The sequence below is a fragment of the Odontesthes bonariensis genome, chromosome 15 (assembly GCF_027942865.1).
Source record: "Odontesthes bonariensis isolate fOdoBon6 chromosome 15, fOdoBon6.hap1, whole genome shotgun sequence".
Classification (NCBI taxonomy): Eukaryota; Metazoa; Chordata; class Actinopteri; order Atheriniformes; family Atherinopsidae; genus Odontesthes; species Odontesthes bonariensis.
The window spans coordinates 17,446,934-17,591,112 of NC_134520.1; the positions used below are offsets into that span (position 1 = coordinate 17,446,934).

The 144,179-nt window shown below is 42.4% G+C and overlaps 3 protein-coding genes across 5 annotated transcripts; 1 reads left to right on the forward strand and 2 right to left on the reverse strand.

The window, feature by feature from the left end:
* Window positions 1-18,438: 18,438 nt before the first annotated feature.
* tle5 (TLE family member 5, transcriptional modulator) lies at window positions 18,439-59,339 on the reverse strand. Of its 3 annotated transcripts, none has more exons than XM_075485272.1 (8): window positions 58,413-59,339; window positions 48,887-48,961; window positions 39,535-39,623; window positions 35,270-35,333; window positions 31,247-31,291; window positions 23,919-23,981; window positions 23,100-23,174; window positions 18,439-22,068 (listed from the first exon to the last, which is right to left on the reverse strand). In XM_075485272.1, the coding sequence occupies exons 1-8, from the start codon at window positions 58,437-58,439 to the stop codon at window positions 21,844-21,846; spliced, it is 663 nt and encodes a 220-aa protein (XP_075341387.1). In that variant the 5' UTR covers window positions 58,440-59,339; the 3' UTR covers window positions 18,439-21,843. The 3 variants fall into 3 exon arrangements, with proteins under 3 accessions (XP_075341387.1, XP_075341386.1, XP_075341388.1); XM_075485271.1 differs by having other exon boundaries at window positions 18,439-22,071; window positions 58,413-59,337; XM_075485273.1 differs by lacking the exon at window positions 48,887-48,961 and having other exon boundaries at window positions 18,439-22,071; window positions 58,413-59,331.
* A 1,266-nt stretch (window positions 59,340-60,605) lies between these two features.
* Window positions 60,606-90,970, reverse strand: LOC142400412 (guanine nucleotide-binding protein subunit alpha-11). Its single transcript, XM_075485274.1, has 7 exons — window positions 89,740-90,970; window positions 73,885-74,069; window positions 72,335-72,489; window positions 71,078-71,206; window positions 68,339-68,468; window positions 65,850-66,003; window positions 60,606-65,453 (listed from the first exon to the last, which is right to left on the reverse strand). The coding sequence occupies exons 1-7, from the start codon at window positions 89,873-89,875 to the stop codon at window positions 65,263-65,265; spliced, it is 1,080 nt and encodes a 359-aa protein (XP_075341389.1). The 5' UTR covers window positions 89,876-90,970; the 3' UTR covers window positions 60,606-65,262.
* An 8,190-nt stretch (window positions 90,971-99,160) lies between these two features.
* Window positions 99,161-115,362, forward strand: LOC142400413 (guanine nucleotide-binding protein subunit alpha-14-like). Its single transcript, XM_075485275.1, has 8 exons — window positions 99,161-99,428; window positions 99,738-99,910; window positions 104,641-104,825; window positions 105,083-105,237; window positions 107,670-107,798; window positions 108,507-108,636; window positions 110,034-110,187; window positions 113,105-115,362. Exons 2-8 carry the CDS (start codon window positions 99,760-99,762, stop codon window positions 113,308-113,310), a joined length of 1,110 nt encoding a protein of 369 aa, XP_075341390.1. The 5' UTR covers window positions 99,161-99,428; window positions 99,738-99,759; the 3' UTR covers window positions 113,311-115,362.
* The last annotated feature ends 28,817 nt before the right edge of the window (window positions 115,363-144,179 follow it).

Here is a 144,179-nt window from a genome sequence, read left to right on the forward strand (position 1 = left end):
TCATCAGGAAAGAGGGTAGGTGAAGTGCAGGAGTCAAAGGATGTCAGAGAACTGACAGGAAACAATGAGTCCTGCATTCGGCCCTCAGACCTGGCCAGATGAAATTTTCTGCAATTTTCAGATGGCGGTTGGGGGTCCTAGAGACTACACAGAGCAACTGTGACAGTATTTGTGGAAGGTTTGGAAAGCTTTGAAAGCCAGAAACCATCCTCACTTCACCTGTATTGTTATTAGAAGGAGCCATCTGTGTCAGTGGCATGCAGACTCTGCCAAACCTCAGAGAAAGACAAAAAAGGAAACAGATGCAGACTAAACATTATTTATTGAAGGGGAAATCCTTATCTTACACATCATTTGAATGAAGTAATCTTTTACAAAACTTGTCTGGGTAGACAACTTAATTTAGCGGGCAAGTGGGACAGAGCAACCTTGTCTGGCCAAATGACACCATCTGGCAGGAAGCTTGGACAGCATAGGAAGATGTAAATGTGGGTTTGTGTGCTCATTTTATCTTGTATAAACAAGATAAGGTGCAATAAGTGAACTTACAGTAGATTTAGGTTAGGCAGGAATCGGTTGGACCGGAACAGATGAGATTCGAGTTAGTCTCTGCACAGCACAACGTAAGTCAGTGCAATATTCCAATAAGGGTAACTGCACAAGCTCGTGTGTCTGCATCACAGACGTCGTGTTGGTGAGCTTCACCTGCAAACAAGAGAAATGCGTATTCAAGCTTTTGTGATAAAAGCCTTTCATGCCAGCGAACGTGTGTGCTTTTTCTATGCGACATAAAGTGAACTTGTGTGTCTGGCCGGATGAGTTTCTGGCAGAGGAAATGGGACATCCTACTAAAAACAATAGTGCACTTTGTTCCACATCCATCTCTTTGAAATAGGAAACTATTAACCGGCCTTTACGGAGACATAAACTCTGAATTTTATTTTACAAACAGGGAGAAGAAAAAAAGAATAAAGCTAAACAATTCAAGCCTGAAATCCTCATTCAGACTACCGATGAAACAGCTCTTGTTGCATCAAATTATTCCATTACAGTAAATGGACACGGAGAGTAACGCTGGGAAAAATTTGCCTCCATTTTATGATGCCGTGTCCTCAGTGGCAGCAACGTTCCCCGGGAGAGAAAATGTCAAAGTGACATTGAGCGAGCATCAATCCAGTCTCCGCTTATGTGTGAATGACGGTGTGTGTGTGTGTGTGTGTGTGTGTGTGTGCATGTGTGTCTGTGTGTGTGTGTGTGTGTGTGTGTGTGTGTGTGTGTGTGTGTGTGTGTGTGTGTGCAGCGCAGTCTGAGCGTCCCCTGGGGCTGGAGCTGGCTGGCTGACTGTTCCCAAGCTGTCAGCAGACATTGACTCAGAGCGCTATACACTCACGGTGGACACACTGACTCCATCCATCCATCAATCCAAAAACACATTCTGAGAAGCTTTGAATCCTGCTCGGAGCTTAATGAAATGGGTTGCAGCCGCCTCAAGTGAATTGTGTTAGAAAGCAGCGTGTTTCAGGTCTCTAACTTGTTACACCTGAAATTGGATTAGTTCTCAGGATATATTTGCTTATTGAACTTTTCATCGAGAAGCATTTGGTTCTGAACTGACAAATTATCCTATTTTAAAAGTCCATTTGTTTTGTCCCTTTTTTGGTGGTGACTGACATTAAGACTTTAGTGATTTCTGCTAACAGTGTTGCACATAAATAGCAATCAACAGCAATGCTGCAGTTCTGCAGGCTCTGGCCTGCGCTAGTCGAAACAATACCACTTTGTGCTTTGTTAAGGGGTTCCAAAGTAGAGAGATATTGTCTCATCTATCAAAACAACTCATCATTACACACTGTTAACAAGTGTTTTCGAAGTCCAATGTGCTTCAGACTGACGATTGTCGAAAAGGAAAAAAGCGTTCATCCCTGATGTCTCGCCTCTTCCTGGCTGCATCAAGCTGCCTGCCAGCTCTCCCTGGAGATTGTGAAAACGGGGGTAACGGACAGCCTGTCTTCAAAGCCTTCCTGCCCAAAACTGACTGTTTCAAAAAGTTTGAAAATGTCAGAGGGAGCTCCCAGTTCAGTTGATGGAAAGTGTCAGAGACTTTAACTGAAGTAATCAGCAAACTGAAACCTGGAGTGGAGTGAGAGCAGGAAGCAAAACTCAACAGAAGGACGAGGAGAAAAGGAAAGTTTCAAGAACACAAACCTCCCAAAAAGAAGGACAAGACCATGACACTAAGGGCGCCTGCAAGAGACAGTTTGAAATGTTAAAGGGGTGCTCCCAGCGAGACTGTTCCTACAGGATGTATGGAACCCAGTCTGTCAAATGTAGGATTCATCCTCCCTGGAGGCAACATCAAATTACATTGGCTGTGGTTTTCAGAGAAGAAATAGTGCAACTAGAACTCTTTTGCAGCTGGAGATAAACAACAACAACAACAACAACAACAAATATTGGGTTGGACATCCACAAGAGGAAAATGAAGACAGGTCTCCGTCAGGAATCATTTTCATCTCTGGGAATATCTGGGACGCTGGTCATGGGACTTTCTCGTTGGCTCAGGCACAATGCTCGGAGGTTTTTTTTTTTCTGCCTTCAATGTGCATCAAGTCTTCTTCGAAACTAGCAAAAGCCACCTGAAGCAAGCACACCATTTCTTTTACGAATTAGTGGGAGTTTCCATCCACCTTTTCTTATTCGCATTTTGTAAATACAAAAAAAAAAACTACAATGGAAGCTTGGCTGTTGTTTGATTGTGAACTTTCAAAAAAAAGTATATCAAATAATATAGTTGGGATTTGAATTGGTTTTTTGGCCAACTCTTTCCTCTTGTTTTGCTCTCAACGAGACAAGGTGAAATCCCGAGGAATGAAATGCTGCCAGCTGCTGGATGGAATCACAGCCAGCCGAAACTGCCTCAAAAAGGAATACATACACAAATAAAAAGGTATTTAATTGTTTTACTGAGGCACTCTCCTCCAGCTGAGCCCAAATGTAGTATGTACTGTATGGGACCTTGTGCTTATCTGTAGTCTAAATCACTTCACGCACAACAATATGGAGACCAACAGGCTGGCTTTAGAGAGGAGGGAAGTAGCCTCAGGCTGCGGCTACACGAAAACGTTTTTCACTGTAAACGATACTTTTTCTTATCGTTTCGCTGTCGCGGCCACACGGAGCCGGCGTTCCCACTACCCCAAAACGATAGTTTTTGAGAACGGGTTCCAGAGTGGGAAAGTTTGAAAACGGCCTCGTTTCGTTTCCATTGTTACAGCTAAAACGTTTTTGCGTCAGTCAAACGTTGACGCTGTGAGCCAATTTTAACACTTCTCTATTGTCTCACAGCGTGGCGTGACACAGTGGCGTGTGTACTGCATCGTTTCATCGTTTTCGTCTGGACCAGCAGCGCGTTTCCGTGTGGTCGCAAGAATTTTCGTACCCGTTTTCAAAAAAAACCTCGTTTCGTTTTCGTGTAGCCGTAGCCTCAGTCATGCATACATTAATTCACACAGTAAACCTTTATTCTCCTCAGAAAGACATTTGACCCTTGTGGAACAACAGGAATTTATAGAAGCCACTCCATTATTTAGTAGGTTGAATGGCTATGTCAACCTATTTTTCTAATTTCGAAAAGATTTGTAATGATGCTATTCACCCGTTCTTTCAACAATCTGTATTAAAGTGCAGCACCAAACAGGGGACATGTGGACTAATTTAGTAGGAGTGGCAATAAACAAACCATTCCAAACAACACGGGAGGCTAATCTCTCCCAAAACTCCTTGTATTCTTTTTAAAAGTGAAGTTTACTTGTCTGATCCCAGGGCTCCCACCTTCCACGGATCTGTGTTGGTGTTGTTAAAACTCCACAGACAGCACTGTGCAAATATAGCTGAGTAACTAGGCCTACTGCAAATAGAACAGGACTGAATTTAATCAAATCAACACGCCATGCTCCATGTTCCAACATTCACCCTCTGGCAGCAGCCCTCCTCTTCCTCTCAGTCTGCCTCGCTTTCTCTCTCCTGCCTCCTCACACAGTAAAATACGTTGACTTATATCTGCTATTTTCCACTTGTCTTACTCCAAAACTGTTCAGCTTTCGCTGTCCGTCTTTTGATATAAACCCGCTTAATGTCTCCTGTTTCACTCCTTCTCTAGCTCATCATCTGCTCCATTCAATGGACGTACACTTGACTAATACCCTTGTAGTTGGAAGTTTGCCTTTACTCACTGCCCACACTGGGACCATTACCTCCCGTTCCTGCATGTCTTAACTATTCACACAATAGTTCCATTCATTTGTTTATTCCTTCCTTGAAAAAGAGAAATCAACACACCTATTAAACTCTTCTAACTTTGTATTGTACTGTAAAATCCTGATTTAATCTTTATCACTGATCCATTTTCTGAAGATTTCAGTTGCTGCATGGTTAATTGTAACAGGTGGCGTCTGAAAATGTGGACAACATGGAGTCTGAAGTTGGAAGCAGAGTGTCAATGGGATTCTTTGGCTCGCCTGTGTCTCTAGTAACACTCAAGGATAGTTTATGATAGCCTTGCGGTAGTCGTAGTACGCATGTGTGTGTGTGTGCTTGAATTTGCACTCGGTTGTGTAGCAGTCAGTCAACAATCCTGCCGACCATCCAAGCAGTCAGCCGGGTCCTGACAGGGTTAAGCAGCAGGCTGGTAAGCAGAATGAACCACAGTGGTAGTGCAAACAGACCACAGTCAGGCCACATCACGACCACACAGCACTCTGCCATTTACTGAGCTGCATATGGCTGTCAGCAGGGAGGGAGAGGGAGGAGGAGGGAAGGGAAAGAAGAAACTCAGAAAGACAGGAAGAGATTGCTGGGTTGAAGACAAGCAGCAGCGGTGGAATGGCAGGGGAGGGGGGGCAAAGGTTCAAGGAAAAAAAGCGGAAGGGCACATTTAAAGGAGTAAAAAGTCAGGGAGGACAGACAAAATGAAGTTTTCCAAGAGTTATGAAGTGCTGTTAAAGTGGCAACAGCAGAGGAAGAAGAAAGAAGACAAGCAGAAACACAGAGTTGAAGGAACGAGACATTTACACGGACCAAGAGCCCAATTTAGGCAATTCAAAAAAATAAAAAATAGCTCTCCACTTTAGTCCATGTCTGTGCAAAACCTGTTATGTTTTACTGCTGACAACCAAGTAATTCAACTGACAGGAGGATTCACTGTGGAAAAACAATTTAGTTCAAAACCCGCATACTTGCAACCCTCAAGATTATACTGCACATGTAACCAACAAGAGATACCGTGCTCCATGGGCATGCTACCAGCACATTAAATGTTACCTTTCAGATTCTGTCAGTCATGAAATATCTGACATTACAGGCTACCAAGATAAAGAATGACTGGTTTAAAGGAGTTTTTATGCATTTAAAAATAGGCAGAGCATCATGTTTGTACATTTTTAGCATCACTCTCTCCTGTGCATGTGTAGCTATATAAAGCCAGAGGAACAGAGCAGAAAACCTGCATCAAAAATCACACTGTCCTTTCTAAAAATGCAAATCACTAAAAATGTAGCCTTGGAACAAATCTGACTAAACAAAACAAAAGAAAGCAAGCTGTTAAGTTGGTAGGTATGTGGTGTTGTTATGGAATACTTCAGACACGGCTGAAAGAGAGGAGGAGATCTCAGTCTTTGGATGATGTGTTGTGTGATGATGCTTCATAAAATAAACTCTGAATGAGAAGTAGCATTAAGTTTAAAAAGCCTGGGTGATGATGTCAGGAGTCTGGCTTCTGCCAAGGGAACTTTCACACCTCAGGGCCCATTTATGTATACTTGGCTGCAAAAAGCACACATGAATAATTGTAGGAACCATAGACCATAGATGCTCTTATTATAATGACTGCTTGGAAAGGCCTGTTAGATGCATGCCCAGAGGTTTTTATGTGCACAGAGGGAAGTATTCTGCACATGGGTCCTACCATTCTCTATAGTCACAACAAAATGGTCGCTACACGGTCATCCACAGAGAGCCTCTCTCAAACCTGCAGACAATGCAATGTAGATCAAATGTGCACAATGTAATAATAAAAATAAAAAAAACAATTCTTGGTTTTTCCAGTGACACCCACTGAGGAGCCACCTGACAGAGATGAAGGTGCCATCTGGTGACCTTGATCATGGATTATCTCGTGGTGTGCCCACAGTATGAGGGACTGCTGAAAGACAGCTTCTCTGAGACTGTGGTCAGCAGCAGCGGTGCTGACACCCGTCTGTTTCGTCCTTTTCATTAGTGATTTCAGGTTAAACTTTGAGTCGAGCCACATACTGATGTCTGCAGGTGAAGCTGTAACAGAGGCAGAGAGGAAGGCAAGTGTAGAAGCCTGGTGGATGAAATTTGGGACACTGTGGAGGTTGAACCTTACACCCTTGTGACCTTTTAGTTGAGGGCGTCGCAGTGGACATGTTCAGGCAGGTACCTGAGGTCAGTTAGAGTATGTATGTTGGGGAAGCAGTAATAACGAGAGGGAATGGACAGGCCGGTGAAAAGAAATGGCTCTGTGGTAGGCAAAGAGCTGGAGGCTGTCATCTACAATTCCCAGAACCTCCTATATCGCACGTTCAAAAGGTAGGTGAGTTCAGTTGGAGGCTGCTGTTGGAGCAGACAGACTGAAGGAGTCTTTTGTCCCTCAGGCAATTCAACTGCTGACAGTAACCGACCGCTCACCTGAATCTGTCATCAGGCTGTTGGACTGCAAATTACCTGTTATGTTAGTTGTACACACAACTCACAGTTAGATTTGCAAATACGAATGTGAATTCATAGTTTTTTTGTTTTCGCTGTGATCAGTATCGCATCCCCTCTCTTTTTTTTAGCTCTGTGCAATTTTCATTGGAGCACCTTTGGAGTTCGAACACCAAAAATCATAGCACACATGAAATAGTTTTAAGTTTGTAGGAGTAGTTACGAGTCCAAAATACGTATAGAAGAATAACACATTTTCAGGTTTGCAGATGAAGGAGTACCATACAGTTAATAAGCAAATGGAAAACAACACAGGATGAGGATGAGGAACAGGGAATGTATATTCTGAGGGAGTATAGCAAACAAGTGAATGCATGTGTGGAGAGAGCGTAATAAGCCACCTCTAAAACAGCTATGGAGCAGGTGAACACGAGATGCAAAACTACGAGGAATGATGAGGGACAGAGCTATTATCCATGTGAGAAAGACAAGGAAACTAGGTGGGAAAGAATGCAACAAGAGAATTTAGATTTGAGACCAAATCAAAACCACAGATCTGGGTACAGTGCGAGTAAAAGATTTAATTAAGTAAGAGTTCCCACTGGAACCTTCTGATGTTGCTAGAAACAAATCAAAACGGTTACCGAAGTCAGAGCGCGTTGAATATTTTTACAAAATTTGATCTGTCGACTAATTGTGGAGATCCTTCAATCCCTGCAAACGTCTGAGACAAACAGACAGACCTGGATCTCTCCATATCCCCCCTGAAGGTTTGGATGAAAATGTGGATTTCTTAATGTTAGAAATGATGGCTTGCAAAAAAACATTTGGTAGCATATCACAGATTTAAGCTGAAAACAGGTGTATCACTGAGAAATCAGCATTCCAGCAACTGAACGATCATTCTATAACCTGACAACTATGTGCTATTGAAGTCAGACAATGGACTCCGCATGGCAGCCACAGACCAGATAAAGAAACTCTATTGAAAAACCATTGAATAAATTCTCCTGATGTGAAAACGTCTGAATATCTCCCACTGCATGTGCAGCGGTTCAGGCTGTTTGCAGCCTTGATCTCTGGGCAGCAGCGCTGCAAAAAAAAAAAAAAAAAAGAATCATATAAATTTTTAATATGAACAACAAAGTGAAAAACAGACAGCGAACAAAATTAGAATTCTGAAGTACATGTTGGTGGGAATATATTTGTGAAGCACACAAAGTGGCTGAGAAGATCTAACATTAGCATTGCTGCGTTTAGGAGGCGAACTACAAGGAGGCCATTATCTTGTCATTGGCACTCACTGTAATGCTTGCTTTTAGAGTAGAGCTTGGCTAAATGCAGCTAGAAAATGAGAAAAAGAGAGAGAGTGGGGGGGGGAGAGGCAAGAGAGAACAGAATAAACAGAGAATTGAAGAGGCAGGAAACATAGAAAACGGTGGACAGACAGAAATGCGGCAGACGAGAATTTAGATTAAAAAGTGAAATGGGATAAGAAGGTTTTCCTGATTCGTGACTGAAGAAAAACGAAGCCGAGTCGGTTTCATGGTGTGAAGAGGAAGCCAAACCTCTGTTGTGGAGAGTTTGCCTGCGGTGTTTTCATACATGATCCAGCGCTGATGGATGAAGGCTGTAAGAGGATGAATTAGTGATGAGGATCAGGATGAAAGCGCCTCCTAGAAACAGTGGAGCGGGAGCACATGGGACAGGTGAGCCCGGCCTGTCAGGCTGCAGGAGCGGTGGACGGGCCGGGCCGGGCCGGCCATGAACCCATGACCCGTCAGTGTTCACGTCAAACACGCCAGCAGCACCTCGGCGCAGTCTGTGGACACATCAGAGAGAATATCAGCCCATTCCACTGCTCTGTGTGTTTTCATAGCTTAGCTCTGTAATTCAAACCAGCTCTGGCTGGATATTGGCAGATTGATCCACATTAGCAGTAATTAAATCCAGCCAACAAATGAGCAAAGCGCTGAAGTTTTCGAACATTGTTTACATCTGAAAGAAAGCCTCATCTCAAACTTCACTGTAGCTGCAAACATGATAAAAAAAACAAAAAAACACTTTGACCCATTATACATACAGCAGCACCACGGGGGCTGGGTGGAATGGAATCACAGCCAGCCGAAACTGCCTCAAAAAGGAATACATACACAAATAAAAAGGTATTTAATTGTTTTACTGAGGCACTCTCCTCCAGCTGAGCCCAAATGTAGTATGTACTGTATGGGACCTTGTGCTTATCTGTAGAGTCTAAATCACTTCACGCACAACAATATGGAGACCAACAGGCTGGCTTTAGAGAGGAGGGAAGTAGCCTCAGTCATGCATACATTAATTCACACAGTAAACCTTTATTCTCCTCAGAAAGACATTTGACCCTTGTGGAACAACAGGAATTTATAAAAGCCACTCCATTATTTAGTAGGTTGAATGGCTATGTCAAAAGAACACACGCTGAGTAAAAGTGTAGCTAAAGGTATTCAAAGCACGGCTGGCTTTCGGTTCAGACTGCTTAACAACCGATGGCTCTTTTGTAAAAATCCGCAACATGAATAACAACACATGAGATTTGTCTGTCTAAAAGGCCGTAGTTTCTGTCACTAATCATGAGATGGTAATGCCCATTGCAGGTTGATGTTTTCTGTTGGGTGTGTTCACATGATGTGATGGGAAGCGTGATGCACGAATAATAAACACGTAGCCTGCATATGTTCCAACCTAGATCATTTGTAGGTGAGAAAAGTAAGAAAACACTGTGCAGGGGAAACAACTATCTCTTGCTAAAAATGATTTCAGTATCACAACACCCTGTGGTTTAGTGTGGTTTTGTGGAAAGTGGACATCACCATGTTGGAATGGATCTCAGGACCTATGACTCAGACAGCTGGAGATGTGACATATATTCTTAAACCATAAAGATCTGCCGTGAGATTGTGGTGTAGCAGCCTATAACCAGCTGCATATGATCACCAATGAAACAGCTATTAAATGTGGTTCTAAACCAGCAGATCCTCCACCATAATCGTGGTACACACACAATTTGACGGGCGTTTCCTTTCTTCATCCACTTACTTACCTCCTCATAGAGCCTTAAACCCCGTCTCTTGAGTCATCTCCACAGATGCCGTGATGCAAGCTAACTACGTAAATGACAAGAGGCGCAACGATTAGATAAATTTCAGACTGACTGGTGAATCCACTGATTTTTCACGTCACATGGAGGATTAAAATCAAATTACTTGTTCTCTGCCCGATCTAAGATAGGTCCTCCTAATTCAATATAACTGCAGTGGCATCTCCAACATGGCTGCAGAGTGTTGAGATGTGATGTCATAACGCTGTTCTGAGAGTTTACATCAAAAAAACAAATAAACTGAGAGTTGGAAGCCATTAAGATTTCAAAATACCATCAGGAGGTTTATATTTCAAAGGGGGGGACAAGTCAGCAATAAGAGACTGAAGCACATCTCACAAACTGACTGAAAGAAAAAGAAACGTCTCGTTCATGTTTAAAAAGTGAAAGGATTCAAGGTTCTTGGAGTTAATAAAAAAATTCTTTGTGCAAAACTGGTAGTTTATGTTTTAGCAATCTAGCGAAAATGCTTCATTTGTGCATTTGGAGATTTTTCTTTTGGCTAAACTAACATTTTTTTATCAGTTGTATTTTACAACAAAAACGTTTGATCCTTTAAAAGCTTTTCTATTAGATATTAAGTGACAACAGCTGCACTTTTGGATCGATCGTATTCTGGGAAAAATTAGAACATTTTAACTCAACTTTCTCTTGAAATTAAGATTTGCTTATCTTAATTTCAAATGATTAGAGTGATTTGAGTCTGATTTAAAAGTTGTTATTGAATAAAAAAAATGTTATCTTAAATTGGATAAAACTTCATTCATTTACTAATTAAAGCAATTAATTCAAGCTGGTTCAACAATGCCCCTTTGAAATGTAAAATCTGTGGTGTTTTTTATATTTACTGGGTTATTGAAGTATTTATTTAGTCTTTTTACCCCCTTTGTCTAAGCTTAAAGCTCTGCTTTGTGAGATTTACTGACATCTAGAGGGGAAGCAGCAGGCTGCAACCAAGCAGACTTTGTTTAGTTCTTTATTTTCTCTGCCCGCAATGATAAATATTTCAGATTCTCTCACAAAGTTCAGATTATAACCTGATTTCACACCATTTCTTGCACTCACTGATGTACATCTGCTCAGCATTCATAAATGAGTTGCAGTAAATACTTCATATCAGACACTAAAGACAGGACGTGAACACCTTCTTAGACATGTTTCTTCAATTTACGAAAGGGGTCTGACCCGTGAGGACCCAGCTCTGGTGTCAGAGCTCTTCTGGTGTGGAAGAATTTGAGATGTGGCTGTTTCTACTGTTAAGAGTGAACCAACTCCAAGCAGCTGAATGATTCTTTTGTTAATAGAGGCTGCATCTGTGATTGCAGTCTGTGTGTTTGTACTGTTGAAACAGTGAGAAAAACAAAGTAGATAGTAGGGGTGAAATGTACAGAAAAACCGATAAAAAGGAAGACCCGCTTTCCCCTCCAGCCGCCAGCAGATGAAGGGGAGGAGGAAGAGGAGGAGGGGCACTGTGGCAGGCTGCAAATAGGGCTGGTGTGAGGGAGAGGACAGAGAAGGCACTTGCTAAATGAATTTGGCTTTCAGGGATGGGGAGTCGACTCCACTGCTGTGCCAGCAATGTGTGTGTTTGTGTGTAGGGATGTGAGCTTGTACATTCATATCCACAATATATACGCACACACGAGTGCCAGCGTGTGTTAAAGGCTTTTTTTTTAATGTGTGTGTGTGTGTGTGTGTGTGTGTGTGTGTGTGTGGGGGGGGGGGGTTTAAAACACAAATGTTTTTTATAGGCTTGTGTCTGTAAAACATTACAGGGTGTGCTAATACATATCTTGTGGACAGATGACTAAATAATTCTCCTAAATGTGGGCTGTGTGAAACGGTGTGTGCCTCTGTGTGTGTGTGTGTGTGTGTGTGTGTGTGTGTGTTTTAGGCACACTGTCACCAGGATTGGAAGTGACAGGCAGGAAGTATCAGAGGCAGCTGGGTAACAGCCCACTAACCACACAGGGGAGGGCTCCACACTGAAAAACATTACCAGTGGGGGCAGAGACACTACAGAAAGAGAGGGGTGTGGGGGTGGGGTGGGGGGTGCAGAGAAAAAAAGGACTGAGGAATAGAAAAACAAAGGTTTGTTGTTTGCTTTTTTTCTATCGGTCGTAAGAAGAGGAAAATCTAGGATTATAGCTTTTGTGGTTTTGTGGGTCCAGCAGCCAGCCGAGCTAAGCTTTGTTGTTTTTGCTCTGCTGTGTGTCGTACGTGTGCGAGTTCATTCAGAGAAACGCAAGTGTTCACATGTTGGAGAAAAAATATTAGAAACTCATGCGTACTCATTGGTAGAACATGCCTGTGTTTGTGACATCAAAGTGAACATTACCGTCGGCCTGTTGGACAGAAAACGTTATAATCTTGTCCAGCTAGACATTTGTGTTCAAGACCGTGTTGAATGTGTATCATCTCATTTGTAATAAATGAGGATTATATCTCAGAAGTTTGTTGAACCTTTGTGCATCTATACATGCAAGCATACGTGTATGCCAGCTCTACAGATGTAGAACCCGATAGCCCTCATTGAGTCAGAGTTTTCATATCTCTGACTGTTCATGCTGTGCCGCATCCGTTTGAAATCAGCAGTTATTGGCATATAACTCTCGGGGTCGTTATGTCACTAAAGCAACATGTGAAGTATTCATAAGCTGAGGAAAAATTTGATCTCTCTGTTGAGACACAGTCTTCGCCGTCACTGTGTAAAACATTTTACAGAAACAATAGCCAGAATTCTTACGAGTTCCAACCCTTTCGACAAGTAGGGAGTAAATATGCAGATTATTTGTTGCATGTTACAGCATTTAACCCCTTTAGCTTTTTTTAATTTAAAAAAAGCAAATGTGTGCAACTTTCTGTGGTCGCTTTACACACACTGAAACTATCCAAGACTAAATGACCCCTGACTCCAATTCCATACCTGAAGTACAAACCAAGAAAGGTATCAATCACTTCCTTGAATTCTTGGAACAGATTCCATAAAGCATCTACTTCTATCTTCACACGTTTTGCTGAGAGGTTTTGAAACTGCAGGAGAGAAGAGAGACGATATTATCAGCCAGGATTTTATAGAAAAAACACGTCCAAAAGAGAAAAGGAAGGCAATGAGGCATCGGTTAAAGAAGGTAGCCTTAAGGCAGAGGAAGAGGAGAGTCTGAGATAGACAGTGAGTAATAGAGATCAGGCACGAGCGGTTATGAGTCAAACATGAAGACGGGGACGGGAGATGAAAGACAAAAAAGTAGAGCGAGAGAAATGGGGTGAGATGATGATGAGAATGGAAGATGAGATAGGAGATGAAGGTAGGAAGGACTTTTGTGTAAAAAAAAAAAGAAAGAGAGGTTTTAAGGAAATTTCAGAAGGAGGAGGGAAGGGAGAAGATGGAGATGAGGAAGGTCAGCAGAGGAGAGAAGAGGACAAAGGGTAAAGAAGGGAGAGAAAGGATTTATCTCCCTGTATCTCATATGAGCCCATTAAAGATTTAGAAGTCTCATTTCTTTCTCTGCTGGAGAACACAAACACACACGGGGACATCTGCATGCTCACACAACAGCTCAGACACAGTAAACACAAATACACACACGGATGCAAACTCATGGTCTCGTACACCGTACGTGCGTCTGCCTCACAGACAGTGTGAGTGTTTCAGGTGCACTCAGAGACGTGTCTGTGGGTCTCAGCTGGAGGAGCAGTCACACACACACACACACACACACACAGTGACGGATCACTCTAAATTTAGTGGAGGAAAAAAAAAAGAAAAATATAAATAGAGGAAGGTTTTAAACTGAGAAAGAGGAAAATGTAGACGAGAGTCTGAAAGAGGCAGGAGTGAGCTAGAGTGAGAAAAAAGAGGTAAGGAAGGGGAAAGAGTGACGGTGATGGATGAGAGGGATAGATGGATTGGGGGGGGGGGGGCGCCTCGTGCAGCGGGTTTGAGGATGGAGATCCGTCAGACTAGATTGACAGCCTGGGTGAATAAACTGGCACAGCGGGGTGGAGGGGGCGTCAGATGGAGAGAATAAGAGAAAAGATGGAGGGAAAAGGAGAGAGAGATGGAGGAGGGGAGTTAACTAAAGCTACGCAGCGTCTCCGTAATCAAGCCATAAAAGAGAGCCGGAAAAAGACGAGTGGGTTCTGAATGAGTCAATCATGATTAATCAAGACGCTTTTTTTGCTCTCCCTCGCTCTCACTCCGTCTTTTTGCTCAGGCTCATCATCATTACACACACGCGCGCGCACACACACTCACACACACACTTGTTTCCCAGCAGAGGCCCTATGCATTCCCATCAGGACTGCAGCACATACACGCCGAGGCTCCATTCAGCTCAGAGGGCCTCAGCTAACTTTTCTCAGACTTGTCGGCCCGTGAACCTTCAGATCGACACTCTCATGAAAAGTTGATTGTGGTGTAATTGTAGCGTGTGATGTTTAGGATCCGACTCTCAACTAAGAGGCACCGGTTGGGGCGCATGCAGGAAGCGGGGACGCTAAAACTCCCATTCAAAACAGAGCGTGGCTCTCTGGTAAATGGTGTGAAGTACAGGGCGGGGAAAGCGCACGAAGAGCGCCAACGGCTACACGTGCACGGCCATAATGAAAGGGGCGTGCTGGATTTACGCAGCAGTGAAAGCTTGTGGCTCACAGTATAGGTTTTATACAGCACATGAAATATCTGCGCGTGACCTCCTCACTTCTACAGAGGACGATGGCAGTCTGTGCTGGAGGTGCATTGAGAACATCATTTACATGCTCCGTGTTGATCGACATTGTGCGACAGCTTAGAGCAAGTCAAAAAGTGGATGAACCAAAATTTCCTTCAGTTAAATCAAGAAAAAACTGAGGTCATTGTGTTTGGCAACAAAGAGAAGAGGTTTGCTGTCAGCAAACACCTTGAGTCACTGTCTCTAGAAACTAAAGAACAAGTCCGGAACCTCGGCGTGCTGATAGACTCAGACCTGACCTTCAACAATCATATCAAATCAGTCACCAAATCAGCCTTTTATCTACTTAAGAACATATCCAGAATGAAGGGTTTCATGTCCCGAACAGATCAGGAGAAGCTGATTCATGCTTTCATCTCCAGCAGACTTGACTACTGTAACGGTCTTCTGACTGGACTCCCCCAAAAGAGTCTCAAACAGCTGCAGCTCATTCAGAACGCTGCAGCCCGAGTTTTAACCAGAACAAAGAGATCACATCACATCACCCCAGTTCTCAAGTCTTTACACTGGCTACAGATACAGAATAGATTTTAAAGTTCTGCTACTCGTCTACAAATCACTGAATGGTTTAGGTCCAGAATACATGAATGACATGCTAGTAGAGCAGGGGTCTTCAATGTTTTCCAGGCCAGGGACCCCCAAACTGATGGAGAGTTGGAGCAGGGACCCCCCTACCATTTATATGGCATACAATTGTGTTTTATATTTAACGGGGCCTAGTGCCGTGTATAAACATAGCTTACTCTGTTATTGTACATTCAATACTAAGCTATTCAAATAATACACAGGTTAATATATTCATGTTTTTATTTTAAACATGTGCAAGGTACAGGGTGGCCGTGCCACTGCCATTTATAAACAAACATCTTGCATACAACACTGAGCTATTCAAATAATCCACAGATTTTAACTTTAAACATGCATGTAGATGGGACAATGAATCCTCAAACCATCTGTGGATGGCACACGTTTGCACACAATTTGTGAGAAAAAACTATTTGAAAAAAAAAAGAAAAAGAAAAAGAAAAAAGAAATATTAAAAATCGTCTAATCAACCAAAGATTTCGCGACCCCCCCTGCTGTACCTCCGCGGACCCCCTGGGGGTCCCAGACCCCCTGTTGAAGACCTCTGTAGTAGAGTATAAACCCCGCAGAGCTCTGAGATCTGCTGACTCAGCTCAGATAGTGGAGCCCAGAGTTCAAACTGGACCCGGTGAAGCAGCTTTTAGCTGTTATGCTGCACACAGCTGGAACAAACTACCAGCAGAACTGAAATCAGCCACAACTGTAAGCACTTTTAAATCCAGGTTAAAAACATTTCTCTTTCGGTGTGCGTATGGTTGAGTTTATATCTTTCTTTTTCCCCTCTTCTTTGATTGCTTTTAACTGTGTTTTAATTTTTATTCTTTTTTTTTCTCTTTAAATTGCTTGTTTTTATGCAGCTTTATGCTGTTCTTTTAAATGCCTTATCTTTATGTAAAGCACATTGAGTTGCCTGTGGTATCAAATGCGCTATATAAATAAAGAAGCCTTGCCTTGCCTTGATGTAGCTGCCTTTCATCACACGGGTAAATAGTTATCGCACAGTTTGATAGAAGAGTAACGAGTGGTCCTGTTTGCAGTGTTTCTTAATTAACTTAGTAGACATTTATGAGATAATCTGATACCTCTGTGGCAGGAGGCCCGCAGCCCAAAACAACATGACAAAGAGGACAACCAGGGCTATTGTTTAGCGGAGTCCCCCCTCATATACACCTCTTCATTAGAGTGATTAAATGCACATGCACGGAAAACTTCAGTGTACACAGCTGACCCTGATCATAGTTTTAACCAAACCACATCCGCGGGATCCCAGTTGGTTCATACATGCAGCTACCATAAATTTGGCTTTAGGTGCTGCAGTCTGGGTGAGGGTAGGAACAGCTGAGGAATGCCCACTTTGTGTCCATGCATCTCTTAACAGTATTAGTCATCGTGTGGACCCTTAAAGACACAACATAGCAACCCTCTCTGCTCTCTGAAGACAAATATCCTCTCACAATGCGAGTCCCTGCACACATATTGGTCAAAGTCCATGAGAAACCAGTTTTCCAAGCAGCTATGATGGGAAAGACTGGGAGGAGAGCCCTTTCTTGGAAAGATTTTTCCATTCAGGTTTGCATGTTTTCAAGGTGAGACGACTCTAAACCCTGTAGGGTTGAGGTCAGTGTGTCCGGTGCTGTGTCAGAAAGGCCATTCACAATCACTTTCCTTCCAACTCAGATTTCTACATGTCCACTTACACCAGAAAAAGTCACATCCCAGGTGTTGCGAAATCACATAACAGGACTGTTTTACGAGCCTGGACTGAACGCCGAGAGCGAATAAACCAGGATTTACTGAGGGAGCCAGACCCGGAGAAGTGACTGTGTTGGTGTGAACGTGCAACCAAACTCTGAGGTCCGGCCTTGGCGATCAGGATTTTTCTGTGGAGATGTCAGAAAAAACCCCGTCACAAAAGAATGGTGACCCCTGTTTTCCTTTCTTTGATTAATAATCAGTTTACTGCTTTAAAAATTCACCTTGAACACTGTTTTTTCTCCACCCTGAAGCAAATCCACAACGTGGTCTTTTTTTTCCCCCTCCAGTATCTGTGCTATAACTTTTTCAAACATCCAAGACTGCAACACACTTGTGTACTTTTTTCAAGCTTATATAAACTTTCTTTGAACAAGGCGTACTTGAAAGGACGGGAAATGTGTAACTGCATGACTTCATAATGAATCACATTATTGATATTTAGCTTCCCGGTTAACATTATTAATCAAACAGAATGAAAGAGTTTTGGGGGGGGGGGGGCAGAATGCACAATTCTAGCCGAGCTATGACATATAACCCCAATGTGCTTTCCATTTGTTTTTCCCAATAAGGACACAGAGGAGTAAGCTGCAACAGGCAGTAATTATTGGTAGACTTAGGTCACGGTTGGTTTTGTTTACATGATGCTGGTGCATTTTTCTCAGCAGGATCTAATGTGCTCCATAGAGAAACAGCAGAGAACCCCCCCCCCACTCCTCTGCTGCTGGTGAAGAGTGTGTGAATCCTCAGACAGAAAGAGGAAAAAATAGGGCGCTTTCATATTTATTTAAGTGTCAGATCCAGAGCTGTCTGTAGGGAGAGAGAAACAGAGAGGAAGGGAGGAAGAGGAGGAAGGGCTGCAACCACAGGAACTCAGAGGGTTCACAAGCCTTCCTCTGTCTCCTCCACACGCACACACACATTCATCTGGCTGCACGGACCCAGTGAAAAGGCAAAACAGAGGGAGAGAGTAGCAGGAAGGAAAGATGAGGGTGAGAAGAGACAAGAGGGGGAAACGAGGAAGAAAGGCAAGGATGTGCAAAAAGAAAAAAATATCGTCCACTAGATGTGAACTGACCTGACTTTGTCTGTGTGTGTCAAGTCTCGGCGTTAAAGGCAGAGCAGCCACATGAGGATTGTGGGCAGGTTCTGATCCACTGTCTCAGAAATGTCACATCGGCTGTGGGTACACGCAGTACAGAATAGATAAACCCTCATCAATAGTTTTAGAGAACAGGAAGCTCCCTCTCCAGCGTGACACACACAAACCGAGTCACGCAGCCCCAGTAATTACCTGCTGCTTTCAGGTGATGGGAAACGTAAAGCAACACTTCCTCCTGGCGGATCTGCTGTGAACTACAGGCCCCCTCAGCAAGGAAGGCAGAGGACATCGGGTCTGGTCTGAATCCATCTGCAGTATCGTCACCATTATCATCGCCATCATTAGTTTACATCACAGTTTTTGTAAGTGAAGCATCCGGATCGGTCAAAGGAGAGCGAGAGACGTTCTTCGTGATTTGATTGACTTTATTTGTAAGGCACAAGAAGTCCTTCCTTACTGCAGAACATTTCATATCATTTATAGTAAATTTTTAATTGTAGTTTTTTTTTTTTTTTATAGTTCCTTTTTTTTTGTTGTTGTCGTTGTTGCGGTTTGTTTATATGAAGCTATGATTTCAGACACAAAACATTTTTTTTTTGCCAAAGTACACACTTTTAGTTTTACATTATACACAAAATAAGTATTTAAAAAAAGACCTTTACAAAGCTCATAACGCTTACAATGCTTCACGCTATGATGGCAGGTAGTTTGGGTGGGGGGTGCATGTAAAGAAGATGGGTGGGAGTTGGGGGCAGAAAGAACGGCAGAGGTCAAAGGAGATAAAAGGTCGACATACTGCAGTCCCCCCCCCTGCTGTCACATCAGTTTTGTAACACAACAGCACAAGAACCATCCAGGACAGAACAGAGAAGATGCAGCCATATACACATAAAGCTCTCCATGTAGAATTGTATAGAGAGGCGAGTATCGCCAACTACTTGAACAAATACATAGAACCTCATTTGTATGTTTATAACATCAGCTTCGCAGCTCTCCTTCTAAGTTTATATCGAGAACTATATGAAGAAAAAAAAAAAAAAGGAAAAAAAAAAATAATAATCAAGAGCATCGATCACAAAGTTTGGATCAAACATTCTTTAAAAGAAAAAAATATATATCTTCACTAGAAAGAAATCGGTCTCAGCTCCTCGCAGACATGCATTGACGCGTGTTTGGTCTCCACACTCGGTGCGTCACTAAAATGAGTGCGCTATGCAGGTAGATACAGGCGGTATGTGGCGAGACTGGGGGGGGGATGCTGCGGGCTTAATTCACAAGCGGAGTATGTTTGCTTTAAGTTGTAGTAAAAATGCATTTCAGCTGGTGTATCACCGACCGCCCCGCGTGTACAGCCGTCTATACACATATCGCTAAAAGAAAGAAAACGCACAAACACGCACGACAGTGGCTTTCGTCAGCTGAACTTTTACAACAGCGCGTCTCATTCTGAAATCCCAACACAAGCAAAGTTCGGCTGTTAATGCCTCAAACCTGCACGAGTCGACCACTTCGTGAGTGAACGTGTTACTGATAATAAAGCGGACTTCATCATCATGCTAAGAGGCTTTTTGAGGACTGAAGAGGCTGAGCTGAGTGAAGCTTCTTGACTGCGAGAACAGAGGACGCCGCGTTGCGCTGAACAATCAAAACACATCGATGCCACTAAACTCAGAGCAGATCTTTTAATAGTCCCATCTCTCTTTATCTTTTTGGGGTCCAACGCTGCTGGGGCTCGATGGCCACAGATTGCTTGGAATTCTGACAGTAAAACACGAGTGGTGCCTGCTAAGCTGCATATGCGACTTTCAGAGAGCAACTCGGGCTGATTCTGGTCCAGCCCGCCCGTTTAGAGCCCTGCACACCAGCAGGCCACGTTCCACGTTGCCGATTGGATCTCCAATTTCAACTAAGTGACGTCGGCATCTGTATTCAAATATCACATTTGAGAAGCTTTTATACGGAATGCTTTTGCAAATTTTCAGCTGAAAAAGCAGTTTCATCTTCAAACGTTGGCTGACATTTTTTTGGGGTTTGGCAGCTAAATAAATTCAGATCACTGACCAGGTGGCCGACATACAACCTGAAATTTAGTTTCCATTTCGGTTTAGACGAATGTGATCTTCAAATTTCAACCAGAGCAGCTTCTTACTCTACAATGTCTGTCGATGTTTTTAAGACTGAGTCGGAATATGAGTTACGGCTGTGGGATGCAACACATGAGCCCTGCACATGCGCAGTCACACCTGTGTTGGTACTGTTGTCGTGCTGATAAGGCCACAAAGACCACATCAGGGGCCCACAACAATACCAAAAGGCCGAAGAGCAAAATGCTGTGGTGCAGGGTTGGAAATGCAACTTTTGTTTTCATTTTCATCGTTTGGTTGAGAATGTTTTTGGCTCAGTTCACCTGCCATGGGGCAGATTAACCAGAGCGTTTATTTGTCGTAATGTATGCCGTTTAATGTGAATTTACAGTGGCTATGTTTATCTTTTATGCTGACATACAGCTCATCTGTAAAGTGGACCGCTTCAGAGACCAACATAAACTAGTCGGATTCAAAGACCCCCTCAAAAACCAAAAGCAGACAAGCTTTTGCAGAACCTACTTCATGCAGAGATTAATATCCCAGGTCCAGTGTCTGTATATTAAATTTGTACACTCAGAGTGGAAAAATAAAACATTCCCCATGTGACAGCCTGTATGCTGCTGTCATAGTCTTGTCCTTGTTTTTGCCAAAGCCTGAATCTTGAGAGGAGGATTTGTCAAAGACACACACTGCCCTCTGCTGTCAAACATACAGCATGAACCACTGCCTCGCCTCACTGTCTGCTCCGATACTGGTGCACACTGATGGTGAAAAGGGTGGTGGGAGGGTGGAGGAGGGAGAGGGTTCTTTTTTTGTTGTCATGCTGCGCTACCTCACTTCTGCTAAATGACGCCTCTCTGCTAAGGTTCTGCGTAGATTCATCCAACAGGCCTCACAGGGTCAAACAAGGATTATTTTCCTTTGGCCAAATACATTTGGAGTTTACATCAAATTTCTAGTTTGTCGACATGAGAGCTCTTCCTGCTTTTTGATTTTTAAGTGAGGGGTAAAGTTGAGACATTTCTATGATGTGTAACAAGCCATCGTTAATGCTCACAGCCCACTTTCAGTGTAAAATAAAGACATGTATTCTTAATCCTTTATCTGAGGAGATTGCAAAAAAAAACCTATCAAACAAAACGAAGGACTTTCCCAAACCTTAGTCAAAGAATCCCCGTTATTAAAAGCTTTGCCTGTTTTAGCACAGAGAAAGCAGTGCACTCGGTCTTGGGAGCCAGTCCAGCCTAACAAGGACTTGCGCAGAACCAGAGCAAGAGGTCGGGGAGAAAGTGGGTAGACGAGGGGGGAGAAAAAAAAACTGAAACTAAGCGGGAACAAGAAGTGAGAGACGGATAAACAGGAAGGAACAGAAATAGAAAGTCCTGATAAGAGGATCAACAGGAAAATTGTAGCTTGAACACAAAAACAGGACCCTATTCAAAGGAAAGAGAGAGAGAGAGAGAGGCAGTGACATGGTGACAGAAAGAAAAGGCAGAAATCAAAACAAACCCATTACTGTAAATATGAAGAGATCAGAGTGCCAAAGCTCTCCCAATAATGGGATTAGTTAGGGTTCTGAAGCTGGAGCTGTGATGATGGGATGAAAGCCCATGTTGGGAGGGTCAGAGAGAGGGAGACCAGGAGAGGGGCTGTAGGGCCAAGGGAGCTCAGATCTGGGGATTCAGGTCTCTGGATAAAAGCAGAGCTGAGTGGGGACACCATTTAATCGGACTTGTCTCCATCTTCCTCGCGGTGGCTGTCGACGCCGTCACGAGACGCTTTCTCCTCTTTGGCCAGCTGGGCTTGGGAGGCCAGCAGAGAGGAGAGGGAGAAGAGGCCGGAGGAAGTAGTGACGGCAGGGAGGGTCGGCTGGCTCAGGCCCAGAGGCAGGGGGGTCATGGGCAGGGCCAGGCCCTGGAGCTGAGACAGCTGGTGAGCCTGGAGCTGCTGCTGCATGGAAGACAACCAGACACAACTTAGACACAGAAGACAGATCCAGCACACAAATCACAGCAAAACACTGTATGATTTGTAAAACATGCGATACATCGGCCCCTTGTAAATCACATGTAATGGGCCCTGGTCAATAGGGCTAATAGTCTGAGCTCTATAGGATGCAACAACAAAAATACACCCTTAGTGGGAGATGGAAAGTCAGCACAAAGCATTTCCTATTCATAATAGATGCAATTTTCCATACATGCATTTAGTATCAAGAGAACAAATGCAGAACAGAGAGTACAAGGAAAAATGTCTACAAAACAAAGAAATGATCCCCTGACGTATACTTGCAGTTTAATTCAATTTACAGAGAGACATTATTACAGACTCATGCCTCCTCATCACTCCACATACACACTCAGCAGTCTGAACAGCATCGAGCAACATCAGCATCCTTCAGCTACACCTCCAAAGTCAACTTGTTCTACTTTGTCTTCAGAACCAGACAGTTCTGTATTATCCAAATGTTCGTAATACAGTTAAAAAGGACAAAATATGCCATTTTTAGCCACAAATACAGGCCTCTGCAGACCTGTATCCTTTTTGTTCCAACCAGAAGACATAAAGACAAAAGCAACTCATTCCTCACAGTGATTGAGTGGTTAGGCTACCCTACATTAGACCCGCGGTACAATGATGGAGCATCTACGATAGCAAACACAGGGATGATAATGATAAAGTGCAGCTTGCTAATATTAAAGCCACAGCTATAAAGGATTGCAGCTAGCTGGCTAATGTCCAATTTGTACTGATTCAGTAGTTTAGAAGGAAGTACTCTATAGTTGTAGTAACAACAAGATAAAGACGTTTAACCAGGTAGCAGGTCATTTGATACAAAACTCATCACGAGGAGCTAATTTGTTGCACAAACAATACGCCAATAAATCAGGCTATTAAAGTAAACAATAGAATTGATCGTGCTGATCAATATTCTATCATCAGACCCTCGGGCGGGGCCGGGGGCTGGACCATCGTACCCTTATGATGGAGTTCATCTCTGGAGGGGTGACCTGCTTGGCCCTCTCTATGGCTGCCAGGACCTGCTGCTGGTGCTGCAGACACAGTGTGTTTGTTCAGGGGGTGGGGGTTGGAGTAAGACAGAAACAAGGGGAGGCAAGTTCAGGGGGGGAGAGAGGAGAGGTGGACGGGTTAGATCAATATCAATAGTCCCAACAGACTCCCCAACAACCCTCACTGGTGATGCACCTCCCCCTCCGGCCATTTAGCCATTCATCCAGTCATATATACACATACGCACACACATACACAAAAGCCTTGTGTGACAGCGGTGAATGGATGGTCGACTGGTGTGCTGTAATGGGTGGAGGTCAACCCCCTGGTGGGCAGATAAGAGCATGGCTTATCTGAATCACACAGCCATTTATTACACTGACACAAAGCACACACACACACTCACTCACACACACAAAAGAAAGGATGAGTGGGATGGAGGGGGAGGAGACAGATGAAAGAGGGATAGAGGGAAGCCAGGGAGAGGAAGAGGAGGTCAAACTGGAAGGTTGGACGGGGGGGGGGGGGGGGGGGGTCAGACAAAATAAGGCATATGAGAACTGAGGAGGGGGTGGGTGGAAAATGAAAGTGAGATGGAAGAGAGCACGGGAAGAGAGTGATGATGAATGATGGGAGGAGAGAGGAGGGATGCTGAGCGAGGAGTCACAGAGGTGGAGAGGTAATGAGGCGGGAATGAGGCTGATCTCATTCCAGGATGTAAGAGATAGTGCTGAGGGTCAGAGGGTCAGTGACGACTCTGTGTGTGCGTGTGTGTGTGTGCTTACCTCCTGAGACAGGTAGGGAAGGACTTGTGCGCAGATCCCGTTCAGTCTCTTCACTATTTCAGCCTGTGGAAAGAGAGTTGTTCACTTTAAAGACAAGATTGGATCTCATCTGTTTTCGCCACCGTCTACTACAACAACACATTTGTTGGTGGTCAGAGAGCATATTCATCCAAATGATATGATGCGTCACCCCAAGCAGCGTTGTTGCCGACTGATGTCTGATCGCCATGGCTAAAATGACTTACATAATGCTGGCAGAAACTAAGGGGAGGATACTGTAAAATGTGGGAGCGAGCATGACGATCAACCTGACAATGGTGGAAAAAGTTGCTCTCGTACGGTGTTTCATCGACTGCTTTACTGTCGTCATCCTCCTGGGAGTTTGTATCTTCTCTGCTGCTCATTTTACAGTGTTAGCTGCTTCAGTTTCAGAGTCTGCCCATAGTTCATGCTGGACACCGTCACACTGCCACTAGAACTGGGATTCCTTGTTGTTGACCGTTTGTGTGGCTCACCGCCTACTCAAAGGTTTGACTTTGAGGGTGCAACCTGAGCAAAGAAGCCGCACTGCTTTGCAGTCTTCCAACAAGCTATCAGCAGGCTACATGTCTGTGTAGGCTCAATGCTGGTTGGTTGAAACACTGTTTCGAAGCAGAATAAGAACGCTAACAATGGGGTTCACCAGGGGAGGTAAGCTAAAATCGAACGATCGTTAGTACCGACATGCCTTCCAGTAACAATGCTCTCACAAGCTGATGTGTTCATTTTAAGCTTTAAAGACATTTAAAGACACACCACGACTCTTGTCTGGCTCGCCGCATTTACGGGGGCACGAAGATAAAGCATAGACATCTCTGCTTTTCCCACAGAGACAAAGGCCTGATGATGACAGTGTCTATTACTTGCTTTGGTGATATGCAAATCCCAAAATGTCACCTAGTATGTTGCACAATAATGGTAGATTGTAGAGCCGGCACGGTATATGTATTCGTACCGAACCGTCACGGTACGGGGGTCACGCTTCGGTACATGCATTGCCACGCAGAATACACACGGTACGGAAGTTTAATATTGATCTGAACGCGGAACTGTTATTTTGCAAGAGTTTCCTTCAGGACCCATTTAAACACTGCCACATGCATGCTCTGATTGGTCCATAGAGATATACGCTTTCGGACAGAGTAGTTATAAGAACGCAGTTATCAGAACTGTCCTACTCGAATTTCGTTCTGATAACTGTCCTTCACCAGCGGAACTGTTTCAGTCTGCATTGGCACATGAGTCGGGACCAGGTCGGGACTGATGCGCCGCGCGCAGCCGTCTGCGACAGTGACGTGTTACGTTAGCCGTTTAGCGCCACATTCAACACCAAAACAAAACAAAACAGAAAGTAAGGAGAGAAGAAAAACAGCACAAAGAAGCTAATATGGAGAGCGGGGAGGCCACCGTGTTCATGGTCTGCATGATGGTGATATTAATCATGGACGATCACATCAGGCGTCTAATATCGAGGCTGGAAGAGCTCACAGAGAGTCAGGATCAAGCGCAGGCGATACTTCTTCGTTTCATTAAGGAAGAAAGGAGAGCAGAGCGCCGCAGACAAAGGAGACAACGTGTAAGTTTAACTTATTAAACACGCGCCGGTTCTGTCTGTGTGGTATGATGAAACATTTCAGCCGTGATAGCATGACATGGGGCGTAGCTACCGACCACCACACACCTCCCTCAGGTGTGTTCTAAAGAAACCATGAAAAGACCCGACCAATTACGTCTCCCAAATGTATTACAACAACCCCTGGATACGAATACATGCAGAGCAAAAAAAATTACCGAAGCAATTGGAATTTACATCGCATCTGCTATGCGCCCATATTCCACTGTAGAAGAGGCAGGATTCAGATATCTATTACATGTGCTCGAACCTCGCTACACGCCTCCTTCAGCACTGTACCGAAAATGTACCGAACCGTAGGGTCCGTAACGAGGTACGCACCGAACCTTGAGTTTTTTGTACCGTTCCACCCCTAGTAGATTGGTAGTAGAATCTCAGCTTTGATGCAAAGGGTTTAACAGCGGTGCTGCGTCAGCTGTTCACGGCAATTCAACGTGTGAAGTGTACATTTTAATAGAAGCAGCGACACGGCCAGGTGTCGCCCTTTTCCTCGTTTCACGACAAATCAGGGAGAGGAAAAGTGTTATATAAAGAGGGGAATATGTATGTGATAGCCGTTTACGGGAGCTCTCAATACAAGATGCTGATGCAAGTGAATGAGGCCATCGTCAGGCTGAAATTACAAAACAGCCTTATCGAGACATAGAAGAGATCTGGGAATAGCCAAGTCATCAGTTCTTAAGAACAAGGACGACAACAATAAAAGGATGTGTCCCACCAAGGAGGGTTAAACCCCTTCACAACAAGTATACTCCTTCCAAAAACAAAAAAAAGTAGATGCTTAAAACACGTTAAAAGGCTGAGAACAATGTGTTACTGAACTGTGGAGTTGGGACTGTTAAACTGCAACACACCAGCAGGGCCAGGACTTCGCAGAGGTTCCAGGGCAGAGCACTTACTTGATCAGCTGAAGTTTCAGGATTAACTTCGGTCAGTGAACGCTCTGGATTAATTCTGTGCAGAGCTGCAGTGGTGGAGAGTTCAGGATCACTGCCAACACCTGCCTCATTATTCACAAAGCCCTTTCCCAAAATTTCCTGGAGCTAGCTGGCATTAATGGACACACAGCTTCACTGCAGTGACTGCCGGACTGAGTCTCTCGAGTCCTCACGTACGCCTGCTGAATCCTCAACTGCTGGGACATACCTGCCATTAGAATCTAAGTTCCCCCATTTTTGGCACTTTTATTGTTTTAATCATCCGCGTTTGGCTGATTGGTTAATCATACATTGGTGTGGGGTGTGCCAAACTTTATTCAGACTTAAAGTTTAATCAATATAAACAGTGACCATTCAAAACAAGAATAAAACCACTGGTGCCAGAAAAACAGGAACAGACTTTGCTTGAAAAGACTCGAGCTCTGGAAAAACATTCTCTGCATTGATGGCAAGAGAGAGCAAAGGATAGAGAAAGGGAGGGCTCCAACACGGGAGTGGGGAAGTCATGGCTGGGAAGGTGCACCAATGCAACGGGATCGCTGGTGTTTATCGATGACTGCTGACACAAGCAGCAGGATGGATTTTGAAGTATATCTGAGTCAATCACCTGGTGTCAATGAGCCAGGCCACGCCTGCAGAAGACACAACAGAAGGCTGAAAAGTCCAAAGAAACTTAAATCTTAGCTACACCTCTTGAATTAAAGCTGAAAGTCACAACTTCTATCTCACCTTGATCGCTTCGGTTAAATCCTTTGTGTTGAGGTACAAAAGTAACAAAAACAGTGTGTCCAAATACGTATTTATCCGAAGGAAAACAAAACTCGCTCGTACAGGTCAGCTTGTACGCCTTATCAGTCTTAATCTAATGCTAAACGCCTTCCAGAGATTCATATCACACACTCATTAGTATGGGAAACATCTTCTGTGACCTTACCAATCTGGTAGATACATCTAGCATCACACTCACACACATACATGTATCAGACATATCAAAATTTATTTTATTCACCTCATTAATTAAGTTGCTTGTACTTAATACCCCTTTGGAAACCCTTGGATACACAAGCAATTACACACACATACGCACACAAAGTAACAATAACTGATGCAAGCAAACAGAATCCTTTCTGGTTCACCTCATGCACATTCCCCATCTTTCCTACACGCGGGTCTGTTATCACATTTGGTTGGTAATCATCCAATCCGTCTGAGATATGCAAAGCAGCAGTAATTGTGTTAGAGCCTAATTCATGGCGTGATGAGGGAAGAGGGGCGCTCCTAACACTCATCAGGCATGCAGAGCACAGCTCCCCATCAAGCGCTTCACTCGTAACCGCTCATCATTACACATACAATCTCTCTGACATCTCTGAAATGTCTCTTTAAAATGTCTCTGCGGGAATCGCTCCATGCCATCAGCAGCTTTCCCTCTTTTCTTGTGCCCTTTAGTCCGTCTATTGCATTCTGCTTTTCTCCCCCCTCAACCCAGCTTCTGTCTCTTCTTTTATCTCGGCTCCATCATCTTCTCTTCTGTGCTTCTTTCTGAATGCCGCCTTCTCTGGAGTCCTCTGTTTACATCTCACTTCTTTCTAGCTTTCCTCAAGCTCTATTTGATGCTTTTTCTTTTGAACGTGCAGAAAATATAACAAGTATGATATAAAGCTTGGAATGTCAAATCAGTACATCAAGGCTCGGCTTCTCGCTGAATGTATTGTTGGAATTGTTGTTAAAGCTGCTTTTTTTTTTTTTTTTGATCATTTTAAATGAGCTTTGTCTTTGTATTAAAATGCAGCCTCAAAGGAGAGAGCGAACGGAGACAAAAAATGTGCTCAAGCTGATTTAAAATATGTTTAAAAGGAAGTATGGAAGACAGCCTGAACAAACATAACGTTACACAGACTTCCTCAGTGTCCTGGTTTTGTCTCTGTACGGCCTTCGACCATTCGAGTCGAGCACGACTGCTTCCTGCCAGGTGAAGTTATAGTTTTTCATCATTTAAAAAAGAAAGAAAGAAAAACCCCAAAATGATTCTTCCCTTGAGTGCAATTTCAAATAGACAAACTGAATCTGTATCTCACACACACACACACACAGAGCAAAAAAACCTAAATAAAGAATTTTAAAAAAAAAAAAGAGAAAAATCTGACACGGTTCCCGTTTCATCATCTCTTCAACAGTTTATTGTTGAATGAATTTTAAAGTCTTGGTGTAAACTTTTAGGGCTTTGAACGGTTAGGCCCATCAGTTTGTTTCAGGCTTGTTAAAGCCGTACTCATGAACTCTGACCCCCGAGGACACCCAACCAGATTGTCGGTGGATCCCCGCATCAGATTGAAAACTCAGGTGGATTGTTTTTTACCTGTGTTTTTTCATTGCATCTATTGTGTTGATTCTACGAGCCTTTCGAGTTCTACGGTCTTTTTAAATCTCATTTTATAGTTGTTGTTTTTAACCCAACATAACTGTGGTGCCGTCCCACTACTGCAAGAGGCGAGTATGTACTTTTTATTGTGCTATATTTCCAAAGAGATCCTTTGACTTTATTTTTTAAAAGTGTATTAATCAACTTAAGTTTAATTCTGAATGCAGAGCTTTTCTAAAAAAAAAAAAAAAATTTTAAAAAAATTTTAAAAAATAAAAAAAAAGGAACATTGAATGACGATGTTTTCTTTTGTTTTAAACGTGTTATAAATGTTTTAAAGTGATCAGTTAGTATTGTATTTGTATAGCTGCATTTCATTTTATGAATACAGGATAAATACAGGAACTCAACCGAAACAGTAATATCTAGTCCCAAGGTGTTTACCGGCCCCTCAATATAGACTGAATATACCTAGTTTGCCTTTCTTGATCAATAAGTTGGACTTGGGAACAGTACAGATCAATTTAACATGTTCCCTGATCAATCTATAAGTCACCTCGCTTCTCCTTTCCAAGACAAAACGAAGAGATGCGCAGAGAAGAGACAGAAGAGAATAAAGAGTCAAGAGACAGGAGTGGAGAGGCATTTTTCTCATCGAGTAGGACGGAGCGATCAAGAGGGAGCAACTGACTGTGTGAGAGGAAAAGAAAGAGGGAAAAAGAGATCGAGGTGGAAAGAGGAGAAAGAGAGGGAGGAGGGGAAGTAGGAGGAGGAGAAGGAGAAGAGAGGGGACTGGCTCTGCACAATAAGCCGAGACATGAATGCTTCTCGACACTCATTTCCACACATTCCCTTCAATTTCAACTCTCTAATGGAACTAGCCATTCGCCGCACCCACACACACGGCGCACAAAGGAAGCAAACATAGGAAAACAGAAGCACACACACACACACAGAAACACAGCTGCTTGTGAACATGTGCCAGTAACACACACAAAAATTCAAGCATATTCGTTGAGGAAGGAGGCACAGGCACACACAGCAAAGCTCCTGTTGGCAGGCTCAACCCACACACTGACATTTTTTTTTTTCTCCCCCCCCTCTTCCAAACTTCAGACAGCCGATACACGAGCAAACGTCCAATATCACATGCACACAAAAGCTCCTGGACACACACATATGAAACACACACAACCTGACTTGTGCCTGTGAATTTCCTTCCAGTGAGATAAAGGAAAAAAAAAAAGTGTGATGAAGTGCACACACAGCGCTCCGAGGGTGTGTGTGCGTGTGTGTACCCAGCATGCATCACAGTGCCCGTCTTTGGCTTCCAACCTCACAGTTTGTGTGGGTGCATAAATGTGAAGGTCTTTAAATCACGGAAGCTGCTACTTCTGTGTTTGCGCGTGTGTCCATTTGTCAAAAGCATACCCGCTTCCTCCAATATGGCTGTCAGCGTGTGCCGTCAATCATTAGGACTGTGCGTGTATGTGTGTGCGTGGACGTGGACGTGCAGCTCGAGACGAGGTCACCGATAAGGGTTGGCCCTTTGGAGGCCCATCGCTCTCTCCCACCTACAGGCTAAGCATAAATTACTCCCCCGGCAACAGCAACACAAACTGATGTATGGACAGCAGCTCCCCTTCCAAGCTTGAATCGAGGCTTCTCTGCATCGTATTTTCTGAAGCTAAACATGGGCTCTAAGTGCACGGTCCTCACACAATTTTTGCAGATAAACGGACGTTGCGCTCGTTCGCAAACAACCACCCGACATTCACATCAAAAAGGGACACGTGCGCTGCAGAGGTGCACACATAATATGGCAACCCACGCAGCCAGCCTCCTCATGACAAATCTAAATCTAATGCCTGAATGCAGCAAAGGAACAAGGGCATTTCCATCTGTAATATCATTAATGTCCAGGTAGAGACGCACATCATTTTTACCATAAACTCATAAATACTAGATTACTTAAAAATAAACTTAAAATTACTTAAAATGTTTTCCTTATCAACGTTAGATGAATGCTTTCTCTGTCGGGCAGCAAACGGTGTTTCCTTGTATGATTGCTGTTAACCATTTGCACAAGCGTTGGAATGGGTTCTGGAGTATTTAAAGCCATTTGTTACAGGAAATGGACCCAAAGTAATTTTAAAATAGTCCAGATTACCCTAAACAGGGCTCTATTCTTGAATACTTTGCAGCGCTGCACCATCCTGGTGCAGAAATATGTTCAAAACATACCATCACAACTTAACACTGTACAAGATCTACAAGTCTACATTTTCACACCAAGGATAACAACAAGGTTAACAGCTTTTACATGCAGACAGCATAAGATCCAACATCGACTTACCTGTTTGTGCATCTCAATATTGAGCCCGTAGGACATCTCATAGTACTAGAAAGAGAAAGAGGAAGAATAAGCTCGTTTAAGAAAAGCTTCACGCAAACATCAAATTCTGTTGAGCGGTTAAGTTTTTCAGCCCAACATCTGGGCTCCATAAGCGTCTACAGCTGGAAATAAATAAATGAGTGAAAATACAATAAAGCCAACGGGCCGAGAGGCGTTTCCAAAAGTGCTGTGACTGAAAAATCACAGATTACAGCAAAGCTCTTAATCTTTCGTAAGTGGTCGAGACTTTTCGGCAGACTGGGACAAGAAGGAGGAAGCAGATTGTTTCATATTTACTCTCATATTCAAGTAAATACTTTGACCAGTTCTTTGTTCAGCAATATCCATTTTCTAAATAATGTATAGCTGTCATCTCAACGCGTATTTGCACGCATCGACAGTGTCGATGCATTACATCGATCATATTCACTTTCATAGATGTGCAGGATTACCAGTTACGTCTCTTCCTGCTTATGTTCTCTTTCTGCAGCCGTTTGTATGGTAGGTTTTTGGAGTTTTTTTTAGCAGGCCAGCACGAAGAAAGTTCTGTGTATTCATTCATAAAAAAAGTTCTTTGTGGTTTCTTGTAAGTCGTCTCATATATGATGTGTACCGTTACAGTCGCATGCAACTGTGTGCACATGGTAAAAAGTGTATAAACCTAATAGGTTGCATGTAGAAAAAATTTACTCCTAAAAACAAGTGTTATTAGACAAAAATAGTGTTGTTAAAGCAACTGTTTTATCATAATTAACCATGTTTAAATGTGTGTGTAATATAAAAGCAATAATTATTTTTCCAAGCAGCGCTCGCTGTAAACCAAACTCTACACACTTGGAGGTAAAATTCAGATAAAAAAAACAAAACTAATGATATTAAAAGTAAAGTTCTTCCCTCAAACCGAGGAAGCCTCGACTCATTACGACACATTTGACGTCGTATTTTTTGATTTGACAAACGTACTCGTACAGTAACACACACACACAAACAAAAAGAGAAGAACAACAAAGGAAGGAAAGGAGAGACGGGAGAGAAAGAGCCTTTGTTGTATGTGTGTGTTCATTGTAAATAAGAGGGCCACCTTCTAGGCATCAACCCTGTTAATCACCCACTCTGTCTGCAGGGGTCTGGCTCTGTCACTGGAAAACAAACAACACACTGATCTCTCTCTCCCTCTCTCAGACACACACACACATATTTATGTCACTCGATTACCGTCACACACACACACACACACACACACACACACACACACACACACAGACACACTGTATTCTTTTCCGTAGCTGCCCACGCGGAAGCTCCCTAAAGTAATTACAGCACTGGGGAAATGGAGGTGCTGCCTCTGGCTGGGGGAGTGGGGCAACCTGATATGCTATTAGAGGAGGAGTGGGGAGGTTGCTGTGGGGATACAAGACCGGGCAGGCTACTGATGGAGTGGAAATGTGTGTGTGCATGTTCACGGTACGTCTGTGTTTGTGCATTTATGGGCAAGGTTGAATGTGTGCGTGTCGAAAACAGCAAGTGGGAAGAGGGTTCAGCAATATTGCATTTGTAGTGCAATTTTATAGCAACATTTTGAGCCCAATCTAAAGATGGTTTCATGCACAATTTGATTACACCCCAAGAAGAGCCTGGCTTACACTGATAGATCAAAGTTTTATGGACCTAATTAGGTCTGTCACATTTAGAAAAAGACTATTTGTACGGATGGGAAGCTAGCAGCTCATCTCTAATATTTTCTTTTAAACTATCATAGTGCTAAAGGTGTCGCAGTATGACGTACTGACAGGATTTCTGGTATATTACATACTTTCTTTTTCAGTTCGCGTTGCACAAACCGAACAAAACGCGGACACTCGGTTCGATTCGCACGGACCATTTTGCAGCACTCAAAGCTCCATTTTCGATTCGCGCACTTTAGCAGGAGGACGAATCCCTTTGCCCAACATAGGCAAAAAAATGAACAAATAAAGCATGCAGCCATCGTACTTTTTCACCTGTAAAATCCAATTCAGGGCCAATTCAGCCATTTCGCGTGCTTGATGATAAAACAACTCAAAAAAGCTCAAAGTTATACTCTGCCTCACAGGGCACTACAAACAGAGGAGGGCAAATAGTAAACATAGATGAAAACCCAGAATTTTCCTTTCACTTCTTTGTGGTGATAATATCAGCCTGCGGGCTTGGAAACGTTTTCCTGACCATGAAAAAAAATTTTTTTTGGGGTAATTAGGGAAGCTGGGTCTCTTCAGACCATATAAATGCTTAGGTCAGCAATTAAAAAACATTACATATACACACATATATATACACATACATATAAATACATATATATATGTTATTTCTGCTCTGTATTATTGTTATTTTTCATCACTGTGTTTCTGTGCATGGCCTCTGAGAGGCTGACAATACCGGAGTGTGTGCACGCGATACAGTGCGAGATGCTGCCTGACACACAGAGGAAGTGTGTTTGGTGTGTGTGCGCATGTGTGTACAGTTTGTGTCCCTGCTGGCCTGATGATTGTGGAGAGAGCAGTGCGGCAGCGCAGATTAGATGAGATTAAAGCCAGTCAGAGGATCAATTAGAGGCAAAACATCAGACGGCTACACAGCTACGGCCAGCAACAATGAGATTAGCCCCGAGGTGGAGCAGAGAGCAGGCGAGCACATCTGTGCGTGAGTGCGTGCGTGTTTGTGTGTGAACATGAATGTGTGTTGAGAGAGGGAGAAGATATGAGGAAACTAGTGAAATGAAAGGGGTCGGGAAGCGAGGAGTAACGCATACCGTAACTCCAGAAATAACACAGGAAGTGAGCAATGAAACTAATTCAGATCAATTTCGCTGATGGGAATATATTTTTGATATATACTGAATTTGGAGCAGAAAAAAGGCACTAAAAACAAGTCTAATGGGGCAGCAGTTCCACTATCCATAATAATATTCATGCAATGAATAATAAATATCAAATTAAACAGCAAAATGGATCCTTTGTGACTTCAACCCCAAAACAATCCATCCAACTCCCATTCAGAAGGATGCTAATATTTCGCACACAGGGTAGTAAATCACAATGAATTCAATTTATTGGGAAAAAAAGAAAAAGATAAACCATTAAAATTATTAAAGGGATAGTTCGCCTCTTTTGACATGAAGCTGTATGACATCCCATTTTAGCAATATCATTTATGAACATTGACTTACCCCCTGCTGCGTCCTGTGAGCAGAGTTCCAGTCGAGTTTTGGCGCTGACAAAGGTAGTCCGGCTAGTTGGCTGGGGCTAAACAAATAAAGCGTCTTGCTTCTCAAAACAATATGCGTTCAAAAGAGTAATACACTTGCATCACAAAATCGTTTTGCATGAAAAAGTCAGACCTCGCATCGCTTGGCGCTATTTTTGCCTCCCTTGATATCAATGCGTCCAATGTAAAACTGTGCAGACCAAAGTGCAGACCGAGCACTCCCCTGCTTCCGAGCAGTAAACACCTTAACAGGTGAAGCTATCGCTAGGTGGCTGGACGCATTGATATCAAGGGAGGCAAAAATAGCGCCAAGCGATGTGAGGTCTGACTTTTTCATGCAAAACGATTTTGTGATGCAAATGTATTACTCTTTTGAACGCATATTGTTTTGAGAAGCAAGACGCTTTTTTGTTTAGCCCCAGCCAACTAGCCGGACTACCTTCGTCAGCACCAAAACTCGCCTGGAACTCGGCTCACAGGACGCAGCGGGGGGTAAGTCAATGTTCATAAATGATATTGCTAATATGGGATGTCATACAGCTTCATGTCAAAAGAGGCGAACTATCCCTTTAAGGTTTACCTCCCATACCTTACCTTTCTTTGTGTCAGTGTTATATTGTAAATATATAAACATTTCAGCTATTATCTCAGCAGCTTTTGTAGCTGCACAGAACAAATGATTAATGCTGTGACAAAATGCCATTTCTCTGCCACACAGAACACATACGCAGGTCAACTCACCATGATATAATGGCGCTGCATCTCCGACTTCTCACTCGCCAACTTGTCACATTCAAGCTTCAAACTGGAGAGAGAAAGAGGGAGAGAGAGAGGGACGAAGTCAGACCTTGTTATTCAGCTTGACGGCCTTTCTCCTGAAGCGCTGACACCAGGTGACGTTTCTGCCCCCCTTCATCATCATTACCTCCTTCCACCATTGGCACTGTCATCACTTTCATCATCACTTAAACCTCCTCCTTCATCTTCATCAGCACCGCCTTCATTCTCATCATTTCCTTCACCGCTACCATCTATAACAGCATTGCCACCTCCATCATCATCAGCGGCATAATCCTCACCTTTACAAGTCAGTGGCAGCGTTCTCAGAAAGGTGATGGCGGACAGGATGGGGCTGAAATGGATCTGGGTCTACAGAGATGAACTCGCTCTGAACTCTAGAATCTAGCTCAGCTATATGCCTGCTTTCTAATTTAGAGAAGAGGCAGTGCGGCTAAACGTTCTCAGCGCAGTAGTATGGCGTTGTTTGGCGACAGCCATTAGCTGTAATCATGTCAGCGCGTGTGTCACGCTAGGCGACAGGACAAAAGGGAAAACGTCAACAAGTCAGCCTCGTTTGTAGAATGAAAATGACAAAAATCAGCCCCTCCGTTGTGTTGATAGAGGCAGCTAGTTAGAGCGTGCCAGTCTCAGAAGGCATCACCTACTCTGCGGATTCATAAGACTCAAAATATTCACAGACACATGGTGGAAAGGTTTAGATTCAGGATAAGTCTGTCGTCCGTTTGATGGTGTGTGTATATTTATGCTGGGATGTTATTCTCAGCTGTCTGCTGGAATGACAGCTCGATTATCGCGAGCACTGGCTGAGGCTTCATTGCAGTTAGTCTGAACGCAGTGTTACACACAGCCAACACATTAATACTCACAGAACCATGCTTTTGGTGTAATTATCAAAGCTCCGACTAGATTTTTGCTTTTGTTAAGGGCTCATCCTTGTTCTGAAGTTTGTTACTGAGCCATCGCTTGAAATATCCCATTTAGGAGCGGACAACAATTCGATTTAAAACAAAGTAGGGTCTGTATGTTTGGCATTCGAAGAGAAACAAATCTCTCTCCATTTCATCTTGAGTCTTTCGCTCGTCCAAAAACACAAAACCCAGTTTGGAATAGCGTTTGAAAACAAATAATAGGTTCTGATTTGAAAACTGCTCATTCATTCACAACACGTCCCAGAAGAGTTTTTTACCTCTTCTGAAATGGAACGTGACCAAGAAATAGCCACATGTATAATTCCTCTTGTTGAAAATAATCTGCAGTGATGGTACGTTACCAAAAACAAAGGCTTTTACAATTTAAAATCATGTTAAGCGGTGATATACCAGGTAGGGATGTAACAGTTACGGTATGACGGTAAACCACGATAAAAAGTGTTGACGATAACAATTACCGCGTTCATTTCAAATATCATTAATATCACGGTTAATAACACGGTATGAAAACCGTGAGTTTAATCCTTCCCAGCCTCATCCGAGTTCTTAATTTGTCGCGCATGCTCACTGCGCAGCCTACAACGTGCATTTCTTGAAGTTGGAATCATGGCCGAAGGTGTAGATGACAGCACTCAGAGTCAGGACATTTATCAGTCCTCTAAGAGGACTAAATCCGAAGTATGGGCATATTTTGGTTCTTATAAGAATGCCGGGGGACATTTGATAGAAGATGGTTATCCTGTCTGCAGAACATGCAGGAAAAAAGTTTCCGCTAAAGGTGGCAATACGTCAAATCTCCTTGCTCATCTCCGTGATCACCCACAACTGTATAGCCAATGCAAGGTAAGTTAACGGTAACGTTTCAGCTCAAATGCATAAATAAATGCATGGTGTGGGGACATCGGGTTGAAGCAGAATGCAATGATCCGTCTGTCTAACTTTTTAATAACGTGTCAATCATCTAAACAGATGCCTACGGCACATGCACATGTTCGTTCAGTGGTGTTAGTGTGGAGCTAATCGGGACACATCTTTAACGTTAGCCTCAGAGCTAGACGGGTGCACATTTGAGTTGCGTTTATCATACAGTTGTAGGCTACAGTTTGTAACTTTCAGACGGAGAAATAACTCAAAATTGCCCAAATTCACCTGTGTTTTGCCCTGTAAGATTGTATTTCACCCCGTTAGCCTGTATTTCGCTCTGTAACACTGTTAACAAGTTAACAATAATCAATGTAAAAATAATTTAAACTTTATTAGTTACAGTAAAACATAAGAGATTTGTTTGTGTAGATGAGGATGTGTCCTTGTGTATGGAAACAAAATGTCAGTCCCCTTCAAAGTTCAGCTGATTGTGACCTCACACGGCACACAATAAATATCCGAGCCGACGTCACTCACATGGAGGTGTATATGGGGCGATTTTATTCTGGTGCCAATCCATGCGTGTGAACGAGCAGCCTCCACTAACCCAAAACAATCCCTGTCAAACCTACATAAAAACCTGCCTGCTATCCCTGTGTATATGCGTAGGCTATGTAGCAAGTTGTCATGACGACAGGTGTCCTCACTGCCAGCCTACCTTGGATTGGCTCTGTGCCTCCTCTGATTGCTGCTCAGCAGCCCCAGGGTCTGCGCCGCTGTTCTCAAGCGACACTTTGATGGAGTTTTATTGCCGATTCTTCCGTCTCTAAATCGCTCCTGCTGTCATCTTTATTTTGATTTATGTATTCCCTGATCTATTTATGCACGTGAAAAAGGGGAGGGTAGAAGAGGTGGGGGGAGGGAGGGAAGAGGTGGGGGTTGGAAAGAGGAAGACAACGACTGCTACACTGTACGGTACTATACCCAGGGGAGCGCCTGCAGTACATTTGCCTTTTAAAGTCTTCAGCAACAGACAAGCAAAGCACAGCAGCAGAGCGCTACAAAGCCTCATTTGTGGCTTCCAAGCCCCCCACCCCATCCCCTCTCATCCCTCCTCCTGAGTCAATAGGCACTGTATGCATGTTCTGTATGCTTAGACAAAAGAGGTATTCTTTCAACTGTGCCCCGACTCTCTGAAGAGGGTTAAACGGTGCTGCTCACTGTTGTGGGAATAACAAAACCAAAGGCGAGGAAGAGACACGAAGGGCGTTTTTTGCAGTTAGAGAATCCTCTACAAACAAGCGCGATCAGACCCGGGCAGGGATTTAGCACAGAATATGTTGGGCTTTCATGTGCCTTCGACTGTCTCTATAACTGGCAGAGGCAAGCCTCTGGAAGGTTCTGGGAGTGCAGGCACAGAGGAACAAACCAAACCTTTTCCGGAAGGAAATACTCCATGCTCACAAAGAGAGTGACATCCCCCTCTTTATAACAGCTATCAAACTGATCAGCGAAGGTCAAGACTTTGGAGGTACCTCAGGCCCCTGGCACTGTACCAGTATTTAAACAGTACAGGAAGATTTATGCTAAGGGAAAACAAGACTGAGTGCAGAGACTGAGTGCAGACGTAGGGTAGAAGAAAGACTGAAGTCGCAAGTTTATCACACTACTAGGGGCTCTGTTGACTTCATTTTTCTGAAAGTGAGACTGCTTTTTTTCCCTACCAACTATCTCTTCAACGTTTCCTTCAAAGAATTAGGTAATTTGCGCTAATCATTTGAAATTAAGTAAACGGATGTGTACCAATAAGTCCGTCTGTTTGAGAAACATTAGACAGACAATTACGGACCTTGACTAGATGTCCATATTTTGTCATATTGATGATGCTCAGTGCCTACTTTCCTCAACAATTAGAGTAATTCAGGTGCCTTTTTCGAAAAATTCCCAATGGGCTGTCATGTCTTTTAGATAGGCATGGCTTCTGTCTGGTAGCCTGATGGTAGAGTGCTGTACCGACCGTCGCGAGATTCTCCCCTCTTCACAAAGAAACTCCGGATTTAATCTATAGTGACTATTGGGTTGATGGTTAAAAATATGACCAAGGCGGTACGTCCCAAAATATTAAAGCTAGGCTGGAACAGTCGGACTGTGGTTCCAAACATGTGTGTAGGTTGATTGTTACTAAAAACCTTTTCTGGTCAAGATATATGAGACGATTTCAGTCATACTGCAGCTTTATCACTTTCCTCAATAGCTACCGTTTACAGAAAAACCAACAATTTTTTAACATTATTCCCATTTTATGTATGCCGTAAGGAAACATTTACTTTTAAAAAGAAGCTCACTCGTCAAGCCATCATATCTGTGTGCGTGCATGCATGTTCATGTAAGTGTCGGGGTTTCTGCTTTCACCTGTGATACTGTGCTTGAAGGAACTGAAACTCATCCTTGATCCTGTCACAGGAGTCAGAGGTTGTGAATTTCAGCTGCTGCGATGAGGCCTGCCAAAAAAGAGAAAAGGAAAAAAAAAAAAATGAGACAAGAATCATTGAGAACCCAAAAACAGAGAGCAAAATTAAGAAAATGTTGGATGGGGTGAAAGAGAAAGGGAGCTGGGTGGGAGAAGTAATTAAAAACATGAACATGATATCAAGCAGGCTTCAACTTGCCATAGTCCAACAAGTACAGCATGACTAAGAACGTGGTTGCCAAAAATGTTTCCACATACAAGAGGGCCAGTGTTCAAAACTCTGAGCAGATTCAAGATTAAAACCAAGAAACATGCGTAGTCGTGGCTCGAGCCAGATTTTAGACCCTCGCTATGGACTGTTCTATCATATGTCGCTACGAAATCGAACGCCTGCACGCAAACCTCACTGACACAGCCATAAAAAGCCACAAATAGATTAAAAAACACCTCTAGTTAACCTTCTATAGACATAACCCAGGCTCAGGCCGTCCGTGGCCTGGTATTGGCAGCGTCCCCACAGCGCTGAAGCAACTGTAAGCGTTATCACCCGGGACCATTACAAACAATAACTCGTGATGTAAGTGCTAACAGCGTACTGATTGATGACTACTGAGTGAGTCAAGCCTATAATCCAATATGTGTTATTATTCCAGCATTCTTTGTAGATCTCCCAACATTCAGTTTGGGTGACTAAACATAAACCTACTGGCTCGTTAGAATAAATCTATTCTGTATAAACAATGATGGTAACACACGTTCATAAACATTGTTGTAGGAAACTGAAAATGTTTGACTCCAGAATTAGATGTTACTGATGTAAGCCTTTCTTTAATACAGTCGAGCGCCACATGTGTGGCGTAGGACAGCATCACCGTGTCACTACGGCAACACAAACAGTACAGCAAGGAACTCCAAAAGTATAAATAATTTATAACAATCCTGATGAAAACTTTCTAGAAAACTGTATGAAATGCAAATCCTGTCATGCCTAATAGACCGTATGACCCTCTTGCAGCAGGCGACATGATGGGTCTTTCACGTAGTCTGGATGTTAGCCCAGTTAGATTAGTCCTTATTGTAATTCTGTTCACACTGCATTCCACAGGCAGCGGTGGATGGGCTCACTGAGTGTAGTGCGTAGCAGGCATTCAATCCAAATAAGGACAAAATGCATCAGAAATCTGTTTGGAGCACTTACAGGAAACTAGTCACAGCTGTTAGGACAGACCTGTAGCTATGTGCCCTTCTCTCCAAAACATGTTGCACAGCTTCTTTTTTTAAACTCGCTTAAATTCACCGTAACATTTCCAGATGCCTTTGAAGCAGGCAGTTCTGTTTTTGTTTCATTAGTGGGTTATGGTTTAGGGTTGTGAATGGATGGTCCCCCAAAGTACAAAGTGTACACAAATCAAAGTAAATGTCATTTTGACCATACATATGTGTTATTAAGGACATAAAACAATAATATATTAATTTGGTAAATTAAAGTACGTCAAGGTTGGAGGAGCTAAATGCAGTAAATCAAGTTGTTTGACTTGCAAGACTGTAACAAACAGGGAACTCAGTTACTATATTTTCAAATGTCAAGAGAATTGCTGACATTATCATCCTGCCACCACATGTAATAACCCCAAGTCCTCACAAACGGGCCGTTGCATGGAGACAGACGCTCTTCCTGTAAAGCAGAACAACCCTTTTTTCATTATCTCTTCCGCCAATATGGCACGGACCAAATTCAGCAAACACCAGCTCGGCTGTATGGGTCTCTGCCACACAGAGCCTGTGTCGACATAAGGCACTTGGCAACGGGCGGCGCAGAAACTGACTGCGATGTATGCGTGAGCTTTGAGAGTGTGCGGCCCAGATTACCCCCCTTATGCTGGAGGGTAGCGTTGCTGCTCCAGATCCGATTTCCTCACTGCAAAGTGCAGTATGCAAACATTTAAAATACCAAAGTTTGAGTCAACTGCCTTAGGTAGGTGGTGCAAGGAAGCGGAGGTGGATGAAGACAAAACAAAAGAGGACACGAGCCTAAAAAGAGACACAGGGGAAAGCAAGAAAAAGGATCAAGGCCCCATATATTAAAGGGGGGGGTGTAAAAAATAAAAATTCTTCAAAATAATTCCTTCGTTAATAATTGGTCACACAGAACTTTATTGTATTAACCCATAAGAACCCAGACCCATTTCTACTTAAATGAAAATTAAGGGGGTTATAACACAGACTAAATCGACCACATAGAACCCATTTCAGATTTTTTTTCCAAAATACCACCCCCCACTGTCAGAGATCTGTAATGTGACGTATATGTCATTTTGGGAGTTAAGAACCTGGATAATTTCTCCATCAAGGAAAATTCTGGGGGACGTAAGGATGTGTGACACCTGTGTCACGGTGGGTGACACAGGTGCGGCTTATCTGCAGATTTTCACATCTTCATTGTAAACAAATTAATAACATAGCTAATTACACTGGTCGGACTGTTCAGCTCTGTTTCAGACTGATACCTCCGGTTCAGGCTGGTCCTCATCCTCAACATGCACGTCTCTTTTTCAAATCGCGGAAAATATTTTTCAATACTCATCTGGATTGAAGCAGCAAACATTCAGTGTAAGAGTTTAAAAAACTACTTTATTTGATTCACAGCTGATAGTGTTTTGACCTCGACAAACCCAACTACATTTTTTTTTTTTTTTTTTAAACGGCAAACTTGCGACTAGTTAACTTTATAAAGAAGGCGTAATCGCTTACTATGGGTCGTGACGGGACAACATTGTATTCAAAATATAAAATATTTTTATAGGACTTTTTAATGTGTGATTTTATAAAGATGCACATGATACCAACCTTCGTGAATTTCGCCAGCCGTCTTCTTTCGTTTGAGCTAATCTAACGCGACGCTGAAGCTAGCAAGCTTCCACGCTTCCAGGGAAGCACGGAGGGGAGGGGCTGTGTGTGTGAGTAGGCTATGTGAGAGAGACGGAGGGAGAGCAGGGAAAGGAAATGCAGCTTAAGGAATACGAGCATTTTTTAAATGGCGTTAAAAAAAATAATAATAATAATAACGAAACGCAATATGTGGCGGCCGGTGTTTAATCTGTGGCGCACCGCCACAAATTAGTCTATGTGTGGGAAACACTGTGTGTCCAAAAGGTTCTTTTAGTTTAGCTCGATACCAAATAACAGCTTGATCTTGTAATGAGCTAAACAAGCTAAACTAGTTGTCATCTTGCCCACACTTTATCTATTTTATTCATTCCCTGCGCACTTTCAGTTTGGTACATCTGATAGAGTAAACCTCTTCCCCCTGAGGACCAGAGAGGCAAGGTATTTTTTTTTATTGATTTTTTTAAAAATACTGGTACAACGGTTGCCACCAGGGGCAACCAGATCAAAGAAGGTGGTAGGCAGAGGCCAACATCTGGGAGACAAGATAAATGTTACACTTGACATGAAAATATTTCACAAATCTGACCACAGATCAGAAGTGTAAAGCAAGAAGGTTACATTTCTTGACCCCAACTCAAAAGGTGTCCACATTTGGCTTTCAGCTGGTATTCATTTGCAGGCTTGGCAGGAGGTTAATGTTAAAATACACTCGGATGGAATGAGAACAGAGTTAATTTAACTCTGAAAACTAAATCAAGTAAGGAACCTCTACTCCAGGAAAAAAAAAAAAGCCAGAATCTTGTTCCACCATGACAAGTCTTTCCTAATGTGTAACATATACGTCTGGCAGAGACATGAGCACAGCCATATGAGACCGTTTTGAAATATTCCAGCAGTAATTTTCAATAAAGATAATCAAAAACGGCCAAAATCTCCACGTGCGAGAGTTAGAGGGACAATTCTCACAGTGATGCATACTTTTGCCACCACACAACCAGAAAATGTGCGCCTCGCCAAGCCCCATCCAATATACAGCGCTAACAATGTTTATCATCTCCTTCTCTCTCAGTGACCAAAACAAGGTGCTCTACGGGGGCTTGAGTGGACACAACAGATGGATGCCCATAATGTTAATGAAATACTGCTGTAATATTGTGACACATGCCATCTGCTGTGACCAAAAAAAGACGGCTACACGCTGGGTGAATGAAAATGTGTTTGTGCAAGAGAGAGGCTGGCCTGAAATGTTTGTGTGTGTTAATGTGTTTGTTAGCGTTGCAGAGGACTAGCCTCGACAAGGTGAACGGACCCGGGGAGAAACGCGTGCGCGAGAGCAAAGCAACGGCCTTACCCCTGAGGAGGCGTGTGTGAGGGGCATGATGTTGTGCGTCAGCATCTGTGTGTGGATGCGTTATAAGCCTCTATACATGATGCCTGGCAGCAAAGGCAACAAACACTCACTGCCGTGAATCTTACAGAACGATACGACTCCTCACACGTGAAATTTGCATAGCGCGTGCGCACACACATTTACACGCACAGCACCTAAATGTAGGACAATCTCTAATTTGATTCTGCCCCGCTCCTTTGAGACATAATTAAAGCATTAAAAAGCTTTGTGGGCTGCTGAGGCAATTGAGACAGTCTTCAGCGAATAAATGGGATTCATCGTTTCAGGAAATTGCTGCCCCACCCCCATCCCCCTACCCACCAACCCTAAGCCCACTCATCATCACATACCACACACACACACACACACACACACACACACACACACACACCCTTCCTGGCCTCATCATCTGGTTCAATCCATGTGAAATCTTCTGTGAACCATTATGTCTATTTTAAATAAGAATCAGACTAAGGCTGTTCTCTACTTCATAGATCAGTTGACAAAAGCAACGGGAAGGGATGAAGATTACAGGAGGGACTTAGCTCCACACACACACACACACACACACACACACACACACACACACAGAGATCACACAAGTGATTAGACACACCAACAATAAATGAATACAGTTAAGCATTTAGACACACAAACTGAGTACACAAAAACAGGGTGCAGACAGAGACAGGCGCAGAATAACAGCAGGAAACATTGGAAAACATCCTCCTCAGTATAAATCCTGCCTCGGGGTAGCTGCAGTGAGGGGATTGTATTTCCTGGAGCACTCCCTGACTGTTTACATCTCAGTTGGAGTGTGTTTGTGTGCGTTATACGTGTGAGTGTTTGTGTGTTTGGGGGGGTGGGCGGTGGTGGAGCCTTGGCATTGTAATCACTCACTAATGACTGGATGTTATCTCACTCCCACTCTTAAATGAATGCAGAAGATCCCCAATGACGAACAGTTGGCTTATTTTCATTGCCAGGTTGTCTGTTTGTTCTGTGGCAACAGCCTCAAGGATGCCATTTAAGCAACACGCCTCTTCTGTCCATGACAGACTCCCACTGCTCACTTTGGGTGTAAAGGATGGACGCTAACAAATTATTATTCGAGGATATCACTTACTGACAAATGCAAGTACACACACTTGCATTTGTGCACTTCCTTTTGCCAAGTATGGATGTAGGAACACGATGATAATGCAGGACTTGTAGCATGAAGGTTACCACTATCATTACCACTGGTCAGACACATTTAGTCCAGATAGCAGTGGTGAAGCTGATATAAGGTACTTTAAGTGAGACAGCCTCTATGAGATGGTGACAACTTGGAGTTTCATACTTGGCTTCCACAGGACTGAAAAGGTGATGAAATCCCAGATCACTAACAGCCACTTATCAAGCGTGAGAGTAATGGCTGGGCCGTAAACATTCTTTATGATTTATATCTTTTTACTTTTAAAACAAGATATTGATCGAACAATATCATTAAGAACCCATATAATCTCACCCTATCAGTTTCCTGTAAAGCCACGCAATGCGTCTTTCTCGTCACTCTAGAATCAGCCCCACCCCCGCCTTTCCATCTGTATTAGTCAGCAACAAGGGGAGCTGTCACTTACAGCTTCTCCTCATTGAAGCCAACTTTGTGACATTGTCCACATATTTTTATCAAAAAAGCAACTTCTATCATTTAGTGACTCATAGGACAACAGTGACTGAATTTTGGTGAAAGGATCGTAGAAGAGAAGAAAAAAAAAAAGCTTCAGCTTCAGTTATTAAAATGTCTTTAAACATTTTCTCTTGATTCTTTGCTGCCACGTTTGGTTGTTGCTCTGTCCGGTTTCTACCATAAGCAAACCTTTCGACTCCATGTAAACTTGGGCCAAATGATGCGTTATCAAACGTCTTTGATCTTTTACACAAATCATCATTGCTCATCTTAAATACGTCCAAACCACTGGCTTTTTAAAATCCATCTCCTGCTCAGCCAATGAGAGTTAAGTGTCATATCACCACACAGTTCTACTGCTTTAACTGTATGTGAGAATTTCTAGGGTTTTGTGTACAATATACAGGCAGAAGTGTATCAGACCTGACACCCAAATCTGGTACTGTTGCATACATTATAAATGCCCTTATTTAAAGCACGGAGAGTGGACAGATTAAGCGGAGTTTAGATGTGAGGGCATTTAGCATCACATAGCATGATAAGCAGATAAAGGTGATCAAAGATATGACAATTTTCTTTGTCAGTATGGATGCCTACATTCAAACCATTCACCCATTCACATCTGATCTGTGTTGGTCAACACAACACAGAGTTTCCATTTCACCTTTGGGCAAAAGTTAATTTTGACATGACTTGCCGAGCCAGACGTTGAGGGCTTAAGGCTTTTGCTAATACACCAGTGCCAAACAAGATCGCATCCTCCATCTAAGAATAGCTCCAACCAAACAATTCCATCTAAATATCCCAGATTAGCGTTTGGACTGAAGCATATGAGCCCAGTGATCTAAGAGGGGGACAGAGCTAACTGGCCCATATCCAAACTAACCCTGGCCAACTGTCTGGGCCAAAAGGAAGCCTTGCTATGCTAGCTGCTCAGAGTTTGTATGTGTGCAGGACGAGAGGCGGAGGAAGAGGATTGTGTCTTCAGCCAGCTCTGGACAGGGGTTTTACAGCGTAGGGAGAGCCTAATCTTGTTTCGGCCAAGAATTTTATTTTGATTATTATCTCTCGCAAACTAAGCAGAGGCTTACCCCCATTTCTGCAGCGTTATCCCCACAACACACACACCCACCCCTCTCGCAGCCCAACAGATTTGACCTCGTTAAGACGCTTTAAAGGGGATTATTCTACTTTTATCACTTCGAGTGAAGTGCCCTTGCAAACACAGGATTGGCATAGCTTGCCTTCCCTCCCCACTGCAGAACTATCTTGACCCCCCCCGCGCAAGGCCAGCCAAGCGCTCAGCACAAACACACACACACACAGCCCTGCAAACAAAGATGAACTTATGCACAAAAAATGCACTTGACTACACATAATACACAAACATAAGGTGGGGGAGGCACGCTATAACACACACACACACACACACCACGGGGACAGAGTGCAGAGATTGCGAAGCCAAGGGAAATGGGCAATTTGTCAAGAGTGGGGAAAGTGGCGAGGCTGACAGTGCTGTTGGTTTGGAGACCATGGCTGAGATTAAAGCCAGGCTCGCAGAAGGGGCGCCTTAAGATTACACCCCAAATGGTTGTGCAGATGATTGATGCCTGCTTGTAAAAACCAAGGTTATTACTTACAAAAGCCAGCGAGGGAGGAAATACGGGGAAGAAAAGATGATTAGTCCCAAAGTTTGCAACAAGTAAGTGGACAGCAAAAGCAGTGCTGGCATCTGGCTGACAGCAGGGGACTTTTGTTTCATCATCTCACCTGGTTCCCAGCGCCAACTCTGTGGTATTAAAGTTTTATTTCTCTTTCTTTCCCTCGGTTTTAAACCAAATGAATGAGTTTTGAGTATTTGCAAACGAGTCCCAATCATTTCCATACCAATAGCTGAAATCTCAATATTTTCCATATGTCACTTAGAATGGATGTTTAAAGTCACGTAAGGTGCTTAAAGAGTGTATGAGATGCCTTCGCCTGCACCTTTAATATTTTCATTTAATTTAAGGCAAAGTCGATTTTGTCCTTGAAATAACTATAAGAGGGCCCATCACCACACATTGTGGTGGAGTTGCACTTCTTATCACCTCATCAATAAATGGTTTCTTCAAGTGAGCTCGTACACTGGGAGAAGAAGCGTAGCTCAATGAAACGCCTGCATCCGCAGCTTGATTTAAGTGTGCATGCAAACATACTCAATGTTGCATATCAAAAGTCTTAAAAGGATTTTTAGCTGAGGGCTTAACCAATAAAAAGATGAATAATCCTTTACACCAATAAAATTACATTTAGTTTGACAAGCACTGCGTTCGTGTTCACGGTCGTCACTCTTGTTGCTGTTGTTTTGAAACTGACAAAACCTGCAGTTGTAAAACAGTGTCAGGTAATGCTGGATGACACTGTGGAGTGTTCAAGAGTCTGATAAGTCATGAATGTCACATCTCCCACTCAAACTGGACTTCATACATAATATTTGCTCTTCTTACACACATCCGACGCAACGTCTCTTCACCAGTGTAACGCTTGCATCTTATAACACTGAGGAATTTCTTTTAGCCTGGGTGACAAAACTAACAGGTTGTCCTACTGGATACGCGAAGCATGACATCAAGCATATTCGATAATGATAGGACTGCCGAGTCCTGGTGTGCAAATCCCAGCACTGCTAGTCAGGCGGTGACATGTATTTTGTAAACTACACGACACAAACCAGTGGATGTCCATTTCCTCTGGTTTTCATTACCTTACTGGGAATCCTCACAGTGAAAGGTGCTTTGGTGGGGCACGTTTCCTTCATACACAGAATTACTGCTCTTTTGTACATAAACACAGCAGCTAGTTCCCTTTCTTAACTCGTGCAGTCGCTTTCATTCTGGCAGGTCTGCTGGCTTTGGTCAGGCTGGTCCAATCAAGCCAATTCCCGTGGAGCAGCATTATTCCAGCCCATCGCACCGTTTTGCTCTGGGGAGGGGGTTACTCCATCCACAACCACCCTCCTTTTACTTCCCACCTCCCACATTCCCCCTCTAGGAATCCATTACTGAATACTGATGCAGTTCCCCACTCCACACACCCTCTGCGTTCCCTCCCACACACACACACAACCCAGTAAGCTCTTGATTGTGTGAACATGCACGCAAACACACATAAGCGCACCTCATTACCATTTTTTTCTCCCCTCATAAACATCTTTAAGCCTTGCATGAAAAGACAGACACATTTGCACATACAAATAAGCTAAGGGAGCATAATGTAAAGAGACAACAAAAGATTCTCCCATTCACATATAGCTGTCAGTTACTTAAGGATTTGTAAAATGACAGCCTATACTAAGTTTCACCTCCACAATGACGAGCTGCTGTTGTCCTGGATGCGGCAGAAAGACACTCAGATTTACGTCCGTATCCCCTGCAGACTTGAGAAAAATCAAAACCATGGTACAAGTCAGCTGACATCTGTTTTTAATTCATATTCATGTTCCTTCTGGTAAATTTGCTGCATTACACTGTGTAATGCATTACTGTGTAAAGCAAGAGGCCCAAGCTGTCCAAGAGGAGCAGATACAGCTCGTCAGCTCGGATACAACTACACTTAAAAAATGGTCCTACCTCGCCCGGCAATTGAGTTCCTGTCCTAGGGTTTCTCCAAAAACACCACAGTTGATACCACAGAAGAATTTGTCTTCAATTATAATTGTAGAAATATGTGCAACAGCAATAAACCACATTCGCAACAAGCTTTCTTGCAGGTTCTTGTCCTTGCCAATATGAAAATTGTGATTCATCTTCCTGAGAAGTTTCCAAAGACCACCAGGTGTGAGTTCCCAGCAGGGTGCGTCGTCACTCATAGAACATGTTTTAAAGCACAAAGATTTCCTGCAAGCCAGAGGCGACCTGGTTTGTACCGTCAGCTAAGTGCACTTAAATCACAGAGCGAGGAATATTCCTTGCACAATGCTCTTTCAAACAACTGAATGCCAGTTTTGTTGTCATGGTCAATGGCTGCAGATGTAAGACCAGTGAAATAAAAAGAAAAAAGAAGTAAAAGTTTAATTTAGCCTCGTTTCCACTGTCAGTACGGTTCGGGTCAGCTTTGCGTTCCCACTGTACAAAGGGGACCCTCGGGGGTGGGCGGAGTGCGTGCCGAAGCATAAATAGCATCCATAATTTAGAACCACCTCCAGTGTTTTCGGTCCACGCCGCTCCTGCTGTTTTGGTCCTTGATCCGCCGGTAATGGCTCCGAAGCTTCTTCAGCCTAATGCGACACTGGCTCGCGGTCCAGTTGAAACCACTCTGCCATTTTTGCGGCAATCAGCTGGAAAACGTTTTCATTTGGCGCAGCGCCATCGAGCTCCCGCTGCACAGCCTCCTCACCAACAACGGAGAGCAGAGTCTGGAACCGGTCCTGTGTGCTAGGTATCCCAAGCAGAAGGGTTACAAACATGTTAACGGGTACCATGGGACCGGTACGCTTTCGTGGTAGTGGAAACACTGAAATAAGCGAACCGTTCTGGACCGACCCGTACCGGATTGCATAGTGGAAACGGGCCTTTTGAGCTGGAGCCAGGCAACAAGATCGTATATTTGAATCAAATCTTTATCATTTGTATTGTACATTATTAGCACTGATTTTTAAGTGTTTTTCAAAACAGCTTTATAATGGACCTGGTGTATATAGAAATTATATTCTGCGCGTAAAGAATTAGCATGAAACGTATTCAAATGAGGTGACAATACACCCTTTCCAAGCTTAGACGGCGCCGTTATTTACTGATTTATCGATTGACTGAAAAGCTACAAAGCAGATCATGTGCCAAATTAAGATCATCTACAATGTAAAATAATCAGCCATGTGTTCACATAGGATGTGTTCTTTGGCTACTCAAAAGCCGCTTTCGGACAGACCGTTCTAAGAAAGTAGTTATCAGAACTACCCTCCTCGAATTTCGTTCTGATAACTATCCTTCCCCAGCGGAACTGTTTCAGTCTGCATTCGCACATGAGTCGGGACCTGATAGGGACTGATGCGCCACGCACAGCCGTCTGCTTCAGTGACGTGTTAGCCGTTAGCCGTTTAGCGCTACATTCAAACACAAAACAAAACGGTAAAAGTAAGGAGAGTAGAAAAAACACCACCAAGAAGCTAATATGGAGAGCGGGGAGGCCACTGTGTTTATGGTCTGCATGATGGTGATATTAATCATGGACAATCACATCAGGCGTCTAATATCGAGGCTGGAAGAGCACACAGAGAGTCAGGAGACGATACTTTTTCATTTCATGAAGGAAGAAAGGAGAGCAGAGCGCTGCAGACAAATGAGACCAGTGTAAGTTTAACTTATTAAACACCCGCAGGTTGTGTCTGTGTCTATGAGGAAACATTTCAGCCGTGATAGCATGACATGGGGTGTAGCTACCGACCACCACACACCTCCGTTAGATTCGTTCTATAAGAACTATGAAAAGACCCGACCTCGGAGAAGGAGCTAAATAGTTATAGGAACTACAGGTACCACCCAGGTAAGGCGGCTGGGGATCGAATCACTCTGCATGTATACGCTCAACTAAACTTAAATGGGACCAACTCTTTATTTACATGTTCTCTTTAAGGTGATTTTGTCAGATGAATTTGCGTTTAGCTTTGCGACAAAAGAAACTGAAAAATATGAGTGAATATGCGATATTTTCTTTTGTCATACAGCTGAACGCATTAGAAACTGCGACTGAAAATAGCCGCGTGCGGCCTCTTAAAGCACATACACACTGTCGATCTGCTCTAATAAAATCCTGATTTCATAACCGCAGCATCATCTGACAAGAATCACCATTCAAGTAAGTTAAACGCAACGTGGATTCAGCTATATGCACAATGATCTCCCACAGAGCGAATTAGAAGCAGCACAATGTCTTGAACATTCACGTATACAGGCCACGGTGTTGCAGGGTTGGACACGCTTCAGTCGATAAATACGTTCTGCTCCTGTTTATGTATACTGGGACAAAGACGGTGCTCCAGTTAAAAAGGCCCAGTCGAGCTGTAACCATGGCTCGCCTTGACACAGCATGTTACCCTGCCAACTGTGTTTGTGTGCGAGTGTGTGTGTGTGTTCAACAAGAGAAGAGCTGCACCAGTCTACACCCCTCCCTTTCAACAAAGCATTTAGACAATAATGCACTGTGGCCCTTCACAAAAATCAACATCACCTGTGACCCATGGCCTCCACTCGACCACTCTGAAGCACGGCCTCCTGCAGGTTGGTGATGATTTTGGGTAAGGGGGGGGATGGTGGGCTGCAGGGCTGTGTTTGTCATGCTAATCAGCTGGCCTAACCTCAACAACCCAGACATCTGCTGGCCCGCGTGTGTCAAGACCCACATTCAATTTGTTCCCCAGATACAAAAAGCAGATAAGACCCTTGAGGCTGGCAAGAATGCCTGTGTGTGTGTGTGTGTGTGTGTGTGCTCGTTATTGATGTAAAGAAAAAAAAAAGAAATCCTTTTATTCCTACGCATGTACCAGAGCAATAATTACCTGCAGGGAGGAGAGCAACAGTTTATATTTGGGCATTCTGTAGATTTCTGATGCTTTATTCTTCTGTGTGCACGCGCACTAACGTCCGGTGCCCAATCAACAGACACATTGCCAGGTTTGTTACTAACACACACACACAGGAAAGTGTGTGTGTGTATATGTGTGCAGCAGAGCGACAGAGCAGGGGCGGGGGGGAGTTTGTTTAATGGGCGAGACAGGGGACCATGGGGATTAAGCTCCCCCCAGCTGGAGGCTTTAGAGGAAAGGCTGGGGGCTGTTCTGTTAATTCAAGTGGGCTTAATAATGCCTGTGCACCCTCTGCCCCTGACCCTCCCACCACTACATCAGATCTGGGAGGAAGCGCATGATAAAGGGAGACAAGGAGGAGGGGGTAGGGGTGGTTGTGTGTGCGTACAACCTGTGGCCATCTCTGCATTCAAGCATGAGCTCAAGGGACTTCAGAGATTTCCCTTCCATATTACTCGTGCTACAGTCCGGCTCTGGCACCAAGCCTTTCTGTTGGTGCCAGAGCCGGACTTTCATACCACAGCCAGCTTTGTTTGAAGCTGCATTAAGATTAATCAACACCCAAACAATATGGCAAATGCTGTCAACTGGGTCAGGCACAGTGCCACGATTAAATGAGGCTTTTTGCTCTTAAACCAATGAACTGTGCCTGTGACATGCAGGAGGGGATTAAAATGTGCCCATTGAAATAAAAAATTTAAAAATCCCTGCTAAACCTCCTAAAGCTACAGTAGGTCTTCTAGACGGTCTGAAATAAACATAACCACTGACACTTTGTTTTTAGATACTTTGGTTTTTAAGAAAATAAATCCCACTAAATTCTGTATTCAATTTCTGAATGGGCTGGATGTGAAAGCCTAAATGTCAGGGGCATTTGGTCCAGACTTAGGTGCTGTTTACACATACCCGGGTATTTTGATAAACGCATATTTTCTAACCTTCGTTTGCAAAAATAACTAGGTCCACACAGCCCCGTTTTTAAAAAAAAAACACGTCTACATTGATCAGCATAAATACGCAGTCCGTCCGGGTCTAACCCAGAATCGCCGTCGCTGGCGGTGGTATGGCCAGGCTCTGTCTGCCAAAAGAAGCTCCGCAATTGCTGCCCTCCGAGCCCTAATGCGTCTTTGTTGGTCAATACACTGTATGACTTTAATTTTCAAAAGCACACAAGCGAGTATAGCTCTTAAAAACAGAAATGCTGCTAGTACCTCCATGCTTGCCAGATAAACAATGGACGTCGGTCTTTTACCGCAGATATTACCCAAAACTCCGTTTTTGTCTCGTTCAACCAGTTTATACACAAACGCTAAACGGAGTTTTTAAAAAAACTTCACTTTTGCCGGAGTAATTTTATGCCTCGTTTTCAGAGGAAAAAACTCCGTTTGTGTATAAACGAAAGGCACAAACGAAGGGAAAGGTCTTCGTTTATCAAAATACCCGGGTATGTGTAAACAGCACCTTACTGTGTTTATCCAGTCAGCTCCCTTGTAACAAGAACAGAAAATGACCAGAGTGAGCTCATGTGTGAATAAAGTAGGTAATCTTCTGCTGAATTCAAAGTGAGTGACCGTGCCGACAGCAGTTGCTGCTTCATACTCTCTTCCTCTTGTCTGTATACCGCCTCCCATTCACTTGTTGATATTGGCCATATGTCTAAATACATGCAATACTGATATGAAAAAAAATTAAAAAGTCAACATTATGAATAGGAAGGGAGCCTCTTCCACCAACATGCCGAAACACTGCATTTTCCACCAGATGCTTATCGGATTTTTCCTGCCTCATACGCTCCACCCTTGTGCCACTCAGGAATCTCTAGGTGTTTTCGGACTTCAGAGATCTTTACATAGTTTACAATCTGAGGCTACGGCTACACGGAAACGAAACGAGGTTTTTTTTTAAAAAACGGGTACGAAAATTCTTGCAACCACACGGCAACGCTGCTGTAAAGACTCAGGTCCAGACGAAAACGGATGAAAACGATGAAACGATGCAGTACACACGCCACTGTGTCACGCCACGCTGTGAGACAATAGATAAGTCTCACAGCGTCAACGTTTGACTGACGCAAAAACGTTTTCGCTGTAATAATGGAAACGAAACAACCTCGTTTTCAAACTTTCCCACTCTGGAACCCGTTCTCAAAAACTATCGTTTTGGGGTAGTGGGAACGCCGGCTCCGTGTGGCCGCGACAGCGAAACGATAAGAAAAAGTATCGTTTACAGTGAAAAACGTTTTCGTGTAGCCGCAGCCTAAGAGGAGGAGTACCCCCTCTCTTTATTGAGTCTACACCTCAGGCACTGTGGCCGATTCCAGTTTACACAATTTCTTTTTCTTTTATCTTCTATTTCAGGAAAGGAGCCATCACAATATTTTTTTTAGGGGGGGGTGTATGTTATGTAACTATACAATGATTGGTTCAGATGATGCAGCTGCATGTAAACTGAACATACTAATCCAACATCGGAACCCGCTGTTACGAAAATAAACAAAAACACTAAGGAACCGGCAGTGAGGTTTCGGTTTCATAAGGCCTATACTTGACAGAGGAGTTGCGTCATAATTTTGACTTGTGTAGCACCTGCTGGCTGTTAACGTCAGCGTGTTCCCATCTGCGATGCGACTGCAACAAGATAAGATGAAGGAACGTTCTCAGAGGGCCGCTTGAGCTATCTGGTCTCAATGGGTCTTTGGTTAGTAGTTGTTGCGACCCATCTCATGCAGAGAGCCTAATAATGCTATTTAGGGCCAGTGTGGAAAAAAAGTCTGCAACTGATTCTCAAACTGTTCTCTGGACTTCAAATGTTGTGTTGTTTTCAGTCAGTTTACATCATCAATTGCAAGTTTTGAGAGAACAGTTGTTCGTTGTCTTTAAACTGGTCGGCCACTTGGTTTTTGGAAATGCCAAAAGTTTCAAATGGACCCCGAATCCTGCCTTGCATTTTATTCGGGAGCAGGTACTTTTTCTTCACTAAAAACAGCCCAGAAAGAGACTCTTAGAAGATGCTGTCTGAAACAGTAAGTTTACTTTTTATTTGAGTGTTAAAGCTTAAAACCTATGCAAGTATATAACTACAACAGAATGCCACACCAGGAAAATGTGAAGCCATTAGCACATATCGACCAAGCATTACTGGGAAAAAATAAACTAATTAAAAAGCAGTGACCCTCCACACAGGGAAAAGCCTAGAATCAGACAAGAGAATCGGCCTGAGTTGCATAAATACATAAAAACAGCTAAAAACAGAATATCCTCTGGCATTAAGCCCCTCACGTACATTTCAGGAAGTATCTCAGTAAAGGCAATAGTGTTTAAGATTCACACAGGAAACGCTTCAATATTATTTTAAATAAAGCATGACCACATTGCCGCCACCACCAATTCACCTTCCTCTTTCGAGTCCTCGCTGCTGTAGATTAAACACATCTGACATGCGAGGATTCCTCAGTGTGTAAATGTAATGTAGAGTGGAACTGCAACGCTAATGTTACCATTCTAAGAAAAGGAATACGTATAGGAAAGCTGGTTCAGTGGGGACCGAGAGAGCTTGAGAGATCCATCAATTGTCATTATGAGGCAGCATAGTAACTCTCTTATCCTCCAGCTCCTTATCTGTAACTCTCACATCTATATGGGTGTCACCATTCCCCCACCCCATCCTTGGAGCCCAACAGCACCAGTAGCTGAAGACAGGTAGGACTTGAAGATGAAAGACATATATATATATGAAATTTGGAGTGACTGGTTGTAGTCGCTTAAGACCGAAGCAGCCCTTGGTGAGGAAACATGTTAAAATTCCAAACCCCAGTTTTAATCCTGCGGCCCCGTGGTTGTAATAGTCCAATCGAGCAGCACGACGGCACTCAATTGGATTAAAACAATGAAATTCAGACAGGAGTAGAGTCGCCCATCTGCTCTCACCTTGGAAAAGGTGACGGAAGTCTTAGCCCATTAGGAGGCGACACCTCCACCATTTCAACCCAAAGGAAAGGGGGGGTGGGGGAATGGAAAGCAGGGCTACAAGATGCCCCACTAAGGCTACGGCTACACGAAAACGTTTTTCACTGTAAACGATACTTTTTCTTATCGTTTGGCTGTCGCGGCCACACGGAGCCGGCGTTCCCACTACCCCCAAACGATAGTTTTTGAGAACGGGTTCCAGAGTGGGAAGATTTGAAAACGGCGTCGTTTCGTTTCCATTGTTACAGCGAAAACGGATTTGTTTATATCTGCGTCAGCCACATGGCTAACGCAGTGACGTATACACATACGTCAGTGACCAGAACAAAAAGCGGCTTCCATTCAAAATCCGGAAGAAGAAGACAACACAACAAGGACAGACAGCGATCATCATGGACCCCACAACATTGATAGCAGCACTGCTGCAGACACTGCTAACTACAGCGGCGTTGTTGAAGGAACAACGTGAGCTTCGCGCTGGTAGAAGTAGGGGCGTACACGCATGCGCATTGCTTCTTCTATTGTTCTGGTGTAACCGGTGGGGTTGGCTTACAGCGCACCTAGAGGTGTTTCGTGTGTACTGCATCGTTTCATCGTCTTTACAGCGTTGCCGTATGGCCGCAATAATTTTCGTACCCGTTTTAAAAAAAAAACCTCGTTTCGTTTTCGTGCAGCCGTAGCTTTAAAATAACACGACGTTTCGCGCTGTTGATCTGTCTCTTATTGCGTGTTCCTCCACAATGCTTCAGGAGGCTAATTCAATTATGTAACAAAGAAACCAAACGGGAGTGTACTCTGTTCCAGCTATGCTCGCCATGAGAACTGATACACTTCCAACTTTATACTGAAACAATTTTGTTTTTTTTATTAATCATACACTGCCTGGCCAAAAAAAAAAAAAGTCACTTCTAGTATTTTCTTGGATCATCATCAGCTTTGATTATGGTATGCATTTGTCATGGCAACATTTCGATAAGCTTATGCAATGTCAAGACATTTATGTCCATCTAGAGTTCCACTTGTTTTTGCAAAGACCATGCATCGATAATAGGAGGAAACCACTGCGTAGAGTCTTCTTGAGCAGATCTCAGCTATTCTCAACGGGGTTCAGGCCAGGATTCTGCGGTGGTCGATCTTATGTGAAAACAATGCCTCCTCATGCTTCCTCAACCATCCCTGCACAATATTCGTCTGACAAATCCTCTACGCCACAAGAGAAGACAATAAAAGAATAAATAAATCTATTGTTAAAACCTGCTTGTTCAGTATATTCAGGCAGCAGCCTCGTTTTTGTACACACACACACACACACACACACACACACACACACCCACAACCAGACATCCCGTTTCCTTGTCTGAAAACTCACATCAGCAGCAGCACCACGGAGCAGCTCAATCAGGCCGTTACACATACTGACTGCCAAAGGAGCAAAGCATTCATGTCACAAGACGTTTAGGCTTTAGCCTCAGCAAACAACCCTTGCCCCTTCTACTGGGAAAGAACCAATGATGGGTGGGGAGAAAAAAATTTTGCAATGGAAAATCAGAAGGCAGATTTTTTATTAATTTCGCCTTTGCAGACGTCTGATAAAAGAAAATACAGAAGACCCCAGCATATCTAAGATGCGGGCATGTTCCTTAATAGATGGAGCCGGGCTTTTATTCTCATTCTCAGCCAGTACACCAGCCAAAACCGATAATCATTTAACTTTAGCCCCTGATTTATCGAATCACAGCTCTGACACATCCGGATAGTTCCCCTGTGACAAGTGACACAGTTCTGCCAGTCTCTAAAACATGAATGTCTGACCAATGGGCAGAGAGAGCCCACATCACTGATGAATGCATGCCCTGGACTGAGTTTCTGTTACCATGGAAACTTGAGATTTAGGGGAACAGAAATGTGAGCATTTTCCAGTCATAAACCCCCACCCCCACCTCCACCTGCATGGAGCAGACTACAGTTGTTACGTTGAGTGGACACCACTGTTTTTGACAAACCTCTGGCTCGGTGATGGAAACAAATGTCACCAAAGGGTGTAACAAGCATGTTGGTAAAACGTGACAGCGTTCATTAGAGGTGCTTGGCTTGATTTAAAAGCCACCATCTAGAAGAAAGTCCAACAGTTTTTAACCACATAGGAAACGTTTTCATAGTCTTTATCGTCGAGCAAAACAATAGAGATATAAACCCAACATTTCTACTTTACACAATAATCCTGTCTCATAACGAAACCTTTGTATGCGAACAAGTTGCATGTATCCCCTGCCTAACTAATGCACAGGATAAACACTTACTGCCCCTAATTGCCGAACAAATGTCAAATTAAAACTACTTACTGAGTGTCTTGATTGTGGAAACATCATGTCAATTCCTTGTTTGTTGCTGTCCTTCCCAAACACGACAAACTATGTGCCCGGTGTTTATATTTGCCCCTTGCGTTGGTCCTTTGTCCAAAGCTAGCCCTGCCTTGTACAGGAGCTGTCCAGGGTTAGCAGTGTGACTAGCTAACGGTAGCTAATGGATCCCCCCCCAAAAAAAGAAATTCAAGCCGTATATAAGTGATGCACTTTGCGGCCGTTAGCGAGACAAACGAGTCGGCGTGTTATCTGGTTGATGGAAGACCATTCAACTGTACTTATCCCGACTCCGTATTTACTGTATGTGCGAGCAGGAAACCACCATCGGCGCTGGCTCCTTTCTGGCTAAGCTAGCTAATTCTTCAAAAAGCTGTCAGTCAATATGATTTATCGCCGTTGCGAGCTTTCCGCCTTAACGCTCGAGCGGCCGCGGCGCGAGCTCAACGCAAGTAAATTAATAACGTTTTTGCACACTGAAGAAGCGTCTGGACTGAGCTAGCGAGCGGATAGTAACGCTTTCTTCCCTCGCCTCGAGTTGGCCCTTCACAAGCGTTCAGCTCGCTCTTCTAGACCATCTGCGACCGCTGTGATGAAGAAGTGAAAGAAACACCATGTAATACTGAGAAATAACAAAATGTCTGCGGGTTCGTTTAAGTTGAATCCAGTTTCAGCCAACGGCAACAAATTATCGCGGAAAAATAAATCACGACTCCTCTGACGAGGCGGAACAGCTCAGAACCTGAAATGTCAGCCGGCTTGAGTTCAACTCTAAACGTTTATCCCCGGAACCGAGCGACGCTGGATAATCAGAGGACGAGGCAGCGGGTAGTGGAGCCAGAAAGTCAGTCCATTCTTGGAGGTGGAAGGTAGACGCGACGAAGCCGAGCTGAACGCCCCACACAGAAACACAGCGGCTAGATGGGCGGGGAGCGGATCTACACACCGCGGATCTACCTCATCATCAGCGGTCTGATGTCTTAGCAAATAGCGCCTCAAGCGGACAGGTCAGCACAGTCAGCACAGTCAGCACAGGGGGTTGAGAAGATGGAAGTGCTGCCAGGACGTCCCACTGTACTAATATACAGCCAATATACAGTCAATATACATTTCACGGTTTGTGGCCACACATGAGACAGTTGCCAAGGCAAACTGTTAAAATGACCTGTGTTTAAAACAAGATAATCTTTTTTTCCCCCTCGTGCTATTTATTTTTGAAAACGGCTATAGCATCGTTTTCAAATAGCATAATTTAGAAATCATCTAAGCCTCTATTGAGTTGTGCAAAGGCAGCAAATTAAACTTTAAAAGTGAATGCTTTTCACTTTGAAAACTACAGCAGTTCCCAGTCATATTCTGAGGGATCATTTGTGGATATTTAAGTCCATTTCATACGTACTGAAGAATAAAAGATCAAATATAATTAAATTAAAAGAATATATACATAGATTTATTTAAATAAAAATGTGGCAGTAATGGGATATATAAGGGGGAGTGTGGTTGGATGAGCCAGTGGGTAAAGGGAACCCACCCTCTGTGTCCACCATGCAATTTATTGTCAAGTGACCAGTCATTTTTGGAGGCATCTACCATTTCTGTCAGACTGTAAAAAGAAGCTGCACACGGGAGAAGTAAGCAGCAATTTGACGCATTAAAAACAAAAGACATTTGAGGTCCAACGGCTAACACATCAGTGCCAATTTATCCAGGTTTAAAAACATTAGTATACAAGTATAAAGCCGTGCAAAATAACTAAAGGTTTTGATATTTCAACTTCATATTATGTTTGGTTTGCTTTATGGAGATAAAGGAAAGGAAAATGGATTGTAAAATCTGTTGTGCTCATAAAAGGTAATTACCTTTAAAATCCTCCCTTTTGGTTCAGATTAAAGGCAAGATGTTCAGTTTCAGATATAAGCAGCTGCCCCGTTTACCCCTCCCCAGATCCACTTACCCTTAACCTGGGGCAAACAGATCAAAATCAAAGGCTTAAGAAGCCACATGTTTAGAACTCCGATCTTTGATCATTTGCACCAATGGTACACATCTCGATATTTAGTTTGATGCGTTCGCTGTACATTGGGTACGCCCCGGTGGCTTTTAAAGACGTGCAAGTCTAACAGCGGGGAAGGCAATAATTTCACACTCCAGAGAAACTCTACAAGGAGGCAAGAGGAGAGTATAGGAACATATTTTATTCCAATTTAAAACATTTAAAGGAGAAGGCTATGTAAAAATCATTTTCATGTTTGAATGAGGTTCAGGCAACAGTGGTTGAAATGAAACATACAAAAAGAGAAATATGGCTAAAATACTGTAAATCAATAACCATGTGAACCCTTCTCTCTCTCGAGGGCGTTGCATGAATAGAGTATCTCACCCACCCACTCCCTCCCCCAACCTGACAAACACATGCAATTAAAATGACACTTATATTAAAAACAGCAGTTCATTATTAATCTTAAATATAGAATAAAACTGTCCTTTCTTTTTTTCTTCTTTTTTTTTCTTTTCTTTTTTAGTTAATTAATCACATACTTAATGTTTGTTTTAAAAAGTGGACCACGGAACGCACCGGTCCTCCGATTTTTCACAACATTGGCACTTTGTTAAAGAGTCTGGGCTTTACAAAGAAAAAAGGTGGTGGGGGTGGTGGGGGGGATTGGCACACTCATTGTACAGAATTTACATTTGGTATAGTTAAAAAGAAGGAGAAAAAAAAAAAAATCAAATAAAAATACATTACTTTCAATTTGTACACCACTACACAAAGTTTAACTTTTTTTTTTCTTTTTCTTCTCAAAATAAAAGTCCATCATCTTAAGTGGTCCTAAGTACACGTGTTAAAGATGTGTCGACCCGACAAAAGAAAGCAAAGACGGGAAGCAAAGATAGCTTTTTATGATTACCGTATGCCCAAATCCCTGTAACCAGAATGGGTCTCAAGCTTAAGCAATAGTGTACAAGTGTACACACACACACACACTCACACACACGCACGCACGCACGCACGCACACACCTTTAGAGTACCAACAACACTTTAATGGACGTCTACGTTGCATGAATGCAGGCCCATCGCAGTGGTGCAGATTTCAGTGCCGTCGACCCGCCGAGTCCACAGTCCAATCAAATAGAGGAACAAAAAAAAAAAAAAAAAAAAAAGAGTGGAGACTGGCAGAGGTATACACGCAGCATATTCATTTACTTGCTCACCTGCTGATCAAACCACCAAAATACACACACTTCTGTACCTTTAGTTGGCAAATCTTCACAAATACTTTAATACTGAGGTTAACCAGAGTGCTGGGTCGGGTCAGGTCATAGGATCGCCGTACGAACCCCGTTTAGAATGCATTCAATACGTAGACCGAAGCAAAAAGTAGTGGCGATCAATGGAAAAGATTTAGCATGACTCATCTTGCTCGTGTGACTTTATGCTGACCTCGTATTCTGATGAGGTGTGAAGCTACAGTCAAAACGATGCAACCTTCTTTCTTTTGAAATAAGATAAAGCCCTCATCCTGACATCAAACACTCCTTCGCCATTCTCTAGAAGCCTACTCAAGTTAATTTTCAAGACAACTCTTCTACAAAAAAAAAAACACACACATAAGGTGAGCATGTCCCCTTAAAAGTGGTCAGCCAGGATTTTGAAGATCAGCAGGTGCCTCTTGAAGCCAAGCCAGGAATTTAAAAAACAAAAAACAGACATTACCATGTTATCCCTGCAATGCAGCACACAACAACATCCCTTCTAGCTCAAGTCTGTCAGTTTATTAATGTACGCAGTAAAAATTCACGACTGTAGCTTCCACAAAATTAGCCCGCGAGCGTGAAAAGCATCTTCAGGAACAAACCGAACAACAACAAAAAAGGCCTTTAAATGTTGGCTGAAGCACCACAGATAAACCCTTAAACAAAGCATGCTGGAAACTTAAGATTGCAGCCAAATCAACTCCACTTTGTTTAGTCAGAGCTCTGTGAAGGTTCTTGACTTCCAAAAGATTTTAAAAAAAAAAGAAAAAAAAAAAAAAAAAAAAAAAAAGGAAAAATGTGGCACTTCTTCACCAAACGTTTACGAAAGTGCAGAGTGAAAACATGGCGGCTTTGTCAGCGATGAGCACATCTGCACAACAAAGTGCCTACGTTTGCTCTCACTGGTGACTCGTGAACTGACATCAAGGCTCAATAACGGACACGGATTCCCCTAAAACTGAGCTGTTCACACAGCTTCGCCGTAGAAAAGTCGACATGTAAACCGTTTAGCAAAACATTTTAATTACAGAGGAGAAAGTACCACAGGGTGCCTGGAAATCATCTATGTTTATATCCTCTTGTGCCAGTTCTTTTAAAGTGAACATAATGATCAAAATGTCCCAGCACGGCCCCCCGCCCCCATCAGCAAGTGCTAAAGACAAAAACATGGAAACGCTACCAATGAAGAGGCCCAATACGCACGTGATGGAAAAAGGTCAACGCACAGGTCATCAGAAGAGGAACAGGATGGAAGGGGCGTGGCGAGGGACACTAGATGTGCCACCGCACCTCGGGGAAATCCCTCTTCTTCTAACATTAGCCAACCATCTCCTCCTCCGAAGGCAAACAAACAAAAAAAAAAAAAAGTGAACAAAGAGCCAGACTGTGACCAGACTTCCCGACAGGAACTGCGGACTGCCGCAGTCCTCCACCCGCTCACTAAACCTGCAGCCGTCGCCCAAACCGAATGCCAACGCGCTCAATTCAGACGCCCGGGTAATAAATTGCACCTTTTGCTCTACGCCATCCACAGAGTCCTTTCATCTCTACTGAAGCTAAGAGTAGCCCTTGTGATGAAAAAGTTATGAAAACTTACCTGAATTAACTTACATTGTGAAGACCAAAAAAAAAAAATTTAAAAATAGCAATCTAGCGGTTCTCAGCTTTAATGACACGGTCAATCAGCTATCGAGCAGGTAAGATATGGGATTGGTACCTAGGGCCAACGCATATCCCTAAAAATCAGAAAAGCAAGCATCCTTAAACGGTGAATATTTAACCACCAAGTATTTTTGTCCTTTCATTTCCCCCCATTTTGCATAAAGCACAAGCCTGACATGTTTCTCCTTCATCAAGCACGTCGAAACCGAGCCGCAGCAGCTGAACACATGACGTATCATTAGAAAGATGGAACACTTGTCCAAACTAGGGAGGAATTCTCATTCGCCGATTCAACAACTGACTGATAAATTAGACACGCACGCGCGCACACACACACACACACACACACACACACACACACACACACACACACACACACACACACACACACACACACAAAAAACAACAACTACTTGCTCGTAGTCTGACCATTTATCAAATGTTGGCTGAGAATATGGCGAAATAAAGGCGGTTGCAGAGAGAAACCAAATGGACGATCTCCACCAACTTGTGACTGAAGCTGAAACAGCGCACAAAAAAAGCTTTTATTTTATCTACAGCCGTCTACCGCACGGTGCTAATCTGGAATCATCAATCACACATTGTGCACAGGAAAGTTATTCTCACCACCAAAGGAAACTAAACAAAAAAAAAAATTAAAAAAAAATCACAGTACATTTAAGAGTGTGATTCAGACATCTGTCGACACATAGAAACGTCACACAAAGTGAATTGTTTACGTCTTCGGCATCTGAGCGATCCAACGCCAGTAAAAAAAAGGTTTGCTTCATTTGAACGATGCCAGTTGCCAAATTGTGTTTTCCCAGTATCCGAAATGCCTTCGAGGATGAGCGTGATACCAGCAACGAAACGGTATTTACACAGAAACGCAGGCGGCTTTCATTTGGAAGTGTGATACATTGATGTACAGTAGAAATACTGGTAGTGTTCTCACTTAATCTTTAGGTAAATAATGCATGCTAACATTTCAAAAAGGAGGGGCAGTTTTAGAAGAAAGAAATTGGACTTTTCTCCTTGCACTCCTTTGAGTAGTCTTCTTCAAATCAGTTTTAATAGACAAACAATAGTAATAATAATAATAATAATATAACCAAGAAGTTAACATTGCTGAAAATATCTAAAGTGAACAGAGAATATTAAGTCATCTCTGTAAGGCCCTCACTCTGTGTGGGCAGCATGAAAACTTTATTTACATTCAATAGAGCTCCTGTTCTCTGGTTTGGGGCAGGATTAATAATAATAATAATTATAATAAAACAAAACTATTCAAGTTCCAGGGGAACCAAGTACCTCACTGTACCCCAACATCGCCTGATTATAAGTCGTCATGATTAGTCACCCTCTGCATGAGAGCAGAATCCAGGAAGTCTGCAGCCCTGCCTCACAACCTCACGCTGTAGTGTGCATGCATGGGGGTCACATGGGTACAGGAGAGAGCCCTTTGTCCATAAAAGCTTGGTCTACACAGAGAAGCCCCCCCCACCCGACCCATCTTGAACACACAAGCGAAAGTGATAATGTAGTGTAGGAGAAATTAAACAGGAGCCATACCGTAGAACCAAAAGAGGGACAAGAGGAGAGCTGGAGCTGTACAAACTCCAAAAAAAAAAAAAAAATAAGTGTTCTAGTTAAAATGTGATCCATGTGTGACTGTTTAGCAAAACCAGGACACGGGTAACGCTTCTTTAAAACTTGAGTGAACCGACAAACTGAGGAACAGCATGGAAAGAAGGGGCAGAAGATGGATAGTGTGGCTCTGGTAAAGCACTGCTCGTCTCTGAGCAGCAGTGTGTTTCACGCACATGTGCGTCTCTGGAAGTTTACTCTGCGTTGTGTGTGTGTGTGTGTGTGTGTTTGGGGAGGGGGGCTGCTGGGGGTCTTGCTTGCTTTCCATCACACCAGGTTGTATTCTTTGAGGTTGAGCTGCAGGATGGTGTCTTTGACGGCGGCAAAGACGAAGCGGATGTTCTCTGTGTCGGTGGCGCATGTGAAATGCGAGTAGATTATCTTGTCACTGTCTGGGTTCAAGTCCACAAACATCTTGAGGATGAACTCCCGACCTGCTTGAGCGTCCCGCTGGGGACCTGGAAACGAGACAGTTCAAATCTTTTTAATTTGCCTCGTCGTGATTTCCCAGGCAGCAAAACACGCTGAAAATTAACGACTTTATTAACGTCTTTGAAACTCTTCTCTACAGAAAAACAAAAGGTACCTTTTGAATGAGAGAGAAGCGTGGGCATCATTCAAGTCTATTCAATTCTTCTAAATTCACTGTAGTGCACCATCACAACCACAAGGTGTCACTCTAACATAAAAATACTCTACAAATGTTTAACATTTAAAGGGAAAAATGAAGATGGACACTTGAGAGATACATCCACTTTTCACTGCTTGAACAGTAACTACTCAACTACTTTATCATGCTTCTTTACTCATCTTAATGATCAAAATAAAATGGGGATAAAAAGTCATCAAATTACCATCGAACTCTGGGAAATAGTCAACCAGGTGTGAATACATGATCTTCTCTTCCAGCAGGTCTTTCTTGTTGAGGAACAGGATAACAGAGGAGTTTTGGAACCATGGATATGTGATGATGGTCCTGAACAGAGCTTTACTCTCCTCCATACGATTCTACCAAGAAGGGAGAGGGATAGATAAAGGAAGAAAAAACAAGGTTAACCAGCATAAACCAGGTTATCATGTACACATACTAAACTTGCACGTCATGTTCACTCAAGAGAGAATGCAACGTGGTAATAGTGGCGGACTGAAGCCAGATAGCATCACGGTGCTGCATCATGCTGTGCAAACAACCCCAACATAACCGTAAACCTTTTTAGTTATGTTACTTAAAAATGAACACCTCAAAACAAGAGCTTCTGGGACTGAAAGCTGCTGTCAAAAGTCTTCTTCCTCTGTCTTTGCCCGCATCACTCTCTCAGTTCAGCGTCGATGAGTCATAAAATTCCCGCCAGACTGGACTCGATGAAATTCTAGGCGTTTCCCATTTGGTAATCTCATCGGGCTCCGACGAGTGAAAAATCGCAGACGCAAGCCTGTCATCAAAACAGGATAATCTCTGCACAGCGGGAAGCCCAAATTCAGTCTGCGTTTGCATTAGCTGATAACCACCAAGGAGAATTTAGTTCAATAACAGACACAGTCGCTCCTGTGGCACACCCTTTGTTATGATGCAGAGAGCACAAGCAGGGAAAGCAAACGCGCGGCCATCGGCAACAACGGAGACCTAAAATCTTCAAATGTGGATTCAGATCGACTGTGGACCATGGAGCAGCAGATGAGGCGAGTCAAGCTCCTATAACTGTGTCTGGTTTATGTGACCCAGTCATCATATGACCAGGTCAGAGAATGAGTTTGTTGTCAGAAGGAGCAGAGGGCACGCAGAGCCTGATCACATTAGCTTTATGAGCTGCAACTCTGCCGGAACAGTCAGAGGAGCCAAAGCTAACGATATGAGCAAAATATTTCTGAAGTAAGCAGACGGAGGAATCACATTCAACCCAACAAATGATTAGGGTGTGCACACATGAGGTAACCTGGAAGATAACTGTTGCTTTATTCTACATAGAACTGTCGTCACCAAGCAGATGCTGCCTTTGTCAGCCTCTTATATGTAGCTGGACATGGCAGGAAACTGCCGTGGACGAGAGCAGCAACACTGAACCATTACATTAAAGTTAATTCTGCAAGTTGGCAAACCAAAAGCACATCTGTGTTGTACAAAGTGCTTCCACATACGGAGAGACTGGGGATTGAACAAGCTTCACGCTGAGCCACAGCAGCTACGATCTACAATGTAGAACTGAAAGGAACAGCGGAGTTTCTGTCAGAGCCACACCTTTTGCATGACAGACAATCTCTGAACTCAAAAAAAAAAAAAAATGTCCTTACTGTAAGTAGGGAGGTGTAAAAGATAAACTCATCTCCAAGGGACTGATCACATTAGGCCCAAAGAAATAAAGAAAGGACCAAACATATACAACAAATCCAAAGTCATGGGCTTTTCTAATCAACTGCTTTTCACTCTGGAAATTAGAATAATTGCTGCCCACAAAACTCTGAAAACAAAAAGTTCTTTAGGCAGCCGTTTCCTCATCTCATAACACGCTACGTAAATAAAAGTGAACTGAACTGAATGAACAAATACCAGTTAAACAAGAATGGTGGTCTGGAAGACGGATGGAGGGAGGTCTGTATGAATATCTCATCGAATCGTGAGGGGCTTCGAGATTCCCCACCCCGAGCAGACACCACAACCTACTTTTGCTCTCCATTGTTACCTGATGCTTGCTAAAGGTGGGATTCTGTGGTTGGATACTTCTCTATTACCCGTTTTTTTGACCGATGCGGTTTCCCTACTTAATATAAACCCGTCGAGTTAACAAACGCTGTCGGTGTTTGTGAAGACTCCGACAGCGTTTTCAACTGCTGAACAGCATCTATAATGGTGCGATAAATGGGGATTTAGACACGTTTGCTTGAGCAGGATCATAAACGCCAGCTTGTGATTAACAACCAACAATCTTAAACAGAGTTGCGATTAAATTTAGCTGGAACAGTGAGAGTGTGAACGCCGTCCAATGCGGCAGACACTTTCAAGCAAAGAGTTTGTGCTCGAGTGGCGCCTGTTTTTCAGGGCAGCAGCCCGATCTTAGGCCATCAAAACAGATAGAACTGGTTCTAAGTTATGGCTCTGAATCAGCTCTGGAACGGCTTCTGTGGAAAAAACCCTTTGCTTCCCTGCTATAATTACTTTCAGTTTGTGAATAGAGTTGCGTGCGGTGTCCCTGCAGACAGAATCTGTTGAATTCCTAAAAGTATCACACAGCGAAACCGGCAAACGTTTTGTAATGAAATCAGATACAATGCAACTAACCCTCCGCTTCATTAAGACTCCACGTTGTTGCAATGACGTGTTCAGAAATAACTTCTAGTCACATCTCACCTCGTTGTCCGATTCCACCAGGACCTGGTCGTACTCGCTGAGCGCCACCAGAAACATGATGGACGTGACGTTCTCAAAGCAGTGGATCCACTTCCTCCTCTCTGACCTCTGACCCCCTACATCCACCATCCTGAAATGAACGTGGTGAGTTGAGATGAGGGTCAGAGAGAGAATCGCACATAAGAGGAAAGACTTTCCTGAGTCTTCATGCTCAGTGTTAGTTATTAAGCGATAAGACGATCACACATTTCAGCCATTATCTCCAAGATTTAACTCCCGTTACTTAAGTGTTGATCAAATTAAACTCGAATTCATAAAACCAGGATACACACATGTCCCAGATGAAAGAAGTTAATGTAATAGCATTTATTACACTTTACTAAAAGTATTAAAGGTTTCAGGAGACAGAAACCAGAATACGTGGTGTAAATCACAGTGAAGACGGTGCAAACATTCCCTCAGGTGAAGCTCTTAGAAAGTGGAAACATGCACACAACCCCTCCCAACCCCACATGCAGGAGGTTTGAAGCAAGAAATATTTCCCTGTTTAGTAACGCCAATTAAAGTGCTGAATGGAAGGGTAATAAGGAGAGGAAGAGAGGCGGGAGGAGAACAAGAAGAAAAGGAAAAACTTGAGATCAAGGAGAAACACTTGATTGTGTGTCGATGGAGACAACTGAAATGAAGCATGCGGTGGCTTTGATTCTGGGGCAGCAGGCCTGGATCATGGCTCTTTACGTGCAGTTCAAACTCCACCTTTTCTCCTCCTTTACTCAGCCGAAACAAGGTGTTTACAACTGCATTTACGCAGACTGATGAAATGTTAAAGAGCAAATCTCAGGCGGGTACAATAATGAATTACTTGTTCTTTTCTCTTAAGTCGGGAGAGTTTCAGACTCAGTATTCCACCGGAAATCTAAACCAATCATCGGTATGAGTTTGACATCTACACGACGACACTGTGACAAACTCAAAGGTGAGCTCGGTGATTCTGCCAGATGAAGGGGTGAAATTGATAAATCATGTCCTCCAGAAACCAGCCAAAAATAAAACTCCTTCACATCAAGACACCCTCCCCTTTTCCCCCTCTAGCAAGGATGAGTGACCTACTTAGTTCCATAAGCTCTCCTATGTTGGATAAACCAAATGAAATTACATTTTCTGTGACATCAAAAGCCAATTAAAAGAGAAGGAAGCAAGCCTAATGGAGATGTTTGTCAATGAAAGGCGTCCTTGTTGCCGCTGCATCCCAGTCGACTGGAAGCAGAGGCTGTGCAGTCCCACATGTGGAGAGTTATCCTCCACATACCGAGTTGGGAAACACCTCGTCGTGCATCGGGTCTGCAGCGCTTTTCATGAAAATGTGGTGTCACATTCCTGTAATTAACCTCTAAATTGAGACCTTAATTATCACGCTCTTCTTCTATCAAAAAAACAGATCTCACATTTATTGTCATTTCATATTAATCCTTGCACCTTAACAGCTCAAAACTGATGTCACTAAGAGTATTTCAGTGATTCACCATCAGCAGCACAGTCAAGCAGACCACAGCCTATCAGCTCGCTGCAGCAGGGCTGCAGGGAACCTCTTCAGCACAGCCTCATTGCAAGCAGAGTTATTTCTAGCCTTGCCAAGCGTAGGAGGGGGCTGACATGATGGCTTCCTATCGATTTGCACTCTTCTGTAAATCGCTCTCGTTCCCTGGGTCCATCTCTACATCTCCTTATCTTTTTTTCAGGAGAAGGAAGAAGGGAACCTGCTCTACAGAGCGGTGGTTCTAAGACAGCTTCTGTGCAATCTCCTGCAGCCTCCATCTCTGGGCTACACAGGTAAAGTAGGGAGGAATACCATGGAAATTATTGTCTTTTTGAGCTCTTAACTTAGCATCCATATAGATTTAAATGCATTTCATTTCAAAAGGACTCATTCACCCTGGACATGTTTTTATTACACCACATTTCACACTATTTAAGTGAGAACAGATCTATCATTCATACACTGTATATCATCGATAATTCTGCAGCAGTGCAACAGCCAAGTGGGGTGAGATGCATAACCCGCGAACACCTGGTCAAACATAAGGTGGAAGAAGCTACATGACGGATAACATTTGTCGCCGAGGTTAGCTAACCATGAAACAAAGCGGTGCAGTGGTCAATTTTGGAGATTTGTTTCTCGGCAGACAATGAAGAACTTTTAAAGGCAGTAAAAGACTGAGACAGAGCAGCTACAGGGTGGTGAGGAACTGCTGGTGAAAGCACAGAAACCCACTGCCGCTGCTGTATCTCGTCACTGTGTGGAAAATTAGATGTACCACACATAGCATAACATTTTGGCTGCACTGTAAACAGATGCTCAAGTTGCTCCTCTGTGATATTTCTGACAACACAGCAGCTTTGTGTCAGTTCTAGTGTTGTGCTTGCCTTTATCATGGTAACCTCGGGGTTGCAAAATGAACCAAGCCTGAAATATTTTTGGAGAGTGGAAGTTTAAATTATTGATGGATCACGAGAACAATTACAGATCATCAATTTATCATCCGACTGATTAATCATTCAAGACTTTAAAAATGTGTGCAGCGCAGGCTGAAATGACTGCAAATCACCCAGCGGATCAGAGGCAGAACCAGTACGCACAGATGGGGAAACCGAACGTGTGGTTAAGCAGGTTAACACAGGTTTAACAGGGAACATGTGACAAACTTTGGGTAAGTCAAAGTAGAGTGTTTCTTCTTCTACCTGAAAATGATGCTTTGCAAGTCGAAAGGGTATTCTATGATCCCAGTGGTTGGGATTCGAACCCTAAGCACGTCCTGTTGGGTTGGTAGATAGGACGTTTCAGCGATACGATCCAGATCACTTAGATAGCTAGAGACAGGAAAGGGAAAAAAAAAAAAAAAAGAGAGAGAGGGAGGGAGGAAAACAGAAAGTGAAGCGTAACAGTAGATAAAGCACAACACTTCCAAAAGCAAGTGCATCAGTCCAAATGTAACCACAGAAGACCAATTCCAAGAGTTATGAGGGGTTTACATGACATTGCATACCACCCCCCCCAAACGTTCTCTTAGAAATACAGCTTCATCCTTGATGGCAGCTCCCAAAGACAAATCAATCCTCAGTTAATGACCACCTCTGTCAAAGCACTGGGTTTAAGGAGAGGACTTGGACAATGATTTAGCATCTGCCCAAGTGTAAATAAAGATCAGTGCCATTGTAGCTTATCTTGACAGAGAGCATAGGGCCTTGTTCTTTAGGCCGTGCCTTTGAGAGTGTACCATCAGGGACCTGTTAAAGTGCTGAGCCTGCGGTGCAGCACAGGGTAGGAATGGCAGATGGTGGCATCGACGATTTCCAGCTGGCTGCAGCCAGCCAACCACCGACATTGGGCAGCACTTGGCACCAGTACCTGAAGATAATATTCTCCAGGTCAAACGGGTACTCAATGATGCCAGTGGTGGGCACTCAAACCCGCAGCACGTCCTGCTAAGTGGGCACGTACCCTGGTGATGCTATTCACTCTAAACTGTTTAGATAACTGTGAGGAGGGAAGGAAAATATGACACAAATGCACATGTAGACAAACCAACAGTCTCACCATTACAAGACTACATATACATGGAATTACCAAGAACAGCTGTAGCTTTAAAAATGCTGATATATACCAACTAAAAGTTCCATTAAAGTAAATCCCAATACATTCACAATGAAATTGGACCTCTTTCCAGACATAAACTTTTTTAAGGAGCTATAGTAATCTGAAATTAATTTTTGTGGGCCCGCATATATTTATAGTTAGCATTAAGCTTCCAATACTTTCCTTTCCCAGCATCTCCACATCTGCCCAAACTCCCTGCCATTCCCCAGACGAGAGTATTTTTTTTTTTAGCACTGGCAGAAAACAGCTGAAAAAAGGTTTAAGTGTGCTTTTCCACCTCTGCGCATCACAGGAAATGACATAATCAGTCGTTATGGTGGATTAACAGATCATAAACATACTATTTGGTGGAGTCAGAGAGCTGGTACTCTCTCCTGCGATCGTACGCCGACTGGATGCCGGAGTCGGTCCACAGCGTTTTTATCGCGCTAATGTACGGCTGATCGAATGATGAAATCTTCTCCACGTCCACCTCCCGCACCAGCAGGGCGTTATTCTGAATGGACAGAAAAAAGAAAAAAAAAGCACACTAAAGAATGAGCCATGAAAGTCCCGCTGATTCACAAATTAAATATAAAGCAATGTAAATAAAAGTGTTTAAAAAAAAACAGAACTGCATTTAACTTCTGTCAAACCGCTTTATGCCACCTTGATACCATTTCAGAAACCAAGAGGTAAAAATAACAAGTTAAAGGCCTAAAAAAAAGGTTTCAGACAAACTTTTTGCTCTGATATCACAGATGATCCAACCTGAAAATAAAGGCACCAGGACAAAATGCAGCGAGCATTAGTTGTTTCCACCTTAATTAAACAATTCACATGTTTTCTCATTCTAAAAAAAAAAAAAAAAAAAAAAAAAAAAAAAAAAAAAAAAACAGCATTTTTTGTAGTATTTTTTCTGAGCCGATCAATACCAAATATTTATCTGTAAAAGATTTTAAAGAGTTGTTAAGCTGGATATCACATTTCTAAATAATATGAAAAAATATAGAATTTCCTTTTGGGAGAAGCAAAGTCAAATAAAAAAACAAACAAAAAAAAAAACAGTTTTTGTTAAAGCTGCGGTCGGCAACTTTTTTTTAGTCATATTAGCTTGAACTGTCATGGGATTCTGGAAGTAGAATATTAAATAGGCTGTTTAGGAAAAATAACGAAATCTGTAGCTCCCTCTGAAGCCTGTAATCATGCTTGCAAAAACCGAGCGTTCCCGGCTGTTTTTAACCAATCAAGTTAGGGTGGAGGAATCCTACCTGTCAATCACAGCTTGTGCACACGCTGCTGAGCGTGAGTCTGCCCCAGCTTGTGTGCGCTCACACTGGTGTGAACTCACGTGCACAACCTCGTCCACAGAGGGGGAGGGGTTTGGGGGGCGATTCGGGTTGGGGGAGGTTGGGGGAGGGACCTGAAAGTTGTATCAGTTTGAATTTTCCGACTTTAGACTCGCAATTTTGAAAACCTGCCGACTGCAGCTTTAAAAGTGAAAAAGACAAAATGAAAACATATCAAATAGTGACCGAACAAGTCACAATAATGGTTTCAAATCAGCCCCGCCCACTTTTAACAGGCGAGGAAATACCAACTCGTCTGACATTGGCAGAAAACCGTGTTATTATCAGCTCCAATTACTCATAAATGAGCAACTTAATTTGAGGCGTAGAAAATTGAGGGACTTTACGGCACTTTATGATGTCAGTAGTTGCATGGCAACACGTGTATCTAGCAAAAAAAAAAAAAAAAGAGTCAGTGCCAGAACTTTGGTGGTAGATGCACTGCATTGACATGTTTCCAGCCTTGTTTTCCACTCAAATCACTGTACTGTATGAATCTCATCCCCCCCAGTTACACACCCGTTAAAAAGTGATCTAAAACAAATATAATAACACACACACACCTTATTCTGCTCATACTGGAAGGGGATATTGAGGGTCTCAGTTGCACGGATCATGGCCTGCATTGAGGTGAAGATGTTCTGGTAGACCAGCTTGGTAAAGCCCTTCTTATCCTCTTCTGTGTAGCCTGACCCGTGAATTATTCTCATCTGCTTGATGAAAGTGCTCTTGCCACTTTCGCCAGTACCTGAAACACAAGATGGGAAAGAGACGGTTAGCCGACCGCCGAGGCAAAGGTCATCAATATAGTTGCGTGAAAGTGCTGACGCGAATGGGTATTTTTCACCGTGCTTGCAGTGACTCAGGAACAAATTGGAAAGATATAGTGGTCTGCAGTGTCTACTTCCGACTGGAAATAACTCAAAAGGCGAAGCAGTTCAGACCTGCACGCACGTAGTCAGTGGATAAAATTCTGCTGCCACAAGAACAAACTAAGCAGAAAATAAAAAGTATGACACAAAAGAAAGAAATGGCTGGGCTTTTTGCAACAAGCTGACCTCGTCTGTCCACCCACAACCCAGTGCTGCTGATGCACAAAAGAAATCTGTCGTCCCCCCCCCCCCCAGGCCGTGATCCAGACCTCACCGCCTAAGCAGTCTCTGCGTGGAATTCTGATGATGAAGAAATAAGAGCTACAAACGTTGGCGCAAGTGACTACGCAAGAATTTAAACAAAAAGCTCAAAATATATACATGGACAGACATTTCTGAACTTAATTATGGTCACGCTATTGTCTCTCGACATCTTGGTTCTTGTGTCCCGAGATGGGCAACGGAACAATGGCTGTTTTGGCAGCGTTCATCTCAGAGGACCGACGGACCACACGAGGGCTGAACGGTTCACCTCAGCTCAACAAAGACTCGGGTACACAGAGTTCACTTTTCCTACTTTGTATCAGTCACCGTGCATATGCGTACGTGCATAAACGTTTGCACAGGAGGACCCAGTCGTAGGCCAGAGAGAGAACTTCTCATAAACCCCACAGATCCTTCTCTCACACTCACGACCTCTACAATACAGAGTCTCCAGCAGCCTCTGTATCTTTATATGGACATATTCTGTGAGCAAACTACCACTTTTGGCTTAGGAGACGCCCGAGTCAGAATTTTGTACACTATGGTCATCTACTAAAGAGGAACATTAAAAAGACAAGACTGGCAGAAGCCAAACTATCTCTACTCTCAACCAAGCAGCACTCTCTTCGGAGCAATCGCCCGCTCTTCCACCCCCATCCCACCACCCGTTTTTCTTCCTCTACAACCCTGCTCCAGCTCTCCACCGCTCCTCTCTCACTTCTCCCATCTCGGATGTCTGAGTCACAGCAGTTTGATACAACATACAATCTTGCTTTTATGCCATGCATCTCTACCAGGGCTGTAGCCAATAATTTCTTTCAAGAATCAATTTGCAGAATCAACCCTTTTCAGAAATCATGCGTTTAAAACTTCAAATGAGCTCACCAAAGTATACGCATGGAGCTGAAGCACGCATACTTTCAGAATGCTTTTACTTGTCCACCTTTCCCACAACAAAACAAATTTACTAGCATCTGGCTGTTCGAGTCACTAGGTTCATTCATAAATGTTGGAACTAAAAAGGTGGAAATTCTCATATTCTTTTTCCTTGTGTTTGAATTTCAGGGACAACCTCTGCTATGCACCATTGCAGCAAAAAACAAAACAAAAAAACATCTGTAATAAAGTAAAGAACAAACACCCTTTTGGTTTTTGTGGTCCGGAGCTCTGCAGCTGTTAAATAACCGGTCGTCCACATGCACTACTGGTAATCTGCCTTTCATTTGCAGCTGGACTGCTGAATTTCACACAAGAAATCACAGATATCAACAGCCATCTAACTGAAGCATAACCATAATAGCTCATTAGATAACACAATATACGCTGTGCTGAGTACTACAGCTGGCATAACCCAGGCTGGAGAGAGACAAGTTTGACTCTCTTTGACTGAGGAGCCCAGTGTACAGTGAGGGAGAGTCCTGAGCACCGACTGCCCTCTAACCAGACAGGATCTTTAACTGTGGAAAGCAGGTCAAGCAACATTGGAGTTTCCCCTTCAGACAGAGAGTGTCTTTAAAGGATGACATAAATAGCAATTGTCAAGACACACCACAGGAGAGTTCATTTTCTCATTGACTGGGCTGTGAGGGACTGAGTAGAAACAAAAGAAGAAGAAGAACCTTCTTTTTTGTGGTTCTTTACCCTCTGTTGCTGATGGATTGTAGGGTAAAAAAAACAAACAAAAAAAACAACAACTTACAAATACAAGTGGACATAGCGTAGATGCACCGTCTGAAAGCTCAGTGGCTGTTGTTTTTGGAGCCTGCATGGATAAATCCACTTCGAAGGTTCACCAAAGGTGTGCATTCATGAGAATTTGGGTTTTCCAAAAGAATCAACCAGAGGAAATGGGCGCGTCTTTTTGCCAGCGTGACCAGTTCAACTTCCAACAGATATGCCGTTTAGCTGAGAAAGCCAGCAGAAGCTTTTTCTAACAGACGAGCATCTATACGCTCATTGGAACTACTCCTGAGAGCCAATGCTAGTTGCCATAGCAACTCTTTCACTGAACTTTCTGAAAACATGGCAGAAAGTACCAGCTGACAGGCTTTAATGTGTATCCAGAGAGCTCAGTCAAAGATGCAACTTTTAACGTTGACGTCGTTCCATTCCAAAACATAGTCAGCCAGGACTCAGGCCACTGGATGGGAAAGCTAAGGTTACAGAAGCCAATGATGGCCACGCATATTTGAATTTTATTTTGTGAAAAATATAGACTGAAAATAGACACATTTTTAAAAACTTCAAAATTCTCAGAGCAGGTGATTGGATAAAGCATCTGTCTCTCGAAGTAATGAGCAAACTTCACTTTAGGTCAACCAAGCAAATACACGTGGAACAATCGAGTGAAGATTCCACTGTGCACAAATGACGTAAAAGTGTAAAATCCATAATACATAATGTATAAATGAATATTTATTTAAAAGTAGGGCTGTGCAAAATACATACGAGTAGGGCAGAAAAGATGAATCATTACAAGGGAGCTAAGCTAAGAGCTAAGCTAAGAGCTTCACAGAGCGAGACCACGCAAGAGCAAACTTTCCCTTTCTCAAACCTCGGTTAGAGTAATTGCTACATTTGGTTTTCTGAACTAACAAACATTTGTGTCATTGCATGCAGAGTGGCTGTCAAATCTGTCCTGCTCCTGGTCAGCCGAGTCTGTCAGGAGATGGGTCAGACTTGTTGGATAGCTTACGGCTTGCGTATTACAGAGGGTAAGTGAGGCTTTTCATAAAGTTTCACAGTATGGCAGCATGGTCGAATATTTCTGGGATTAGACCAGTGGACTTGTGGGTCAAAGTTGAGCAGCGTTAGGATACATTCAGCAAACATGTATTCACGTGCATGCAATGAAGCTTAACTTGATAACCCGTAATTCCAAGGTTTGTGGTTAGAAAAAAAAAAACAACAGATCCATTCAGTGGGTCGAAGCCTCGACAATCCTCGAAGGAGGCACAAACTATGACAGTGTGAAGGAGAACAGCGATTTAAGTAAATGATTCCTTAAAACTTCTCCAAGCACATCGAACAGGAAGCTTGTGTCCGCTTCAGCGCAGTGTTGAGTAAGACTTCAGAGTCGGAAGCCTCGCTGACAGTCAACACACTTAATGATTGTCCAGTGGCCATTTTTTGCTTGTAGGGACTCTTCCATGAATAATTTCAGGAACTTGAAATGGATTCTGCTCAAATGAGCCTAGAAGTGAGAAGCAATGGAACATTTAGTAGTTTAATGCCTCTACAGTGTCCGTTACAGAGCAAACAGTACGCCATCTGCGGATTCAAGTATAGATGCCAGTGTGCTGAATCAGCTGATATTCTGGCTTACAGCAAAGACCAACATTTTGGCTGTTAAAACGCTACTTTCGCTGTATCACAACTATGAATTTAACTTCTCTACCAGGCTGTTCACATAGTCGGATCTTTGACAAAGCATTAATAGATGAGGAAAAAAACATATCATGACATACGCATGCCTCTGAAATAATCCATAAACCGCTTTACTTAACCCATAGTTACATAAATGCATCTTTCCTGCGGTCAGATACAGTCCAATGATTTCATTTTTGTTCTCGTTTCCTCTGCAAAAGCCTTTGTGTAGTTGGTTCCACGTCTGTGTGTTTTCTTTTTAGCTCTAATCATTTGGCGTGTAAAAAATAAATAGTGCAAAATATTGACATAAGCAGTAGAAGCAGCAACAACAATTTAAAGAATTTTGCCTTTGGGTCCAATATGTGACCAGATAAAGTCACTGTGTGTTCTGGTGTGGAAACTCTACCCCCTTTTCGACCAAAACCGTTGCCATGCTGGTTCAGGGTTGGTGCTGGAGTTGGATCTGGCTGAGAACTGGTTTGATTTTCCACAGCCAGAGAGCCAAGTAATCTGGTCACGTTGAACATCTCTTGTAATATCGTTCGACTCTCCCTCTGCTTTATTTTGAGATTCTGAAGATGACAACAGGGCAAGGAGACAGTTTATCTTCACAAAAACAACCAACACCAGAGTTCGTCTTAATTTTTCCAGCAAACCAATGTCGAATCAAAGTTGGCGATTCTGAACGCTCTCTGGAAAAACACTAATTGGCATTTATGATCGACAAAACGATCGGGATTTTTGTCGTGTTAAGCTCGATCTATAAACCGCCAAACGCCAGTTAGTGAAGCTCCATTTCGAAGCTCTGTAAAAGATTCTCAGATGCAACTGGCAGGAAAACGTTTCAAACACTGCTGCTTAGACTTCATGCTCAGGTTGCAGCTCAGTTTTTATTGTTCTCTCTTGAACAGAATAGAGGAAAGCTACACCGACTCTGGGGTTTTTAAACATAGCAGTCAGAATATTTGAGTTGATCCGGTTGGTCTCCGTGACCCCTCCCCCAGATATAAGTAGTTCTTTTTTCTGGCGAAGCAAAGAATTCATGCTAGTGTAGTGCCGGTTTTTCAGTGCTCGAGCAAAAGGTTTACCAGTTGAAACAGAAAGAACTGGTTTTACGTCAGCCTCTGGCTAACTGGAACTGCTTTGGTGGAGTTCAAAAACAAACACGGCACAAAAGGGGAAAAAAAGCTACTTATGAGCCTGTTAAGCAACTCACAGACCTCAATGCAATGCAGACTCCACCGATATGATCATTCACTGGAGGTCAATCTGGAAGTTTGCCGTCTCTATGCTGGATGACAGGAACTCACGTGCACTAATCAAGGAGAAGTTACGCACCAAACAAGAGCGCACCCACCCGTCTCCTCGTGTCAGCAAAAAACTGCTCTTGAACACACAGCGATAAAAACCTTGACCTGCCAACTCTGATAGAAAATGTACACGCGCAAGAACAAAAAGAGCAGGAGTCCGTTAATTATTCAGTAAAGTAAAAACATTAAAACACAACCACATTTAAAGCCAGGTGATTATTAGTTCAGTTTTTACCATCCAACATAGTTCCGGCTCACTTTCAGGCTCAAATCCTGCATTTGGATCTAAACAAACACATCATAGGGATTTGTTTTGTGCATGTGTGCTTTTATTGAGCATTTAAGCTTCATGCATCCAAAATAATGACCGTTAGGAGTCACATTAACGTACAACAGAGTTGATTTATTGCGCTGGACAGCCAATCAGACTAATCTTCCTACGCATCAGCGATTTAACATAACAAATCATCTGGGGAAAAAAAATAATAATAATAGACGGACGTTTTAAAGTTGCTCTTGATGTTCCTGACGGTCGTGGGTTTGAGGAATAAGAGGCCAAAGATTGATGACAATCAGAGAGACAAGTGTGTTATTGATAAAGAACAAAACAATCTACTGCAAATAGTTTCCTGTCGTATCAAGGTTTTAAAACACCACGTGGAGGAAATGTATATATAGAGATTTTTGAAGATGATATTTCAACAACAATAGAATCAACAGCATTATGCTCTCAAATCATTTATTGCACCGTTATTACAGTTTTGCGGCCTTCTTTTTTTTGGCTGCCCATTTCTCAAGCTAAGAAACAGGTTATTTACAATGACATATCACAGCTGAGCACGAGTGTGTGCGAGTCTATCAAAAATGATGAATCTATTCTACAACCGCAGCCTGTTCTGCCTCTCATATGTGTCTGAAACCCACCTTCAAAAAAAGAAAAAATATAAAAAATAAATAAAAAACACTTGGCCATAAACTTTCTCCAAATGCAGCAAACAGAAAATGAAAGAACGAGGACAGAGCAGACACCTGCAAGGCCAGGTCCTTCCCATAAATAACCATCCGTGTTACAGCATTTACGACTATAACCTCATTTATTGACTTCATACGTGGTGCAAATGACATGTTTCATTTTTCACATAGCTTCTGAACGAATGGCGACGAGAAGGAAAGAGTGGGAGGGATAAGTCTCCGCTGTGCTGCATTTAGACGTCTAATATGTGTCTGCACAGAGCAAATGGACTGTAAGAGCACATCTAGATCTTTGCTTAGAGAAATAATGAGAAGTTGGGGGGTGGGGGAGGGGTTGCACGATCTCCATTCCAGTTTTGAGAAAATTCCTGGCATGCTTTTCCTTCTAAAGAACTAAGATGTCAATTTGATCATTCTGCCTATTTTGGTTCCCATTTCATCAAAATGCTTGTTGAACAGGAATGGCAGTTTTCCCACTGGGCGGGAGTTTGGTAGTTTGTAATCCCTCAAGTAACTGAACAAGTCTTCAAACTTCAGCTCTTCCTTCCTAGCCCAGACTTTGTTGAAAAATTGCCCAAAGATGATGTACGGCTTTGTAAAACTCTCATTTTTACGCAAGCACACGATCACGCCCACAATTACACCAGGGTGCATGACGAATGAAACAAGTGCCACTTACAAATATGTAATTTCTCGAGTAAAAGCCTCGAGGTAACTTCAGCAATTCTGCCCTTTTGATAGCTGCACCCAACAGTCATATATGTCTTTAAAAAAAACAAAAAAAACTTGTTTTCTTTATCATCATCCACCACCGTGGATGAAGTACCAGATGATAGATTAGTTTTATAGAACACACTTTCAGGAAGCAGTTAGATGGACACTGTGATATCCCCATAACAGTCACAAGCTAAATTTACCAATCGGATCAACACAGTGCTACAAGCTAAGCCAGTCAGTGAACACGAGCTGCCATGATCGACTGGAGCTGCCAGTACAGAAGGTTGATTGGTGTGAACTTGGTGATCTGGATCTTGCCAAAATTCAGCTGCCTTGTGAAGTGAATCTTTGCAGAGCACATGATTGGATCAGAATTCATCATCTGACGATTAAATGCATCTAAACGCTGTATCCGAACGTCTTAGAATCTGTATCAAAGATTCAAAAAGCTTTTATTTATCCTGAGGGGAATTGCTGTGCAACAGTTAAGGTACAAGGGGGAAAGTACTAAAGTAAAATAAAATAATACTAACATAAAATAATATAAGTAACTGAATACAGAATTCAATATGTGCAATCAATACTTCTAAATGTGTCAAACTTATCTGCCAACAGCCATGTCTTCATTGATAAATACAATGAGTCAGACCGGTCCACGTTTCCTATTTTTTGAGTATGACAGCTGTCTTCAATATCAAAACCTCCATCTTTTCAGAATCAATGCCTGAGTGACCCACCTCAGTGCTGTCAGTTCCAGTCTTAAATCACATGTAGTGACTAATGCACAAACTTTACTCACCGAGCGCTTTACCTAGACTTTACTTTGGCTGTACGATGCAGTGATAGCCGTTTCTGTCACGGGAAGTTTGGCGATGGTGAGCAGGTTAAACAACAGCTTCAAGGTCATCAGCAGCTAGTGAAACCTGAGGCTATCTGTGACTGAATAACTCGATTGATCCTTAGCTGTGCAAACTGCCTCAGATGTGGTCTCTCTGGGTTGGAGCACAAAGTCGACAACACCTTGTTCATTCTTGTCTGATGACTGGGGCTGGCTGTGTTCATTTTAGCTGCACATGTTTGGTCACGGCGAAACCGGCTAACATTGGTCCTCGTATTTGGAAACATGGCCGTTTTAAACATCCTGCGGTGCCATCTTAATATGCCGATCTCGGTTCACAAGCCGCACGCTTTTCTGTACTAACTGAAAGTTGAGACTTTTTTTTTTTCCAAAGAGGATATAGACGTACAACTGTGTTTCTATTTTTCAGAGGAAACTGTGCAGGGGAGCCGGGCTGAGTGTCACCATGACGGGGCGACTGCAAAACACCAACCGCCTTATTTCCACGATCAGGAGCATGACCAGATTCTGGTAATGATGCCGCCTAATGACAGGTCTCGGACTACTATATTCATCTCAACAAAAACAAAGTATACTCTAAATCTTTTATACCGTCTGTTAACCATCCCGAGCCTGTGGTCTGAACTGCCAGCTCTAACTTTAAGTGTCAAACACATCTTATTGTTAATTGGAATTTAATTTGGCCACTCTTTTTGGCACAGGTATAAAACTCCACTCATATTTGGACTCCCCCCCCCCCCCCCAAAACACTGGGTTCAACACCAGTTCTCTGGGGTGACCGAGTTTTAGATTAAGCCGCTGGTGTCAGTGATAGGCAGGCACTAACATGAGAGGGACCGGGCCGTCTTTCACAGGTCTGACTGCTACATAACTGCCGAAACTCTGGGTGTGTCAACAGTTTGCTCAATCAACAGAGCCGCCTGACAAACAGCAGAGAACTACAAACACCAACCTGCACTGTGAAACTCAACTATTCATCTACTAGATACAAGTGCTTAGGTTTACATTGATGCAACAAATGGCTGCGATGGCCGATTCTGTGCAAGCATATTTGCACTACATCAACAAAGTGGACAAACAAAGCCTTTATGGAAGATCTCTGATTGTACGTTGGTCATCTGCCCTTTTCTGGTGGTTTATATTTGACTATAGACATCATTTATTTGACAAAAACCTCTAGAAAGAAGTCAACTGAAATATAAATCAAATTAAAGCCCTTTGAATCGGAGCGGTAAGCAGTTGCATACGTTATGGATGCGCTGCCATGAACAGGTTTTAATCAAATTAAACTCGTAAGGGATTTTAATTTGATACGATGCAGGAAAAGTTAAGCGTGTGGTCACAGCTTGGCAAGCAAATAGTTTGTTAGCCTTTTTGTTACTTAGTAAGGACGCATAAGACTCGCTGCATACACACACACACACACACAGCCAGTCATCCTTATCGCAACGCTTGTTTATTTTTATCAGCTTCTTTAGCAATCTGGTACTGTCTGAGGAAATACAGAGAGCTACATATACCTGGTCTGAAAATGATGTCCTATAATATACGAGTATCAATTTAACCAGCCCCACGTGTGCCTGTCTTTGAGGGTGCACCGAAAACGTCAACCAATGACTCAAGGGCAGCATTGTTATCAATTAATGACCCACTAGAAATGTTAAGCGGTGCATTTCTCTGGAAAGTCGCCATATTCTTAGTGCATTTCCCTCGTTTAAATATATCCAACTGTTTTTGGAACATTTCTGTCTGCAGCCTTCGGGCAGAGGATGTTCAGACATAAAACAATAGCAGCGTGTGGGCGTGAGGACGATAAAAATATAGCTTAAAAAAAAATAATAATAAAATCGCTGCGCCCTCCCCGTTCTTTGTGTGCATGTCTGCGCTACAAAGGCATTCGTGCTAGTTAATGGGTGCTCCGACATAAAGTACGATGACGGAGCACCTTCCCACTGGGTGATGTGACAAGTTTAATTGTTGTTCAGAGTGTAACCACTGCGAAAATACTCAAAATATATGTCGTCTTTCTGATTTACTACTTTGTTTTGTGACCGAATGCGCTTCCTCGTCCCCCCACTGAACAGCCCTGCCCCGCTAGTTGTAGCAAAGGGGAGGGAGTTACAAATAGTAACCGCTTAATGCATCTTAGTTTCATGTTGCTGTAACCAAACAAAACTTAAATATCGTAAGGGAATCCTTTTAGGCCTAGAATGAACAAATGGACACTTTGAATAACTTAACTCTCACCATTCAATTGTAGGGGGCTGTGGGGTTTCCAGCAGCTGATGCCATTTACAGACAGCCTATACGTCAAACAAATGTCGTGTTTTTGTGTTTCCCCACATCTGATGACATGTATTTAAACATCATTTAAATACGTAATTAAACAGCGAAATGTAAATGCATATTTAACCCTCAAGTGTGCACCATTTCTGCTTGCTTAATTATTATCTTAAACCTGGCAACCAGCTCATAGGAGCATTTCTATCACCTTCTGGACTGGTGCGTGGGACAGTAGAAAGACTGTATGCCATTGGCTAATCATTTCAGTAATACACTAGATGACAAGTATGTTTACCTGTCACAAAGTACAATAAATACAATGTGCGACACCCAAAGAGTGGAAATGCTGTAATTCATTAAGCAGTGCGACGCATTCAGTATTCTGCTGATAGCTGTGATATCCAGCCAGGTTGGCTGGTTATCCTGATCGGTTTAAAAACACATTTCACCGTTCAGTGTAATGCAACGGAAAGTGCATGTTACCAATATGAATTACACTAAAATAATCTGCTATTTGTTGACACACTCACACCCCGTGTGCCAGGTCAGGCTGTATGAGATTTCTGGGAAATAAGCTCACATGGGTGATTATTAGCAATATCAACCTTGGCTGAGAGTCAGTAAGCATTGTTAGACTTTCACTTGTGGGAGTGAGGATCCAGCAGGACATCTGCCAACTCTGCCTTCAGTATAGCTAAATACCTATGAGGATAGCTGGGATACCAGAGGGCATCCCTACGATGACCCTATAACGCTACTGTATGTACACACACACTCTCTCTCTCTCCAGAGTCTTATTTTTTACTTAGGGGTGGGGGGGTTACTTTATCCTCACGTTGTGTGGGTTTTTTCATCTGCACTGTCAGCACTTTTGTTATTTCAACAAAAGCCAACAATGCCTGTCGTTACCTTGGAAGCAGCTAACATGTAGCCAAACAAATATGGCCAACAAAGGGCTTATCTGCTTAGCTTGTGGCAAGACTTGCAGAGAGAAACCATAAGTGTAGGCAGGCTCCGTGCATGAGACATCCTTGGGTGTTGCCAAAAAACAAATACTCATTAACCCAGATACTACTGACCTGTTAGAGCAGTGCACACATTGAGAGATGAAGTGTGTGCTCTGTGCGTGTGTGTGCAGATACAGTGTGCCGACTTCCATTTCAATTATGAGTTCAGGTAAATATCCTGCACTGCCCGTGGGCCTTAGCTCGCTCAGGTGTACAGAATGTGCTCCTGACTGTGCACATTTAAATCTGGGCTCCACTGTACTGTGGCTGTACTAAAAACTGTTTTTTTTTTTTGGCTTCCAGATGTTTAACTGTAGAGCAGCAGTCCCCAACTGTTTTTGCGCCACAGACCGGTTTAATGTCAGACAATATTTTCACGGACCGGCTTTTAAGGTGTGCCGGATAAATACAACAAAGTAAAATGATACGACCAAGACAAAAAACTGTGGGAATCACCCGTCACGATACATCCATATTTTAAGTAGGTCTCCTGGTATTTGTCTGTTAAATGCAGCTTTCTTTTTCTTAGTGGTCATAGGCTCTTCTTCCGTCTCCTCGCTGGGCCTTTTCCCCTTTGGAAAGAAGCTTTTAAAAGACTGTTTTTTTTACTCATTTTGCTAGCTTGTGGGTTTAATATTAGCTTATCACGTGACCGAGACAAGCACCTTGACACGTGTCAAGAGTGAGTCATAGACGTATGTAACGGTGAGAATTCGGTCATTTTTCAAAATAAAACATTGTTCAGACTCAGATAATAAATAAAACGGAAATAATGTAAGATATTTATTCTTTCTGTGCGGCCCGGTACTGGTACCGTTGGGGACCGCTGCTGTAGAGGACTCAGAAAGTCCTTTAGTTGAATTAAACGACATATGGCTAGTTTGCTGCAATTTGGGGTTTAAGTGCATCAACACCGGTCAGAAACGAAGCGCAAAACATGCATTATCATTCACTCAGAAGCTGCCAGACAAACCGCTTTAGCTGTGGGAAAGCATCCGCTGAAATGAAAGTAAAAATGCTATTTTGGAGTCGCACAGGTTCACCTGATCACGACCGAGCCATCCGTGTACACTTTGATGAGGAATTTGCCAAAATGGATACTACAGCTGAAGAAAATGTGGTTCAAGTGGTTGCTCACAGTCCAAGTCACTGAATCCATGGCAACAATGTGCTTCCTCTTTACATCCCCAAGCTCATCATGGGGACTGTGGTCACCAAACTTGATTCTATCGATTTAATCCTTCAATATGACTAAAAGCTAACAGGGATGCTGGAGTCACTTGGTTTTTGTCTGAAAGAGGGCTCATTGTGTTGTAAGCAGCATTTTAATCAAACACTCGGTGTGTTTCAATGAGCCGGGGCTTTTGTTCCAAGACATTTCAAAACTCAAAGTCCAGTTTGAGGTGAATGGGTTTAGTTGAATTGTATACATATAATCCAGTTAGGTTTGGTGTCATTCTCCACTTTATGCAAACTCACCGAACAAAAGACATGCTCAAGCCTCGAATTTTGTCCAATCATTTTCTTTCCAACAGAAACCAGCAACGGTTTGCCCAGAAAGTAACTCGATTTAGCAACAAATGTACTTTTTTTTTTTTCCCCAATAAAATCTAACTTAATTAAGACATCAAGTTAAAAAATTAGGAAAAGTGGAGGGAGAACCTCCCATTGGGACAGCGAGTGAAGGGTTTTTCCCTCCTCCGTCTTTTCAACAGCACAGACAGGTGATCTCATCTACTTGTCAACGTGAGTGAATTTGGGGAGACATTCTGATGCCTCTGTTCTTTAATACAGTTGGAGAGTGACCGTTCATTTGCACGGGCAAACATTAAAAAGTCCTGTTAAGGTTAGCGCTGGCATCTCTCATTTCCATGTCAACAAAGGGATTCTGACACGAGACCAAGGAGATTTTGGCGCACAATCTGGTGTCGCAAACCAAAAGCCCAGGTTTTCCACTCCGCATATAAATGCTGTCGTCGCGGTCAGTGTTAATCTTCACCCAAATAGTTCTGTTTCAGTGCCCAAAACTGTGACACAAACCCATGGAAGAATCTGTTGTTATCGTCAGAATATGAACAATAAGTAGAACTTGATCCAGCGAGGAAACACTGCTACCAAAAGAAAAAAAAAAGAACTACAACGGCTTTGAACTCATTTGCGCGACCAAACTGTCAGTGCCACATTAAAAAAGCCTTTTTACTGAAGAAATCTCATAAAATGTGCATGTTTAATTAATTACTGGGGACTTTCATTAGCTACATAACAGGCAACAGTGCACTCCTTGTACCCCGACTCGCTGAACACACCAAAGAAAAAGCCGACCTGCCGCTGATAAACAGCTGGAACAGCTGCCTTCCCTTAAAACATCAGACAAAACCACCAACGTTCCTTATAGGTAGCAGATGAGCCTTTCACTCATCAAGCCAGAACTTCAGACAACTAGAACCACAAAACCTCATTAAAGAGTTTCTAGTTTTTCCTTCAGTATCCAATTTGGCACAAAGTTATCGACAAATATGAGCCAGAGTACTTCCGGAGTTAAATACGGTCAACTGAAAGCAGGCGTTACACCTGCATCACATACGTAGAACCGGCACCACTGCAATCAAAGCAGCCAAAAGTGCGTTAAAGTGTTCTGAAACCCAACAGTGAATTTACAAAGTACCTAAAAGCCAATACAGACAATAATACACATGCAAGCAAGACCATAATAAAAAGCCACAGTGAGCGTCAAGGTCTATAAAAACGATGAAAGAGGTCCATAATAGGTTCCAAATGAAGTGAGACAACCAGAGTGCACTAAAACTGACAAATGTGACAGCGGACTCTCACCGCAAACTGAAACAAATGGCTCCTGCAAATTGTACTTTGCTGCATTTAGTGAAAATTAGTAGTTGGCAAAAAACACAGAAGGGGTGTCTTCTATTTCAAAAAGCCATCCTCCCACCATCTAATTTGTCGACAGAAAAATAAATAAATAAATAAATAAGACAACAGCAACAAGTTTGACAAACAGGTTTAGATTCCCAATCAGTTTCAGCAGTAAGGCAGAAACACATGAAGCAGCACTGTATCAGTGTGACACAGGATTAACTCACACCGACATGCTGTAGCACACAGTCATAAACAGACAGGACTCAAGAAGATAACACAATGAACTCTGGGAGATCTTCCTCGTCGCTGAAGTTCATTTTCAACAGTAGATGGCCAAAAACTAGCCATGAACAGCAACTGATCTTACTTTTTCTTTTTCAATGAATTATTCTGTCTTGAAATTTAGCAGGAAATGATTTCAACGTCCAAATGATCGAATAAATGAATGTTTTGGACACGTAACCAAACAGCTGCTGGTTCCATTGTGTTCAAAGCGAAGATTTATTTTTTTGTAAACTTCAAATCTTTGGGTTTTCTAGTTTTGGTCAGGCAAAACAAGACGGTTAGAGGAATGCAGATTATGCATCCTGGAGGGACGTTTTTTTAAACTTTCTGAGCTATCCGAACGACAAGAGAAAATGTACTTTAAAGCCAGATATGGAGACATAGTGTCGTTCCATCTCCCTTCAGGCGTCTAAACAGTCAACAATGTTTTTGTGGACAGAAGATTTCTCTTTAAATTGTTATTCTGCTCGTATTTCATGTGTAAAAGGCTACCCGCTGTGCTATCTGCTGATAATATTTTAACACTCTTTATTCTAACGTGCGTTAACAGAAACTGTTGTTTCTATTTAGCTAGTTTGGCTCCTGGTGCTGGATGTTGACACAGCTATAAGAGAACATCCTTAGAAGCAGGAAGTGTATATTTAGTCACCTGTGACAACAAACAAGACAACTGAAGGCATCCCTTAATATGACATTTGATGCTGCTCTGCGACTACACCAAAACTCTGACCTCAGTGCAGTGTGAAAAACAGCTCTTTCTGTCGATATCCCATCCCAGTGAACTTCGCTACTGTACCATAACTGTATAAATTAGTCTAAGGATTGCGCTGCCAACCGTCTGGGGAAAGAGTTCGGTCCCAAAGCGAGCCACCTTTCCGGGGCCATTTCCAAGCCCAGACACCCATAGAGCCCTGCCTCAGTAGGAGCAGACTTAATTAAAAATCCAACTCTTTTTCATCATTTCGGGCCCTGGCGGAATAATCCGTGTTTTGTGGAAGATGGCTAAAGGAAGAAAAGAAGAGGCAGCTGCTGAAAACCGCTTAAGGAAAGGTTTAACAGACCAAAGTAGCACTTTGGCATCTGTACAACCACGAATAAGCCTCATAGTTCTGATTCGACACTGAAAACAAAAAGCGAGCCCAGTATTAGGACCTGTACATTCAGGTAACAATTAGGTTGATCTTCACCACCTCAAAAATCTAGTTTGACAAGATGCTCCCCTTACCATAAACCAGGAGACACTAAATACCTGCTGTGATGCAACTATCGTTTGACGAAGAAAACAGCCAGATACTTTGGCCGAAACCATTTCCATTCAGTCACAAATGACACATTTTGCGCACATACAAATTCCCAGGTGAGAGGCTGACATCTCTCTCAAACTGTCCGGCTGGAAACCACACGCGGATGTAGATTTCCCTATCACATCACAAACAAATCCTGTGGCGATTTGGGAAATGTGGCTTCTGCAACTGTGGTTGCAGTGTTTTGCATGTGAAACCTGTGCAATAAAAAGAAAGAAATCACACCCGCAGGTGCTTTTGTGTGCAACGCAGTTACATTTGTGGTGCAAAAAAAAAAAACACTCAGCATCGTGCAGACCTACCCAGCAGAAGCAGCTTCAGCTCCCTTCTTGCATCTCTCTTATCTCGTCGGAGTTGCTTCTCGATCTCGGCGTTGATTCGTTTGGACTCCTTCGCCTCCTCACTCAGGCAACAAGCCATCATGGAGTCTAAAGTCATCACTGCATGAGCAGAAAAAGCCCGTCTAACGAGGGGTGCCGGGCTACACCTCACACTAAGTATCAAATAAATACACCCTCTCTATTTAAGAGTCCGTTTTTAACGAATTATTTTTAAAAAGAAAGAAAGGGAAAAAACAGGGATAACCGATCTTTGTGGTCTCGCTGTTTGGTGCAGAATCTGGCCTCCCTGTTGATGGTAATACTGCTGTCAAGTGTTAAATATTTGACAGCTTTACGTTAGTTTAAAACGTACGAAAACACTCAGGCTACAGGGACAGTGAGCTGATTACAGATAATCTGCAATGCAACATGTCCGCACACACCCAAGATGACTCCAAAAGGTGCAAATAAGCATTTTATTTGATGCACTTCCAAAATGAGCAAAAAAAAAAATTAAAAACAGCTTGGATACGTTAACTCAGTAGCTAGCCTGTAAGCTAAATGCTACTAACGTGAAAACAAAGCTAACGTCAGTTGATTAATTTTCAGTGTGCTGAACACTTTCTAATGCCTTTTCTCGCTATTTTTTTAATTTACACAAAAATCTAACAATCTATGAACTTCGCCCCCAGAGACAGTGGGAAACAACAGGCTGCCTCGGCCACATTTGTACAATCTCTCTGCTGGTCGCCCGGCCGAGTACAAGCCTAGCCGCCCCGAAATCCTCCCTGGAAGTTACGCCCGCGCACTGACTAAGAGCCCCCGTCAAACTGTCCATGCAGATGCGCTGCTTCACCGTTTCAAGTCTTCTATCAACGACAAAACCCCGGATTAATCCAAACGAGAGTACGGGCTCAAGGGAGCTATCTCTTCCACACCGAGGCACCCAATGGCCAGGGTAGGCTAACTGTTAGCTAGTTAGGTTAGCTCAGCGAGCCATCCCTGGAATTGCAGCCAACAAGCGAAAAACCAGGCAGCTCGAACTGACAGAGGACCTTCATTGCATTAACTAAGTGCTCCCAAGAGGGCCTCGGCGACACAGAGCACTCGAGATGCAAGAACAGCTTACTGACAGTCAAATCAACCCTTATCGTCCGTGCATTTTATCGGTCCTGGCAATTTTTCCTGGTGGTGGTGATCGCTCCTCGTCACCCACTCCTCAGCCCCGGTGTGGCGCTGCTGCTGACGTCACTTGGGAGATAATTGATTGAAAGGGGCAGGGCCAATGAAAGGAGTGCATGTTGCGCGCTTTAGGGCGGGCTTTTCCTAAATTGCGAACTTCCCAAGTTTGCTTGAGAGGAAGTTGTCCTTTGGAGGCGTGTCGGGGAAGGCGACTGACATTTGACTGGAGGGGCAACGCCCATCTCCTGTCAAAGCGCAACAGCACACCCACAGAGCTGTTTGTTTCTGGAAATCTGCAGGCCACCGAGAATCGCAGTGTATTCAAGTATCTGGCTGCAATCAGTACATTCAGATATGCATGCTCATCTAGTGCGCTGTGGACGCATAAAGTAAAGCTCTTGAGCTGCTACAAATACAAAACTGCATCAATGTTAAAACTCTGTGTGGCTCATTTTGGTCACACTCTTATTTGTGACCAAAAATATGGTCTTATTGTGACCATATTTGACGCCTGTCTGAAGCATTTTTAACCTATAATACAGCTCAGCTTTCGTTTACTTACTTTCAAGCACGAGTTTAGACACAAAACCTGTTTGCAACTTAGCATGTGCTGTATAAATACTTTTCCCTCATGTAAAAATAATCATATAGTATCACCTGCACATAAAATATCATACTTTACAGATGTGACATATTTTTCTTGATAGAATATGTATAATGTATAATAGAATAACATTTCTAATGAAAATTTAAATATATGTATAATAGATGTGTAAGTATAGGTGTCAGATAATAGGTTCCCCAACACACACACACACACACACACACACACACACTGCAAAAAAGAACAATTGTTTAATTTTATCCATAAGCCCTGCGTTTCACATTTCTAAAACAATAAGACACCAAACAGGGGATGCCATCCATATTTGATGTGCTTATCTGTCCTTCAGTTTCTGGTATTTCAAGACGCTTTGAGAAGAAAACTGACGAGATGTCAGTGTTGAACGGTTACAGAGGATCCAGATTCAGAGGAAGGCTGTCCGGAGGCCAACAGGTGATAGAAGTAAAGTCTTTATTTAACCAAACCAAAAGTACGGCGGGGCTGGGAAGCCGTGACTAAACTTGGAGAACAAATAGATTAAATAATAAAACTACCAGACAAGGGGAGGGGGTTGTCAGACAAGTGAAGAGCTGGACTACAGAGACAATCACTGATGAAAGTAACAGCAAGGATCTGACGAGGCCTGAGATTCTCAGAGGAGTGAATATACTGAGGGAACTAATGAGAAAGTGACTGCTGCTGTGACTGAGTGGAGACAGGTGGGAAAGTGGAGCTGAGGACCAAACAGGGGAACCGAGGACTGGGGACAGAAACTAAAACACAATTCAAGGTATTCGTTCAAACATGATAACAACTAAGAACACAGAACAGAGAGTAGGAGATAATCAAACCATAGAAAAAAAACTCTGAGCCCAACGGACAGAAAAACACAAAATCCATGGATCGTGACAAAAACGGCCTCCTCTCCATATGCATTTTCACTTTAATTCATTTTCTTCCCTCAGTGATCAGCACTTCACTACAACCCTTTGTGTGCAGTACTTGCTTATTGTATATCACAAGACAGACTTCCATGTGATTCATTTGACACAGGACCAAGTCAAATAAACTGTTCAGTTTGTCAGTTGTACAGTAGTTCAACTACAAATTGACAAGATGTCGTCTATGTTTTCTTACTGCCGGTCGTAGCCGCAGCTGTGTGAATTCATTCATCATTTGCCTTCAGTGTCCTTTTAATGGTATTTTAATGCTTGCTTCTTTGAAAATATCGTCCCACTGACAAGTTTTCGATGTAGAGAAACTTCCAGAGAGAATTACAGAGAATCGAGGGCAGTTTGACTTTAAAATAAGAAACAAACAACTCAAGCGTTAAAGAAAACTTTCAGATTTTGGTGGTGCACAATTATTCATGAAGGAGTTATTGGAGGAAAGCCATTCCTGCATCCTTCTGAAAAATATAGCAACGGATGTTTTTAAAAGTTCCTTTTTTTTTTCATGACAAATTTGAAGTTTTAGCCCTATTTGAGCTGAGATATTGCCAAAAGAAAAGAAAAAGGGGTGAACCTCTCCAACTGTTAGGCACAGAGTAAGGTTGATCATATCTGTATCTATTTATTGTATTGTATGCTGGCTTGGTGTTAGCCGAAGTAACAATTAACTCCCCTCTGTGGACATTAAGGGACGTGTCTCAGTCTCTTATGGGACTGTGAGCAGGGAACATTTGGTCGCGGGTACAACAGATCTGACTTAAAAGAAACAGATTACTCTGGCAGTAAACGTCAGATTATTCTAATAAAAGAGATGAAAAGGAGAACGAATGCTGCATGAGGATGATAATCTAATAGACTTAAAAGTCATAATGGAATACATTAGGTTCTTGCCATTACCCTCAGCAGTGCAACAATCTCAAAGAATTAGTAGAAAGAGAAAAATCCTCCAAACAAGAACTGAAACGCTCTTAGTTGGCTGTAAAAAGCATTACATGATGTGATACTTGTGTCGGGGTGTTATGAAAAAGCAGCATGCCCCAAATTCTACTTTGTGCTGCTTTCATTTTTGTTTTGTTAACTCTGTGAAAGAAAGAATTTAAGAATTTTATCTTAATTGTTACTTAAGTATGATTCCATGTAATCTTTCACAAGCTTTCTGGCACGGCCAGAGGGGTTGCTGAAGTATGCAAGTATGCATTTGATCACGTCAAGGTGGTGAACCCACACAGGGACACTGGACACCAGTAGACAAATGAAACAGAGATCAAGCCAAACACAGTGACAAGGAAATAAGTGCTGTCTATAGTTCAGGGGAAAGGTAAACAATTTTCACGTGCTTCTATGTAATTCTTATTCCTGCTGTAATAATAATTTTTTCATCTCGATATACACATCCATCCATTTTCTATACCCGCCTAATCCAATTTAAAGTCATGGGGGGACTGGAGCCTATCCCAGCTGTCGTTGAGTAAGAGGCAGAGTACACCCTGTCCATCACTGGGCCACACGGAGACAAAAGAGACACACAAACATGCACACTCACACTCACTCCGGCTTCCTCCCACCGTCCAAAAACATGCATGTTAGGTTAATCTGTGACTCTAAATTGAGCCTAAGAGTGAGTGTGAGTGTGCATGGTTGTTTTTGTCACATGTCTCTGTGTTGGCCCTGTGATGGACTGGTGACCTGTCCAGTGTGTTCCTTCCCTTTTGTCAGCGATAGGCTGCAGCCTCAGTATTTCTCATTTCAATTAAATCCGCTTTAATCATATACTCTCCTATACATCGCCAACAATTTTGTATGTTGAAGACGACACTGTTTCTTTTCTTTTTTTTATCCGTATATTAGTGTCTGCATCCCAAAGTGATACCCCTGACGGATTCCTTTAAAATTGCTGTGAAACAGAGAAATAGATTAAAAGAAAAAACTCCATCCATATTCAATACTTATTTGATCAAAGTCAGGGTCATGGGGGAGCTGGAGCCTATCCCAGCTGCCATTAGGCGAGGACAGGTCGCCAGTCCATCACAGGGCCATGCAGACAAACAACCACACCTGATCGCATGCACTCCTATGGACAAATTTGAATCACCAGTTGACCTAACATGCATGCTTTGGGAAACTTTAAGCATTATAAACAAGTTAAGTGAAGGTAAAGAGAATGTCAGCCTTGGTAGAGTTGTTAACTTTGAAGTGTTTTCTGTATAGGGAATGCAGAGTTAGAAACGCGCATCATGTTTCTATTGAAAAACTCCATCCAAGCCCAAAGAGAGACTCCTCTAGACGTCAATTAAAGGTCTACTGTTCTTCTGCTGACATGCTCTGCTTCTCTAACTTTTGATGGGAACCGCTCATCACCACCGCAACTGCAGCCAAACATTTACAACCGCATTTCACTCAATGAGCTGAGGAGCAATACTGCTGAGTCAAGTGACACCTTGTGGACATTGTGGACAAAGGCAGTCACAAAACAGAGGTTAAATTCAAGATAAACAGCTCAGTGAAAATTAGGAGTAAGGAAAATTTAAGGGACTCGTCTTTTTTTATGTCAGTGTCTGTGTTTGGCCTTCTTCATCACACCCACCTTTAATTCTTTGAGGAAACGTATCACCGTACTAAAAAAAAGGATATTTAGGAGGAGGGGACAGATTGAAGGAGGTGGCTTGGCCGCTTTCAAATCCTCAGTCATTCACACACAGACAGAAATCACTATCCAGGGTGTGGCAGGAGCCCTGGTAATTTAACAGCTCCTGAACATTTCTAAGCTAAAAATATGATATTTTTTTAAAAAACACCAAATTTTACAGTCCGTTTGGATCGAAGGTTCTGGTTTTCATACGTGATCTCCCGAGGTTAAAAAGGCCTGAGGTGCCACAGGGTAACCTGACAGAATGAGACGCGTCGGATGTGAACGGCCTCAGACATTGGTATGCTTGGTATGATTGGGGCAAAATCTCCAGACATGACTCATGACATCACAGCTCGTCCTGCCTGCCTGCTCACTTCTCACTCGGGCTTCAGCTCATGCCAACAGTCTCCACCCACTGATATGAAATGCAGCTTATTCATTCACTGTGAACTCATTCAACAAACACAAAATTCTCTTTGATTTCAGATAGCAGCATTTATCTTCTGTCCGCTGAAACGTGTCACACTTGCAACATTTCATATGTATCCTCGTAGTTTTCTTAAGATCCCCTTGTTTATCTCTTTTTTTTTTTAAATATGCATTTTAAAGATTGTCAGTTTCTTTTCCCTTGCAAAGGTAAGGAAGTGGGAACATACGAGAGGTTCTCACTTCTGCAAAAACAATCATTTCCTCAATACTCTGGTACAATTGTTGCAAACTATACTCGTTGACTTCAAAGGTAACGCACTGGAAACGGTGAATAATCACTGTTTGGCTACAAAAAAACCCTGCAGGATGTGGAGGGAAATCAGCATCTGGAATCATTCATTGAGCCTCTTTTGAATATCTTCTACCTTACATAAAACAATAATACTCAAGTTAATGTTTGGGGGCGGTTGGTGGCGTAGTGGGTTAAGCAGCCGCCCCATGTACAGAGGCTACAGTCCTCGCTGCAGCTGGCCCCGGTTCAAGTCCCGCACCGGACAGCCCTTTGCTGCATGTCTTTCCCCCTCTCTCTGCCCCCTGCTTCCTGTCTCTCTCCAACTGCCCTATCCATTAAAGGCATAAAAAGCCCCCCCCAAAAAAAATTAAGTTAATGTTTGAACAGTTGTATGCATATGAGTGCTTAATTCGTGGAGAATTAAAAATGAACTGCAAGGAGTGACGTTAGGATGAGAGGAAGCTTCCTCCATCTCAGGAGTGAGATCCGATAAGTGATGCTGTGGAAACATCATCTGTTTCCCACTGCAGACGGTGACAAAGTCTCTTATTACCTCTGCTGCGTGTATTCTTCACATTCGTGGAAAAACTGACAATACAGGACCTGCCTATGCCATGTGTCATATTACTCCAAGAGATTTTTTTTATCTCCCCTCTGGAGGCAGGTAAAGACTTCATATGTCTGATTTGCTGTAGTTGAGTCAGATACTTACAGTCTACGCCCACTAACCATGCAGGTTTCCATCCTTTCTACCTTTCCTTGTCTTCTTTCTCTGTTCCACCTTTGACTCCTGTCTTGTTTTCTACTCTCTGAATATGTTAGGAAAATGAAGAAGAATACTCAGGAATACTGTCGGAAATCCAAAAGCATAGGGTATCTAATTATCTGGCAGCAAGGGAACAATTTACACACAGAGGCTGTGATGAGGCTGAGCTCTCAGGAAGCTTTCAGAGGACAGCAGTAGCGTTTTTGGTGCATGAGACATTCCCTTCTGCCCCACTGGGAGCAGACAGTGGTGCTTTCTTTCCTGACACATCTTTGAGGCAAGATTGTTCTGAAGACAACAAAGCTAGTTTTGGTTGTTGAGTGTGACTCATTTTCAGCAGCACCGAATCCAGGGCGGAGTTACATGCAAACGTCAGACACGAAGAGATTTTTTTTACCAGTATCACCCAAAATACAACAGTAGGTATCCTTGTTAGTATCATCTTCATCTACTTTATCTTTACATGACTTGTTGTCTTTCTTGACTATTTGTAAGTGCACTCAAATGTCAGGCAAACCAAGACACAAAGCAGCTTTTAAAAGTGTGCGTGGTGTCAAATATAATCTATTAGTTCATACAGTTTTGCATTAAAGCTGCATTCACTTGCCCGTACTGTAAAACACTAAGTAGGCCCATTCATACACGCCCCTTTGACTCTTTTACCTCTCCCTGTTCCCATGGCAATGGAGGGCTTGGGTGATCTCAATATCTGAAAGCATGAAAGCCCAGACAAACCGGTCCTGCTGGCTCGCACAAAAGGCTGACATCCAAATAACAGCCGCGGAGGAGTGACAAATAATACCTGTTCCACACCTCATATCTCCCCTGAAAGCCTGCTGGACCGTGAAAAACCCCTCTGACATCACTCAGCCCTACCAAAGGTTGTAGTCCTTCGAGTGTGTTAAGCTGCATTGTGTGTTAGATACAGTAGGCGCTTAAGTCATTAAAAAAAAAAAAAAAAAAAAAATCGTATTTAATTATAACCGAATTTAAGTTTTGTTTTTTGTTTTAGATAAAATTAGTAAAAACATTTCAAAGTTTCAAATTCACAAACATCAGTCAAATGAAACGTCCACACGAAGACGTATAGAAATAGCCTCCTTATTTATACCATCAGTAATAACAACAGAAGCTGGTCAACTGAAACACGAAGCAGGGAGGATCTGCTGCAGCCGAAACTTTATCCCCGCAAGCAGCGCGCTCACTTAAATCCCCGCCAAGCCAACGAGAATGAAGCCAAATCCAGCGCCGGTTTGATATTTTCAAAGTAATGCTTTTCTTTTCTGCTAGTAGTTCAGCCTCACCTAAAACAATAAATATAAAGACAAAGTGTCTGGTTGGCAAAAAAAAATTATCACAATCTGGAGACAGAACTAAGAGTAACACTCCCTATTGTCATCAGCGCTGCTTTTTCTGTTTTTCTGTTTTTTTTTTTTTGTGGTTTTTGTGATGCCAACGTGAAAGCGCAAACGTTACTTTTCCTCGTAAAATAGCACAACTATGTAATGATGCCTCATGTGTGTGATGTCAACATTTCACCACAGACATCAAAGTGGCTGTCTACACAACACTGTGATTTGGGCTGCTTTTACTTTCATGTGTGCCCTGTCATTCTCATATGTCAATATCATATCAGCTGCAGTGGAATAACACAGGAGTGGTCATAATCAAGAAGGAATCCCATAGAGGCAGGAAACTAATGCAATTTCCTGGATGGACTCAAAGTCTTCAGCAAGTAGCACCCATATCATTTGTAATATCACTATTGTTGGGCTGTTAATACAACTGGAAATAGCTGTTGATCAACTCCTTGTTGTAATCCAATCCAATCCAACTTTATTTATATAGCGCTTTAAAAACAACATAGTTTGCCAAAGTGCTGTACACATATATGGAATACATGTGAAACGTTAAAAACCATAATAATAAGATGATAATAATAAACCATAATAAAAAGTAAAAATAATAACAAAACAATAAAAAGTCAACACCTCAGACTGAATTAAAAGCCAATGACAAAAAATGTGTTTTAAGGGAGGACCTAAAAACATTAAGTGAGTCAGCCTGCCTGATGTGCAAAGGTAATTCATTCCACAGGGTTAGGCCAGTGACTGAGAAAACGACAAATCCACGAATAATAACACAATGAACTATGGTGCAAATAGTTACTTTAGGTATGGATTGTGGATTTCATGAAGGCATAGTGTGAGGTGTTTTTGATTTGCCATCTTTAACATTTTCCAGCTTTTTTTTCTTTTTTCATTTCTACCCCTTTCCCAACTTTTTGTACTTTTCAAGATAGAAATAAAAGCACAAAGTGAAAAGGCTCTTAAAAACATAGCGAATGAGTCGCTTCACGGTGCAGTACATGTGTGAAATAGTACTCAATACACAGACTGTCCTTTTTAAGACTTAGGGGGAGAGGAGTGACAGTGTTGTACGGGGACTCTTGAGGTGGGAGTAACTTTTCATGCTCTTATTTCATTGTCACCAAGCGCAAACTTCCGGCGCGGCTGCGGTACTTTGCCGCTCTCTTTCCGCAGCTTCCCCCTGAGCGCATTCCAGTTACAGAGAGCGCTGAGCGGACCAGAGAGGCAGCACATTCCTCTGAAGCGCCGTGGAGTTTCCCAGGCGGCAGGTTGCTTGCTGTGAACCGCAGAAAGGTGTTAAAACTCCGTTTCAGTGGGGGCTTATGACAGTAGCCGTTAGCCGTTAGCTTCAGGTGGAGTAGGAAGGGGACGCGGTGAGAAATGGACCACGAGCAGCAGCCGGAGCCCGCACCTGTACCGTCCTCAAGGAATACGAGACTCTGATTGGAGGTAAGAAGCGACATTTTCTAAATGTAAAGTCCAAGCTCCTCTTGAACGAACTTGTATGTCTGATAGGAAATAACCCATACAGACAGAAAGATACGGAATACAGTTGGTTTTACACTGAGCTCGTGCTCCGCTCCATTTAAGTGAACTAGCCGGTCTGTGAAGACAGTAATTATCTGCCCGGCAGCATCTTGAACATTTCAAGGTGCGGTGATACTAAAAACCATGCGTGGAAGGAGTAAAAAAGTGAAAAAAAAAACCGTGTATTTTTCTGTTATCACAGATACGTTACAAATGATTATCCACCAACAGTTTGGTTTCAGAGGCGCTGTCCATGGCGGGCTGCTGGGGGTGGTGCCACCGCACCTGCGTGTGCTGTCTGTCCGAGGAGGAGAAGAAGACCATCGCTGTGGACAAGGAGATCAAGAGGATCCTCAAGCAGCAGAAGAAGAAGGAGAGAAGAGAGATAAAAATCCTTCTGCTGGGTCAGTACCTGCGCACATTTAAAAAAAAAAATAATAATAACACTGAAATATGAATATGAACGGCAATATTGCTCGGCCTTTTTTGGTATAGCCACTATATAAGTGACATAAAACTATCTAAGGGCACGTGTCACCGTGTGTTTATGTGAAGAATGGTCCAGATTGGGATCGGCTGGAATGCAGCCCCGAAACTCGCAGGCTTATTTTAAAGGCCTGTTTAACAACTTGGCGTCCCAGATGCTTTGACGCAGTCAGATATTTCCAATTTACAAGCAGAAGATATTTAAAAAGGCAGTAAAGTAGGTTTTAATGCATGTGATAAGAGCAGAATCTACATATGATGGATTTCCTTTGTATATTTAAGTAAATTCATGTCTGGATAAACAGTCCATTTGGCGACATTGCGATGGTCTTTGGGAAAGATGATGAATGCTTTTATTACTGCTTTATGAGATTTTCACAGATAATTCAGTTAATCGAATGAGCAAATGACAGTTAAAGGAAGTTGATTAAACGTAGCCGCAGTCATCAACACAGGAGCTCCAGAACAACACATTTGTCAGTAGTAAAATGAAGTAAAATGAATGAATACAACTGGTAAAGTAGGTGCGCTGCTATTTACTGAGACATACTGTAGTACAAAGACAACGTTTTAATTGTTATAACTGGGAAATGTTACAATTTTTTTATTTAATAATTTGTTTTCCGAGACAGTGTGGTGTTTACCACTGTGTTGCATCCACGCCTCTTCTAACAACACTAGTTTTGACAGCAGAATGCCTTCATATTCTCACTTATGAAAGCGGCTCGACGGGTCAGAGCCCACTTAGTTATATTTTTCGCCTTCATAATGAGACAAATTTTACAAATTTGGACCAGTTTGAGCCAGGCCTTTGTAACATGTGCAGAATGTAGTTTGTTTAAGCGCGTTGTTATGAGTGGTCATCTTTGTGCACGGCTTCATGAAATGAAACAGTATATTCTGCTCTTTTTGTCCCGTGCTCTTAAAGTAATGTCTGTGAAAGGCAGACATTACTTTAAGAATAGCACAGAGAAGACCATTCAACAGGCTCGGTGGTACTCAACAACCCTCCAAGCACATCATCGCTGTGTGTCGAAGCGTACAGTAAGCAGCCCAAGAGCTCACTAGCACACACCAAACTGACACAGATATAGTTGACTGACGATCCATCCATCCATCCATCCATCCATCCATCCATCCATCCATCCATCCATCCGTTTCTATACCAGCTTTAAACAATTCTGGTTAGCGGGTCAGGATTGGATCGTATCCCAGCTACCACTGGGGGAGAGGCAGGGTACTTCCTGGACAGGTCGCACACACTCGACTGTCAATTTTACTCTGAAATACTTGCAGAGATGAAGGTGGGGAGGCTGGACGTCTCTACTCTGGCTTGGGAATGAGATTGGGAATTCCCTGCAGATTTGTAGGGCTCTGAATGATATCGATTTGTCACACTTTCAAACCCAGGCAGCTTGAAACAAAGTGACAGGGTTGCGTTTTTTTTCCTTCAGTTTTAGCGACTTCAGACACCCAAATGTAAGCTCCCAAGTGCAAAAAAGACATCAGTGACACAGTTTCATCTGATAAACGACACAGATTTAACGAGCGCCTCACTTTTAATCTAGTTTGTTATCAGAAAATTAAACAGACGGCAAGACAACCTGTATCAGGATTAGGGGAAACCCTAGAATAATATGTAGATCCAGTCAGCGATATCATTGTATTATTGCCCCGTCTTATTGCCTGTATCGCTGAGTGAAATGACACAGCAGAAATGTTTGTGTACGGGAACAGGGCTGCCAGTTAAACATCGTTAGCATTTCATCTGCTCAGTCTCATCCATGAGTCATATGACCTTCGTGGAAAGCGTTGTTGGGAAATTACAGCAAAGCGTTCGTGTCTACAACTGAGTGGATTATGTAGAGTCCGTCCCCTGTGTGATTATATTTTGGACAACGCTCAAGCAGAACTTGCCATTGCTCTTGCCGCTGTTGCCAAGTGGTTACTCGCAAAGAATCGTTGCATTGTTGGTTTCCTTTTAAGTACCTTACAGAAACTACCTGTTTGCGAATTGGCATTGTATGACTAAAATTGAATCGAGTGGAAGTGAGTATGACCATGCAACCAGCAGACAGTGGGCCGTAAATACAGAGGACTATAAAAATGTACGGATTTAACTTGTGAGAATCTTCCCATTGGCTCGACTATCTGCATCCAAAAATAAGTCGAGCAGCATCTGTTGGTCACCTTGTTGTTCTGTTGTGGTTTAGTGGCTCGGCTTTCAGGGCTTTCCATCGTGTAACCACAGAAGTAGCAGTGAAATCACGCTGTTATTCTCTGCCGACAAGCGCCTCAAATAAACGAATCAATCAGCTCAGTTGGAAACATGTGTTTACTAAATAATTATAATTACCACAAGAGCAGTTCAGGTTGTCTGGATTGAAGCTTCTTATTTAAAAACAATATCCGTGATTCATTCTGTGCTTGCTGTGAACGAAAGGCAACTGCACTGTGCTGTTTTATATGATGTATTTATATGATTTATCATTTAGGATCAGCTCCTCCTTACACATACACACTGAGCTCAGTGTACTCTACATCGCATTGATTTATTTGTAACAGAGGAGGATCATCTTTGATTTTAAATCTGTTTTTATTATATCTGTACAATATAATACCAAGAAATTATGTGACTCTTAAACTCCTGGATGTTTGTCACTACTGATTGTCAGTCCCTCCAAGTCTGAGGCCATGGCTCTCTACTGGAAAAATGTTTGATTGGGTCTTTGTCAGCAGTAACGAAGACGCTGCGTCGATCCGTTTTGGACATGAGGGAGCTGAGTCAAAAGGCGAAGCTTTTCAATTCAATTCAGTTTTATTTATATAGCGCCAAATACAACAAATGTCATCTCAAGGCACTTAAATAGTATAGTCCAATTCAAGCCCATTGTAATTCAATTAATTGTAATCATAATTATTTACAAAATAATCCAATTCATTCATATAGAGCCAATTCAAAAACAATTACCTAGCTAAGGAAACCAACAGATTGCACCGAAACTTGTCTTCAGTCCAATCTCCCGTTCTGAGCGTGCCTGAGGCGACTGTGGAGAGGAACGACTCCCTTTTAACAGGAAGAAACCTCTGGCAGAACCAGACTCAGGAAGGGTGGCCATCCACCTCCACCAGCTGGGGTTTGAGAAGACAGAAAAGAGGGGAAAAAAACCACTGTAACACCATTCAAAGGATATCTGTTGGAACAGAGAAACACGAGTTAATTACCACAATAATGTCACATGTACATAATATCATTTGAGAAATTAAACTGGGGAAAAAGAGAGTAAAGTGAGGAAAGGTGTGACAGATGAGGCCCCCCAGCAGTCTAAGCCTGTAGCAGCTTAACTATGGGATGTTTCAGGATCACCTGAGCCATCCCTAACTATGAGCTTTATCAAAAAGGAAAGTTTTAAGCCTGGTCTTAAAAGTGGAAAGGGTGTCTGCTTCCCGGACATTTACTGGCAGGTTATTCCACAGAGAGGGGCCTGATAACTGAAGGCTCTGCCTCCCATTCTACTTTTAGAAACTCTGGGAACCTCAAGTAAACCTGCAGTTTGGGAGCTTGGTCATTAAGAGTTTTATATGTGAGGAGAAGAATCTTAAATTCTATTCTGAATTTAACAGGGAGCCAATGAAGAGAAGCTCAAACTGGAGAAATATGATCTCTCCTGTTAGTTCTCCTCAGAACTCTGGCTGCAGCATTTTGGATCAGTTGAAGGCTTTTCAGAGAATATGTGGGACAGCTTTCCATTTACCGGTCCATAAAGGTTCCAAGCTTCACCTACGGTCACAGGATGCGGGTAGGGACCGGATACAAGAGGCTGAAAATTAGTTTCCTTCGAGGGGTGGTTGGGCTCAGCCTTAGAGACAGGACGAGGAGCTCACACATCCGGAGGGAGCTTGGAGTAGAGCTGCTGCTCGAAAGGAGTTCGCTGAGGGGGTTCAGGCATCTGATTAGGAGGCCTCCCTGTGGAGCACATGTAATCATGAGGAGGCCCCGGGGCAGACCCAGAACTCGCCAATAAGGAGTATATATCTGTTTTGGTCTGGGAATGTCTCGGGATCCCCCAGGAGGAGCTGAAGTGTCGCAGGAGAGAGTGATGTCTATGTTTTGCTGTGGGACTCTGCGACCCGACCTCAGATAAGTGTGGATGGATGGGTTTTCAGCGAACATAGTTTTTTTCTCTTTTCTGGACTTGGTCTCATTTAAGAGTGAAATGACCGTCCATCGCATTTCCGGCATAGAGACAAACAACAATGTAGGGAACCTACACACGCTGACATTTGAACGGGGAACCTTCTCGCTATGAGCTGACGGTGCTTACCACCACACCACCGTGCAGTCTGCCGTTGATCTCCTCAAGTCAAATTCAAACGCTAATTATTATTATTTTATTTACAGTCTTTCGTTTCTTACTGGTGTTGTTAAAAAAACAAGCAGATATTTAATAAATTAAAGATAAAAAATTGATGAACTGTCATTATATCAACATTAGCAGTTTGTTTGAGTCTCCGACTTTTTTTAAACTGACCGTTTCTGCATAGAAGCCTCTCATCCGGATCACCTAACTCGATCTGCTGCCAGCATGAATAAATGGTAGTTTCTGTCATATTTTTAGCAATTAGTATCTCCTTTTTGTCTCCTCAGGAACTGGAGAAAGTGGGAAAACCACTTTTATCCGGCAGATGAGGATCATCCATGGGCGAGGCTTCTCGGAAGAGGAGAGGAAGACATTCTCCAAATGTATCTTCCAGAACATCTTCACTGCCATCAAAGCGATGACAGGAGCCATGACCACACTTAGGATCCCCTATGCCAACGCTGAGAACGAGGTAGACTCAAATACCTCACAGAAACCTGCGATAGCATAAACTCGCATGGATGGACACAGTTATACACAAATTCTCACTCATAAACTCAGGTGTGAACACAGGCATCAGGTCACGTGCACTCATCAGCTTCATGGGATTATGCCCACATTAAGGAAGGGTCATTAAATACAATCACACAGAAGCATTCACACAGTGTGTTATTGTCTATAAATAGCTCGTAGCGTCACCCAGTCTCAGTCACATTGTCTTTCCTCCAGATGTATGCCAACTGGCTGCAGGATGTAGACACAGTGCAGGTCGCCCAGCTGGAGCGGGGCTTTGTCGACGCAATCCGCCGCCTCTGGGCAGACTCGGGAATACGGATCTGTTACAGCCGCCGCTGCGAGTACCAGCTCCTGGACTCCACCGAGTAGTGAGTAGCTGTGCTGTGCTGTGCTGAAGACAAAGCTGTGCCACAGCCTGTGTTCAAACAGGGAGATAGATGGCTGGGGGGGGGGGGGTCACATAATGGAACACGATGACACATTGTCACAGCAGCAATATCAAAATACTTCTACAAAGGTGTGTATGTATTAGGGGTGGGAATCGCCAGAGACGCCACGATACGATATTATCACGATATTTAAGTCACAATACGATATTATCGTGATATTTAAGTCACGATACGATATTATCACGATATTTAAGTCGCAATGCGATATTATCACGATATATAGCAACATTTTCAGCTGCAAAGGATACCAACATAATTAATCTTGATCAACATGCTCATCTGTTAAAAAAAAGTTTTCAGTCAATTCATCTTACTTCAAATGTTTATTCCAACAAAATGGACAGCTTTTTTTTTTTTATATGTGTATATGACCAAAATATCGATATTTGGTGTCTCTGAATCAATACAATATCGCCACGCGAAATATCGCGATATGTCCCTGTATCGATATTTTCCCCCACCCCTAGTATGTATATAAGTATGTGTGAAAAAAAAACACACTTTAAACACAAAAACATGAATTATAAACAGCTGTATATTTATTTTAAGGATAAAACAGGAGACAGATATTTAGTCAGCGTCTGTCCATTCAGATAACTCACGAAGCTCACATTTATTTTCAGTGTGATAAACGTTTTTCTCCAGCTTATCGATGGTCGTTGAGACATGAGCCAACGGTCATAGAGAAGCTGGAAAAACTGAATCTAGAGGCAAAAAATACCCGGCATTTTGCATGAGAAGATATTGCATTATTTAACAATCATGAAACCTGTCAGCTACGTGTTGAGTCACTCAAGAAAAAAAGAAATCAGCCCAACTTTTCAGCTCAGATTTTGCTTTTATTTACTTGTAGTTAGCTCATTTGTATGTGCTGCTCACAACCTTGTTCTAGGTTTGATTCTGGTTAAGATGTGTGCATTTAAACTTGCTCTCACAGGGGCCGCACTTACAGAATTGAGGCTTCCATGTGCTTTCACCGGTTCAGATGTCATGTCATAGCTAACTTGACCTTACGGAAGGGAAGATATGAAGGAAACAAGACCTAAAATGGAGCATTTCAGACAGAACATGACAATAGAAGCTGCAGTAATGTACAGTATAAGCGGAATGATTTGTAACTCTTTCAGAACCACACATGAATGAAACATTACTATTTGATGGTGGTGGCAGGACAAATTAAATCGAGGCTGGAAGACACCAGTTGAATTTCAGTAATAAAGGAAGGAACACAGCTTCAGTATCAGCTAATTTATCACAAGAAAACATGAGGGAACATATTGCAGAGCTTTGTACAAACACTCACAAGTGCACAGTTTATTTTTAGGGTTAGGGTTAACCTGTGCTTCTTCTATCATGTCTACTGGGTTTTCATGTTAAAAAAAAAACACTTGTTCATATAAAAACTGGCTTATTACTAAATTTCAACAATACTTCTTTGGTATTGATTTGAATATTTGCTCTCTGGGTAAACATCATTCTGATTCTGACCATGTCTTACATTTTATGAGCCGAAGAGTCAGTTTGATTGTCCACAAGATAAAAAACAGATAAATTATTAACCGATGCAATTGTTAGTAGTTAGTAATTAGTCGTTTCCTTTTCAGTTGCTTCCCTTTTTTTTAGGAGATGATCTCTCTTATACTTTTGAATATTTTTCAGAGCGGTCAGATATATCATCTTTGTCCTTAATTTGCGTTTTGTACTGTTTTTTTTTTTTTTTTTTTACAGAATACGTATGTATTACTTACTTTGATAGTTTGTTTCAAACACTAAAGAGGCCATCAGGTGTTCAGGGATTCCTTGAATCAAACAGCTAAGCGTGTTGTGAGATTAGCGACGTCATGTTTTTGAAAAAATGACAAAAAAACCTTTAAATGTCACAGTGCAGAGTTCCCCCCCAGAGTGGCTGTTTTCAATCATTGTGTAGTGCATGGTAGGTGTGAGCCTGACGTTAAAAGTATCCCAGCTATCAGTGCAAAGCCTGTGATCACCCTGCCAGTGTTGTCTCTCTTTTCTATTGCCGTTCTGTCCTGTGTTTACATGTCAGCTCAATCCAAGCAGTGTGTGCATGATAAGGGACAGGCAGTCAACATTAGCTAATGACAGCTTGTATCAACACATGTCATAAAGCGGTCGTCTGCACACGGGCTCGTGTGGACTCTCTCCACACCCTTCTTGTATTTTTAATCATAGCTTTTCTCTCATCACTGTGTCTTGTGCTCCTTCAGTTTGTTTTACATGGTCATGGCTTGATGCAAAGTAAACAGAGGCCATATGTTTTACTCGAGGTCTCTGAGTCAGGCTTTCTAGTAATCTGTTTGGTCTTTCCTTGTCGACTTTCTCACCTTCAGCTACATGAGTCACCTGGACCGTATCTCGGCCCAGGACTACATCCCCACAGAGCAGGACGTGCTGCGCGTTCGATTCCCAACCACAGGCATCCACGACTATTCCTTCAACATCAAGAACATCACGCTAAGGTGGCCAATCCTCACATTACCAGCGTCTCACAGGGACAAATCCAATACCGACACCATTCACTGCACGGTGAAAAAAACACCATTGACTCCGACAGCGGCTTTGTCTGCTCACGTCTGTACGGACGCAGTCGCATCAAATTTCTGGCTGCCTCTGTGCAGAGCTCTTGCTGGGAAGCGAGGTGTCACTTTGTGTGTTTTGTTTTGATCCAAAGCTCGCTCATAAGGCACTCTGTGTTTCCAAATAATATGACACCTGCTCTTAAAACAGTCTGAGCTAAGGATTTAAACTCTTGAATGGCACATCCTAATGTCCTTCACCATCAAATGTTCAAATGTTTATTACTTGCTAATATTTGTGGATGTGAACAAGCTTAAAGTTTGTATTCCACCTCACAGACTTCCATTTGAACCTGATGTCAAGTATAAAACAGAAAATGCGTCACTGTCTGAATTCTGACGACTCTGTATGCGTGTAAGTGTAAACACGTTCATATTTATATAGCACTGGTTCACTAGAAAAAGCCATCACAAATGACTGAAGAAACCCAACAATTAATCAGTTCCCACTGAGCAAAACCTTGGCAACAGTGTGCGTAAACAACCGCCAGATTCTGAGATACTCTTTAATCGTGGTACTTTGTCCTTTAGGCCTTTAGCTTGCTGAATTCCCACTTTTCACTCTTACCTCCCTCTTCTTCCCTCTGGCAGGATTGTGGATGTGGGCGGTCAGAAGTCCGAGCGGCGGAAATGGATCCACTGCTTTGAAAACGTCACTTCCCTTATCTTCCTGGCCTCCCTCAGCGAGTACGACCAGGTTCTGGAGGAGAGGGAGACCATAGTAAGGGAACTTGTGTTATCACCAACTGCTCCAGACAGTGAACAAAACAACAGGAACAACGGTGTCTTGAGTTTATTTCCCCATCTGTGTGCTTCAGTGCAGCAACTGCTGTTAGAGAAACGTACTTCAGCTGCTTCATCTTGGTACTTGTGTTGTTATGCAGTGTAGATTTGGATTATTTTTACTTCTACATTAACAGAATTAGTCATTTTAATTTTTTGTGCTTTATTTATTCTTCACGCAGAAGTAGAAATTCGGACGTGTTTCAGCCACCGTGTTAGAAAGCGTTCAAAGTTACAGATTTCTTGTTACCACGACTTCTCCTTTGAAGACTTAACTTCAAGTTCAAGTGAGTCAGACGGTCTTGGAAAAATTGGGTGTTTCACAATGAATTTGCACAGTATGCTCACCTGAAGGGGAAAAAGCTTGTTAAAATCAGCAGGATGGCATTTCAATTATTTTCCCTTTTTGAGATTCTGGGCTCTCGGAGGCGATGATTCAAAAACCTCTGTCTTAATTCACGGCACCGTGCAGGATCCTAAAGCCCTGCTTCAAATTCTTATTGTGTAAGAATAATTTCCAAGCCTCACCAAGTTTTTGATGGCCTTGTTATCTGAAGTCACTTCTTGTCAAATTTATGAAGTCAACTTGGAGGGCAAGGAAGGACCCAGAGGTCTCAAAGTCAGTGAGCGAAAGAAAAGAAAAACACTGGTCCACAGATCTACGCTTTAGTGTTTTTATGTCAGGTTGTTTTGCTTATGTATTTCTCAGAGTCATCGAATTGTGTTTTATGAATCAATATGATGCTTTCAAAGCTAAATGATAGCTTCGAATGAACAACTAAAGCTGTTACAGTTTACTACAGCAGCACAACTGTAAGGTTTCATAAGTCTATCTGTGCATGCATCTAATATCCGTTTACCTACTCCCTCTTTAACACGAAACTCTCCTCGGTAATTTCATTGTTCGACCAGCAGGTCTCACTCTTGCACCAGGCATCTTCTCTCTTCTCTCTCTCTCTCTCTGCTCTCAGGCCCTTGCCGCCTCTTCTTCCCTCATATCCTGTCACTAAGCCGTTTATCTCTCCCAGACACTTTTTGGTCCGCCACCACATTCATTAACCTCCACGGCGGTCTGTGCGCTCCAGAGGCCCCGTAATCCTCTTCCGTCCTCTCTTTAAAGGGCCGTTTTCATCCTGCTTCATCCTCAGTTGACCAAAACACCTGTTAAAATACCGGCTATCCATTAAAACTTGTGTTTTCTGTCTGCAAGCGAAAAATGATCTCCCACACGCTGGTGTAGTTCTTTTATCTCTAAGAAAATTCCTCTCTGTTGAGCTTAAGGACCGAGTGCCGCCGCCTCCAGGTAAAAAATATCTGACGCTGTCTCCTCCTCAGAACCGCATGGAGGAGAGTCTGGCTCTGTTCTCCACCACCATCCATTCTCCGTGGTTCCACCACACCTCCATCATCCTCTTCCTCAACAAGACTGACATCCTTACTGACAAGATCCAAACCTCAGACCTGAGGAGATACTTCCCCAGTTTCACGGGTAAGCTGATCTTAAAGAGATGTTGGACATTTTCTGCTGTATGGCTTGTTGGTCCAAAGTCTCTTGTTTAGTATTATGTGGAATGAAGATTGAATGATCTATTTTCCACCTTTGTAACACACTGTTTAAGATGATGATACTGCGTACAGGATTGCAAACTTTGTGCACGACCGCGTAAATCACAGCTCGTGATTGTGTGTCATTTTGGGATCGAGGACAATCATGCTGGGGGAATTTGGCTGAAATAGTGTCGGGAACACAGACACAATACAAATGACCTGACATTTGGGAACAAATACATGAGTTTGATGAAGCTCACAGTTGAGGTTCGAACATCCAGACAAGAAATGACAACAGCACTGAAGGCCGAACCTAGTTAGTCAATTTTGCTGCCATCAGCCAGCACAGTAGAGGCTGATTGTTGGCAGATGTTTAGAGTCAGGACTAAACAAGGTGAGGCTGCGTTTCAGTTTTATGCCCCTAAAATCTGGAACAGTCTTCCAGAAGATGTGAGACAGGCCTCAACTCTGACAATGTTTAAATCCAGGCTGAAAACAGTTCTATTTAGCTGTGCATATGACACCTGAAAGTGTTTTATCTGCACTCTTCACTTTTAAATGAATGAATTAATGTTTATTATTCATTTTAATTTTAAATTTTTTATTTCTTTTTAATGATTTTATTGCCTTCTTGTGATTTTATGTAGCTGTAAAGCACTTTGAATTACCTTGTGTACGAATTGTGCTCTACAAATAAAATTGCCTTTCCTTGCCTTGCCTTAGTCTCATCCCAGACTGGACAAAATCACCCGTGAGACTCGAGGGTTGTGATTTTGTTTTGCTCCTGATGGTTTACTAGGAGCATGTAGTGCTCGCTCAGTGGAAGAGATGTTGTATATTTCCAAAGAATTATTTGCAAAATGATTCCAGCCCTGCTGCGACTGTTGAATCTGAACTGTTTTACTACATCAGTGTCCACAAACCAAACTTTTTTTTTTTCTTTTCCTTTCTTTCCTTCTTTCTGGCTTTTTTCCCCTCTTCCTTCCTTTCTTTCTCCTCCCTCCTCAGTTATAAACAAGTCCCTTCAGGTGCTGTCAGCGCTTAACGATGAGGCTGCAGCCTTTAGCTCTGTTGGTGTGAAAGTCTGTTGAGTGTCGCCCTGCACTCCCCACATCTCCATCACCGCCACACGCTCTCTCCCTCTGTAACCCGTGGCAACTACAGACAGATACTTTTCCTCCTGCAAGCCCTGCACCCCCACCCCAATAACCCCAGGCACACGTATGTGTGGTGTGTGTCTGCTTGTTGAAGGAGGCGGTCGTTTGGTGGCTGGAAGCAAACATTTGCAAACGTGTGTGTATTTGCAGCCCATCCGCTGCGTTTTACCACCAGCATTAGCAGGGTACAATAATGAGTCATACAGGGTCAAGCTTCTGGATGTCAATTTAACCTTAATGACAACTCCGAGCAGCTCCTACCGCTGGCTGCTGTTTGCTGGTGAGGCTGCTGTGTTCCTGTGTGGCCCTTATTACTGCAGCAATTGTTAAGTAGCTCTGGTGCGTCATGCTGTTTTTCATGGGTGAAAAACTGAACTGAAATAGGTGCAAAATTATTTCAAACAATTCTATCATCATCAAGAAATAATTCCAGCCCCTCCTTCCAGCTTTTTGTTTATATTTATATACAGTATAGATATTGTACAGCCCCAGTTCCAAACATTTAATTTAATGAAGAACATTAGTTCATCTTTAATTTGATGGCAGCAACACGCCACAGAAAGTTGGGATGGGACGTGTTTACCGCTGTCTAGCATCCCCTCTTCTTTTAACAACAGTCATTAAACATCTAGGGACTGAGGGGACCAGTTGTCGGGCGTTTTCTGAACAATTCTGGGTTGTTTCATGATGCTCCAAATATTTTCAGCAGGTGAGCGGTCCAGTACCCGGACTGGCATGCTGTTGGAACAGATGCAGTGTGTGGTTCAGCATCGTCTTGCTGAAATATGCAAGGCCTTATCTGAAAAAGATGTCGTTTGGATGGGAGCATACGTAGCTCTAAAACCTGTTTTAAACCCTTCAGCATTGATGGTGCCTTTCCAGATGCGGAAGTCCTCAGTTCCATAGGTACTAATTCACCCTCGCACCATCAGAGATGCAGGCTTTTGACCAAAAAGCGCTGACAATAAGCCGGATGGTTCCTCTCCTCTTCAGTCCGGAGGACACGGTATCCATGATTTCTACTGTGCTGCAGTCCATTTTAAGTGAGATTTGGTTTATAAAAAGTTTCTGGATCATGTGCACACATGGGTTCTCTGCATAATAAAACATTTGTGGATGACACGGTGAATGGTGTTCACAGATAGTGATTTCCGGAAGTGTTCCTTCCTGAGCCCGTGCAGTGATTTCCATGACAGAATCACGTCTATTTTTAATGCCGTGCTGCCTGAAGATCACGAGCGTCCATTGTTGATTTTTCAGCCTTGTACTTTGCACGTGATCTTTTGATGATTGTGTACTGTGGATTACAAGATATTCAAAGTCTTCACAATTTTACGTTTAGAAACGTTATTCTGAAACTGCTCAACAATTCATAGTCAAGAGTTTTCTGCATGTTGCCGAGCTTCTCTCCATCTTTACCTCTCAGGTACTCTACTTCTTTAAGGTGTTCCAATCATAAACAATCATGTCAGTGAGCTGTTAACAGAGTTAGTTTCGACATGTTCTTCCACCTGTTCCTTTTTAGTACCTCTTGAACAACAGTGCACCATATGGTCTTAACAGAGGTCGTCATCAAGTATGACTGTTTGTTATCTGAAGCACTGCTTCATTGAAATATCTCGTTTTTCCTGCGCAATTTTAAAAAGTAATAATATTTTTTCCTTTTTCAACCCGAATTCATCTCTCGTGATCACCTTACAGGTAGGAGGCAAGAGCCCGAAGCAGCCAAGAACTTCATCCTTAGGATGTACGAGCAGCGGGCCATCAACCATGACAGGAGGAACGAGTGGAAGACCCTGTACCCGCACTTCACCTGCGCCACGGACACCAACAACATCCGCAAGGTCTTCAGCGATGTCAAGGACACGGTGCTGCTCAAGTCTCTCAGAGATTACGGAGTCATCTGAGCGTTTACTGAGTGGGCAAAACCAGCAGGAAAGGGATGGCCTCCGTCTCTATCGGGACAATTTGAGTAAAAACTCTGAAGTCCAAAATGAAGTGCTTAACTTTTCCAGCTGCTTCTAAAGTCTGGACAGTCAGACCTTTACCCCCTCCTCCTCTCCAGCTTCATTAGGCGTTAATTAAGAAGCCGGCAGAGATGGAGGGTATTTTCTCTCACCTTCACCACGAGCACTCCTCCACTCTCTTACTCTGAAGTAGAAAAAGAGAATGTAGGAGACAAGGAACTGCAATCACGGTCACGTTTCTCAGCTTTTTCCTGCTGTTTTTTCTTTTTTTTCTAGACGAGGAAGTGCTTGGGTCACGCAGTGTGTGAACTGATTCATGATTGAAGCAGGAGCAGAGATGCTGTGAAGTGCTGTGTTGCCATTAACGGTGTAATGACTTTTAGAAGTGAAGATGGGGCCACGCATGGGCGCGCCGCGGCTGTCGCGCACATATTAAAAGCTTGAGGTGTGTCCACCGGTTACAGTCAAATATATAAGAAGCCCACACATACTTAAACACAAACTGTAATCACAGGTCGTTAGCAAAAGAAGCCATATACGACTCCTGAAGTCTTTATCGTGCTGAATCTTGAGAGTCTTTCAAATGCACTCTTCTCGGCGTGCCAAAATCCATCCAACGAGGGAGAAAGCGATCACAGCAACCCATTTATAAAGCCATTTGTTGGAGTGGATCAGTTAAACACTGAATGTAATTGGTGAGTGTTTATCACCGTACGCACGGTGCTGTGAGACGACGCGTTCCTCAGCACCCTGCCAGAGACAAACACTATATGGACACGTCTTAGTAGGGCTGATAGAGATGATGGAGTTGGAGGCCTATCGGTTTGGGGCGCTGATTGATATTCTCTGGACTGTTTTTTTTTTTTTTTTTTTTTTTTTAAATCTTCTATAGACAACTGTTTGCCTCAATATGGTGCTCCGAGCTTTTTCTGTTGCCCCCATGTGTCAACAATAGCAGCTAAAGCTGGTTTAAGTACTTTAAGGGGACGTCTGATGCTATTTTGTTTTAGTTTTTTCCTCATTTCTATACCTGTACGATTAAATTGCTTCAGCTTTCCATTCCGTCTTAACATTTTTGGGCATGTTTTGAATCAGTAGTTGACATTTTGAATGAAGAACAAGAAGAGGGTGTGAAGCCTGATTATCACTTAATCAATCTTTGCCAAAAGGAGTAGAGTTGGGTCATTGGGAGGAGACATGAGCTAAACCGGCACGCTGAAGACAGTCTGAGGGACCACCACGGGATCAATAAGGGTTTTGTCTGAAGTCTGAAGAATAGCGCCAGAGGAGTCCAAGACGTAACAATCTAGACCTGGAAATGTATCAGTGTCTCCGAAATGCAAGTGCTCGTTGTTTGGACTTCTCAACACTCAGTTCACATACAGCAGAACAGCTGCAGCTGCACCTCAATACACAATTTTTACCCTTGTTTTTTTTTAGAATCAATGCCATGAATCTGAGCACAATCTTAAATAGTGAAGAGGCCTCTGTCTCCGTTGATTAAAGGTTAAGAACAACGATAACGTGAGAACCATGCCTCAATGGCCGGAGGAGGAAAGAAGCTCCACCCCTGTGTGTGTGTCATTCAGTGGAGTGCACCGAGTGGAAAATGGCATTGATATTCATGAAATGAAGCTTCCGGGATGTGAAGCTGAGATGAGCTCGTGCTGCTGGTTTCAGCTGCCGTTCAGATGTGTTCGCCACATTTTTGCTGGTTAAAGGTGCCTTCAATCACAAATGTGTACGCTTTTTTTGTACATTCACTTATACCGACTACTTGTCATTCATTTTAAACTACAGAATTTTGTAATAAAATGTTGACTAATAAGCACAGGAACTGACCACAGAGTGCTCGCCAGCGAGCTACTTTGTCAGCATTGGGAAACCTCTCATTTGGTGACAGTCAATTATTTTGTGTAGACTTTGGTGGAGGAAGAGTGCAGAGATAGTTTTTTTCCCTGATTAATATTAAAAATGAACTTTGAACACACACTCGTCTGCTCGCTTTTGTTTGTTTTCCAGGTAAAGAGTCTCCATCTGCCTGCATGTTGTTTTGTCACCGAGACAAATGAGGTCTTACAGGTGGCAATCACAGGCTCGCTGTTTCCTAAAGTTTGCAGATAAAACACTGTAGGATTCGCATAGGAATCACAAATATGTACAGCACTCATTTCCATAAACGTTGTGCGTATGTGGTGCTGAACAGGAAAAAGTCCTTTGTGAGAAAATGTGCTCTCTGTCACTCGGATTTGACAGTTTAGGGAAAGAGGTCGTCTTATCCCTCCATTCAGCTGGAAGAAGCAGAGTGTTTCCTCATCAGCGGATGGCAAATCGTTTCTCCAAACCAGAGTCGCTCACTTTCCCGCCGCTGACAACAGCACACCAGATGGCACATACAGTATGTACATGACAAATACACAAAATGAGCATTGTAAAGCACACCTCCCTGACATTCGGCTGTGACAAAACAAAAAGACAAAAGGGACACGTGCACACAGACGCAGTGGCGGCAAGCGCGTGAGACTGTGATCCTGACCCCCCGGCGACTGTCATCCAGACATCTTGATATTCTGAAGTTTTTGCCTGGTTAGACGTGCGTGTGCATCTGTCTGACCATATTTGTGTGTGTGTTCACTCAAAGAAAAACAGATAAATCAACAGTTAACAGGTTTTTAATCTTCTATCAAAATAATTATTAATTAGCCATAATAAAGGAGTTTGACTCCCTAATACAGTGAATGCTGTCTTATGGTCAGATCCTGGGTTTTATTGGTCATAGGTTTTTAATCATTTCCCAGTCAATTCAAATGTTGATCTTGCAACCATGTATCTAATTAAATGTCCCGTAAGTCCCCCGAATGCTATTTTGAGTGTTTATTGTAAATATACTCACAATAGACACACACAGACAAGAAAAATCAATAATGAGAGTAATATGCCATCACGAGGTCAGCGAACATCATTACAGCCCGCCGTGAAAAACTAATTTCCTAATCAATTACTGGTTAAAGCAAACGACCATAACTCTGTTTTATTATCCTGAAATCAAGAGACACAGAATGGACACTGTCAGTTCTGCTCAGGACAAACATGCTTCATAATGGCGGCGGTTGCTCACGAGACAGAGCTGTCATCTGTCAGTCGGAGGGTCGTTGGTTTGATCCTGGCCTCCAAGGACCAATGTTCAAACTGTCCCTGGGTACAACACTGGGCCCCACCGTGCCTCCCATGTGTCCATCGGTGTGAATGTATGAGATACAGAAAAAGTGCTGCATGGACTGTAACACTGTAAAGACAAGGAAGTGCTGTGTGACTACATAAATACTGTCAATGTACACTGGCGCAATGGTCGCAAAGAACAGACAGAGCTCCCTCCCTATATCCATACTTTGAATACTTTTTCACACATCATTTCTAGATTATTAACCCACAACTAGCCAATAGTGCATCCAAAGAACATGCCAAACTGGATTTCTTTGTGCAGGTTGTTAATTAAGTGATATTAGATTAAGTTTACGTTTAAGCATTTAAGTTAGTTTATTTACTATTACATCTATTCCTTCTTTTGCCAAATGAGAGACATACTCTAGTCAGAAGTTCCCAGAATGTATGACTAGAATAGATACTGGCAATCAAAATACGGACGTTGAATCAAATGATCTATCTGCTCTGATTTAGGGCTTTTTATCTGATTTAATCTAGAAAATAAGGAAGCTGCCACGACTGACCTGGAATCCTCCGCATGATCTCACAAAATGAGCTCCAGCTTGGGACAGCACTCATTTTGCATGTCTGACATTTTAAAGTTATTGATTTCTTTGGGGTTTTGTATGCAAAGGCTCCCAGAAAACGGGCTTAGCCGAGACGGGAGGATTTATCAAGTGAAGTGCGTGGCCATGCTACCCTTTGCTTACAATGAGGGATTTGTTTTTGTAAACCTCAGATGATGTATGCATACATGTCTGTTTGATAGCATCACTGCTGTGCTCATCAAAGCCCAAAGACACCACAGTCACTCATCTCAGCTGCCAGAGGTGCTGAGTGATGGGTGAGAAGCAGCGTCAGTGACAGGTGATCTACATAGTAAAAGCAGAGTTGTGGTAAGTCATTGGGCATTTTGAACCCATTCGCTGCCTGTTCTGTTGCTCCTGACTGCCACATATTGATTAGAATCAATCAAAGCTTTTCCATTACCATCAGTGCTCCACAAAGCCAGTACACGTGTTCTGTGCACTTCTCAAAACCCACACATGGTGCATATATCCAGGTAAGCCAACAGTGTCTCTAACCACAACGGCAGCCTAGATTAGTCTAGATTTGCACATACGGCTAATTACAGTGATGCAAACACCTGCAGAACACAAAGGCCAGTGCAAAGCCCTGCAGCAAAATGAAGTAGATCCCATTCACGGGGGTGCAGCCTTAACTGCGTGCTTCTCGTTGAAGCTGGAGTTTGTGATGTTGACCTGTGTCACTCCAGTGCATATTGCAAGATATTGACGTTGTACCCAACCTGCTCCTTTTCTCCTTGGCAAGAGAGACATGTTTTTCAGCAGCTCTTTTCAAAGGCATTGCAGCATTAAGGGTACAAAGAGAAAAGGTGCTTATCAGCACAAGAAATGAATCAATTTGCCAGCATGAATCATCGCTCGGTTTCCCTGAACAGCTCCAGCATTCGCAGCGGCAGCTGGCCCCTTTGTAGCAGACGTCTCTCACAGTGTTCTGTTTCAAACACATTGCTCGACATGGGGGGATGGGGGGATCTGAGTACTGTCCATCAATGGAGATACTATCAGGAGTCTTGCTCTGAACACTGTGAACAAGACCTTTTTAATGTGAAATAAAACAAGATTACACGACAGGTTTATGAGGGTCTCTTTGCTACTTTAAAAAATATATATATATTTTCTATGCACCCACATACACTGTATAAATCACAACTGCATGCAAAATAATTGGTTAGAAAATCATGGCGATACTGACAGAAAAAAAAGTGAAAACACAAGAAAAAGGAACAGTAAATAAAAGAAAGTAGAAGAAATCTCTTCACTGGAGGGTCTTCTGTTCAGAAAGAGCTGCTCTGCACTGTTTTGGAGAAACTGTTGTAAGGCTTTGGTTTATTTCTGTGGACGACTGAGCAACACAAAATGTTCCCAATTAAAATGAAGACAAATTGCGGCATTCCGGTCCCCTTGTTGTGGCTCCACTTTTGGATGTGTCTCCATGCTGACAGATCATTAAAGGGACACTATGTAATATATTAAGTCATTTATTAGCTCAAATCAACATATTCATTCATAAATTAGTCCTCATTGGTGTAAAATTATCTCTGTCAAAAATCTCACTTATCCTCCTGAGTGAAGAATAACTTGACTGTATCTACATAGAGCGGGCAAGCTCTATGGAGGCTGCCATGTCCTTCCGGTCTATGAAAAACGACGAAGTGCCGAGAGGGACATAAAGCACTTCGATTAGCGTTTTCCCCAACGCCAGGCCTGCAAGCGGAAATGACGTCATTTTGACGTCACGTCCGCCGAATGGCTTTTTACTGGGGCTAATGGTAAATAGATTTTATCTCGTAAATTATCCCACTAATAATGCATTGATTGTTACCAAACTTCTGCCGTAGTACACATAGGCTCTTAACTCACAAAACGAGGCATTAGAAAGTTTGTAAGTTTACCGGGAGTTTATTTAAAAGAACATCCAGATAGCAACTACACACTGCTGCTAACGCTACCGCTGCGTCGACGTCACTTCCGGTAACTCCCAGAATATGACTAACATTGTTTGCACACCAAAGGCTATGTCAACTTATGTTATCTGACATGTTATCTGTCATCTGTATTTATAGTGTTGTTGTATGTGCGTTATGTAATCCTTTGTACTGTGTGTCTTGATGTCTTTTTGTTTGTATGGACCTTGAGTCTGAAGCCATAGCTTCTTGAATCTTGACACATACCGCATGCCGTAGTTCAGGAAGTTGCAACGCACATTTGAAAACGCGAGGCGCTAGAGAGCAAATTCATTCGACTTTGCAAAATAAAATTGCACCACCAGATGGGGGAAGAAATTACATAATGTCCCTTTAAGCACTAAAGGCTGCTCGGGACCGGCAGCACCACAGCCTGATTGCTAAACATCCCCCTGTGAGGGACGACGCTGAAGTTGGCATCCGATTCGCCAGCCTCCGATTCGCGAATTAAAGGGGTGGGCATAAAGGGCCATTTCACTGCTTTTTTTGCATTTTGATCGACCAAAACAAGGTCCTGTATGGAAACTACAATAGTTACACTGCTCAAATCTGGATGGAATTATTCTAAAGAGGTTGCAGATTCATTAAAATCTTGTTTGGGATTTGTGAAACCTTTTTCTGATTTGTGAAAATGCAGAATAGGGCCATTTCACTGCATTTTTGGTATTCTGATCACAATAAACTGGGTCCTGTATGGAAACTACATTTCTTAGACTGCTCAAATCTGGATAGAATTATTCTAAAGAGGCTATAGATTCATTAAAAACTGGTTTGGGATTTTGTGAAATCTTTTTCTGATTTGTGAAAATGCAGAATAGGGCCATTTCACTGCATTTTTGGTATTCTGATCACCCTGAACTGGGTCCTGTATGGAAACTACATTACTTAGACTGCTCAAATCTGGATGGAATTATTCTAAAGAGGCTATAGATTCATTAAAACCTACAGACATTATCCTGAGTGCGTAGTCAGTGATGTAAGCATGTGTGTGAGTGTGTCAAACAAAAAAAGCAAACAGACAAAAGGAGTGGATGCGGCGCCAGGAGCAAGACAGAGCTCTGCAGTATGGATAGCCTTATCTAGACACCACACCAGTCCAGGTGCCTCATGAACAGGATAACCCTCCCACGAGTTGGTACCTGCAAAGGAAAGCTTGAGAAGCAGAAAACAAAGAGGCACCTTGACAGAACCTTACAAAAACAGCGATGAGACCATAAAAAATTAAAAGAACGAAAATTGCTGACTTTTTTACAGACTCTGTGCCTTTTCAACAACTTCTTCATTTAAAAAGTTTTTAGAACTCTAGGTACAGTGGTTTTTGATCTGGACCTGGTCTAATATGGTCTACATGCTGAAAAAACGGTATAATGTGCCTTTATTGCATTTTCACAAATAGAAAAAAGGTTTCACAAATCAGGGACTGTGTTATAATGAATCTTCAGGGTCTGTACTTCAATCCAGTCAGATTTGAGCAGTCTAAGTAATGTAGTTTCCATACAGAACCCAGTTTAGTGTGATCAGAATGCAAAAATGCAGTGAAATGGCCCTGTTCTGCATTTTCACAAATCAGAAAAAGGTTTCACAAATCCCAGACAGGGTTTTAATTAATATACAGCCTCTTTAGAATAATTCTATCCAGATTTGAGCAGTCTAAGTAATGTAGTTTCCATACAGGACCCAGTTCAGGGTGATCAGAATACCAAAAATGCAGTAAAATGGCCCTATTCTGCATTTTCACAAATCAGAAAAAGGTTTCACAAATCCCAAACAAGGTTTTAATGAATCTATAGCCTCTTTAGAATAATTCCATCCAGATTTGAGCAGTTTAACTATTGTAGTTTCCACACAGGACCTTGTTTTGGTCGATCAAAATGCAAAAAAAGCAGTGAAATGGCCCTTTATGCCCACCCCTTTAATTCGCGAATCGGATGCCAACTTCAGCGTCGTCTGTGAGGGCTCCCCTGTGCATAAGTGCAACCAAGAGGAGCAGTGAGGAAGATTGAAGCACTGAGACACTCAGCTCACCAGGATAATTTGATACTGTGGTCTTTCATTTTGTGGTGTAGCAAAGTTAACAATGTGCCAAATAAAAAAACAAACCAACAACAAAAGAAACTTGTATTGCTTGAGTTGTGATTTTGAGTTTGGCTCGAGTTTATTAACTCTACATTGGACGCGTTGTTGCGTATATTTACCCTAAATAGTAAATATGCAGAGTCCGACAACAACACCACAGATCCAGTCAGTTTAAACTAGCTACAACAAAAAAAAAAGGTTATAGGAACTGGTGGCCACATTCCAGATGATCCAGATCCCGTTGGCTTCCATAGACAGTGACACAAGCAGTATGCGTAACATTACTGACGGCGGGTAAAGCAACTTCAATCTAACCACTTAAATGAATGCATAAAAATAGCTAAAATCAATTTTATTGCAGATAAAAACACAGATCAGGTTAGGTCGACACGCAGAAGAAGAGACTGATTAGGAATGGTCTGCAGCTCTGCTATTCAGGGTCACATGTTCATGAAACCACCCTGCTTCCTTTCCCCCCTCTGCAGCTAACCACAATAGTATGTTTGCATTGTATAGTTGAATGTGTCATATAGTTGAAACGAGACAAGGAAAGAGGCACAATGCAAAAGACTGGACACTCCAAGAGAACTTAGATAAGAAAATAAAAGTACAAAATGGAAGAATAGCGACTCAAGTCTAACATTGTAATGTGATTGTTAAGGCTGCGGCTTGTTCACAGTTGACATGAAAATAGTTCAGATGATCTAAATCTAAAAGCTTCTCAAAATCTATGGATCTGGTTGAATAGTTGTTTTTGCACCCATGATAAGAGCTGAGAGAATTCTCTCAATGCTAAGAAAGGAGCTTCAGGGGCTCCTTTATTATCTCCTTTTGTATAAGAAACACTGGATCATCCTCTCGTGAAAGGCAGGGAGATAATTTCGTCCCACAATTCCTCGCAGCTGCGATGCTCAATTATCCAGCTATACCAACAGGGAATCATGTAAATTGATAAGAAGACAGGAGAGTGAGCCTGATCAGCCTGTAACAAAACTATATTTCCCTTTAGTGGCTTTTTCATTTCATTTTTTGAATTACCAACCTTAATACTGAGATGTAGACTATATATTATAGCTTCTGTGAAACGTGATTCGAACGTCTGAGGAAAAGTACTTAAAGAGCTTTCAGTGGGGCACTTATACTGTAGATTCAGTACTGCAGACCCACACCAGAGCTCAGCCTTTAGGTGTGGTGGCATTTTTATGGCAGTGCAGACGTCTTTTCATAAGTCCTCCAGTTTTTTTTCTTACCGCCTTTCCTCAACCTCATGACATTTTCCAAAAAGTTCAAGGAAAAGTGCTTTGGAAAAGATTGTGGGAGGGGATTTTGTTTCACTGTCCACCCTTACTCTCTGACTCCTCAAAGCTGGTCCCAAAGAAGCTGAAACTCTCTGAAAACCAAAATAACTGATGCCCACAAAGCAAGGAAAGGCTGTGAGAAGATATCAAAGTGTTTACAGGTGGCATTTCTCCAGTTTGAAACGAAACATGGTTATCAGTAGAGGTTAAATTCAGGTTTGAGGACCAAGAAAAATTGTAAGAACTGCTGTGCAGCAGCAACAAAACCTTTATTAAAAGGTCATCAGAGGGAGAAATTCACATAAGACGTTTGCAATAGAACATCCCTGAAAACAAACTTGAAAACAAGTCCTGGGGACCAAAGTTAAAACAAAACCTTGTGGTCATCTCTTCTGTTAAGCCAGCCAAGTCTAACCAATAAACAAGTAATATATACGTTTGTCCTGTTGTCCGAAACGTAGAACCGGAACAATTGTTGGTTGTAAGCTGTGAGATGATAACTTATCCACGGGCTGTTTATGTGACATCATGGGAATGACAATTTTTTAGCCTTTTTTGTGAGACTGTGAGGTTTTGCACTGTAGAATAATGTAGCAATTTTACTTTTTTGTCATGAGTTTCGCTTGGTTAATCGTATTTGGGCTCATGTTGCAGCCAGTATGGGGAAAATTTGTAGCACGAGGGGAAAAGATGTATTCATTTAAATACCTGCAAATTCTGGAAGCTAATATCTTACCACTTGTGTAAAAACAGGAACTCAATGGGGGGAGATGAAGAAGATGGCCCCAACAGGCCATTTTATGAGGCACTTTATGGGCTCATCTGGTACGGCTCTCACTTCCAACAAAGACCAAACAATGAAGGATTTCAAAACTGATCTTTTACTGCTTTGCCAGTAATTAAAAACAAATGATACATTATTTACAGGAATAATTAGTATTACTGAGAGAAGTGAGAATTCAACATTTTCCCGTTCTATGATAAAAACAAAAAAGCAGCTCCAAGTGCAAAGCAATTTTGGAGGAAATATAGGTTTATTTAAGTTAGCTTGTACATATCACAAAGTGCACCACAATTGAAAGAAAAATACTCACTTTGCCCCAGAGCAACCAAAAAATATGGAACCTGGAATAATAATACCAACCTTTATTTTCATCGAACTTTTCATGTAGGTAAAACGACTCTTTATGAGTCACAAATCATTTTACCATACAAACAAAAAGCTCCTTGATCCATAAGAACAACACAAATTAATCAAATTAATCCAAAACAGACCTCACACAGAAACCTAATGCAGTGGAAAAAAGTTTGCGAGAAAGATCCTCAGCAGAGATGAGATGAGTCACTGAGGCAGTGAGGTGAATGTAGAAATAACGCTGATCCAGAGTTCTGATCATTCCTCAGTACTTCAGGCGATTATGTTAGTTAACACTAGAAAATTAAAATGCAAAATAAAAACTAAAACGGTTTTAATAAGGAAGCTCTCATCCTACCTCAGAGTAGCACCAAAACCCCCCCAAAAATCTCCCAGGTTCATCATACTCAGAAGCAAGCGATGCGTCTCTACCTGTCAAAAACCTCTTTGTTAAAAACAAAATAAGTACGGGTACATAGTTCATTGTTAAGATTCTGAGCTGTGGCTTTTCAGTAGAGAAGCAAACTAATGAGAGGAGGCAGGTCTCCCGAGGAAAAGTCCCCTCAAGTCTAATGAGCATCACACAGTAAAGAGTCACCCCAGGGGTGCAGACAACACAGGTTCACAGATAATCACAGGACAGCAATAGATCAAAAAGGAATGACAGCATACATCAGAAGACACATGTGATAACCTGGTATTTAAGTGATTAGACCGTCGCCACAAGTTTTTCCACTGTATTTTCACATGTTGAACAAGAGAGCTCTGTCCTGCTGTTTTGATATTTTGGTGATCATAAAAGCCTTTTGTGTTTTCTTCTCTTGTCTTTGTCTCTCTGTGACGCGCCACTCTGATCACTTTGTCTAATGGAGCACGAGTCAAAGGAAGGGCTACTGCAGATCCTCTGCTCTTATCTCCCTGGGGCTGAGTATCTCACACACACACACACACACACACACACACACACACACACACACACACACACACACACATAGAGCTACCAGTCATGCATAAACAGAAATATATCTAACATCCTCCCTGCCTGCCTCTTCTTTTCAGAAAAATGATACGCAGTAAAGTTTCAAAAAGTTCTTTTCATCCCCACTCGGCTAGACACTCACAGTGTTTACCCATTATCGTCCCTGACCGCTGACACCAAATCAAATGGAAAAGTACAAGCACACATATTTGTAGCCGGGGGGAGACGCTGGAAAGATGTGAGATCCACATCGGGTCAGCAGCTTGGTGCTTCCAAATGGAGAACTTTTTGTCTCTGAGGCCCACTGCTGTCCTTGGGGGGGGGGGGCTTGTCTGGTTTGGTTTAGAGCAGAATGTTAGTCTGTAAAAAAGCTTTATAAAGCTCCAAGTTGGAGTAATCTGAAGAAGTAACCCAGTTTCTTCGGAAGGGTAGTAGATGTGACTATGTGAGATGTGCAAATAATGAAGCTGGAGAGTTTTTGATCACCGATCATTTAATCTGTGAGATTCCATTATCTAAAGACGATGTAACGACAAAAGTTGAGGCTTGGCAAGAGGGACTATGTGAAAACAGTTGTGTCTTTTGGAGACATTTGACCCATGAGCTGTCTCGCACTACATGAATGCAGTTAAAGCTTTACTTGTTTTTTTAAATTGTTTTTGAAAGCCTGGTGCTGTCTCCATGTCTGTACATTTTGCTTCTTGCCCTCGCGACACACTTGGTTTGGGTCACCGATCGCCACTCAGCTTTTTTGCATTAGTCATCACTTCCCCTTTTTATAGATTGCTTGTTTTTTCACTGTCATTGTGTGTGTGCCCCAGGTCTAGTCCTGCATCTTGTTTTGCTCACCCATGTTGTAGCCTGTTTGGATCATGTCAGGTTGCCCCCCCCCCCCACCCGCCTCCTCACATTATTCATCTTAAGCCTCACCATATATGGTTATTAATCACATTTTAACTACTGATTTGATCTGATTCTATCTATTGTTCTTATTTCTTTATTTTTTGTTTAAAATTTAAATCATACTTTTTATTTCTACTGTTTTAATGTATCTGTAAAGCACTTTGATTCGCCTTGTAGTTGAATTGTGCTATCCAAATAAACTTGCCTTGCCCATTGCTGCTGGCAGAAATGACCTCCTGTACCGTTCTTCATTGCAGCAGAGCTGAAGAAGCGTCTGACTGAACACACTTCATTGCTCCCTCACTCTGTTGTGTAGAGGGTGTGCGGTATTGTCCATTGTGGTCATCAACTTGTGCAGGGTTCTTCTTTGCACAATCAACTCCGAGGTCTCCACAGAGGTCCTCAGCACAGAGCCAGCCTTCTTTATCAGTTGGTTCAGTTTCCTTGGCTTCCGCTGACTGATGCTGCTGCTCCACCAGATTGTGCTCTCCACTACAGACTTCTAGAAGTTATGCAACATCTTGGTCCAGACATTGACGGACCTAAGCTTCCTCAAGAGGTTCAGTCTGCTCTGTCACTTCTTGTAGACACTGTGTTCTGCATTTCCATTCCAGTCTGTCGTCCAGGTAAACTCCTGGGCACCACCTTCCACTACTCGCACCATTCCTTTCTTTATTCCTGGTCCTTCTAAAATCCACACACTGTAAACTATAAACTTCAGTGGGTCCTTAAAGGTGTTCACATGCCTACTGAGGTGAGACAACAATAGTCTCTCCAGGACTTTTATGATGTGGAGTTTTAGGGAGACTGGTCTGTTGTCACTGAGGTTTCTCATGGTCAATTTTCACAATTTATTCTTATTTACTGTAATTGTGGGTGTTATAAATAACTGCAGCTGTGCATAATGGCTGTGGAAGACCTCTTGTGAGATGAAAAAAAGGGAAAACTCATTTTAAGAGATTGTTCTAATTTTCTGGCACAATCTGTGTCTCTGTCACACGGTGAGGTCATGTTGGGGTTTTTGTCTTGTCTCCATGTTTTGTCATTTCCTGTTTTATTTTGAAAAGTAACTCTCCTCTTGTTTCAGGTCACTTGCTCTTCCTCATGTGTCACCTGTTGGAGTGTCTTCCCTGATTGTGTCCACCTGTTTCCCATTGCCCTCATGTGTCTTATAGTCTGCGTCTCCCTTTGTCTTGTGCCTGAGTGTTTCGTTTTGTCGATCACCCAAGCCCGCCACAGTCACAGAAAACCTTGCCTTGCTCGTTCGATTACCAAGCTTCGATTCCTTGCCTCCTTGCGAGTGATTTTTTTGTTTGTAAATTTTGTAATCTAGTTTAAGTTTTCATAGCCATGTTTGATAGCCTCCTTTAGGAGTGATTTTTCGTTATAGATAACATTTCCAGATTTTGTAAAGCCTCCGGATTTTTAGGAGTGCATTTAGTTAGTTATTTATTTGTTGTTTCTAGTACGAAGTTGTTTTTCCTCCATAGGGGGTGATTTTTGGTTTATAGTTCTTAGTTAATTGCCCTTCTCATAGCAGAGTGATTTTTGGTTGTTTTTTCCTCTTTTGTTTATTAGGTTTTATATCATATATAGAATTACATTTTCATAGCTGATTATTTTCATCACATCGTATTGGTGGTTGGAATTATCTAAATAAACTCTGTCTAATTGGATTATCTGCATCTGAGTCCTCTTTTCAAGCCCAGGTCTGACAGTCTCCCTGCTGATCGTCTCCACGCAGACTGTATTGTGCAGAGGCCGTCTGTCCATCTGCTGCAGATAATATATTAAATATTATAAACCTATGGTTTACAATTCACCATTTATTTTTTCCTCTGCTGGGTTGTTTGCTCTGAACTTACAGAACTGACCACTTTATACTTCATTCAGTGGTTTTTGTTCTGTTCATGATTACAGAACTGAGATCACAAAATAGAACTGATTTATTTTTTCTCTGCCTCACAAACGAGAGTCTCTGTGCTTTGTGATCATACTTGTGTATTCACATTCCCACCTTTGGCTGTACACATGGTTTTAGACATGGATCTACACAGTTTTATGCACCTGGGCCCACGTGTGACCGAGCTGCTGGCAGAAGCAGTTCTCCAGCCTGCAGTGGGTTCTGTTTCCACACTCTCCAGCCCTGCCAGTCACCACACAGCCTGTCAGTGCTCAGTCACCCCACATCTCTTCAGTCTACAGTGGGAGCTTGCCTTGGAGCCATCCTCTGGAGTTACTGACGACGCACTCCAGCTTCTCCATGGCAAAGCCTTCCAGTCTCACTAACATTCTCCATGCCAGGGAGGCCAAGGTCCACCATGGCACTTAGAGAGAGTATTTTGAATAAAGTTATTGCTTCCTGCATCTGGTTCCTCCATTACCCGCAACCACAACAAATCTACTGTATAATACAATAACCCCCCCCCAAAAAACAAACATTTAGGACTAATTCAAAGATAAGTAACTAATTACGATACATCTTTTATAGTTTCATAAAATCCTTGTGCCTATGTGTGTATTCTTGGGGTCTTCTGGTTTCCTCCAATAATCCAAAGACACACATTTAAGATGAATTGGTGAAAATTGGCTGTAGGTATGAGTGTAAGTGTGCATGGTTGTCTCTTTCTTTTCAGCTGAAGCGGTTCTAGTCCTGGTTTGGAGTCTCAAACCAGTTTGTCCTGTTTCGAGCTGCTTAGAAATGACTATTGACCTGGAACACTGGTCCCAGAGAAGCACAAACTCTTTGCTGTTCTGGAAATAAGAACTTATTGTGTCAGACTGTGATGACCAACTAAAACTTAAAAGCTTAGTTTAACAATGCTTAAAGTTGAGATAATGGGGGGGGGGGGGGGAGCATTCTTTGCATTGAGTCCCAACCACTCACTCTGAGCAAGCATATAACAACAAAGAAAGCTAACATGAAGAAACTTCCAACAGAACCAGACTTGGGAAGGTCAGCCATCTGTCTTTAGGAAGACAAGCAGGTTGGGTCCAGCAGAAATGTGCAGAGAGAGAAAAATACAAACCACATGAGAGAGACACAAAATTAATGACATGCAATAATAGCCTACAAATGCATGGACAGTAAGTAGCACATTATGGGAGGTCATCCTGCAGCTTAAATAGGATAACTACAATGATGGCTATACTCACCTGGGCCAGGCATAACTAAGCTCTATCAAAAAGGAAAGTATGAAACCATAGCATACATTAAAGGGATAGTTCGCCTCTTTTGACATGAAGCTGTATGACATCCCATATTAGTAATATCATTTATGAACATTGACTTACCCCCTGCTGCGTCCTTTGAGCCGAGTTCCAGCTGAGTTTTGGCGTTGACGAAGCGCCAAGCGATTGTGAGGTCTGACTTTTTCTGGATGAATGATTTTGTGATGCAAATGTATTACTCTTTTGAACGCATATTGTTTTGAGAAGCAAGACGCTTTATTTTCGGGACCCTAGCAAACTAGCCGGACTACCTTCGTCAACGCCAAAACGAGGCTGGAACTCGGCTCAAAGGACGCAGCAGGGGGTAAGTCAATGTTCATAAATGATATTACTAATATGGGATGTCATACAGCTTCATGTCAAAAGAGGCGAACTATCCCTTTAAGAGAGGTGTCATGCACCTAATCAAGGAGCTGTTTTCCTATTTACCTCGTCCAAAGCCGTTGATATAAGACTACAAATGCTACAAATAAGTGTTTAATCCTTTTTTTTTTGCCGTGCCTGGTTACAGTTGTGAAGCTGAAAATAACTGCTCTTCAGGTGATGGACATTGCTTTAAATAATGATTTATAACTGTAAATTTTGCCTGTTTTTACAAAGGCAAATTGAAAATTCAGCTTCTTGAGGATACAAAGCAGTCTTTAATCATTACCATAACATGGAGTGAAACCAGTGGCTGTCTGGCTGCTTACAAACATGAGCTATGCTGAGTGTACTGCTTACAGAGAGGTGACAAAATGATGCTGTTGCATACGTGACATTAGATTAGAATGGAAGTACACTGACTCTACACTTGAACGCATACATACACGTACATGTTCTTCTAAAGCATTTTCCTGTGTGATGCACGTGTCTGAGAGCAAGTGACAAAGCAGCAGAGGAGAAGTGATACCTCTCCTTGTGTTAGTGCCATGCAGGCTCCTGAAATGCAGTAAAAGTAATTATGAGATTCAGCCGTGCATGTAGAAAATGCAGATCACACCTGTTCTTCACAGGAACTGTTGTGGACAATTGCAGGCTGAGGGGTTTGTGACACCTCTTGAGTGAACACTTCTAATGTAGAAAAAAACCTGCGTCTGCCTCCCTACAGATCCATGTTTCACCTCAGCATGCAAGCTTTATTTACATAAAAAGAAAAAGTAATTCACTTTCATTTTAAACATGTGCAAGTTAAACTTTTAGGAGCCAGTACCTGGAAAATGTCACACTTTACTTTAATTTTAATCCATTACCTTCAGTATTTTTACAAGCTAATTACCTGTCAAGCCTTTATAAGTTTGTAATAACTCATAATTTTGCACTCACACAGACAGTTTGCATCCTCTTTGTAGATACATGTCATTATACTCATTTGTAGTGATTAGCACAATTAAGCTACTGCCATGGGCCTTTTAGCTGATGTTCTTTTCCAGCAGTTGATTAGGCTTAAATTCTTTTATTACCAGCCTCAAAAGCACTCAAAAGTACAGTCATTTTTTGGTCAGTGCTTTGGGAGTTTGGCTCTGTGGTGACGCAATTCCTGATAACCAGTGTCATGCTGCCCTTTGTGTTGGTACTTGCTTTGTCCATTATATACAAGAGTTTAGTTGCCTGCTTTGGGCTTTACTCACCTTCATGGCAGAAGAGCGAAGCGGCGACATATAAAATATTTTGCCTGCAAGCACTTTACCAAGGTATACGTTATCTGCCTTTTTTATAGGGATTGTAAGTACAACCATTCATCTGCTGGGTGCAGTGACTTCCTCAAGTCTTTTCCTCACAGGCCCATCCTCGGTTTCTCTCCTCACCTCTTTTTCTTCCACTCAAGGCTGCGTGCTGAGCCCCCTGCTTTTCACCCTCTACACCTCACACTGCACCCCCATCTACACCAGCAACACCTCCATTAAGTATGCGGACGACACCACAGTGGTAGGTTGCATCACTGGTGGTGATGAGTCCGCTTACCAGGATGAGGTGCAACGGCTGACAGTGTGGTGTAGAGACAATAATCTGCCCCTGCACACATCCAAGACAAAGGAGCTAATCACTTCTGAAGAAATAAGACGGCCATCCAGCCCATTTTCATTGGTGGGACCTGTGTGGAAAGGGTCAGTGACTTCCGCTTCTTGGGAGTCCACATAGAGGAGAAACTGACCTGGGACAAGAACACCACACAGGTGGTGAAGAAGCCACAGCAAAGACTCCACTTCCTGAGAATCCTCAGGAAGAACAATATCAGCCAGAGACTGCTTGTTTCTTTTTACCGCTCCATCATGGAGAGCATCCCCCCATACTGCCTCTGTACGTGGTTTGCCAGCTGCACAGTGGCAAACAGGAAAGAACTCCAGAGGGTCACCAAAATGGCTGGGAAGGTCATTGGGTGTCATTTACCCACACTGGAGAACCTTCATGGCTCTTACTGCCTCAGGAGAGCCAACACCATCCTGAAGGACTCATTCCACCCGGGACATTTCCTGTCTGAGCCACTGCTGTCGGGCAGACAGTACAGGGCCATCAAAACCAGGACAAATAGATTAAAAGATAGTTTCTTTCCAACTGTTGTCAGAGCCATAAATGCCTCCCCATGGTGAAGTGCAATATACTGTTTTTCTAGTGATAAGTGCAACATATTGTTTTTAATACATAGTAATATTGTTTTATATTGTTTTTATACTTTTTTTTTTATATAGTAATACCGTCCTTTATAGTTATATTGTTTACAAATCCTTATATGTCTGCACTGGAAGGCCTGCCCCTTACTTTTCGTTGTACTCGTTGCAATGACAATAAAGAAAATCTGAATCTGAATCTTCTTTTCAGTCTTAGTCCGTCCCCAGCTAGGATGGAAGAACAAGAAAGGAGTTGAGATAACTGTATTTCACAAAATGAGATATCCTTGCTTCTTCAGAATATGTTGAAAATGCATCTGCATCATCTAGTCATTGGTTTATTACGACCTCCCCCTGCATTCTAAATGGGCATTGTCATCACACTCCTTTATACGTCACAGATAACTCAAACACTTCCCCAAATAGTCATCAGCAAAAAGTTCAATATTGTATATACACAAGTATTGAAAATTGTAAACTGTTTAGCTGATATTGATTTCTCAGTGTAAGCAGGAAGAATGAGGAGAAAGAAGATAACTAGGCAGGAAGTAGAGAAAAGAAAAGAGCTTTGTGAGGTTGTTAGGAAGACCCCAGAGCAGACCGTGTAGCTGTAGCTTCTCCCCCTCCTCAGCTCTTGGAAAATTCAGCCGAAGACTCGGACACCTCCATGAGCCTCACAAGTCAAGTTTTTGGAGTTCACACATGAATTGGTGAACGTCTATCAATCCGCCTATTTGCTTGAATCTGGGCCATTTATCTGCAATGGGAAAATTGGGTTTAAATAGAAAGAACCAGTCTTTACTAGCAAAACTTAGTCAGTTATATATCCATTATGTGTTATTTCTGCCAGCTATTCACAGTGTGTAACTGTTTATTTATCACCTAAGCTTCTGGGAGTTTTCAGGAGGCCTGCAGTTTTTTTTCTGAGGGAAGTAATGAAAAAAACTGAGACAGATGGTGTCGAAAAAGAAGCTAATGTTTCTGCCGGCATATTCTGGCCCCTGGGAGCTGGAGAAAGCCAGAGTGCCACAACTTTGAACCCTGAGGTGACGATCTTCCCGAGCATCACATAATTGCCACAGTGCACAAAGCTTTGCTTTGCACACAACAGAAATTAAAGTGGATGATTATTATCTCTTAAATGTACACCATGAGCATCGTGTAGGCAGAGTTGAGGGCTTTAATTTTTTATGAGAACCAGATGTCCTGAGTGTCTAACGTGTTGTTCTGCTTCTGGCTTTGATTCCTTTCTGCTTTCCTCGTATCTTGGATTTCAAATTGTGTTTCCTCCTTTCAGTTCTATATAACACGTTGATGAAGGCAGATATGTTTGTTTTCCGTTGTGTATTTTTCATGCTCACTGGCTTTTTGGGCATTTCCAATGTAATGCTATGTTAACTGCTCACCTGGTTTAATCGGATATTTGTATTGATAGAAATGACGGGGGTTTTCCTAATATTGACATCTCATTTCAGATCTTTCAGCACTTTCATTGGATTAAGGTCATGGGAGGTTGTTTCAGCTGTCACATTCTGCATTGACAGGTCACAGAGGTGAACCCACATGGTAAACAAACTCACAGCCAACAGTTCAACATCTGGATTGCAGAGATGCAAGTCTGGATTATGTTCCTGCATTCCTGTCATAATACTGTAGTCCCAATATCTGTGTCTTCATCAGGGCTCCAGGCTCGTCCATTTTATCTGCCCGTGATCTCACATTTCCCGTGATGATTGAGGTAAGAAATAGTTTAAACATCTTTCTCCTTGCTCTCTGTTTTGCTCCTGCCCGACATCCTCGACATCTCCTCTTCAGCTCATCTAGATTTGACATCTTGAGCCAGGTATCACAGTACTTGGGGTTCGGAGAAGCTCCATCAGCTGGTTACGCATCATAAGTGATATCAAAAAGTGCCAAAAGTACCAGCAGAAACCATTGCAGCAGAACAGCATCCCAAGCAGAGAAGAAGCTGGTTCAAAAGTCTATGTTTTCACAGAAAAAGTCCATTAGAAAATGTCAACAACATACAGAGAAAAACACATATGTTGGAATGATCTTTGTTGGTTGACCAGTCTTGGGGAGAGTAAGGATAGTCTTGAATTTTATCCACTTGTATCAGTCAGTCTGACTGACGATTAATGGAGTCCGAGCTCAAAGTTCTGTAATCTTTCATAAGATGAAAACAAATTCAGGTCGTTGCCTGTGGGGAGAAAATGAAGTCTTCAGACACAGACATGATTGTAGTCCTCTACATAGAAAAGCACAAGTTTTTGCCCGATGACAGAAACTGAAGCCAAGAGATATTTTGTTTGATGAATCTTCTATGTACACAAAGAAAAAAAAAGATCTAAATTTTATGGCGAGTAAAAAATAAATGTGAGTACTCTCCAAGATAAGTTTATTATTACATCAACACAGTATTGAGAGTTTTTTTCTTTTTTTTCAGGCTTGTAGGCAGGCTCCCAATCTGAGCTGCAGGTCGGCCTTTAGAATGATAAGAAACACCCACACACAGCCTTTGTTCTTGCCCTTTGTCTGGGGCCACCACTGTAGGTGGAAGTGGGAATAATGGTGCACTGCACTGGTGAGACTTCAACAGTCAGAGCAGAAATACGGCACGCTAAATGATGCGTCATTATAGCGATTCCATAATGGTGTTCTAATTGGGCCCTGGCGGCAAGGCAGCAGCATTTTATGCCAATCATTTCTCTTTCTGGCACTCTGTGTCCTTCCTGCCCTCCCTTTACTTTTTTCCTTTCAGTTCTTCTGTTACTGTTTATCTCCTACATTACCTTCTTGCTATTTTTCTTCATCTATCCTCTCAAATAGTCTCCTTTTTTTCTTCTAATGAGTAAGAGAGAACAACAAGGAACATGTTTCTTATTGCAGAGGACACAGGTGAATGATCCCAGGACGTAAAACTTTGTCCATTGGTGATGTTGGACAAAAACAAAATCTATGGTGGTTAGAATATGAGCACAGTGACAATTAACAAAGCTTCATTCATACAGGCCAATTATACAGTGCAATGTATGAAATTAGAAAGGCTAGAAAGCAGGGTTTGGTTACACAAACACCTCAGTGCTAAGTAAAGCTTTTGTCAGCAGCCTTGTTTCAATGTGTTGTTCCCGAGCATTTTGAAGTATCGTCATAAAAGCAAAATTAAAAGAAAAAAAATGGTGGTGATTGATACCTTTGAGACAAATAGATTTTATACATAGGTTGAGAGAGAAACACTCTTTCCAAATGAGTTTCGGAATCAAACACAATCTAAATAACTCATCCTCTGTTTTTCTTTTTCTGGAGAAGAAACACGTCAAACGCTTATTGATATGAAGGATTCATTAGACCATGCCTAATTGAAATTCATAATAGACCGGGAATACATTTGCTCGTGTTGTCTTCATCCATTTTTTTTTAGGAAACACTGTGCAGCCTTTTTTTGTCTCTCCAAACCATTTAATAGGAACGTAGCTAATTTGTTTGACATTCGTTTGACAAATTCTGAAAACATGACTAATGAAGGGAGGAGCTAATTTGTTTGTCAACCAAAACAACATCATTTAGGAATGGAGCAGAAAATTGAACCAATGAGCTCATGGCCAGATATACTTGCTTTTTAACCTTTCGGCTCACAAAGGCAATCAAATCCGTTGTCGGTGTAATTGTTGACTTATTCATGCCCCGCATTTTGACAAGGGGCACACAGGAGAACTCATACCGTGCTGATTTTCTGGACTGGCAGAATGTTCAAATGAACAGAGACACAGTTAAGGAGTTTGATGTTAAGATCAAAGCAGAGAATCTAACAGCTGAGAGAGACCTCGATAATATGTCATGCCCCCAAATCAAGGACGTAGCTTTATCAGGTCCTATTGGCTAATTTGTTCATTTACATTTTACACGCACAGCCAACACTCCAATGAAAAGCAGGATCTGTGAGGTAGCCATGCAGCACAAAGACAAACTGTTAGAAGTACAAATAATTAAAAGAAAGTATATTCCGAGCCAGGATTTCCACACTGATTTCTAGCTGAAATCTGGTTGAAGTCTGCTGATACTTCTTTTGATCACAGATCCGATCAGATCATCTGAATTGCCTGTAATTTGCATCACATTTGGTACCGTGCTGCAGGTCAGTTTCTTTGTCCTACGAAGGCAGAGACATGGCCTGTCCTTATCTGCCCATCATTGGGTAGTAGTAGTTGCCTTTATTGGATGGGTTGATTAGGTTTATGCATTGTTTTCGAACTGGACTTTGTTCCCTGCTGCTAAGCAGCAGAAGATGCGCGACACTGTGCAAATACAATACAACTGGCCCATTTCATGCTCACGTAAATATAGCACAAACCCTCCCGTATCGCTGCTTACAACACAAGGTGTTTATAATTTCCTGGACAGGCCAGTTGAAAAAAGCAAGGTTAGACATTGAGAGTGTACCCATTTATCCGAGCACAACTACACCACTGGTCTACATTAATAAATACTTTAATTTCAAACACTATAATGACATGTGCTGAGATGATGTGCCAAAGACGTAATGTTGGTTTAAAGCGCTTAGTCTGACTCACTATCGCTGACTAATGTAAAAGTTATTAAAAACTGCCGATCAGGCTACAGATCTATCAATTTAAAACAGAGTAAAGACCTACATTGTAAATTGATCTCAAGAATCAGTTTGTAGTTTTTGTCTGTTGAATCATGTAACTTAAATTTTTTTTTTTCTATAGAAATTTCTTTGCTAACAAAGTCATAATTTAGGACTTCAGGGTTCTGTATATTACTTTAGATTTCAATATATATACATAGTCAGAATAAACCATTAATGACCATGAATTACATTTTCTCTTGTGAGCCTGGACAAAAAAAAAAGAAAAAGAAATGAATGATCCCTGCTTCACAGGGGAAATGAAAATGTTTCATTCACTAATTCATTGGCTTGCTGCTCAGTGGAACTGTGCGGGGTATCTGCTAAGGGTATAATTACAGAGAGAGATGAACGTAACATTACTTCTGCAGAAAGCTCACCGTAACAGAGCCTCACAAAGGTGGGTGTATACTTTATATGAGGCAGAATTAAAGGGTTGTGACTGAGGGGCTGCAACCTGTACGCATCGGCGTCCATGCAGAGCCCGGTGAGCGATTTACATATCGCACACTAATAGGTGTTTGATTAGATGAGGGAGATGAGCCTGACCTTTCCTTTATTCTTTGTATGAGAGCTGCGATATTAGTAAGGAGTGACTGGGATGCATGAATATGCTCAGATATATAGACACATGCATACACAATTTCACATGAACAGATGACTGATACAGCTCTCATGGTTGAGCTGTGAACAGACGTTACAATCAGGAGACTATTAAATAAAGTTTAGATCTATACAAAACAAGCTTGCAAGATGTAGCTGCTGGACCAGAAAAATCAACCAAATTCAGATAATCTTTCACTAGTAATAGTGAATTCGTGATTTCTGTGACAATATGCACAAATCAGATGGGACTCAGTGTTGATGCTTACCATGCATGAGCACGAAATTGGTCCACAAGAAATTGTTAATGTGTGGACAACAGTAAACTCCTGCAAAGTGTCTCCAAAATGTCCATATTGTTCTTGGAGTCTTTGTCTTCTCAGTGCGCTAATAATGCAGCTATCACAAGTGAGTCTGCCAACCATATTTGAACTCAACTTTCTGACTGATAGAAAATGCTTAATTTTCTTTAGTTGTCAGGTTGGGTGTGAGGAGGGAGGACACGGATGCGGACTTTCAAAAACAAAGGCTTGGTTTATTAAAGCAAAAACAAAGTATCAACATAAAACACGGCTGTGCCGGAATAAAAAAAAACTAACAAAAACACTTGGCATGGCATAGGATATATAAATACTTATCTTGGGGAAAAACTGGTAGCATCAGTGCGTAAACAAGGCATGAATGGCAACAGGTCAGGTAGACAAAGATCCGGCTAACTGAGAGGGGAGACTGGAAACTAAATAGGGAGTGAGAGTGATTGGAGAGTGAGTGCAGCTGAGGGGAAAAACACAGGTGAAGTGAGTGAAACTAATGAACTGAGTGCAGGGAAACTAAAACATGACTAAAAACTAAACATGGACTGAGCACAAAAAACATAACCTAAAACATGAAATTAAAAACGAGTCCATGGGCGTGACATTAGTTATTTTTTTTCAATCCCCTCACACCCTTTTAAACAAAAAATTTACAACCCACTTGATGTTTACACCCTCATAAGACTTCGCTAAATCGATTTTCTTTTCTCTTTCTAAATGGTCAAAGTCAAATCATTAGCAAAACAGGCAAATCGTCACCTCAGAACTGAAGAATACCAACAGGCTCAAAACCTTGAATTCAAACAGCAAAAGCAAAGCAAATCTATGCAACTCGCTGTCACTTTGTTGGGTGGGGATAACTTGTCAGGGCAGGTTATTAAGATCAATCTAGCATTAGTCGCAAGACACAAGTTGTTTGTTAAAGCAGTCAGGTCAGAGTCAAGGCTGTTTCGCAAAGTCCAAAGTGAGCAGCTGCAGCCACGTTGGCCCAGGTGGTCAACGTAACTATTTCTAGGGAGAGAGGGATTTATTTTCATGGGCAAAAAATGCCTTATTTGTAATATTAAGGGACAGCGAGTAGTTTGGGGTGTTAATGAATCTCCAGAAAGACAGCTTAGCTCAAGAACAATTTGGCTCCTTTCAGTAGCTGTTTGGTTAGGTTTTGTAAACAATCTCTTGCTTAGTTTCAGCCACTATAGGAAACCAAACTAATTGGTTAAGTTTAATAAATAATCTTTGTTTGATTTTAAATTAAACTGCCTCACAATCCGTACCCAGCTTGTTTACTTGACTTGTAGAAAACTGGCACTAAAGGCTTCCCACAGGTGAGAATGTGCTAGCTTAGATATCGCACAACCCTTTGCCAGGCTCTTTTCAAAGTAAAAAGATAAATAAAATTGAGCCAAAAACAGAAAGAAACTCCATATGTGACTCCACAAAGTCACTGAATGATGTTGTTCACCTCTCAAAGCTCCCCATAAAATACTAATTTGCCATTTGTATACTTTGTTTGTGTCAGAGCAAAAGCATTGAGATACAACACATCCATTTGTAATCTCAAAGTTAGTGTTCAGATAGAACATGAAGCAAATGCTAGATGAATTGAGTGCAAACAAGGTAAATGGAAAGTCACAAATAGATGCAAATTCTGCTCAATGTGACAAAAACTGAGGCAGACGCACTTTCATGCTAAGCTTTCAGCTTGAGTGACAAATTCACAATTATCCAGGGACTATGAATCAATTTAAAAAATGAACAGGGGCAAGAGAAGAGGGAGAATCAGAGAAAAACAAAAACAACTGGTGAGTTCAGAGCTCAGTCAGAGGCAGAGTGAGGAAAACAGTCATGTGGGACATTGGCTGAATAAACAGTCCAAATAATGCACATAATGAGAAGCAACTATTCACTTTGCACTGATCCAGGCTTTAAACGAATCCAAGCTGAATCCATTCTAGCTTCATACTTGATGCTTTGAGACACAAGAGCGATAATTCCAGTCTGATTCTTAACAAGAACATAAATATTTCCCCAAGATCGAAGATATTCTTTGTGTTTGTCTGTAAACGCAAGCCCAGCTGAAGGGAACAGTGGCTTTATTCTACTTGATGGACATGCAATTTCCAGCTAAAAACCAGCAGGAAAGAGGCATTAAGAGAGACAAAAATAGACAGAGGTGCAGAAAAAAAAAAAGAGTTATACCAGAAGAACACTGAGATTTACGATAAGTGGGGAGAGGAGGGGGTTAGGCTGGGTATTTAAACGCACTCTCGACCTTTTGCAACAAGGCATTACAGAGCACTTACCAGTACCAAACAACACTGTAATAACATTTTCCAGAGGGTGGGGGTGACCTGCAGGGATGTGCCCATTGCCACATTGTGTATTTGTGTTTAATTTGTGTAAACGAGGTGGCTGTAGCTCAGGAGGAAAAGCAGTCGCCTACCAAGCAGCACTGATTCTGCAGCATAAGGAAAAGTCCCAGCCTGAAGCATTGTGCCAATGAACACAGGCACAAGGAGGCAGACTTTGAAAATAAAAACGAGACTGGAAGCTCATGTGCAGAGACACTTCAGGGTGTAATGTATTCCCCTAAAATCCATGGGAAACCACAGAGGTAACCTGCTGGCACACACACACACACGAGTGTATCATTCTTCTTCTTCCTGCAACAGTGATAGAGGACTAGAGGAGTTTAAAATGGCAGGGCATCAGGTAGGCGCCTCTGTTTCCTGTCACGCTCCATATTTACAACAAACCTCTGTGGACTAATTAAGACAGATATCATGGTTGTGACTGGATCACTGAGCTTTAATATGACAAGAGCAGGCACACGTGAAAATGCAATCCTGTGCAAATCCTGTTTTCAAAATAAAATGAAAGTAATACAGCCCCAAATGAACTTCAATAGTGGTGTATAATTCATTCCAAACTGATATTGTAATGCTAGAAAGTTCTGTTGGGTTGAAACTATTTGTTTTATCTCCAGAACAGTTGCCTCTCTGTTATAGTAGGATTCGATATCCAAGAAGTGCTTAATTTAATCTGTAATGTGTGATTTCAGCAGCTCATCACATTCCATGACCAGATGAACTTTGTAGCCAATGCACTGCAGTCACTACAGCTGGTCAGAATAGTTGTGGATTAGTGGACTCAGCCAGGATAAACTCTCCACTGCAGGGTGGCTTTCACAGTTTATCACAACAATGTGTTTCAGCTCACGCAGCTGTGTGTCATTGTCACACGCAAATGTTGGTGAAAGTTTGTGCTCACACAGAGCCTCTTTTTGGTTCTGGTTAATGTTGCTCATGAGAACATTTTCCAAACAGTAAAAGACCAGTTGAGTCAAATAAAACTAAGGCCTCGAGCCATCCTTCATTTCTTTAATCAGCATTGGTCCAGGTCATAACGTTCTTGTCATCTTATAAAGTGGGCAATACTCCAGGCTTTCTGAAGGGTTTTAAATGTTTTTTTTTTTTATGGACACTGGCTAAATCCAATCCTTGTGCCTTACCCCTTTTCCAAAGATTTTTTTTCCATTTTATACTGGCCTATGAATCATTCAAGCATAAAAAAGCACCAAAACTAAAGGGATGAACCAGTGTTAAGTCAACTGCAACATCTGGTTTTGTCTGCTGCCAAACGATTAGGAAGGATGATGCCACTTCATGGTAAACATGCCACTCAACATCAAATTACAGATTTGTTCATATTTTCCTAATACATTGAAGTTGAACAGTGAAGATACTGAAAATCATTTCCTTTGTCCTTGTGTCTGTTAAATAAAGGATCGACTTACACAGTGAAACGGAAATCGAAGTTAAAACAAACGTAAAAGACGGTGTTTCACGGTGACGCACCCTACACAGCAAAGCAGTCCCGCGTGCAGTTCTCAAAAGTTCCAGGTCGCAGTTACGCCAACATTCTTGTTGATTGTCTTTTCCTAATTACATTACAAACTGAGGAAACAGCTAGATGAAAATACTGCTATCATCTCATGTCATTTGCCTTCTTTATGAGCATCACTTGTTTTAATTTTCAAAGTGCTTGGCAGCTGCTTAGAAGAGTTCGAGGAAGCTGATTGTTGGGGAACAGGTTTGAGGATTCAGTGTTTATAAACCATTGCAGCTTGCATTAGCTGACATTTGCCATGGATGTTGATGGATGAATGTCACAGAGGATGAATCTACGACTGATTCTTGTTTTTAAAATTCCACTTTTTTTGTAAATATCTTTTCTATCTTACATGGAAGAGGAAGTGTATTAACGGAGGACGATGAGGGATAAATTTTTGAATAGAATAGGGTTAATTGTTATATTGTAATTTGATTAGTATATGGTATATATTTATTTATGGGGATAGTTATATATATATATATTCATATTTACATTTATCTTTACAGGGATATGTGTGGAGTATATATTTATTTTTGTGATTATATATTAATCTAGATATTTAGGAAGTGTATATATGACATATATTTATATAGGTGTATTGTAGTTAGGATGTTTGCGAACTGAGGAGTAGTTAAAAAGGGGTGGGAAACTAAAAAAAAGTATTGTACTTCTTCCCATATCTTTTTTCGAACAATGTGTGGTGTTTTGTTTTGTATGAGCACTTTATGTGATTTGTGTTTTTGGACCAGCTGACCTGAGTCCTTGGGCCTAAGAGCTCTGCTAGGTTTATATTCTCTGAACATATCACAGATGTATTTTGGCCCTAAACCGTTCTGGGATTTGTAAACCATCAGCAGGCTTTTAAAATCTATTCTGTGACTGACTGGAAGCCAGTGTAAAGATTTTAAAACTGGTGTGATGTGTTCAGATCTCTTAGTCCGGGTTAAAACTCTAGCAGCAGCGTTCTGGATGAGCTGCAGATGTTTAATGCTCTTTTTGGTAAGTCCAGTTAAAAGAGCATTACAGTAATCGAGTCTTCATTTACTTTATTTTAAAAGAAAAAAAACAATTATGTCATTTAGCTTAAAACACTGAAAAGAATGTTTCATGTTGGACTTACAGCCATTAGAGATCCATTCATGGGCTTAAATACTCACAGTGACAGAAAGTTTAACACATGGGTGCCCCAATAATCACACACAGAAGTTATGCCTCTTTCGAGTCAATAGTTATTGATGGCTGTGGACAGTCTTTAGAAATCAATCTGACCACCTCTGATTATGATAAAAAAAAAAAGAAATGGACTTCCTGTTGAGTCATTTCCTTCTGCCTACATCCTTGCTTTATGATGTCATCGATCTTGTTGCACCTCATATTGTTGAATTGATTAATGTTTCATTGTCTACTGGGTCTTTTCCAAGCTTTTTTAAACAGGCAGCAATAAGTCCCATCTTAAAAAAGCCAAACTTGGATCCGGCTGAGCCTAATAATTATAGGCCCATCTCTAAACTGCCCTTTGTTTCCAAAGTTGTGGAGAAGTTGGTGTTAACTGCATTTCTAAACAAAAATTATTTGTTTGATAAATTTCAATCTGGCTTCCGTAAGAGTCACTCCACTGAGACTGCCCTTCTTAAAGTCTCTAGTGACATAAGGATGGCAGCTGACCGTGGGCAGTACTCAGTTTTAATTCTTCTTGACTTATCATCAGGATTTGATACTGTAGATCATGAACTGTTGCTACAGAGAATGAACTGTGACTTTGGAATTACTGGGACAGTCCTGAAGTGGTTGTCCTCATATTTGTCAAATAGGACTTTTTCTGTTTGTGTAAACAATATAATGTCTGATGTTTCTACTTTAAAGTATGGAGTTCCTCAAGGATCAATTCTTGGTCCCATTTTGTTTTTGCTGTACATCAGCCCTCTTGGCAAAGTCATTAGTCGTTTTAAAAATGTCTCCTATCATTTTTATGCAGATGACATTCAATTGTATTTTTCTTTTAAGGAGTCAGAGTTGCACAAACTGTCTGAGCTATTGGACTGCCTCTCAAGCATAAAGAACTGGCTCACTGAAAACTGCCTCCATTTAAATTGTAAAAAGACTGAGACTCTGATCATTGCTCCAGAGCAAAAAATTCCCCTGGTCCTGAACCACCTCGGTTCTCTGGGCTCGTCCGTTCAGTCGAGCATCAGGAATCTTGGTGTCTGGTTTGATCAGTCTTTGTCTCTTGACTGCCATTCTCGACACTTAGTAAAAAACTGTTTTTATCATTTAAGAAATATTGCAAAGTTAAGGCCAATCCTGTCCAACTCTGACCTGGAAATTGTGATTCACGCTTTTATCTCTTCACGTTTGGATTATTGCAATTCTCTTTTTATTTGTTTTAACAAATCTGTTTAAAATCGTCTTCAAATGGTCCAAAATGCAGCGGCTCGACTTTTAAGAGGATCAAGCAGACGGACTCATATTACGCCAATTTTATCTTCCTTGCACTGGCTCCCGATCAAATATCGTATAGATTTTAAAATTTTAGTGTTGACTTCTAGAGCCCTGCACGGGGCAGACCCCCAGTTATGTCTCTGATCTGCTGTGTCCCTACAGCTCCAGCCGCTCCCTTCGGTCCTCAGGCCAGAACCTCCTCATGGTCCCAAGGACTTCCTTTAAAACCAGAGGAGACTTGTCTTTCCAGGCTTTTGCTCCTAAATTATGGAACAAGCTGCCTGTGTCCCTTTGTGAGGCGGAGTCTGTGAATTCTTTTAAGAAGGAGCTGAAGACATTCTTCTTTAGACAGGCTTTTGGTTGATTGGCCCGATGTCACTTTTTGTATCTATATATGAACTTGTTTTCTCTTTGTAATTTTGTTTTACTGTGTAAAGCACTTTGTGTTTTTTTATCTATGAAAGGTGCTATATAAATAAAAGTTCTTCTTCTGCTTCTGAACAATCATATATCATTAGGCTGTGGTTAATGTTTTAATCTGTGGTGTGACTGCTCTGTCATTTTTTCTTAAGATACATCAGTTCCTTTGTAAACCAACATTTTCCTGCTTTTGTCCTCACAGTCAGCCGCAGCTGCTAGAATGACGGTATGCTTTAAGAGATAACAAGGTTTCCCCTGCTCTCCTCCATCATCAGCTATCGTCATTGGGTATAATTAGACAGGTAATGGAGAGCGGAGCAGCCCCGGGCTCATCCTTCTTAATCAAAAGAGCCATAACAATGCAAATACTGGCCCTTTGTTGACACAGTGCCTAAATGACTGATATCTTTTTAACTATTAAACTATCTGAGGGAGACACCGGAGCCCCCAAGAGCTACTGAATTCAGATGAGTTTTTAATTCAAAGGAGGAAGAAAGTTATGAGTCTCCCCAGATGAATAAAATGG

What these genes read in the sequence shown, in the direction of transcription:
- tle5 (XM_075485271.1), bottom strand. Translation starts at nt 58,439, where the DNA reads ATGATGTTTCCACAATCAAGACACTCA. An exon ending in ATATTGAGATGCACAAACAG is followed by an intron (nt 23,982 to 31,246) that starts GTAAGTCGATGT and finishes CTCTTTCCACAG; the next exon opens with GCTGAAATAGTGAAGAGACT. An exon ending in TTCCCTACCTGTCTCAGGAG is followed by an intron (nt 23,175 to 23,918) that starts GTAAGCACACAC and finishes CTGTGTCTGCAG; the next exon opens with CACCAGCAGCAGGTCCTGGC.
- LOC142400412 (XM_075485274.1), bottom strand. Translation starts at nt 89,875, where the DNA reads ATGACTTTAGACTCCATGATGGCTTGTTGCCTGAGTGAGGAGGCGAAG. An exon ending in CTCTCTGACTCCACCAAATA is followed by an intron (nt 71,207 to 72,334) that starts GTATGTTTATGA and finishes TCCTGTCTCTAG; the next exon opens with CTATCTAAGTGATCTGGATC. An exon ending in TGGTGGAATCGGACAACGAG is followed by an intron (nt 66,004 to 68,338) that starts GTGAGATGTGAC and finishes CCTTCTTGGTAG; the next exon opens with AATCGTATGGAGGAGAGTAA.
- LOC142400413 (XM_075485275.1), top strand. Translation starts at nt 99,760, where the DNA reads ATGGCGGGCTGCTGGGGGTGGTGCCACCGCACCTGCGTGTGCTGTCTG. An exon ending in ATGCCAACGCTGAGAACGAG is followed by an intron (nt 104,826 to 105,082) that starts GTAGACTCAAAT and finishes TCTTTCCTCCAG; the next exon opens with ATGTATGCCAACTGGCTGCA. An exon ending in ATACTTCCCCAGTTTCACGG is followed by an intron (nt 110,188 to 113,104) that starts GTAAGCTGATCT and finishes ATCACCTTACAG; the next exon opens with GTAGGAGGCAAGAGCCCGAA.